The sequence below is a fragment of the Pelecanus crispus genome, chromosome 9, assembly GCF_030463565.1.
Source record: "Pelecanus crispus isolate bPelCri1 chromosome 9, bPelCri1.pri, whole genome shotgun sequence".
Classification (NCBI taxonomy): Eukaryota; Metazoa; Chordata; class Aves; order Pelecaniformes; family Pelecanidae; genus Pelecanus; species Pelecanus crispus.
Window position 1 is genome coordinate 29,040,144 of NC_134651.1, and position 141,604 is coordinate 29,181,747.

A 141,604-nucleotide genomic window follows, 5' to 3' on the forward strand; every position below is an offset into this window, starting at 1 on the left:
GGATAGCTTAATTGCTCTTTCGCAGTAAATAAAGCTATAACTGGGATGTCTAATTTATAATATAGAGGGGATCTCCCAGGCTATGGAGGATGATAGCTAGCCAGAGAAATCCATTTGGACGCTCTTTGGGATCGATAAGCAGTTAAGAGAGCTGCAGGAAGATGACATTGCCTGTCTTTGTGCACAGACACCTGGAGAGGTGCCGGGCTGTTAAAAGCATGAAGGGCAACGCTTGGGCTCGGATCCATCAGGTTTAGAACATGGTGATTTCTAGCTGATTTTCCACTTGGTGTCCAAATACAGAGAGGTAAGAGCAGCCTGTACACTGGAGAAAATGGCTGGGGACCCATCAGCTTCGGTAGCAGCGCACCCACCCTCACCCTGGGATGGTGTCTGAAGCCAGGGTGATGGGCTTAGCCACCAGGTTTAGTAATATTAGTGAGGGCTCTGTGGCTCAGAGGGCATCCAAGGCCAGCCTGGCGCCTGCAGACATGTTGCAGCTCGTGCCAGTAGCCAACCCTGGGGCTGCCTAACTTAGGCTGGAGCAAATCCACTGTCATGGTGGAGGGAGCGGTTAAGAGGCTTAGAGATGGTTTTAGCTGAAGAATTCCAAGAGGTACTGTGGCAGGGGCAGCAGCTCCACCCAGCTGTCTGGGAAGGGGCTCTTCTACTCACGAATATACTGCTGGTGGGGTGGTTTGTGCTTTTGGTGTTTTGCTAGGCAGGCTGTACTGTTTCCCCTGTCTCTGGGGCAGTTGGAGCCTGCCATCAACCATGGGAAATGTAAATGGCAATGACTGGCTCATCCCTAATAATCTACTTTGAAATGCTGTTCTGCAGAATTGAGATCAATTGCCACCTATCTTCCATCTCCTGCCCTGCTGGTCTTTTAAAAGGGAAATATTACAGCTGCCTTCTAGCCCCATTGCTCCTCACCTGGCCCACATTTAATTATTAATTCCTCCATGCCATGGGAGAGCCAGTGGGACTGCAACAGGAACTGGACCAAGCTGCTGCCCCTCCAGCCCCAAATCCAATTGAGATTCAGAATAGACCAGGGAAAACCGAACCGTGAAGCAATTGCTGCTGTGATTCTGCTTAGTGATACGCAGGGGTTTCACCTGGCATCTCTCCCCTTGGGTACACGCACCTTCCTGGATCTGGTAATGTGGGATGCTGTAGTCTGCGCGTGATATCAGACTCTTGCCGGCCTCGGAGGAGTTAGAAAACCCTTCCGTCCTCTGAACTTGGTCCTTTTAGAAAGAGGAAAGTTCTCCCTGCTGGTTTTGATGCGGATGCACCCAGCGCCATGGTTTGCCAGCAAACACTGGGGAAGGTTTGGGGTCAGGTCGTGGCATGGAAAATGAGGTATTACGTCTTCCCTAGTGAACTCATGAGAAAATGGGCTGGCTCATGATCACTTCACAGGGACGGAGAGATGTGAGGCTCACTAGAGACATTATTTCTGATGACTAATTTGCTTGGCCTTATTTGATTAGCTCTCCTTGAGCCAATCTGCTTAAGTGGCAGTGAGTTTACCCTGATGCAAAGCACAGACTCATAAAACTAGGGCTGGATGAGGTGTCTGGTGTGCCAAGGCACCACCAGCTTTTGCCTTAATTACTTCCAGCAGATAGCTGTCTGATCAGGTCTCAGAAATGCTAATGATAATGATTTTTTGGGGGAGAAGGTGGGGTACACCCCTGCTAGATGCTTGGAGATACAGGCTGCTCAAGCTGGACTAGCTTAATGGTAGAGTTTGAAATACAAATCAGAAGTGCACTCAACGAGCTTGGCTGGGGTTTGGCCATTGAGCTGCACCGGCAGAAATTTTTTTTTTTTTTTTTTTTCTGAAAGGATATTATATGCATTTGAGTAAGTAGTAGTGCCAGGTTTCTCCAAAAAATGAGGAAGTTGAACTGGGGAGAAAATACAGTCTAGCTAACTGTGTGCTATAGGGAAGCCGGCTGGAAACTGAGACGTTTGATCTGCAGTCTGAAATATTGACCAAAGAAAAGAGTGTGCTGTGCCTGGTGGAGGGGGAGTGGAGTGCCTGGGCTCAGCGCTCCCCTGGTGCCCAGCTGTCTCTGGGGAGGGAAGGAAGAGGGGCTTTGCTGGATGCATCGCTGGGAGGAGGAGCAGGATTGGTATTTAGTCACTTCTACTTGGTTTTCCCTTGAACCTGAAATAGGTACAGGTACAAAAGACAAGTGCTGAGCAGCTAGTAGCCAGAGGGGATGAGTGGTTTTTGTCCTGGGGTAGCAGACCCCCCTCGCAGCATGTTCCCTGTTGGGTTCGTTAGCGGGGCTGTCCGTGACCTGGCTGTCTCCACTTCCTAGAAAATGTAGGAGCAGAAGTCCCCTGAGACATCCCCCCCTCCAACCTGGCTAAAATTAACCAACAGGTTCTAAAATTGTGGGGTAGGGAGAGGGGTATGGATGTGGGTGTGCTTCATTTCCTCAGGAAGGCCGGCTGCAAAATCTGTCATCTGGAAAAAGAAAGTACACGCTTTGCCCTTTGCCATCGGGGATGTTTTCCCCATTGTGGTATCAATTAAAATGAAACTTAAACTGTTTAAAATGATCCTGCCCTTACCTCTGTGGCCTTATTTAGTTCTGCATGCTGCCTTGCATCCCTTCCTCCCTCCCCATGCCACCTCGGTGCCCTCTGTGCTGCCAGCCCTGTCACAGCGGCATGTAGTGTCGTGATGTTGCACATGTACAGGTGGCGTTTCCAAAAGCATCCATAGGGATGGACACTTGGGTCCCAGGCTGTCAGTGAGGATGGGACTGGCTGTCCCATGGGAGCATCGGGCTACCATCCCCTAGAATATAACCCCTTCACGGCATCATCCTCCAGCACTCTCCTGCCAAAATCCCTTCTTTGCCTTTGTTCCTCCTTTGCTATGGTGTCAGGATTATGGTGGGTTTTTTTTTTTCGGAAATAGCAAATGCTGAAATATCCCTGGGCTTGGAGGCATTGCACGGACACGTGTGAGCTGGGGGAGGGATGGGAGCTTTCTCCCTGCCCTTGGCCACATCATGAAACATGCTGCAGGCACTAAAAATCAAAGGCAGGGGTATTGCTGAAGCCTGCAGTGGCGCGGGAATCACTCTCCAAATTCAAGATGTTCTCTGTGTTTATTTTTCCGTCTGGCTCCGTTTGCTGACAGCGAACAACCCGTGGCTTCGGGCAGCTAGTGCCTGCACTACATATTTTTGTTCATCCGTCCCTCCCTGCCAAATGCTGAAGTCAGACAACTGGCTCTGGCTGGTGCCAGCTCTGGTTGCTCACACTGGGATTAGCACGTAAACTGGTTCAGTCCCACTGCAGAGGCTGAGCATGGCCTTCTCTTTTACCCCGCTGGCTGCAGTTGCCTCTGTAAAAGATGTCTGTTATGACTTTGCTTTTGACTTTCTGCAAGAGACCATTGTAATAAAGGGGTTTTCCTGTTTTTTGCAGATGTCACCCTGCAAGCATGTGGGAGAGCATGAATGCCTCTTGGTCCACCATGTCTCAGGCTGGCGTCGTGCTTGGTTCCTGGGCTGGACTCCTCTTTAGAAGGGATTATGGTGAATTGTCAGGCCTAGGGATCTCCAGGAAACCAAGGAGTAATCTCCAAAATGCTGGGAGACCTAAAGAAAGCAAACCCTCCCTGAGATGGCGAGCACAACTGAACTTCTCAGTTACAAGTAAAGCTGGTCTGGTCCGCTGCTTTGCTTGCAGCGTTCACCCTCTCCCAGGACTCTGCAAACGAAACTAAAATGAGCTGAAAAAGAAAAGAATTGAATCATAGAATCATAGAATTGTTTAGGTTGGAAAAGACCTTTAAGATCATCCAGGCCAACCATTAACCTAACATTACCAAGTCCACCACTAAGCCAATTAAGGGTAGAGTAACAATTTCATGTTTTCTGGCTTGGTCGCGGGATTATTTTATAATGAAAGTAAAAACTAGGAATCATTAAGATTGGAAAGGACCTCTAAGATCATCAGTCCAACCATCAACCCAACACCACCATGCCTACTAAACCATGTCCCCAAGTGCCACGTCTACCTGTTTTTTGAACACTTCCAGGGATGGTGACTCCACCACCTCTCTGGGCAACCTGTTCCAATGCTTGACTTCACCTTTCCGTGAAGAAATTTTTCCTAATATCCAATCTAAATCTCCCCTGGTGCAGCTTGAGCCCATTTCCTCTTGTGGTATTGCTAACTACTTGGGAGAAGAGACCAGCACCCACCTCACTACAACCTCCTTTCAGGTAGTTGTAGACAGCAATAGGGTCTCCCCTCAGCCTCCTCTTCTCCAGCCTAAACAACCCCAGTTCCCTCAGCCGCTCCTCATAAGGCCTGTGCTCCAGACTCTTCACCAGCTTCGTTGCCCTTCTCTGGACATGCTCCAGCACCTCCGTGTCCTTCTTGTATTGAGGGTCCCAAAACTGGACACAGTATTCCAGGTGTGGCCTCACCAGCGCCGAGTACAGGGGGACAATCACTTGCCTGCTCCTGCTGGCCACACTATTCCTGATACAAGCCAGGATGCTGTTGGCCTTCTTGGCCACCTGGGCACACTGCTGGCTCATGTTCAGCCAGCTGTCGACCAACACCCCAGGTCCTTTTTGGCCAGGCAGCTTTCCAGCCACTCTTCCCCAAGCCTGTAGCGTTGCATGGGGTTGTTGTGACCCAAGTGCAGGACCCGGCACTTGGCGTTGTTGAACGTCATACAATTGGCCTCGGCCCATCGGTCCAGCCTGTCCAGGTCCCTCTGCAGGGCCATCCTACCCTCCAGCAGATCGACACTCCCACCCACCTTGGTGTCATCTGCAGACTTACTGAGGGTACATTCAATCCCCTCATCCAGATTGTTGATAAAGATATTAAACAAGACTGGCCCCAAAACAGAGCCCTGAGGAATACCGCTCGTGAGTGGCCGCCAACTGGACTTAACTCCATTCACCACTACTCTCTGGGCTCGGCCACCCAGCCAGTTTTTTACCCAGCAGAGTATGCCCATCCAAGCCATGAGCTGCCAGCTTCCTAAGGAGAATGCTGTGGGAGACGGTGTCAAGGGCTTTGCTGAAGTCCAGGTAGATGACATCCACAGCCTTTCCTTCATCCATCAGGCAGGTCACCTTGTCATAGAAGGAGATCAGGTTGGTCAAGCAGGACCTGCCTTTCATGAACCCAAAGTTCATGAACTGAGTATCCTTTAAAAGTTTTCAACTTAATATTCAGCCTTTTGTTTGGCTTAGAGTCATTACAGATGGATTAGCTGAAAGAATGGGGTTGCATTTTGCTTTTTAATCTCTGCGTAGAGCCCAGGCAGCTGCCATGACAGTGTGAGGCAGAAGTCCTCCCAGTGTGCTGCGGCACAGGAGCGGCCCTTGCGCATGCTCTCAGCCCCGTCCTGCTACAACCAGGCACCAACTCTACTCAACCTATGCAGCAAGTAGCTCAGTCCTCATCATTGCTTCTAAAAGCCTCCCCGTTATCATGTGCCTCTGAGCTGAACTGGCTCCTGAGAGCTGGGGGATGCTCAGGATGTCATTCAGTGACTAGCAGAGGGCTGGGCATAAGGCTCAGGGCCAAGCGGCTCCAGCAAAGCACCTGCCTGCTTCAGCACATCTGCTCTCTTTTCTCCTCTGAGCCCTATTTACACCTTGGTTTAGCCTGAATACACATATCCTGATTGAATTTCTTTACAAAGACAAACTTCATCAAGAGGCCCTGAAACGGGAGCTGGGCAGATGATGGCAGAAGACAGTAAAACCAATACAAAGATCCTGGGTCACCTCATCAAATAGCAGAAGTTGGTGTAGGGGAATTGATTTCAGCAGAGCTGTGCCATTTTACACAAGTTAGGGCTTTGTCCTAAGCAATTCACCGTAATAAAGATATCCAAATTCTGGAAAACTTCCAGGAAAACCATCTCCTTCAATCAGGTTGGTTATCAATATATACATATCACTATGTATGTATTAACACCATGTGGGACTGTAAAATCCCATATTTAAGGCAAGTTATAGCTAGATTTCGACTGTGCTGGGTGATTACCTGTGCAACCTGCAAGAGCGAGGTGTTGTCCTTGGCAGGAGCGAATGCTATTGCTGTTCCCTGGTGGACAGGGAAACTTGATCTTGCTGTTCCCATCACTCCGGAGTGTGACTGGGAGGTGGCTGGGAGGGCGAGACGCTGGGTTTCTGTGAACCCGCTGGCGAGCAGGCATGAGGGGGACTGTCGGGGCAGGAGCGTGGCAGTGGTACAGCTGGGGGAATGTGCAGGCTCAGTCCTGCCTGGGCACTCGTCCTCGGAAAAGCCAGGGGAGTGCTGCTGGTAAGGAGGTGGCTCGTTTTGGGGTCCCCGGGCTGTAACCCTGCCTGCCTGTTGCTCAGCGGTGGTATGTCTTATTGCTGGGGGATCCAGCAAGCTGCAGACAGGCTCTGACCAGATCGGATCCCAGTGCCTGAGTATGGCACCATGCAGAGATGCTGGTTATCCTGGTCCTGCCTGGGGTGACCGTGGATGCTGTGCCCTTTATCCCCACCCCAGCTGCCATCTCAGGGCACCCCAGGAGATGGTCTCACAGCATGGGTGCAGGATGCACAGGACCTGGGTGCAGCCTGCAAGTTCCAGGACTGTCCTCTGAAACCTATTATGGGTTTGGCTGCCAACAAAATAAAGTCAGGTCTAAGGCTTTATGTTTCCCATGCTTCAGATGGGTCCCTGCAAACACTGAGCAGGGTGCTCAGAAGCCACTTGAGCAGGTATGGTTTGCTTCCATAGAATATTACACCTATTTTGAACTGCCTTCTTGCTACTTCTTACGTAAAGCCCCCTCCCCTTGGAGCAAAGCGTCTGCTTAGGTCTAATTTCTTTCAATGGGACTTCAGCATGTGCTCAAGTACTTTGCTGATTTGGGGCCCAAGTCATTAGCTTTACAGCTGATTACTCAAGTGGATTTTAGGTGGGGGAATGGGAATGCTAACATCCAGCGAGAAGAGTTGAGCCAAGGCTCAGGCTTGAATTGAAACCAGCCTCAAAGTATTAGCATGGTCTGGTTGTGATCATCAGTCAGCCCCTGGTCTTGGCATTACTTCTCACTGCCTCCATCTCCCCACGATTCCTGGGTGTCCCCCTGGCTGAGGGGAGTGTCCACTACAGTGCCTGGTCTCAGCAGCAGCCTCCCCCTGCTCCATTTAACAGTTTAATGGCGTTTGTCAGCTTTAAAATTACAGTCTGAGTGGCTTCACCCACAACAGAGCGGCGAATGCTGCAGAGTTGATTGCGTGCACTAGAGGAGCTGATTACCTTCTCAGCGTTTCAGATCATCAGAAATGCAAACAAGCTGGCACTGTAAATATACATACATTTTAAGGGAACCAGATCAGCAGTGCATACATGCTCTCAGGCCCTCACCAATTACCCAAATCGGTACTTTCCACTCGTTGCATTGGTGTGTTTGGATATAATATATCATATAAAAATCAACGGCTCACAGCTGAGGTTGTCTGTTGTACTGTGGTTGTCAACTTGCTGATTTCTTTTTTTTAAAGAAATAAGTAGATCATTTTATACATACACTTATGAAGTTTGTAAAATTGTAGGTACAGTTAGGGCTGGTGTGTGTCAGCCCTGAGGTGCTGCTTGGCCCTGAGGTAGCAGCATCATGCCTGTCCCCATGCTCTGGCAAGCGTTGGCCTGGCTCGCTGGTGCTGAGGGACAGCAAAGGGTTTTTTCTTTTTAAATAGTGATTGATGGATGATTTACAACCAACTGTGGGGGCTTGGATTCTGGCAAAATGTCAACATTCAGTGCAAATGGGGAAAAAGTGTATTTTCATCCCAGCGCCCCCATTCAGTCTAGCTTGCATGCTGCAGCCTCTGGCTGCCAGCCATGTGGGCTGGAGCAGCAAAAGCAGCGCAAAGCCTGTGTTTTACACACCAATGGGACTTGGGCATGCTCTGCAAGTAGGCACACTATGAGCTGAGTGCAGGGCACACTTACTTCTAGCTGAAAAGAGAAATGTCTCTACACAGCATCTCCCCTCTTGCACTTCCGAGCCAGCACATCTCATGTTTTTCCTCTTTTTTTCCTGTTGCAGGTTGTCTGCGGTGAGGACTGCCCATGGGATGGCACAGTGGGGTTTTGCTGGTGGCTTTGGGTCAGTCCTCAGTGTCCTTGACTCTGCAGAAAACACCATGCTTGCCAAAAGCCTTGGGTCTCCTTGAGAAGGCAGAGGCAGGCAGCTGAGGACTGAGGAAGGCTGGTGTTAGTTTGGGGTCCTCCTGGTGATGCTCTTGGGCACAAGGAACAATGAAACTGTTAAAAAAAAAAAAAAAGACGTTTCAGCGAACAGTTTGTTTTTGAGTGTAAGCAATTTTAAAGATTTTCCAAATTATTTAGAGAGAGATGAAGGGAATGAACTAAACATAACACTGAATAGCCTCAAAAGGGGTCAGCGTTTTGCTTCAAACACACATACACAAACCCACACAGATGTTCTGACCTTTGAAAAAACCCAGACAGACACAAAAATCAGCTAATCTGAAATGAAGGGATGATTTCGCTGTTGCCAAAGAGGCTGAAAAGTGTCGCTTCACTCAAGCTGTTATCTCTTCTCCCTCTCCCGGGTCTTGCTCTTGTATTGTACCATCTCCCCACCCTGACAGTGGGAACATCACACCTGTAATCTGGAGATAACCTTTACGCCTCCAGCTGTGTCTGCCTGTCCAGCCCAGGGGATCTTCATCCTACACTGGTGCAATTTCCCCATTTCTTCCTTTAGCATCACTGCTCTTCACTCTGCTGGTGTGACCTGAGCATGTTCATGTGTGTAGGCTCCCACAAATTAAATGCTGTATTTTGAGCCTGCGCTGTGTCTTCCTTTTTATATGCACGTGCTTGCCTGATAGGTGCAGACACACACTTCATCCCACGTAACTCTATTGTAACTTTGTTTGTAGGTTTTGCAAGGAGCTCATGAGGCTGAGGGGGGCTTTGAGCTGCTCCGCTGCCAACATTCGCTCCCCCCAGGAGGGCACCATGCTGGTGCCCACTCCCCACCTCCATGCCAGGTCTGAAGCACTTCCCAGTGCAGCGGTGTGGCTCTGCGGGCTGCCGAGATGTGAACAATAACTCCCTGAAGCAAGGAGGCGGGAGATGAAAAGAAACTTTGATGAGAGACATGAAAGGGCAGGGACAGGAAGGGGGTGTAGCACCATGTCACCAGGAGATGCTTGAAGCTCCCAGAGAGAAAGTGGGAGCAATACTATGAATGAGTGCAAGTTGCTGGGTTTTAAGGAGATGCTGATGGATGGGAGCAGCAAAATTGCTGGTGGCAGCCCTATTGGCTGCCTGGCCACGTTCACAGTGTGGAGCAGTTTGGGTTGGGAGCACATCACAACCTATCAACCCAGCCCAATCTTCCTTCCTGCTGCTTTTAAAGCATCTTCCTCAGCTTGGATGGCCCAGGAGCTCCTCCATAACTGGCAGTCTCTGAGAGCTGTCACCTGGTGAAGAAGAGCTGAAGGTGGGCTGATATGGAGAGGTTTTATGCATTGCCTGTGGGCTGCACCCCAGCTGGGCTCTCCAGTCCACCTGCAGAGGAGCCCTGTTAGGAAGAAATGAGTTGCAGCTGAGATGTGGTCACGGGAATAAATAAGGACCCAGGTGCAGTACAGGAGGTTCTGGCTAGCTGCTGTGGTGTTCAGTGTTGCAAGCAGCTCTAGAGATGTGAGATTGTGTGCAGGAGCAAAGCACCTGCAGTGGGTGAGCACTTGAGGAAGCTGCCCTTGGTTTAGGAAATCTGGGTGTCTGATAATGTTGCACTGTTGCATAACACAGGGCTTTTGCTGCATGGAAAATGGCTGAAGGGAACAGCAGGAGCCTTTGCCTTAATGGCTCTGATCACATCCCTTGTGGTGATGGGGTCATGAGAAAGCCCGTTATGTCTGCACTCTCCCCTTGGGTACTACATTAGGTTTTCCTTGTTGCTTCCCAGCAAAGATGGTGCAGGCAGGGGCAGAGCTGGTGTGCTGCTGCAGAGACTGAGGTCCTATACTGGGTGCTTCAGAGAGGGACAGTGCTAAGGGTGGGCAGGGCAGGCCTGCTGCTGGCTGGGGCTAACTCCTGGCACCATGGTAGAGGCTGTGGATGGGTAAAGTGCTTATTTTGCCCTCTGGCAAAGTAAGGGCCGTTTATTCCTTCCACTGGAGTGGTGGCTTGACCTAAGCAGCCATGCCTTATAACCCTGAGACTGAGTTATGTGACTGAGCTGTCTGGGAGACTGCAGTATGGGACCATTTTGGACATGGAAGGTAAGTGCAGCTGCTTGTTTGCAAAGAGGAACCTGCGTGTCAGCGGTGTGCTGGACCCAATGTTCCATAGCCCATGCCGACTGTCAGTGAGCTTTTGGGGTGTCATAGCCCTCCCTTGAAGGGGAGAGGAGGGAGCAGTTGGCTGTCCTCTGCTAGATGTCCTCCATTTCTCCTCTTTGATCTCCCCAGTCCCAGACTTGTTACGTTTCATCTGCTGCCACTTGTTTTTGGGAGTGATCTCGTATCAATGCATGAGGGACCTGTCCTCTTGTTTGTGCTTCTGCCATGAGCCCGGAGCTTTGAGAACACACCTAGAAATGTCATCTAAAAATAATGAGATTAATGATCCTCACCCAAAAGTAAGACTTCCACTTTCTTAGGGAGCCTCATGAAAACCAGCAATGAAAACTCCTTCCCCAGTGGGCAGGAAAACCTGTTTCCAGCTAGCAGAGAGTGGGTTGTAGCCCAGCCAGAAGCCCTCACCCCTGCCACAGTCCCATCTGGGGGGAGTCCTCCTTTTTGGTTAATATTTAGCTTCTGGCACACGGCAGAGCTGTGGCTCTGAGGGGTGTGCTGGCCAGTGGCTTTCCTGCGGATGCCCAAGGAAACGTGTCCCTGGGAAGAGATGTCAGCCCTGTCCTGGCAGAGCTGCTGCCTTTCCTTGTGTGGCTGGGGAAAGCAGGAGGATTTCTCTCACTTTCCTCCTTCAGTATTTACCTTTCTGGAGCAGGTGAGAGAGGTGTTTCCCTTTCCTGCTCTGCACAGCAGGTTTTGCTGGGGGTTTCTAATGGGTCTGGATGCGGTCTCTGCCCTGCTTCCCCTCCATATCAGGTAACCCTCCAGTTCACTTGCCTACGCTCTTGTTGGTGTCTTTCATTTACTGGAAATTCTTGTATTTACCAGGAACACTGAGATTTATGCAGGACGATGTCAGATTCTATGTAATAAATTTACCAAGAGGTTTTTTTACATTACCAGCTACTCCTAACCTCTGTAAATTCAGTAATGATTTAGCTGTAAAGGGTTTGCTGTAGTGTCCTTCAGATACGAAATGAGAAAATGACATTGGAGGTTGGCAAAGTGAAATGTGGATTCATTCCTGTTCCCAGAAATGGGGATTTCTTGTAGCTTTTAAATGGGAAAAGCAGGCTTTAGAAATTAATCATTTCCTATTAATGAGGAAGGTCCTGCAGTCCTGTGTACCTGCAGGGAAGGAGAGCAGTGCAGGGGGGATGCGTGCCTGACCCCTGCAAATATTTTGGGTCATCTATGATATGAAGAAAGCATCTTGTGCCCAGACCACTGGGTCCTTCTTTGCATTGCATTGCTTTCCCGGGTCGGTTTTGTGGGGTGTTTTTTGGGTTTTTTTTTTGTGTGTGTGGGGTTTGTTGGTTTTTTCTTTTTTTTTTCCCCAATGGCAGCTGCTAAGGCAGAGCCCTAGCACTGCCGGTTGCTGACCTCCAGAGGTTGGTGGGAGAAAACCTGCCACCTGCATGGCCAGACAGGACTTGGGGGTCCTGGTCCTCAGGCTGGGGTGCAGCGCAGGCAGCAGCAAAATGGGGGGTCTGGACTCAGTCTAATACTGCTGCTTGTCGATGAATAACTGGGGAGAGGAGACAGCTAGCCTGGATGAAGCCCAGAGCAGCTCTCCTTGCTCGTGTGCTCCCCAAGGGTTCTCATCTAATTTGTACCAGCAAGAAGCCCCATCTGAGGGGTCTCTGCATGGGCCCACCCAAGGCTGGGGCTGTCAACTGCTGCTCAGGCTTGGGGATCTCAGGGTATGCTGAGACTGTAGGAGTGGGGACAGACCTCCCAGTAACCTGTGCTCGGGTGCGGAGCTTTTCTTGAGAACCACCACAAATGCTGCTCTCTGTGGGACGGAGCTGCTGAACTGCCTCTTCCCAGGGCTCATGCCCCTGAGCCAGGGATGTGCAACCTGGAAAGGGGTCTGGGACGCACCTGGTGACATATATGGGAGAAATGCTTGCAGAGAGGCAGCGTATGTGTTCAGACTTCATTAGGACACTTTCCACTGTAACTGAAAAAACTGCCTCACTCCTCTATTACCCCTTCCTGGTGAAGACCATCACCTTCCCAGGCTCAGCTGCCATCATCTCAAGTACAAAGCTGACAGAGAGGCAGGGGACATAGGATGCTACTCAGGTGGAGATTATCCTTTTGCCTACAATGAAATAATCTGGTGGCAAGCGATGGTCTTACATGAGCTGTTATAGCACATGCTTGTTCATTTTCAGAATTACTCTTGAATAAGTTTCAAGTTTTGGCTGGAAGATCAGAGCAGGCTTAGCTTTCTTTTTATCCAAAATCAGATTTTTCTATTGGTTTTCTGTAACCAAACCCTGGTATTTGTAAATGGAAACAATTTGGTTTCCTTGTTGACTTTTTTTAAATGGAAATATAGGTAACTTAAAAGCTTTCTTTGCAGACTTTGATCAAAATTCTTTGCAGGTTTTGATCAAAAAGCTGTGATTTTTGTCAAAAAAGCTGTTGTCTGTGTTTCCCCTTCCCCCACCCGTATCTCCCTCTCTGCTCTCCTTCCCGCTTCCATTTAGACGAAAAAAATTTCCACAGGCCCAATCATCATGGAATAGTCACTTATTTAAAGGGAGGAAGAATATCGTGATGTTTGATTGCTTGTTTTGGATTCTGTGAAGGAATTTCATCCCCTCCTGGTTGCCACGTCTCTGGCATCTCTCCCAGATCCGAACTCTCTGGAGGACGGAGGCAGAATTATCTCAGAGCTTTGCAGCTGCCAGATGTTAACTGATGAAACGGCTGCCTTGCTGCTTCCCTCTTTACTCTGGGTAAACCTCTGCCTGCCTGCCCTGTTTGAAATGCAAAACTTCCTCAAATCCCCTCTTGCAAGGTTCTTGATGTCTCTTGCCAATCAAGCCTGACAGAGATTTGCTTCACTCCTTTTCCAGCTACTTGACTTAAGAATTGCACTCGAATGTGGCTGTGTAAAGCGCCTGGGCTTCGTGAGCTGTGGCATGGAGGGATAGGAGCTGAGAACTGTGCATTTTTCACATCCCTTGAAGAGAAGTGTCCTCTCCTGCCTGTCAGAGTAACAAGATGAAGTCTTCCTCCCCTCCTTGTTACTGGCATGATGTGGAGTAGGGATGTGCAGGTCACTAGCAGGTTATGATCATGTAGACCCTGGCTGCCCAAGCAGGAGGTTGTGCATGGCAGGAGCCAGGATGCAGCTTCTCGTGGTCTTGGCAGCTGGTCCCCCAGGAGGGACTGTGGGAAGGGCAGCCTGAATGTTGTCAACTGACCCTGTGGTGTCTATCATCCCTGTTCAAAGGGGCCCAAGGGTGCTGCTGGGACAGTTTGAATGTGTACCTGGGATATACAAAGGGGTAGCTTTGTAAAGACTTTGTTGAGATGCAGGTTTCTCTTGCAAGCAGTCAAATGCTCAAGGCAAAACTCACTGGGTGATGTTTAGTGTCTATGCAGTCAGCTTAGGGAGGCGCAGTAGGTCCTTCTGGCCTTCGCACCCATCCATCTGCAAATCAATACAGCAGGCAGGCTACAGTGCCTGAGGTGACATTCACTTGCTTGTGTATGTGTCTAGCACGTGAGTTTGTAGGTTTGAATATTCCTGGTCTTGTTCCCTTTACCTGGGGAAAAACTTGTGTTATTTTGCCCTGGTAAAGCCAGCAGTACCAGGCACTGTGTGTGTGCTTGTGTGTTGTGCTCTGTGCAAGGGTGCAGGACACGTGCTCTTGCCCTTGAGTGCAATCATCCGTGTAATTACCCTGTGAGTGATAGGAAAGGGAAAAAAACCCCTCATATTACCCTTATGATAGTGTTCATGGGACCATTGATCAAGGTGACAACTGGAAATTCATCACGATGTAGCAGGAAAAATGGGAACTTTCCTGTGCACGAGATGGGAAGCTGATCCAAACCAGCCACCGCAGCCAGCTTTTTGCTCTCTAATGGGTGGTTTCAGTAGAAAAACATCTGAATGGGACCCTGAAGCAGCAGATACGGAACAGGCTGGACCATTCTCCCTCATCCCTGCTGCTTTAGATAGACTTGCACCTTAAAAACTTTACATCTCTTGTTTGCTTCCAGAAGTAGAACCACAGCTCAGACTGCAACAAGCCAAATGTTGTGATAAAGTGAAACTCTTGTGGCAGGTTCCCCTCCCCGCTTTTTTTAAAGCTTCTAAAGATAAATTGCATTTTGCTGCAAGATAATGAAATTTCCTTGGAGGAGAGACATATTTTTCTGTAGCTTTCGCATTCAGAACATGAGAAGAGTTTTTATTTTAAATCTCCATTGAAAGTGTTTTGTCTGTCTATATTTTGCTTTCTTCACCGTGAATGCTCTGACTTCACAGAGCCAGCGGAGACCCCGAGATGGAGTGTTTCTGTCACTTATTATAGCTTGCCTTGGCATAAAATTTAATCTTCAGATTTTTTTCTTCCTAAAGAAATGAGAGTTGAAGCAAGATTAGAAACAGATAAAAAGAAGTCATCCATCCTCAGACAAAGGAGTTTTTGTTTTTCTCTTTTGCATTTGCCTTTGTTAATCCTCTGCCTTCAAAGGGAACAAAGAGATCCTTCCACCTGGAAAGACTGGGAAAAAAGGAAAAACACAGAGCAAGTAGCACGCCTGATCTGTGCTCATGTTGTCCTGTGGCCGGCATGTCTACTGGGACTTGCAACCATCCTGAAAAACCCAATTAAAGGGAAAACCCGGGAAGGAGAAATTGCAGCATCTATGAAATCAAAGTGAATTTTTTTGCTCCTAAGAGGAGAACTCACTGATCTTTACCTTGTCCTGCAGAGAAAGGTTGTCCTGCTGTCCATCACTAGAGGAGCAGGCGCCTTCCCTGCCTCCGTAGCTGGTGGCGGTGGGGAGTGGAGAAAGCTGCGGCTCCATTGTGTTATATGATGCCTGATGTCGCACCAGAGCTTGTCTTAATACCGCTCTCATCTTTTGTTCAATCATGTGTAGTGATTAATACGTTCTCAGGCGCTGAGAGGCTCGAGGCACTTGGCACTTGACTGTCTCCTATTTCTGTACTTAATAAACAGAATATTCCACAAGAAGAACTTGCAATTTATCTTTTGCTACTATGCGGGGAGTTACTCCGAGTCCTGGCTCTGACTGCATCTCTCTTTTGCCCAGGGAATTAATACACTCTTCCATACCCTAGCTCCCTCTGTTCGCACTCCGGTTGCCAAATTAACCTTCATCTCACCTACTTTTTCTTAACGTCTTGCTTCAATTTAGTCCTCAAATTGTTCACATGACAAAGGAGTTGTCCTTCCCACAGCCTCTACTTCTGCTCTGATAAGATACCTGAATTTTCTGTGAATGCCTGAAGAGGAGAATAACTTCTCTCCCTCCTTTTAGTTTCCCTGTGGTATGTTAAATCCAGAAGTCTCCCTGAGGTTATTTCTCCTGGGAGTACAGTAGGCAGTTTGGACTGCACTGTGCCAAGTGACTGAGTTGTGCCCAGAATACACCAAGTGTTTACTGGTGCTAATTAATGTTATTACATCATATTATATTTATTTGGATTCGCAGGAGGGGGTTTGACTGCATAGGAAGTGCCGCAGGGGCTGAATGCTGCTCACCAGCATCGCCTGTGCTTACCTGTCTCACCCGGCTCGCATATTGCGGCACACTAGACAAGTCTGAAATGCTGGAAAATTGAAGGAATCTGCGTTTCTTATCAGGGAGAGGATTTATCAGCTCCTCAGGCTTTGACTTCTGGGAGGACGCTGTAGGTGCATGCCTTTTCTCTGCAATTAATGCACAGGCAAGCTTCTGGGAGCAGCCTGAGCTGCCTTGGCAGGATTAGGGATGTGAGAGCACTGCTGAGGACGGCTTCTGCGCCATGCGGCAATCTTCCTGCCCTCCCCGCAGGCCTGGCCTCAGCTTGGAAAATAAAACGGGAGCGTCACGGCTGCTTTAGCGCCTGTGCTTATTCTGGCTAGGGGAGGCTCCTGTGTCCTCTGCCAGCTCCTCTGCTCCACGGGGCTGACGCAGGGGAAGGAAGGCTTGTTTGCCCTTTATGCTGCTCTGAGATGCTCCTATGTTAGCGAGTGGCTTGCTGGGGACCTTCTGCCACCAAGTGAGCCCCCTGGTCTGAGGCGGGTGGTAGCTCTGGTGCAGGACAGGAGCCTCAGGCACCTGCTGGGTGATGCACCTAATGTGACAGGAGGTGTCAGGCTCCAAGGGCTCGGGCTTGCTGCTTTGCCGTTCAAAGGATTTGGGGGGACCCTCCTCCAGAGCTCCCCTTGCAGCATGGTACCTGCCACTGCACGGACTGGGATGCCTGATTGGGATTCATCTTTGTGCTTCAGCTGGTCCCTTTGCAGCTGGTGCAGTGTGGTGGGGGAGGATGGGGACAGTTGCAGGCTGTGACACGTTTGGTCCCAAAAGCGGTTTCAGGGGATTTTTTTGAGGAGATCTGTACCACCGCATATGATAACTCTAGATGTTTCCTTTCGCTGGGATCCCAGATCTTCATTCTCCAGAAAGGGCTTGGCATTGCCTGAGGCATCATCAGGGAACAAAGGCAAAGCTGTTAAATAAGACAGAGCTAATTTTGGCAGCCGACTGCTGCCATCTCTATGCGCTGCCGGCTGCGCGCCACCGGAACAGAGGGACTGGCCATGCTCACCGGGCATGGGGCTGACTAAAGCCTTCCCGGAGGCTGTTTGTGCTTTGAGCTTTGCTCCATGTCCTTCCTGCATGGGTGCCTGGTGGGCAGGACTGGAGGTTACTTGTGGCCTGAAGGGGTGGTTTTGCCTTCTTGCAGGGTGCTTGCTGAGAGCTGTGACATGGTGCTGCTGCTGCCTGGAGTTTGGGGCCTTTTGCTCTGCGGGGGATGGTGGCAGCTCTGGGACACAGGGTCCTGGGGAGAAGCAAGTGAGATGGAACCTTGCTGGTGGCTTTCTGGTCCTGGGGTGGGGACCAGGTGATGGGTAGGGTGCTGTGGGAAAGCATTCTCACCAACAGCCAGCTCAGAGGGGGAAATGGAGCAAAACGTGCCAACAAGGGGGCTTGATTCAGTGTCCTTGGAGCTTCCTTCAAAGGGATGATGGTGGGCACAGCTCTGGAGTGGCCATAATCCCATTGAGTGAGCAAGAAAGAGTGTCCCTGTGGCACGATGCTGCTGCCTTCCCACGCCTGCCCTCTGGATGGTGGTGCAGAGAAGAGGCTCGCTCTGAGCCACTTCCTCCAGGAGAAGTGAAGCATTGGTGTTCAGAGACTCAGAGCAAGGCTGACAGAACAGAAAGCTTTTTGAACAAACACAGCTGGCTTTTACCCAGCTCAGCCAACTCTTTGGCCAGCTGAAAAGAAATCAGAAGAATATTGATGTATTATTTTTTTCCCCATACAAAAATTGTCAGGCTTTTTTTGGTCAAACGTTAGTTTCTGAATGCAAGTTTTTCAGTTGATAATTATTTGGGGGAAAAAAAACCCCAACTAACCAAGGCAGTTCTCTGGATAACTCACAGGCTCAGCTCTTTGCTGCTTGTATTTTCAAACGATTAACATTTTTTTGCTTTGCACATCATGAATATTCTATACTTGAGCTGTTACTGAGTTGTGCTAGATCAGATAAATAACATGGTGTTGCTTTTGTGGCAGACTGGATAAAGATGCAAATAATACTGACATTTACTTCACAGTTTTCTTTCTGTGATCCTCTGAGTGAGTAAACTGGATTGCTGAGATATTCATGGGAAGGAAATGAAGAAGGGTTGTCAAGATGAAAGCGAATTTCCTTAAAACTTAGCCAGAATGTTCTTGGCGATTTTTTTCTGTTATTTGCTCAGCTGAATAGGAGCTGCTTGAAATATATTTTGCACAACTGCAAAAGAAAACTCTTGTTCCCGTGGCACTGCTGAATATTTTTTGTGCTCTCTTTCACTGAAAAGCTGATGATTTTTCCATTGCTCAGTACCTCTGCAGGGTTGCTGGTCCCACCGTGGTAGCGGACATGAGCTCTGGCTGCAGGCAGGTGACTGTGATCCGAATGAGCCCTCGCTGCCTTCCCTGCCCTCACTTTTTTCCACTCTCCCGCGTGCACTGGGATGCAGGAACCCAGGAGGAGGGAGGGATGGGGTCAGCTTTGCACCGGGTGAAGTGGCTGCCGGGTTGGGGATGGGAGCTGAGGGGGACGCTGAACCCCAGGAAGGGCAACAAGAGCTGGCTGGGCGCGGTGCGTGGGATGAGGGAGACGGGGTGAGCGAGCCTGCTTCTGGAGGGCTCCTTTCAGCGGCGGCGGGTGTAAGTCACTCCCGGCTGCGCAGGGGTGACATCCCATGCTGCCAAAGGCCTGTGGTCACGAGGACATGGCCCTGGGTGCGGGTGGCCTCGGGGGCAGGAGCCTTGGGCTGGCAGCGACAGGGGTGCTGGCAGAGGGATGCTGAGGGCTGGGGACCCTGGTGTCTCCCGGGCAAGGGGGGGCAGCCTGCTGCTCCCCTGCTCCTGGGTGCCCATCTTGCCTCGGGCCCCGGAGCGATGCTCTGCAGATGGCGAGGGTGCCGGGAGAGGGCAAGAGGCTGAGACGACCCCTGCGTTGACTTGCGTGGCTGCTGTGTTCTGAGCCTGGGGTGGGAGCAGCCATGTTTTGTGTGGTCGGGGGGCCCGCTTCGGTGTGGGGCTGCCTGTTTGCTCCAGCTTCCTTGTGGGGGCAAACGAGGGGAATTGGATTGCGGCGGCCTGAGCCAGCCGGGCCCCCTCGCCCCCTCCCCGTCCCTGTGGTGCGGCCTCAGGGTCCGCCCCGTCGGGGGTCCCGCTGAGGGGAAAGGTGGGGGTGGTGGCAGCGGCGGGCCGCCAGGGGGCGCCGTCCCCCTTCGGACGGCAGCGCGCGGCCGGCGGGGGCGGGGCGGAGGCGGGGCGCGTCGCGGGGATTGGCGGGGCGGGGGCGGGGGCGGGACCGGGCGGCGGCGGGGGCCGGCGGCGGCGTGGCCGCGCGCCCCACTCGCGGCGGCGATGTGACCCGGGCGGCGCGGGGAGGTGGCGCGGTCCCGTCCCGTCCCGTGGCCCCGGCCCGCCCTGCCCTGCCCCGGCCCGGCCCGGCCCGCGGACGCACCCCCATGCCCGCTCACGGCCGCCCGCCGGTAGCGGCTGACGCCTGCGGAGCAGCGACGCGCGGGGCCCGGGGAGGCGATGGCTGCGGATCTGGTGGTGCTGCTCTGCCTGGCCGCCGCCACGGCCGCTGTGGAAGGTGAGGCGGGACGGCGTAGGGGGGTGGGATGGGATGCTGAGCCGCGGGTGCCTGCGCCCGCCGCGGCACGCGTGGGCTGGGAGCGCCACCCGCGGCGCCTGCAACCGGGGACCAGCCGGGGAACCGGCTCCCCCGCCGTGCAGCCTACCGGGCGCTGCAGACCGGCACGGCGCTGGCTCCCGGCACGGCGCCCGTCCGCTTCAGGGGGCGCGGAGCTCCCCTGGGCCCCGGCCGCTTGCGCCAGCCATCCTCCCGCAGCCCGGGGGAAGCGGCCCGCAGGCGGTGCTGGCAGCCTGGGGCTCGCCCACGGGCTGTGGGTGGCCTCGGGAAGGGGCAGAGGGTTTTCCAGTTCTCGGGGACGGCTCCGGAAAACCCGTCCGGCTCTCCCTGGGACGGGCGGCTCCTCTGGATCCCCTCCCCGGCAAGGGCTCTGCCCGCGGTGGTGGTGCAGGACACGTCCAGGGCCCGTGGCTGTGCGGAGGACTGCCTCTGGCCATCGTCCTCCTCCCGTGCCTCCCGACACCCGTGAGAGCTCCGGGGAGCTTTGCAGGAGAGGGGCACGGATGCAGCAGGAGGTGTGGGCAGGGGGTTTCCTTCCCTGGGGATGGACTGGGCAAGGAAATGCTCGGCCCGTTGGTGGAGCCATGGGGCAGATGCGTGGCCATCCCTCCAGCAAGGTTCGTGCCGCTGGGGTAAAGTCTTTCCCCCATCACCCGCCTGGTTGTGATGCTCGGCCCGTTGGTGGAGCCATGGGGCAGATGCGTGGCCATCCCTCCAGCAAGGTTCGTGCCGCTGGGGTAAAGTCTTTCCCCCATCACCCGCCTGGTCGTGGGACTCACTGTGCACCGGAACAGAGCCTGCAGCCGAGACCCAGCCTCTGGGCAGTGGGCCTGGCAGGACCACCAGGTCACCGCAGGCTCGCGTTGGTGGTGCATCACTGCTCTGTGGCTGGCGTGGCTTTTGGAAGTATTGCTCATATTATTGTTTTGTTTTGTTTTATTTTGCTGCTGCCTCCTTTTTTTCCCCAATATGCTGGTGAAAGGGCTTGTGGCAGGGGTTGCCCCAGTGCTCAAGCGGTGGCTGCGAGCAGGGGACATGGTGTGGCCCCTCGCCTGTTGGCAGCAAGAAACGCACGGCTGTGGAGAGATGATGCACAGGGTCTGGTGGGCGAACTAAGCTGCTGGCTGGCATGGGGTTTGGCCCCTCCTTGGGGGGATTTAGCTGATGTGAGCATGGTTATGGCTTCACTGGAGGCTGCTAGAGCTGGCCAGAGACCAGCGGCTCCGCTCTGGGCAGCACAGAGCTGGTTCAGGAGCTGAAACGCTGCCGCGATGGTCTCCAATGGAGTGGGAACAGCGTGGGCTGTGGTTGCCCTCTGCTCGCAAGCCTGCCTGCTGGATCGTGGTGGGCAGGCCCACTTGCTGTGGTGTCTGCTTTCCACCAGCTTTTGGCTGACCCAGGTGTTTGCTTTTCTTCTTTCTCTGGCTTCCTCCCTCATTGCATCTCCATAGAAATACGTCAAGATGGAAATGCTGATGCCTTGCCTAAGTGTGATGCAAGCAGGCGTGTGTTTGCTCGTCGCGAAGCCGCACGTGAAAATGCAAGACCTGTTAGCAGCACTTTGCTAGCTGGTGTTTGCAGTGTCAGCTGCTTGAGGCACTGCCAAAATCATGGCTGTCTGGGAGACCTTGGCTTGGTCCCTGTCTGAGAGCACTCCTGGGTGTCGTGTCCGTGTGACACTCAGGGTCTTCCCCAGCTTGCCCAGAGCCACCCCTGGGAGCACATGCTGGGCTGGCAGAGCCAGCATCCCTGCCCAGGACCAAACCTGTTGAAGATTGGTGCTATTTCTACTCTGCTGAGGAAATTACTTGGATAGTAAAGTATCCTGGGAGATATCTCGGATTTAAGGGAAAATTTTGGACACAGAATTTCTGAGGCAGAGCAATTGAATCTGATTTGGAGTTAAGGCGACAGTCTCCTGGCGTGGTTGTATAAAGCAAACACCTTCTTATGAAGCTTATTTAAATCTTATGGATCCTCCTGGTGCAGGAGTTGAAATTGCTAGATGAAAACATGGGTTTCTCTAACTGAGCTGAAGCATCTCCTAGAGCCTGAGCTACCCCAGGGTCTGGCTTTCCCCCTGGAGCGGCAACGAGACCGGTTTTGCCAGCAGCGCTCTCCGGCAGGCAGCAAGGCAAAGCCACATCTGGAGCCTGGCTCTGCCACGGGCTGCAGAAGCAGCTGAGAGAGGGATAGCTCCCTGCATCCAAAATAAGCCATCAAGACAAAAAGTCTTTTTTCCAGGATGGCAGGGGGGAGATACTTGGGGGTCTGAACCCAGTTGGAGGGGGAGGAGGATGCAGCCAGGGTCAGGGCTGGGGCTGCCTGCAAACATCTCTATCTTCTATAGAACCTTGCTAACTCATTGCCTGCGACACGCGAACCTGGAAATAGTAGAGACGCTTATCTGAGTTCTCTAATGGTTACTTGATATTTACCAAATCCTGTGGCTTAGCTGACTGTTTTCTGCAAGACATGTAGATGTTTATAGTTGGGTTTTTTTGTTTTTTTTTTTTTTTTGTGGCTTGTGAAGAGGAAGAGGGATGCAAGAAGAAGATAGGAACAAATACTCTGTCTCTCCCACACCCTGCAATCACTCAGGAGCCGCTTGCATGCTCTCTTGTGTTAGCTGAACCAAATATAATCACATGTAGCATATAGAGAGGGTGGTAATGGGCCGATGTTTTACTTTTTAACTCTGGAGCTGTTGGGAGTTCGAGGTGTCGGTAGGTCAGAGGGGGCTGATGTCCATTTTGGTGCAGCTCCTCCACGAACACTATTTAATCTGCTTACCTGCTTACCTATCCATCATCTCCCTGCCCCGCGCCTGCTCTTTTAAAAATGAGGTTTTTCTCTCCTTCTCCTGTATTGCTGCTTGCAGCATCATGATAAGCAAAGCACGAGGAGGAAGGTGGAAAGCCCTGCTTGGTGCTTGTGGATATGGCTTAGTTTTGCTTCCCATGCTTATCTGCTTGCTTGCCTGCCTGGCCTTCGAGAATGCAGCCCAGGAGTGGACCAGAGATGGGGGTTTGGTTCAAGAGTGATGTCCCTGGCTCCTGTTCCTCATGTGCTGCCCGCCCCGGGAGCCCTCTCTCCTCCTGTTTTGGCTTGGGACATGCACATCTGTTGCAGGCATCCTTTGGGCTTCCTCCTTCCGCCGGAGCGGTGCCTGCACGGAGCAGGCTGAGAGCTGGTGGCCGCCCTGCCGCCCTTCCCATCACTGCCACCACCATCACCACATGGGCTTCCACCTTGGCCCAGCTATTTCACCCGTAGGAGAGCTGTTTTCAAGGAGAAGCTAGAAATAAATCTTCAAGAGAGAATTTGCACTTGCTAGTATCCAGCCATCCCTTTACTTTTACTTTTTTTTTGGTACAAACTACCTGGGGAAAAAAAAAACCCTAAGGGGAAAACCCTTATTCTTGGCATGATGAGCCCAGATCTTGTCAGCCTGAAGGGAAAGCATTTTGCCAAGTCAGGGAAAAGGGGCCTGAGACTGCAGATGCCCGTGTTGCTTTTTTTTTTTTTTTTTTGACTAATCACTCGTATCACTGACTCATTATGCATTGCCTCAGTCTTCCTCCTCCATTCCCGTTTCCCTCGTGCTTTGGGGTCAGAGATGGAGGTGAAGGAAGGCAAAGTCTCTGAATGTCCTGCTGGCCCAAAGCTGCAGGTGACCTCAGTGGCTCATGGCATGCAGTGTGACGAAGTGCTGGAACACCTGAAAAGGGGAATTTCTGTCCCTGAGATGTGCAAATGCGGCTCAAGTCCTGGTGGAGGATAGCTGTGGTATGGCTGTCCTTGAATTGGTGGCGGTCCTGCTCGAACCCATCTCGTGGCTGACTTCACCTACATCTGAATTTCATGTTGGTCTCCTTCCTTAAGGTGAAGGTCTTGATTTACTTTTTGCCTTAATTAAAGCTCTGAATTTCACTTTCCCTGAATGTAGCGCAGCCGGAAGTTGAATAACTTATAGTGCTCTGGTGGCACGGCTCTGGAAGACTATTAGAGATGAAAACAAACACCAGCAATGATGGAGAGATCAGAAAAGCAGCGCTGAAAATGGAAAGCCTGCCTGTTGGGCTGTCGTTATTAGTGTTTACTTGACACTGAAGATGGTCTTGGAGCAGTTAATGCAAATAGGGCCCTGAAGGAGCTGTGTGACAGGCAGGCATGGCTAAGGTGGGGTCTGTGATAAATATATTTATTTTTCTGCTCTTTCTGCTCACCATCTCTGTTTGGAAATTGGGTTGCTGCCCTGTGCTCCCATGTGTTTAGTGGCCCTGTCTGCTATGGCATGAAGTGCCAGGGGGGTTTGCAAGGTGGCCTCTTGCCCATCCTGGGTGCAGCTCCTGACACAACAGGGCAGAGCAAAAACCTTCCACTGGCCTTAAAGTCAGAACAAAATATTAATGTTTGATGATGAAGTAGCCCAAATGTGTTCATCTGGCTCGGGATCCAGGCCATGGTGCTGAATAATAGATGTTTCTAGCAGACATGGGTTCTGCAAGCTAACGAAATACTGAGATTTGGTGAAAAGGGGAAAACAGTACCTTGGGCAATGGGTAACTCGATGCTAATCAGGTCAGCAGAGTCTTGGAGGTGCTGGTCCCTGGTACAACGGGAGTGCTGTGGGATGAGGCTGTTGGAAGAGATGTTTGGAGCAAGACTGAGGCTCATGGAGTGCTGTTCTTGTAATGCCTGTGGTGTGTGCTGCACCGCTCCATCTGAGATCCAGCCAGCTTGAGGAGGCTCTTTTTTTTACCTCTTCCAGCTGTGGGTATGAGCTCATTGTGCACTGGCATGGAAATGGCTTCATGCAGGAGCCCCAAACTTGTATGATATTACCTGAAGGGTGCTGCAGCACTCCATTCCCTCTAAATAGACATGGTGGGTATAAGCAGTTGTTTAACAGCACAGCGAGGCTGAGTTGGGGTTGGGGGAGGGAATATTTTCCCCAAATATTCATTAGAATTTGAAAGCGCATTTCAATTTGACCTTGTTCTCTTTCTGCAAACATTTGAACTATCAAGCGTTGCATGCATGAATACTTGCGCAAGGCAAATGTTAAGCTTGGATATTTGCTGGGTAGCAATGTGGGAAGGCATAGCCTTGGTTGTAATGTTAGGAAGCTGGAGTGCACGTCGTTTATGGAGGTTGCTGGAGATGGTGTGATGGAAATGGTGCAGATAACCCACGTGGTGGGAGTTTGAGTCCACTGGTGACCAAGAGCACTGCGCAAAGTGGTGCTGTGTGGTGGGGATGGCAAATGAACATGAATCCAGAAGACATTCAGGTGCATTGTGGTCCACCTGTGCATGCAGGGTGCTTCTGCCAGCTGAGCCACCAGCATCCCTGCCTGCTTCCCCTCTCAGCAGAGGTTGGTGCGGGAGCAGAAGTGTGCAGAAAGGGATGGAACAACGTCAGAGCAGCATCAGGAGAGAGCTGGGACCTTGGGTGGCCCTGGGACACTGAGCTGGTTATTCACAGTCCAGCTCTTAGGGGCTAAAAACACAGTCTTTCCAAAAGCGAGCAGCTTGAGGGGCTGCTTGGGAGTGTGCAGGAGAGGGCACGGGGCCGATGCAGATACCACCCAGTAGCAGGTAGAGGTAACACAGCCAACGAGAGCAAACTCTTGCCCAAATCAGCTCTATGGCTTTCCAGATAAGTGGCAGACGTGGATGGGCTCTCTTCTGCAATGTAAATGTGGTCGCTCCCAGGCACAGCTGATTTTTTGTGGGGGTTTTTTTGGGCACCATCCGTTTTCCACAAAGTCATGTAATGAGAAATGGTGAGAAAATTGGGATGTGTGTGTGTAGGAGCTAAAGGGTCTGTGCTTTATTTATTTATTTCTCATAACTTCTGAATTATTAAGCCATGTTCAGTGGAGATTAACTTTCCCTGCTCAATATTTATTATTGTTTCATTTCCCTGGAAGTTGGAGCTACGAGAGCTTTGATAAATGGACTGAAAGGTTCTGTAGTTTCTCTGTAGCTAATCTAAATATCTCTGTATCCTTTGCTGAAAAGCTAATTTGTAATTTCCTATGGTAATGCTGCTTAGTGAATTATAATGATACACTGGGGTCTGCTTTTCGTCCCCTTTCTCTGCCGGGGGAATAATGCTACTATTGGAAAATGGTGTGAAACCTGGAAACTGGCCATTGGTCCCCTAAATTTTTGGTCTAATAACAAAAATCCAGAAAGCATGTGGACCATATGGTCTGTTTTCTCGTGTCTGGGCTGGAACGCACCCGTCTCCCCCAAGTTTGGTTTCTGCAGGAGGGCTGGGAGCAGCGTCTGCCGATGCTGTGACCCATCCACCCGTGTGGGTTTGCATCTGCGACCGGAGCCTGATGATGTACAAAATCCCTCATTCTGGCAATCTCTCCCACCACCCCAATTATAAACAAGTGTTATCAGTCTTTTGAATAATTGAAGAGGCTTTCTGTTGAATATTTAATTACAATAATATTTGGCTAGCGGGGGTTGTTGGTCTCCTTTTGTGCAATTGAGAATTGCTGCAAGAAAACAACCTGTTAAAAGAAAATGTTGTTATCTATGATCATTGATTTTTCTTTTTTTTTTTTTTTAAGCTAATCAGTTACTCAGTTGAAATTGGTTAATTAGCTCAGCTCCAGTAAGACTCTTTGGCATTTAAACTTGATGTTTCTAAATAATTATAGTTTTGCCTGCTAAGCCCACAACCCAGGGTGACCTAATTACTATTAAAGCATACGTGCTTTGGTCTGGCTTTAATAAGTTCCTGCTGGGAGCCCTGCGGTGAAAAATCAGAGGCAACAGTTCAAAGGGGAAGGGGCTCTGCGCCAAGCCCAACTGAGGAAGATGACTTTCCTTTGGCCTCACTTCTTCCAACCTAAACCTATCAGGTGGGATGCTCCTGGGTTTGGGTGGGATAATCCCAGGGGGAGGAGAGGAGCCCCAGAGCATCCTTGTGGCTGGCATCTCAGTGCTGGCCACTTTTCAGGGCAGGTGGAAGGCAATAGCAAGCGCCTGGAAGGGGAGAGGCTTAGGAGTGGTTTTAGATGATGATTGTAATTTGCTTGTTTTCTCTTCTAAGTTGTACCCCTTAATAAGCAGGTGGACTCCTTTCAAGGTCTTTGCAGATGGGGGGGAATACAGTACTAAGTTTATCTTCGGGGTTGTTTTTTTTTTTTTTACAGTATTAAGTTTGTTTATTTATTTATTATTAATTTGGAAATAGCCATGCCAAGTTATTAGGGATTAGTGAAGCCTCAGGTATGTGCTTGTTAGTGTAGTGAGAAAAATGTTTAATATCTGGGGAGGCATCCAGTCAGTGTTACTGGTGTTTGAAGCTGATTAAGTTTTAATTTGTTATGCAGCAAGTAAAAGTGGTGGTTGGGAATAGGTAAGACACTGTGGAAATCCTTGCTTTTAGGCTGTTCTCCCCCATCTCAGATGGGGGCTTTGTCATGACTTTAAAGGATTGTTTAATGATATTTTCTCCAGAAAAGTCCTCGCATCCTGCCTGCCTCTCCGATGCGCCAGTACCCTGTGCGCCACATCCTAGCAGCAACCAGGCACCAAGTTTTGGATTATTCAAACCCAACCAGCATCTTCCTTGGATTGCTTTGAATGTGGCTTGGCTTTGGTGTCTTTCCCTGGCTATATATGGGGTTTTTTTGAGGGGAAAGGCAGCTCGGTCCACTGCCCCGGTGTTTGGCAGTGCTGGATGCTTGCCGCTCCTGGCTTTGCTGTCTCACGGGGAGCCTCTCCAGTCCTGCAAAGCCCAAGACCTGTTGCATGTCCACGTCTTTGCCTCCCTTTTCCTACTTTCTTTCTGTTTGCAGGGCAAAGCATGGGGACACCTTTTTTTGCTTGGCCCTGTGTGCCAGTCCTGTGGGAGGGCAGGTTGCCTTCCTGTCGCCTTCTGGGCTCGACTCTGAATGGGGGGGTGCTTCTCCTTGAGCCCCAAAACCTGGGAAAACAGGGCTGTGGTGTATGCTTTTGAGCACAAGATCAATCACCCATGCCTGCACCCTGCTGTGGGGTGCTGTGGGTGAGCCAGCAAGCAACACCCAAAATGCACCCGGGTGGCAAAGTGGGAGGGACCCGGGGCTGGTGTTGGTCCTCTTTCTCCTGGTGCTAAAACCTATGCCATGGGTGGAGGGATGGAGCAGGGAATGGCAACGATTGAAGTTTTATGGAGGTTTTTTTTATTTCTTTTTTTGCAGTCAGAGGCCAGGGATGGGCCTTTGATTACTAGAGGCCTCCACTTGCTTCAGCTGCTTCCTTAGCTGCAGGGTCGGAGCTGACTCATTATCATCCTCGCTAGGGTCCTCTTGATATGAGGATAATTGCTTTTTGCTCAAAAAACATTAAATCACAGCAGAAGAGGCGAAGGGGTGTGAATTACATCTTCCCCAGGAAAAGCAGGAACCCAGTAGAAGAGCTGAAAAGGAAACACCGTCCTTGGGAGGCGGGAGGGGCTGGCTGCGGGGCTCAGCTCCCATCCCGCTGGGCAGCCCCCTGCCCTCCGGCCAGGGCGAGCTGGGAGGGGGACAGCCTGATGTACTGGGGACAGGCTGGGGTGGCCTGAAGAAATAGCTGGGGGCTGGCCTTGGTAGGTGGCTGGGCACTTTAATTTTTTTTTTTTTTTCACCCAACACCTGTAGCTTCACATTTCCAAATTCCCAAGGAACAAGATTCTCCCACGTAGTTAGCGATAGGACGAGAGGAAATGGGCTTAAGCTGCGCCAGGGGAGGTTTAGGTTGGAAATTAGGAAAAATTTCTTTACGGAAAGGGTGATCAAGAATTGGAACAGGCTGCCCAGAGAGGTGGTGGAGTCACCATCCCTGGAAGTATTTAAAAAACGGGTAGATGTGGCACTTCGGGACATGGTTTAGTCTAGTCTACCCTTGATTGGCTTAGAGTAGACTAGGTAGTGTGGGTTAATGGTTGGACTGGATGATCTTAAAGGTCTTTTCCAACCTAAACGATTCTATGATTCTATGATTAAGATGGACACGTAGGGACAGAGCAGGAGCAGGATGCTCTCAGAGTGCTCTGTGAGGCATCAGCTCTGCTTTTCATTTGAAACAAATGAGTTTGAAAAGAACAGAACTAGCTTTTCAAGGCCACCAGTCTGTTGTCAGAACTTCTTAAAATGTTTTTGACTAGTTCAGGACCTTTGCCTCGCGTAGCGGACCTGCGGTGCCAATGAGGTTGCTCCATAGGTGTTGTTTGCCTGCGGTGCATAGCAGCACAGAGGTGCCCTTACCACGTGGCTCCTCCATCCCTGCACTTCTGCCGTAGTTATTTTTAAAGCAGTGATGTTGGGTCTCTGCATCCTTTATCGAGTGCTGGAAATTACAGGCATGACCTGGCTGCAAGCAAGTCTGAGATGCACAGAGCTGCTCCCCAGCCTGTGGGGTTTGGCTGAAGCTGTCCAGAAGCTTCATGCAAGCAGATGAACCCCTGAGACGTGCGTGGCCTTTGCTGTCTGTGCTCTGCCCCTTGAGATGAAATTGCTGCTGGGGGTCTGTTGTTTGAGCCCATCAGACTCTTGACAGAGGCACCGTGAGGTCACATATAATGCTGTTATTGGGACAAGATACAAAGCTGTAAAGTGGCAATTTCTGGTTTAATAAAATGTAGGAGGATCACTTCTATGCTGTGTTGCCTGGGGAGGGATGTGCAGCTCCTTGAGCCGTGTGCATTGTACTAGGTAACCTTACTCTTGCTTAGTGAAATGGAGAACAGCATCAGCTGTGCAGGAATTAAAGCCACCGATGTCTTTTTTTGTTTTTTGGACCCACTTGGGTAGGGACCTCCTCAGCTCTGGCCATCGGCTGGCGATGCCCCCCCCTCCCCCGCAACCCACAGATGCTGAAGCTGGCCTTGCAGAGGAGAGGAGGTGGATGCAAGCTGTGGGAGCTTTAAGGTCGTGAGCTAGTTGTGTTTGGAATCTTTCTATAAATCGGCTTTTATTATCCCTCCTTGCACTGTGCGTGGGTTATTACTGAAATGGCTGGCACCACTGCGCACATGCAGGAGCCTGCTGCCCTGAAAGGCTTGCTCAAAAGCCTGCTGAAGGCTATAAAAAGACGCTCATTAGCTTCAACGGGCTTTGGCCGAGGCCAGAGAAAATGGGCTGCTTTGAGAAGGATGCTGCTTAGAGCACCTTCCAGCTCTGCCTTTGTGTGCTGATGCTGGGCTTTACTTGCCGGGGCTGACTGGGGACGGGGAAGCCCCTACTTTTGCACGGTCCAGTCCTTAACTTGTGAGAAAATGGTCCAGCTGCCTCCAACCAGTGGGACTCACTGGGCAGCATCCCCAGGGCTCCCTGCCGAGGGGGCTTGGGGAGCGATGGGTGGGTGCCTGCCTTACCCTGTGCCCCGATAACCCCAGTGTTTTCTCACCCCATGCCAGGCACGGACCCCACTGGGCTGGCATGTGACTTGGTTGCTCCCAAATGCAATCTCTTGAGTCCCCATCCCAGCAGATTTTTGGAGGTGCTTTGCAGCAAGGCATGTTTTTATTTATTTCTTTAAAGCTTTGCAATGTTCAAGGGAAACTGGGATGTCTTTGCAACATTTAAAGTATTCCTAATAGGTTACCTTGAAAGCTTTCTTCAGTCTTGAATGAATCAAAGTGCAAATGTTTATAATGCAACACCCACACAGGCTGGGAGAGGAATTTTATTAAGGCAGGAGAGTCAGAAAACAATAATAATAAAACATGTTTTATGAAGTTGGCAAGAAACTTATAAACTAGGTGAAGTTTTACAGCATATGAATTTGATAAAGTTGTAAATTTGAATTCCCAGGCTGGTCCTCAGGTCTTGGTCTTTATTACCTGAAATAACATTCTCCACTTTTAATAGCTGGCTGTGGCAGAGCAAACGTGGTTTTATCTTTCTAAATTATCTGCCGTGCGAGTCTCATAATCAAAGTTTCACCTATCCTGAAGACTTCTGCCCTTTCCTTGAGCAACACAGCGGCTGTTGCTAATTAGCAAATAGCTGCTATTTGCTTTGCTGTGGCAGGGGGGACCTTGGAAATCCTTACGTACATCCCCTGGTCTGGATTATTTAGATTTTTTTTCCAGCAGAAACCATTTTACTGTCTGATAAGATAATAAGTTTTGCCTTTGTTAAATCTTCAGCAAAACAGGACTGAAAGATGCTCCTGATAAACCAGCGTGTTGCACTAATAACCCGCTGCATTTCCCTGCTTGTGGCACCGCTGGTAGGGACATGGGTGCTTGCTGGGGCATTGTTGCAAGGTGACTGATGGCCTTTCGAGGCGTTTGGGGCTTTGTTGCCATTTTCCCAGCAAGGAGGTTTCCTTGGGGTGCAATCCAGGGACTGGCACCACATCGCTGGCCAATCTGGCTTTGGTGTCCTGTTCCGTGGTGGACATCATCCTAGAAGTGGCTTCCTGAGGGTGGCATTTAATGACCCCCTGACCGCCCTCTGTGCTGTTTGGCTGTCGGCAGCTGTACGTGAGGGAAGCATATAGAAATGGTTTGTCATACCCGTCCTGTGCATGCACACACTGGCAGATTATTCCTCTTCAAAAAATATGTGGTTACTTAGGTAAAGTGTTCTAGCTAATTGCCAGATTATTCCCTTTAAAATGGGAAAGTAATTAGGGATGTTTTTTTTAAATAGGCTTCCACCCTTGGATCTGCTGGGATTAGCATATGTGTGTGTGTGTAAATACTTAGTTTCCAAGGACTTCCCTCCTCCTACCACCCCCCCACCCCCACCCCCCACCCCCTCCCCCGCCTTGCTTCCTTGAAGAAACAGTAATGATAAGTGATTGAAATGAGGCAGCAGCTATGCTTGGACACTTTCCCCAGCATCCAAAATATAATTGAAATCAAAGATGACCCACAAAGGAAAATGAAATTGAAGTTTTGCTGGCGTGATGCACCAAGCTGGCTTTCAAAACAAGGGTTTCCTCTGCTTATGTTTGAAGTTGAAGAGTTGCTCGAGGTGATGGAGAACAAGTACAACCCTGAGTCAGTAAGAGCTGTGTTTGGGCTTGGTTGAATCTTCTACCTCTAGCTGCCTGCTATCTCGGGGGGATTTTTGAGCTTGTTTCCATTCGTGGAGGTCTCTCTAACATCCAAACAATTTAGACTCTTTGCACCAAGGTGCTTTGATGTTTGGATTCAAAACCATGTCTTGTTTTGAAACTTGTTGCAGCGTTTGCTACGTGTTTGTAAAGCTGGGAAGATGAGTGAAAAGAAGCTGAAATCGAAAGCAAAATCTGTAGTTAGATGCAAAAATGGTTTTAACTGAATGATCTGGTGGAGTTGCAGATTAACAGAATGGTTGAAACCAATAATTCATGTAACTTTCCTAGAGGTCTGCATCCCTTGAGATGCCCAGAGCCATTTCTACAGCCGACAAATACCCCCGCCAAGCTAGGGAAAGCCAGAACTTGCATTCCCCATCCATCTAACGAATAAATTCCAAGCCCTAGTGAGGCATCAGAGAGCCACCAGAAGAAAACCTGGCTTGGAAGAAAACCTGCAGAGCCCCAAGGTTTGGAGGTCAGGAGCTGCCATTGGTGTGCCATGTGGCTTTGGTCCCTGTCCTGCTGCTGGGAGATACTTATAACGTACTTTTGGGCCATCGATGCTTAAAATGCTCATGCACCCATTATTTCTCTTTCTGGCAGGGGTTATTTATTTGCAGGCATTAACCTAGGGCTGCTGCTCGGGTGCCTCAGTCTTTCTTTCAAAGATTGCATTTGTGCTGTTCAGCTGTAATTGGCAACTTTTGAACTTTTTGTTTGCTTGCCCGTGTGCTGGAAAGCCTTCAGAGGTTGTTTAGGAGGCAAAGGGAGCCTGTAGATCTAGATTTTTTTGTTGTTGTTGTTATTATTATTATATATTATTATAATTAAAACATATTTTTAGCAGCTGAAATTTGAGCCCGTCTGGGTATTTATACAGCAAGATGTTTTGGATGAGGAATAGGCCAAGACAATCACGTGGTTGGGGCCAACGCGAAACAAAAGAATCCATTTATTATCCAGGCAGGAAATTTGTTCTTCGGGATGTTGTAGCTGCAGACATAATGATTTCATTTCCTCCGGTTCACCCAGATTAATGGCTTGTGCTCTTTTGTTTGTGTGCCTGTGTTATTTCTGCAACGCGGCTTCCCCCCCGGCTCTGTGCCGGCATGTGCGAACATGTGTGTAAGCGCCCTGGGCAAGGGGGAGGACGTGGGGTCTCCAGGCTGGGCTGCAGCAGGCTGGTTGGGATTTTGGGGAGGGGTGGGATCCTGGGAGAGCTGAGTGAAGGCTCTGGGGCCACCTGGGGTGTCCTTCCCAACAGTGATGGATGTCCTGGTGCACATGCATCTCTGGGGGTCTCTTCCTCCTGCCATGGTCGCTGGGGCAGCGAGGGGTGTTTTTCCTATGAGGTTGAGATGGGATGGGGGAGATGGAGGGACAAACATAAGCGTTGACCTTATGGAAGGCATGAGAGCAGCGTGTCTTCTCCATGGCCACAGTCAAGGGTGTATGTAGGCGTTGTATACTTGGTGGGAAACCTGAACCTTTGCACCGTCCCAAATACCATGGTGGGAAACAGCTCCTTTTCCTAGGGAGCCATGCTGATGCGCAGGGATGCAGGCATCAGCTGTGTGGTGATGGGCGAGCAGCTCCTTCCTCGCCAGCTGGGTTGGCCTTTCATACCAGGCAGGTCCCAGCCCATCATGGGGCTGCTGGCCATCTGGAACCTGTTGGCGCTTACACTCCCTCCTCGATAAAAAAACCAACAGATCTGTCTTTGTGGACACTACAAGATTAGCGGCAGTCTTAATTGCTCCCTTTCTCGCTTTCTGAGTGTTTGGCTTTCAAAGGTGATCTGACAGGCAAACGATACCTTTGCGTTGCTATCGCCTGAACAGTCCTCACGGGGTTTTGGCACAGAGCTTTTAATTTACTGTGTGCAGCGTAGCCACAATCTTCTATTCTGGATTGATCTCGAGTAACCTTGTGGAGTTGGAAGCACCTGTCTATGTTAAGGAATTGAACATGGTGCTGCCTAGGATCCAGGCTGGAGAAGGTTTGGTGACCATCTTGCTGCCTTTGTGCCTGGTTCTTCCTCCTTCCCTCCCTTAGGTGTTTCAATTTGGGGAGGAGAGAGAGTTTCTGCCACCCCTTCTGGAAGAGGTTTCCCTGCAGGGACATACCTTGCCGAAGGAAGACCATCTTGGCCATCAAGGTGCATCTACCATTGTTCTTGCCATCTTCTGGGTGCTTGCATGCAACGATCCTATCTTGCACGTGTGTTGGACCTTCTCGCTTTTGTTCTCCTGAGTTTTTGTGCCATGAGGGGTCCGTGGGGCTGAAGGTGCGAGCCCACCACCCGAAAGCTGCGGAGGAGAGGGGTGGGGAGCTCCTGGTACCGTGGCGAGCTGCAGGCACTTTCTCCCCACCTGCCTGCCCTCCCAAATTGCTCCTGTGTCACTCAGGTGACAAGAGTTTTTGCGGAAGTGACAGTTCCATTGCACAGAAGATGATGAACAGTAATGAGACCCAGAGCACAACGTGCACTTAAAGTGATTTATTTCAGTAAGGAAACCACAATCAGGGAGGATGGGTCAGCGTCATCAGAAGAGGTGGGTATGGAGATGAGCTTAGGGGGAATTTTATCATCGACTGGTGCCACTTTAAAAATGAGCAGAGCTGGCGTTGTGTGAAATGGAGCCATGCTGGTCATGCTGGGACTATCCCTCACCCGTGGTGGACTGTAGGCACCTCCCAGGGGTTGGCCGGTGACTGGGCTGGCAGGCTGCTGGAGGTGGCTCTGGTGGACTTCTCTTTGCTTACCTACCTGCAACCCCATGCTGAAGTATTTTCGTGAGGTGTCACCCTTGTGTTAAGTCAGCTCTACGCGTGCACTCGGGAAAGAGACTGTCCTGGCAAGGAGTGGAGGGAAAAATAATCCCCTGAACCCACCTTGGCATGGCTCCCAGCACGCAGATGGCTGTCCTCATGCTAGAGCCTTTTCCCAGCTTGCACCCGCGCAGGCGCTGGGGCTGGAGGCAGGGGTGTGCTGGGCAGGCCGGCTGCCAAGCGGTGCCTCCTGCCAGCATCCTCCTCTTCCTTGCCTCCCAGGGCTGGTGGGAGCTGTGGCCTCTCAGCAGCTCAACAGGCCACTGCAGCGTGCAGGAAAAGCCCAGTGTAAGCATGGTCCCGAGCAAACTCTTGCGATTTAAGGTCAACTTAGAGCAGTGCTCGGTTTTCCTCTCTTCTCACAGAATACAGATCCCAGGGCTCCTGATGTGGGGGGATATGGGGGCATGGAGGACCTGGTTGCTGCCTCTGCGTGGGCAGGAGCTGGGGGAGGCAGGCAGCAGTTTGCCCACTGCTCCTGGCACAGTTCGGATGATGCACCAAGAGCTTATGAAGAGGGGTCCTGAAGCCCCTGCTGTGCACCCCATTGATGAAGAGCTTCTTCCAAAGGGGCAATTGCAGTCGCTGGTAGCTGTCAGTGTATTTGGGCAAGGGTTTAACACAGCCCTGCTGGCCCATCAGAGCTGGTATGGCACCTTGCATGAACGGGTGTTTAGAAATCTTGGCAAGGCATTTTGTTATTTACTCAATGGACCAGCTGTCATGTGCATATGTACCTAAAGATGGCTCAGATTGATAGTAAAATTTTCAGGAGAGGATGCAGTTTAGTTAGAGATCCTGGCCATTGGCTGTCTTGACCCAATCTGAAAGTGGAAAAAGAAAAGAAAAGAAGAAAAAGATAAGCCCTGGGCAAAGCTGGGAGAGCCAATGGATGGGTTTGCACGGCATTTTGGGAAGTGGCATTTGGATGTGGGGCCAGAGCAAAAAAAACCCAGCGATGTCTGCGCATGGGGTGCTCTGCCCTTTGCGAGGGACCTGTTGGCTTTGCCACATCCCCTTTCCCCTCTTTCCCACACGTGCAGCGTTATGCCGGGGAGGGCTGGGCAGGTGACGGGGCTCTCTGCCAAGGCATCCCCAGGGGATAACAGGCAGAGCCTTTCCCCATCCCGGCCATGTCGTGGCGGAGGCTTCCCCGTGCTGCCGGCAGCCCCGTGTGCTGCCACGGCAGCACAGATTTATTTCCTTTTGCCTCTCGCGCTCTTTGCCTCATTTGCACTCATGCACTGACTCCATATGGTGCAAAAACTGGAGAGACGATGCTCGGCACGGCGGCCGGCGATGGGAGGGGAGGCAGTGCGGGGAGCCGCTTGCCGACGAGCTTTTGCAGTTTCTTCTATTTGAGGTTCAATATTTCCACCTCCTTCCCCCGACAGCTGTGCTGTGGTGGCTGGGGCTGAGCTCATCATCTCCAGCGGCAGCCAGAACATCCCTGCACATTTCCGCTCTCGCTCTCCTGCCTACCCCCTCTCCATGATGAGACCCCCAGCTCACGAGCGGAGGATCTTCAGGGTGTGTCCCCAGACCAGCAGCGCTGTTGCTGTTGTTTGGTTCTTATTTACACATGAAAATAATTGGCCGTCATCCCTGAAGGCTTTAGTACGTGTTGGATGCTGCATTAAAAAATACAGAATCAATCTAGCTGCAGTGGTTCTGCGCTGGGGCTGTGCTGGCAAACTCGCCCTGCGCTTGCTCTGCACTGGCTTGTCCACAGCCGGGGTTTTTCTTTGCAAGCCTCTAATTTTGGTGGGGGGATTCGGTTTCTGGCTTGACTGAGCAGTCTGACTTTGCCTGTCAGCAACCGGGGAATATGTTGGGGTGAAAAGAATTTTGGTGTTGGGGGGGAAATGCCAAGAATTTGGTATTTGGGAGGAGGTGTGCATGGGCGAAGAGATGCTGTTCTCTAACCCTGAGTCCCCTGACAGTGCTTGCTCGCCGTCTGAGCAGTGTGTCATGCTCGTAGCTCATGCAGAATCCCTTTGACATTTTAAAATAAGGTCTAGTAAATAGGAGCTGGACGACACCAGGTGCATCTCTCGTCGTGAGGGCTCTTTGACAGGAATGGCTGGCATTTTAGATTTAGGGCTCTGAGATGCATGTTTCTGTAGCAAGCGCGAAGCTTTTCTGGAGAACGTGGTCCAAGACAATGACTCATCCTGAATCTCTAAAGAAGTGATGGCATGTAGGGAAATGCAGGATAAATGTTTTGATTTTTAGAGCTTTCCTCATAGGCGGTGCTATCCAGGAGTAAGGCAAAATAAATCCAGTGGGGAAGGAGAGCTGCAGGGAAAGGGGCAACAGGTCTGGTGCATTAGTTCAGCAAAACTTAATTGCACCTACGCCAGCATTGCCTCTGCGCTGGTGGCCTTGAGGGGTGGCTTCGTAGCCGAGCACGGTACAGCCATAAGATGTGTGAGCATGCTGCTAGGGAGATCCTCCTGCAGTCCCATGGGTGAATGTCCTGTGCATATCCAGGCACAGAGACTGTGTATCCTTTTAATTTATCCTAGCACCTGTGATTGCAGATGCTATTGATGTTTATGGCTGCTCTGTCTTCTCAGTCGACTAATTCTGTATTTAGAGGCTATCATTTCCAAGGGAATCCCAGTTGATTAGGAGCCCAGTTCCACTGAACTCATTAGGCTTCCATGGCCCTTGTCTATGAAATCTCAAATCCTGCTCTTTTTTTTCCACCCCCCCTGCCCCCTTTTTGGGGATCCTTGCTTTCTCATAGCGTGATGAAGATCAAGCCCCCTTTTCCCAAGAGAAGAGCTCCCAGCAGAATGTCCTTCTCTTGGGTGATCTCACTTGCTTCTGTTTAACCTGGCTGGAGCACACCATGTGCAGCCAACACTAGTACATGGCTGTTGACCAAGAAGTGAGCTACAGAAAAGTAACAGAAAATATGAAATGGTTGACATCGCTCCCCAATGTTTGGTTTATTCTTACCATCCTTTAAGGCACTGTGCTCCTGCTGGGATGTACGATGGGTTTGGGGTACTGGATCCTCCTTGCTCACTTGGCTGGTGAGATGGTTGTCCAGGCCAGCTGGACTCCACCCAAGAAGTCCAGTCGTGTGAGGCTGCGGTACCCAGCTTGTGGTGAAGCCATCTGACTGCGTGACAAGAAATAGAGTGTCCTTAGGCTCCTGACCTTCAGCCTTCATCTGCTTTGGCATGTGCTCCTGGGTGGTGATAGCATTGGATGGTGAAGAGCAGACGATTGCCCTTCCCTAACCTAAGCAATCCCTCATTCAAGCCAGACCTTCTCATACCACTTAGCTGGACCTCAAGTTGGAGGGTGCTGCTTCTCCTGGGCAGCCTCACAAGCTTTTCAGAGGGTAGGGTTTCTGGGAAAGCCTCTGCCCATCCCTGGGTGGCTGAGTTCCTGTTCTACATCTTCTGGAGGATGAAACGAGTAACTGCCAAGCTTGACACATGGTGATCTTCAGGGCAGGCTGTGGCATTCAGTGATGTTTGCTGGCAACCCAGCCTTGAGAAAGCAAAGATGAGGATTTAAATGCATAGTGACATTGTTCTGGAAAACATTCTCCTGAAACACAGCCTTGTCATTTTACGGCCCCAGATCGCTCCTCTGGTGGTGGTGTGGTGGAGGAGCTGGGCTCATGCAATGGCTGGGTCTGTATTGGTGGGCCAGAGCATTCATTAAAGTGCTCTGTCAGCCCTTGGTGCTGCTTGACTTTGAGTTGCCAAATGCATCTGCACCCATCTGTAAATACTTATGTATGGACTATGATCTATGCATATAGTATGTGTGGATTTTGTGTATCCATGGCCTGTGTGCAGTTATAAAAAGTATGATATTGGCAACTGACTTTGTCACTACAGGAGCAAATGAGCTCCTTGTATTTGGAAAATACTGGGTTACCTGTAACGTGCCATCCTGAGATTTTCCCATTGCCTCCGATGTCTGGTTTGAGGTTGGTGGATTAAAACTTGTTCCCAAATCTTCTAAAATAGGTTTACAATTTGGAAAACAAAGGGTATTGAAAGCCCTATCTTCTCTCTCTTATCTTTATATTTGTTTTTGTCTTCTTTGTCTTTTTTCCCCTGTGATGTGTGCTTTTTTTGGTAATTCTCTGTCGTTTCCTTCCCTCTCTCTTATCTCTCCCTCTGCAGTTCTGTCTCTTTTCCTCCCTATTCCCCCCCCCCCCAATTTATTTGCAGGCAGGTTGTCTCATTGATTCACTGTATCTCTCCTTGGTAGGATTATTATAAATGGATTGTATGGCTCTGGCTGAGCTCGTCCAACACCATGTACTCGTGCTGGGTCAAGCTTGAAAACCAAGGGGAGATGCTGATGCTGGGTCTCCTCTGCATGGCCTACTGGGAGGAGTGGCTGTTGGTAAATGGGACTTGGTCCTTATGGTCTGCACTTCACATCGCCTCCTGAACTTTTTTAGCCTGTGTTAGGTGTGGGGCTAGGTGGAGGGGTTTTATCTGTGCTTTTCTCTTGCCTGATATGGTCGGTTTGCCGCACATGTGCATATGCACGTATGCTTGCAAAAATTTAAGCAGATATTTTATTGGGCGCTTTCAGGCACATCGACCAGCATATTTCAATTTACTGTATCCTGATATGGATAGTGTTTGCTGCTTATAATTAGAGCATTTCATCCCGCAGTCACAGCAGGCACCAGTTTATCGATAAAGTTGTTACATAGTTGCTGAGCAAACACCCCCAAATCTGAGCTTCATTAAGTTATTGCCTGCCCTGCTGTGATGCATCTTCATTGCGCGCTGAAATCCATGCCACTGACGGGAGATCCCGGAGGAGGTCCAGGGCTGTGCTGTGTGGCCACAGCTTAATGCATCCCGTCACAAATTGACACAGCATGCTTGGCTTCGGCTGATATATATAAATTCTTTCCCTTTCCAACCAAAAGTATTTTTTTTTTTTTTCTCACCGCAGATCTTCTCCCACTGGCTGGTGGCTATGGATGGTGGTGCCATGGCTGAGGTGTCTTTGCAGAGCAGGCATGGCTGCTCCTCTCCCCTGAGAGGTTCACACAGACCCCAAAGCATCGACAGTTTCCTTTAAAATACAGGCAGAAAATGTTTTGTGTTGACTTGTTTTGTTGCTGTTCAGTGCATCCTCTCCCTTCTCGACTGGGTTTGTTATTCAGTGGGTAATCCTTCATAACAAACCCGCAGGAGATTGATAGGGAGAGCTCGTTATGCACTTCCATAGCAGTTTCACCATCATTCTGTAGCAGCAAAATGCACCATTTAAAGGCAGAGAGCCATGGGAATGATGGGACGTAATTAGTTGTTGCTGTAATATTTTTGATTGAAAGTACATAGATACTGTAAGCGGCTCTTTCGCAAGCCAGTGCTCTCAGGAAACTGTTAAGAGCAACAGCGCTTATCAAAGGGGAGAGGCTGATCCTGCTCTTACCCTGCCCACCTCTCCAGCACCATAATTAAACCATCTGGGAGATGTCATAGCATTCATGCCGTGCACCCACCAGCTCCATTACGGCACGAGGGGTGAGCAGAGGTGCTCCCTCCCAGTTAGGAGCAGGAACCAGATGGGGAGTCCTGCAGAAGAGACTTTTGGGTGGGATGTGTGCCCAGCAGCTCTCCGCCTTGATCCCTGCGGCAGAGCCACATGGATCTTGTGTTTCTGCTTTTTCCCAGCTTAGTCTGAAGTTCAGGATATATTGAAACCTTCCATGGGCGAACCTGGACTGTGTCTGTGGGATGTTGTGGTCAGAAGCATGGCCATGGAGAGCAACCTGGAGTTACTCAGGCAACCTCCTGGTGTGTGCTTGAACCCCTTCTTCTCTGGACAATAATGAGAATTAAATTCAAATTATTCCACTGGCACCTGTGGGACTTTCCATTGACATTGAGAGGCATGATGCAAACCACGAGTGTGTAGGTAGTGGTGATGAAAGCCATGATGCAATCTGGGCTTGACTTGAAGTCACAACAACTGCGGGAAGGCAGAACTTGCGGCATCATAGCAGTTAATGTTAGTTAGCACTAGTCTTTGTAATAAAGCATCTTGGCTCTGTTTCTCTATTGTTCCCTTTCTCTGGTAATGTCACCAAACTTGGACAGAAGCTTCCCAAGCTGTGTGTTTGCCTTGGGCTGATTTTGCTGAAGCTCTCAGGAGAGAAAGAGGGGGTAGAAAGCAAGCTTGGCATTTATGAGCATGATATAGAGGGGAAAATATGGTGCTTTGCTTATGGAAAAAAGTATTGCTGTTGTTCCCCTTCAGAAAGTCATGCTATGGGGCTGGGAATGCCCAGGGGACATGCCCTGGAGCTGGACTGTGCACTGGCTCCATTGGCGCTTGCTCAGGCTTACTTTGTGCTCTGCGAGGGCACGTCCTAAGATCCCACCTGTGGAGCATCCTCTGCCCCTCCGGACCCTGGACCCGAACCCTGCATGGCCATCTGCGCCCTCCCCCTCACTCGATGGCTGCCCTCCCATCTCCCTTCTCCCTTTGAGGGTTCAGCTCTCTGCTCCCCATGCATCTCGGGGGGCTTATTTCCAGCAGCTGGCATCCTTTCCAAATCTCCCTCTACCCATCTGTTGTTATCAAGCCTCCTCTCTCCTTATTTTGCTTAATTTCTATCTTTTTCCTCTTGGTTGTCTTAGACATGCCTGCGTCTGTTTGCATATGCCCAAGCATTTGCTTTCGAGTGCCTTAGGCTGGTTCCTGCCGTTATCTTCTTGCTGGAGCGACAGCTGCTGCTTCTGCCTTGGGGAGGGACCACGTCCCCGAGGCATCTATTGAGGAGTGCAGCACTCGTAGAAATTTCTTTGTGGCCTCCCTGAGCAGAAAACTTATCATCGTATCTCTTTCTTTCCAGATGACAATGTCAAAATGTGACCAAATTGGGTTGGCCTCCTTGCCTCCATCTCTCTGCGTGTAGCCAGACCCCGCTCCCTGCCAGGGAGAAGTCACACCTTCTCATGGTGTGATTAGCAGGAGCCCTCCACGCTGGGGAGGTCTGAAATATGGGTTTCAGGCTGGGGACTTCAGGAAATAAGTTCCACTTCATTTTGGGTAGTTCAGAAAGGTTTTTCTGGAAGAGGCTTAAATCCTGTCGGGAAGGGTGGTGGGCAAGGCTGCATCAGCTGGTGTGAAATGAAGGCTCCTGCAGTGGATACTGCGCTGCCCTGCTCTGCGCCAGGCTACTCTGTCCCTAAATAACTTACTTTCCTCCTGCTGCTTGAATGATGCCAGCCCACCCTTCGCTCTTCTGAGATGCAGCTTATCCCACCGCAGGCATTGGCTCTGGCTGCATCTTGCACCTGTTTGCCCAGGAGGGTGTGGGGAGCCTGGGACGGCAGCGAGTCCTCCTTGCCTGGATTGTGTGAGCGCCATCACAGATGGATGCGCTGCTCGTCGGCGAGGATGCTGGTGCATTCTAATTGCTGGCATCTTTACTCGTTACGAGTGTAATTGTGAGTAGACGTTTGTTTTTGTATTGATAATTAGGGACTGGAACAGATGGCGAAGGCTTAGTTTAAAGTAATGTGTCCATTAAAGAAAATCTACTGTATACAGCTGAAGATTCTTCATTCTAAGAGAGCTGAGCTCGCCGTAGCAGAGCTCATCTTCTCCCTAATGAGGGCTTCAGCCATTACAGCCTGGTCAGCTGCCTTCAGTGGAGGCTCAGGTCCTGAAGGCCCCTCCAAGTGAGTCTGTTGAGCTCCCTCTTGGGCAGAGCATCCCCTGGGCATCCACTGTGCCGACATGCAAGTGGTCAGGTGTGGAAGGAGTTGCTGGAGGAGCGGTACCTTGAGCAGGCAAGGGGAGGGCAGCATCTTGCCCACACTTGCCTGCTGGACACTGAGCCTGTCTGCTCACATGGTGGAGGCATGGGTGCTGGCTGGTGCAGGTGGACAGGCGGCATGTGGTTCACCCGATGTGGCTAGCGATGCTATGCTAGATGTAGGAGGCACAGGGAGATGATGTTCTCCTGCACCGACACCCCTGGGGAGCTGCTGAGGCTGGGGGGATGAGCACACCCCTTCCAGCAGGACCCCCTGCCTCAGGCAGGGCCAAATAATGAGAACTGGTCCTTACAGCAGAACAAGGCAGGCAAGAAGAGTGCAGGAGGAGAGGTGCGAGGTGTCTGTGTGGCTTCTCCGCTGATTAATGATGCTTAGGCACTGGTCCACAGTAATCCCCTCATTAGCAGGCAGAGCAAAGGGATTTTACTGCTTGTCCCTCCTTTGCCTGCTTCCAAGTGATGGATGGCTGGGGGCGGGGGGGGGGGGGGGGGCAATCCCTGTATGTCCCCCCCCAGCAGCAATATTTTGCAGCCAAGAGATGGAGACATGAGTTCTGGGTGTCCCCCCTTTCTCTGCGGGATCCTGGGGCAGGGGGCACCAGCATCCGCAAACCACCCCCTTGCTGAAGGAGGTGGAGAGCTAAGGCTTGGCAGAGCCTTAGCCCTGAGCTGCCTGGCCATAAACGTCCCTGAGGGGTTTTCCCCAGGGTCACAGCATCACTCATACATCCCAGAAAATGAAGTAAAAACCAAGATTTCTTCCAAGAGGAAATAGCAGAGGTCAAAGGGAAGTTGCTCAGCCAAGTACTTCTGGTACCAGTACCCCTGCAGTCACGGGATTTGCATGAGCTTGTGGTGGAATTTGAGCTGAAAGGGGGATTTTAACCATTTTATTTTATTTTATTAAAAAAAACCAAACCGCCAAACTATTTTGCCAGGTTATGGATTTTCTTGTATGTGGCAGTGTCCTTGGGAGTCAGGGCAGGATGTGAGCAGGAGATGGACTGTAGAGGGTCAGACTTTTAGTGGTGGCTCTCAGCCCTCTTTTTCCTTTGGTTTGCAAATTGCTTTAGAAACATGGAGCTATTGAAGTGCAAGTGATGCATCTGCGGTGGAAACTTTGCAAGAGTGACTGCCCTGGCCACAGGCCATGCAGTCCCCTTAGGACTCCAGAAACCTCCAAAGTGAAAGCATCTCTGTGGTTCTTTTCAATTCATTCACTTATTTCTCTATTTATTTAGCTATTTTTAAGTCACCTGCTTCGGGAGCTGCTGCATGCTGTGCTGGCATTGCTGCTGTGCCTTCCTGCTTTCTTTCCAAAACGTGGAGCCTTTGGGGAGGAACAGAACAGGAGGGATGGGGTGAGATTTTGGGAGGGAGCTGCCAGGTGGGATCCTGGTGGATGCCACCTCTGAGCAGAGCCGGTCCTCATGTGCTACTGTCCCGCAGTGCAACTGTACTTTATCAAAAGTACATTGCTCTGTCATCACCCCACTAAAAAGAGCAACGCCTGGGGAAGGAAGCTGTAAGTGCGTGGAACAGGAAGAGAGATGATGGAGTGAAAATCCTTTCTGAATAAACCCTTGCAAGAAGTGCCTTTCCTGTAACTGAGTGTGTCCTTATTTACCGCTGAGGGTGGGTGAACCGGGTACGGGTCTGAGCCCAGCCACGCTCCCTACATCACCCTGGCTCCACTGCCTCAGTTTCCCCTGCGCGGCACAAAGACACCCCGTTTGCTGTGGGGAAAACCACCAAACATTTTAGGGGCTCTCAGAGCATCCCTCCCCATGTAACGTCGCTGGGAGGAGGGACTGGGAGATGTTTGCACCGCATTTTGCTTCCACCTTCGCATCAATTTATGCATGGGCACGTCTGCCTGCTTATCTGAAGGGCCATAGTGAGGATTAATAACTGCTTAACGAGGTGTGGGGCTGTCTGCGAGGGAAGGAAAGCTCGGTGGCAGTGGGAAGGTGGAGGGCAGTGGAGCAGAAACTCACTGGAGGTCTGGAGCTCGAGCCCTCATTCCCGTTTGGGGCCAGGGAGGAGTTGCAGGTGAGATGTGTCATTTTTAGCTGGCTTCTGCCAAACAAAAATAGGCTGAAGCTGCAGACGGAGACATGCGGTGGTAGCATGAAGGCCACCATGCTTTTCTGTTCCCTGCATGGACTGGGGGTGAAACATCCCTCTCTGAGGGCACTGTGAGCAGGAACGGGCTGGCTCTGTGCAAAACACCATGCAAAGCATGGGTGCAACGGGCTGTGGGCTTTGAAGCCCCCCTGGCAGTATCACAGCAGCATCCTGGGACCTGTTAGGGGTGCAGCAGCTTTGCAAGCTCCCCAAGTGCTTTTTTGCTCCATCTCTGGGGGTGCTGCCTTGCCCTCCCTGCCTCTGTGGCCCCACTCACCTCTCCGGGAGCCAGGCTGGGTCAGTAACTCCGGCGGGGATTTCGGGAGAGGGAGTGTTTAGCACTATGGCAGGGTGGGGAGTTCCCGGTCACGCTTCTCTGGCTTCCCATCCCGGAGCAGCCGGCAAAGGGAGGGGTGGGAAGATTAATAGGAGTCTCATTTCCCGTTTGCGATTGCTGGAGCAGGCGCAGAGAGATTAAAAGCAGCAGTCTGGCGGCAGTTCATATTCCTGGGCTGATTTTTATTTCCTGACCTTTATTTCTCTGGTTGCACCCGTTTTCCTAGTGCTGCAAAGCTGCCATGAGTACCTGGGACCACAGGGGAAAGGGGAGGGAAGGGGGATGCTCAGCTATGCCAGCTGCCGGCGGCGCATCTCCTCCTCCCATTTGGTCGAGACACAGGAATCGAGGAAATGAATCTGCATGTCTGCTTGCTGCAAACAAATAAATAAAACCTTGAGGATTTTTCCCATCTGTTTTTTATATGTTGTTGCTCTCACTATTTTTCTTGTTGTGTTTTGCTGGGTTTTTTTAAAGCATAAAAGTAGGGAAATGTCAGCTGTATTACAGCTTTTAAATATTTCCCACCAAATCCTCCATCAAATGACCCCCAGCAGAGGAACACCGCTCCAACAATGTGATTTTTATTTGTGTATTTGAAATCACTCTGTCAAATAATAACTACGTGCAACGACAACTCGGGGCACCAGACAGATGTAGTGCATAAAAGGGGATGTCTAGCGTTGTGGAGCAAAGCAAGTAGCTGCGAGCGAGTCGGATGGGACCCGCCAAAAAGCCTGTATGGAGGCGTTGGGGCAGAGGGTGGGCTCTACCCGCAGTGGGAGACTTTCCCCCAGCCTCTTGCTGCTTCCAGGGAGTTAAGGCAAACTTACTGCTCAGGCTTAGACAGGGTTTTGTACATGCATATAATGACTCCATGAAATGCAGCATCCTTCTTAATTTTTTTAAATGTTTTTTTAGTTAGTAACTCTGTTTTCCTTTTCTAGGCTTTGGAGGGGTCAGAGATGGCAGCGTGGGCTGGGTTCAGGCTGTGACTCTGCAAAGAGTCTTGTCCTGCACCATTTTCTCTGGAGTGAAGCTGCCCTAAGTTCATTAGAATTATTAAGGCGCCTGCTGCTTTATTTCTGAGCAGCTCCAAGGGTCAGATGCACGCTCTGTGAAAGCAACTGAACATTTTTCTGTATCTCTGTGATCATAATGTCATCAAAAACTTTGGGAGTAACTAGTATGCTTTCCTTTTTCTTGTGTTTCCTCAGAAACTTTGATGGATACGCGGACGGCGACGGCCGAGCTGGGCTGGACTGCCAACCCTCCTTCGGGGGTAAGTGCCACTTCACTAGCTGATCCGTATGCAATCTCGTGGAGCTTACGCTATTTATCTTAAAACACTGGCTGGGAGCTGGGGAAGTCACGGTGGGAGCAGTGGTGCCCCATCGGGCTGGCATGGGGTGGCCAGGGCATCGCTGTGCCGAGCTGTGTGGCTGCTCCCGGGCTGAGTATCCCTTCCATAAAGTGGTCATGGGGTCTCCGTGAAGATGGAGCTTTTCTCCATTCCCGCGCTCTCCCCTCCCCTGCCTGTCCTCCTCCTGGGTGAAGGGTCCGGCCCCATCACTGCTCTCCATCCCCCCTACTTGTGCCTTCCCTTTCCCTGTGCCAAAAGGCTTGTAATTAGAAAACATTAGCAGGCTCAAAACAGATTTCTTACCTGGAACATCATCCATAATTGCACTCGGCAGTGCTCTTCCCTGGCTATTAATGTCACTTTTATGAAGTAATGAGGAACAAAACACCCTGAGGCACTTAAAACATCTTTTTTATATAATACGAGCCTTTGAGGAATGGAAGCATAAAATAACCTGACTCACATTCCCTTGGCAGAGAAAGTGAGAGATGGAGCCGGAGGGGAGAGGAGCAGTGGTGGGAGGGGATGCGAGTTAATGGATGGGCGTCACAGTGGGACAGGCAGATGGTCAGGCAGGGGTGGGTACAGCAGCGGGCTCTGTCCCTGGGGCCTCCAGGACATGGCACCAAAGGGGAAAGGATGCCAGCCTGCGTCTTTGTTAGGGTGTGACTGGCTTGGCCAGGTCTTCAAAAGAAATGAGGTTGCACATTGTCGCCAAAGCTGAACCACACATACCATGGGCACGAAATCCTCTCCAGGCATGTCAGAGGTCCTTGAAATGTGGGGATTTGCCACTGAACTGCTTTGGAAGAAAATCTGGGCCCAGATGAATTGCTGGCAAAATGCAGGGGGGCTGCACGCAGGTGATGGAGATGGGATATAAATAGCTGCCTGCAGCTGCTATCGCTGAAAGCCCACACAAGGCAGGCGGGGAGCTTGCGTTGTAAGGCACAGTGGTCTCGCTCTCTGCGGAGCAGCAGAGCGAAGCTTCTCCCCAGCCCACATCCCTGCATCCCTCCATGCACATCCCTGTATCCATCCAACTCTCGCTCCTCTGAGAGTTACTGGTGAGTCTTCTCCTTTACAGGAGCATACATTAGATCTTCCACAAAGTATTTTAAAATACCAAGTCCTTTATTTAAAAGATACAGGGTCAGTCTGTAGCGTGTGTTGGAGAGCATGACTTCCCCTGTGAAGTCCCCTTGCTCGTGGACTGGGCTTTTCTTTGTAGCATCAGGCACTTTGCTGGGTGGATATGGAGCATCTTAAGGTGTATTTTGGACTCCTGAAGTGAGTCCTATAGGTATCATATCCCACCTGAGGCAGGTTTTGGAGTAGGGTTGATGCTGGTTGAAAATAAGCGATGTCCTCCTCTTGCTCTAGGCATGCAGTAGTCTTTATGAGCTGCCCAGTTACAGCACTGAGTTTTAGGGTTTGTCCTGTTTAATAGTTCACAACAAATATTTGAGGGCAGATTTGTGCTGCTTCTTGGCTTGTTTGGTGGTAATGGCCAGTATTTGGGTAAGGATTGTCCAGAGTACGGGTGCCAGGGAGGGTTTGCAGACTGTGGCCCATCTAAGCAGCCTGCCATAGATATGCTAAGATACATGTGGGGATTTCTGCTTGTGTTGGAGTCAACAAAGATCCCAAATTTAGTTGGTCCTTTTCTTGGTTTTAGTCTTCAATTCCCTAAAGCAGCCACCCTAGGGCTGTGCTATTTCTTTTTCAGCCCAGACTGCTGAAGGCCGGGGTAAGTAACCAAAAGCTTCCCCTCTGCCCTGCCTTCCTCCATCCAAAAAATGAGAGTGCACTGGCAGCCTTGCTTTGGGGCTTAGCAACAAGCCATAGCATCACAGGAACAAGCGAAGAAGAGAGGAGCCAGAGGGGGAAGCAAAGAAACAACAGGGAGAAAAGCAGCAGCCATCTATAAATGGGACCTTCCTGCTCCTTAGGGCAGGAGGGAGGAGATGGGAGGATGGGAGAGGGTCTTCTGGCTTCTGCTGGGCTGTCAGCTCCTTCTCCCAGGCTCCTCTCATCTCTCTTGGGGCTGGAGGTGCAGGGATTTGATGAGCCACCTCTCCTGACCCTGGGGTTGCCATTGGCATGGGCTCTGTGCAGGCTGTGGGTCCCTTTGGGTGGTGGCATCCCCATGTGGTGTGCTGAGCTCCAAGACTGACTTCACCCTGGGTCACAGATGTGCCCCAGGGCTCTTAGGGGCTATTGATGTTGATGCCAGGGCACAGATGCCAGCTGGGGAGCAGGGGCTGTGGTCCCCGGGGACTGGCCGTGGTGGGACATGGGCTCTCATTCTGCTCTCCCCGATGGATGTGCTTTAAATCTCAGCGGAGACAGAGAAGAAAATTGTCTTAATGCTCAGCTCCCTGTGAATTATTTAGCGGGATCTCATCAAAATGATGCATTTGTCCCTGTTAGAGCATCAGTGGCAGCAGCTGCTGGCACTGTGGGTCTTTCCAGCCTGGTTGCAGGAGTGCTCAACCCAAGGGGTGCCCAAGGGAGCATCAGGATCTGGCACCAAACCCTCATGAGGGTTTTCCAAGTGATATTTCATGTTGTTCCCAGCCATGGGCAGCCCTGTGTGCTGGGCGCTTGTAGTGCGGCACGGTCCACTGTCAGGTTTTGGCTCTGAGTTTTGAGGCTCTGTTTGCAACCCCCCCAAAAAAAGCAGCAAAGCATGGGGGATGCTCAGTGGAAGGAACTGGTGAGAGAGCTGGCTCCCTGGTGGGCACCGTGAATAAAAGGATAGCGGGTCAGGTCCCCTCCTGTGCACCCAGCCAGGGTGCAGGAGCCAGCAGGCAGGATGAAGAGGATTCCCTCAGCAAAGACAGCAGAGCAGTGGGGCCAGTGTTATGCTGGTGGGCAAGTGCTGGAAGAGAGCTCATTGTCTGGCATTAATTGGATGACAGGGCTGTGATGCAAAGCCCAGCTGGGAACAGGAAACAATGCCAACCCCCTTGGTCGGGGAGGACCTTGCAGCTTTCTCATGTGAAAAGGTGTCTGGTAATGAAAGGGCATTGAATCCACATGTCTTGTCCAGGATGGAGAGGGATTTTTGCAGTGCTTTCATGGCATGGGATGAGAAGGGAGAGAGCTCTGCTGGATGTGTGAGGTTTTATTGCTGGTTTGGTAAACATCACTTAACAATAACGTGCAACCTCGAGCTGTGATCTTTGCTTAAGCCTAGCAGAGCCAAGTAGGTGGACCCAGGAGCAGACGTTCTGCTGTGCTCATTGGCAGCATGCAGAGGACCCTGCTTTGTAAACAAAATAAAAACCTGTATTTTTTTACATCAGGGCTGCAGTTTACAAGGAGAGAGCTTGGGGAGCAGGTGAGGAATGTGGTTGTTTAATGGAAAATGGAAGAGGGCGAAATCTGTAAGGTTGCAGGGTTGGTTGTGGCGCATCAGCTCTTCAGGAAGACTCAATGCTACAGGGCAGGTTGGTGTCACCCATCTGCCGTTGTGCCCCCACATAAGCACAAACATGCGCAAGCGTGTGTGTCGCTCCTGGAAATTATGCATGATATTCAGAATGCTGCTTAAAGATTGCCATATGAATAATGCCGTTATGAGGAGACTGTAAACATGGATTAGTTAAAATGAATGGATTATGAGGTTGTAAATCTGTCTGTAGGACTCTAATGCCATCATAGACTATTCACAGTTTGCCGCTGTCCCTTAATTGAAATTGTAGCCTGGTTTATATTAATGCCCTTCTATAAATCGAATTGCAAATCTATATTCTCTCTCTCCATGGCGGTAATGTTTTATTTAGTTAGTTTTCTTTGCTGGGAGAAATGATCCCATCGTGCCGAGAGCCTGGGGTCAGGCTCTCTCTCCAGCCCACGTGCTGGCTCGGGCTTTAATGAAGCTGTAGCCTCATATGCTGCTTTCCCTCCTGCCTCCGGGTGCCTGGACCGTCTTTCTTCCCATTTTTACATCCTGTTCAGGGCAGCTAAGATGATTGCCCACGTGGAAAAGATGTTTTGGCATCAGCTGGGAGCAGTGGGGAGAGGGAGCAGGTGTGGGCAAGGGCAAGAGGGTGAGGATTTCTTCTGGTGCTGACCCAGGTGGTGTTTCTGCACGTGCATCAGGTCATGTGTCCATGTCTATGTTCCTGCCCTCCTCTGGGGCTTTGGGATCCTCCCTCCAGCCCAGCTGTGCCCTGTGCAGGGTGAGCGGCACTTCCGCAGCTCACGGGCCACTGCCGGTCCCTCTGCCACACTCTCATGGCCTCTTTCCCTTCTCCTTTCTGCAGTGGGAAGAAGTCAGTGGCTACGACGAAAACCTCAACACCATCCGTACATATCAGGTGTGCAATGTCTTCGAGCCGAACCAGAACAACTGGCTCCTCACCACGTTCATCAACCGGCGTGGAGCTCACCGCATCTACACCGAGATGCGCTTCACTGTGCGGGACTGCAGCAGCCTCCCCAACGTCCCCGGCTCCTGCAAGGAGACCTTCAACCTCTACTACTACGAGACAGACTCTGTCATTGCCACCAAGAAGTCTGCCTTCTGGACGGAGGCGCCCTACCTCAAAGTGGACACCATTGCTGCTGACGAGAGCTTCTCCCAGGTGGACTTTGGTGGCAGGTTGATGAAGGTGAACACGGAAGTGAGAAGTTTCGGGCCCCTGACCCGCAATGGCTTTTACCTGGCTTTCCAGGACTATGGGGCTTGTATGTCTCTGCTGTCCGTCAGGGTCTTCTTCAAGAAGTGCCCCAGCGTGGTGCAGAACTTTGCCATCTTCCCGGAGACAATGACAGGAGCGGAGAGCACCTCTCTAGTGACTGCCCGTGGCACCTGCATCCCCAATGCCGAGGAGGTGGATGTGCCCATCAAACTGTACTGCAACGGGGATGGGGAGTGGATGGTCCCCATTGGCCGCTGTACATGCAAGGCTGGTTACGAGCCGGAGAACAACGTGGCTTGCAAAGGTAAGGTTGGCTTTGGGTAACAAGAAGCTTTTATTGTTTTTAAGCGTTGATTAACAAAATGTTCGTCCGCAAACAAGCTGTTTTGGGCAATGTCTGTTTGTGAAATCAACTCTGCACCATTTACCTGCCATGAACTGGTTTTGCTCTGGGGACCAGGTAGGGATTTGGGAGCAGTGGTCAACCTGTGGCTTCTTGGTGTGCTCCAGTCAGCGGCCAAACTCAGCGAGCAGCATGGTGAGGATGCGGGTGCCGGTGCAGCTGCCACAGCAAGCCTGCTGGAAGCCGCCTCTGTGATCTGCTGCCTTCAAAGTGCCGCATGGGCCGTGCTTGCCGGCTGAGCCGCTTTCATCTGCCTCGTTATTTCCTTAGTAAAGCTGTGGGAGCTGGGCAGCTGCCATTGGGCCCGACTGCAGTGAAGCTGCTCTGATTCTTGGCATTAATTGGAATTTTTTTGCTGTTTTTTTGGGTTCCCCCAGTCACAATGCCAGTGTGCTCCTGCCTGCTGGAGTCCTCCACAGTGTGGGGTTATAAATATGGAAATAGTGCTTGCTGTTTTTCATCTCTGTGTGCTGTTCTGATGAATATTTCCCAAATAATGGAGGATTTTTTTTTTCTGTTAACTTTACTCGCTGCCCTTTCCTTCTCCCCTCCCAAATTAAGGTATTGTTTTTGTACACTGCTTGGAACGAGGAAAGAGGAGAGGGCTTTTTGCATGAGAAGCTAACCCTATTTCATCAGCGTTTTCCAAATAGCTTCTAGAAGGTGGGCACCACCAGGTCAAGGAAGGTTGGGAAGAAGGAGGAGGTCAAAGGCAGGTGTCAAAGTGCTTTAGGACTGGTTTTGGGGGGGTGATGGGAAGAAGTCCGATTTGGACCTCTTTTGGTGCAGGTGTCAGCATGTGTAGCACCAGGCTTGGCTGTGAGGCTCCTTGGGTTGGCCACCACGGTGTTTCTTCTCCACCTGTAACTCTGCATATATGAAAATGGCAAAGCTGCGATTTAAGCTGTGGAGAAACTTGTTTGTTTATTTGCTTTAAACATGGGAATCGTGTGCTCATGCCTTGTTTTCACATCGAGCAGCATCACTGGTGGATTCCTTTAAGTTTTGCGGTTGACCCTGAACGTGGCTTTGTTCCCGCCAGGAGATGGTCTGTTCCCGTGAGGAGCTGAAGCGCTCTGTCAGAGGGAGGGCTCTTTGCAAACCAGAGCATTTCTGGCGAGACCTTCCTCTGCTATTGAATAAACAAACAGAAAGCACACACGGTTTTGTGGCAAAATGTCATTTTCTCATCATGGAAAAATAAATACTAATTTTAGCTAAAGACTGGAATTGGGAAATAATGTCATTTTGCCAGAAAAGTAGGAAAACAGTGATAATGTAAAACTGCTGCAGTTTTTGGTGATGTTGACCTTTCTATCCACCACTGGCTGGGGTGGTGGAGGAAGTTGGGGTCTTGAATGATTCTAACCCCGGGGAGGAGCACGTTGCACCTACACAGTGCTTGTAGTTTGGGGCAGAGGATGGAGGACAGCAGGACACAAGAGGTATAGGAGCAAACCTGCTCAGGGTGGGCATTAGACCCATCTCCGTGGCTTTATTTCCTTTTCTTGTGGAAACTCTAGAATGGTCATGATGTGTTCATGCCATCAAAGCTGCACTGAGCAGACCCCTGTGCATTGGGAGTTTGCTGAGTTTTCTGTGCCGCAGCGCCTGTCTCCAGCCATGCTCCCACTCCTCAGCAGCGCTGATGCTGAAGGAGAAGCCCCTCACGCTGCCCAAGTGTGTACTCTGCAGGGCTCCCAGCGAGAATTTTGCCTTTATGTGGGGAGCATGCTTTGCATTTGGGCTCCTTGAGGGGAAAATTCAGGATCCTGGGAGGTCTAAGGGGATAGAAATGTCCTTTATCGATCAACCAGCAGCATTTGGGATCCTGAAAGGCACTAAAGTATGCTGTGGATGCAGACCAAGCAGGTGGTTAAATGGCACCAAGCATGTGTGTGATGATGGGACCATGCTTTTTTGATGATCCCATGGGCGCTGTCGGGTGCTGGTATGACCCTGTCTCTGGAGCAGAGCTCTGATAACTCCCCTCTCCCAGTCCTGTGAGGGTATTTCCCCGTTCCCATGTCAGGAGGATGGATGAAAGGCTGGGACTGTGTGTGGGACCTGCGTGTTTGAAAGTCCTGCTCAGTGCTGGCGAGGAACCCAAAACCAATAAACCTGCCAGCCCCTCCTGGGAGTTCACTAAAACCAGTCCTAAAAGCCTAAGCCAGGGCCTATTTTAGGACTGCTGGAATATTAACTGTGTTTGAGTAAAAATCTAACCTTGGGTTGGACTCTGGCTTCTTGGTAGCTCGAGTACACCCTTTGGCTGTCGAGCTCCTCCTTGTATCCCCGTGGACCTTGGAGACCACGAGGGAGGACCTGAGCCCACTGCTGCCCTTCCCAAAGGTTGGCAGGCAGGAGGTGGCACATCACAAGGTTTAGAAATAATAATTTGTTGGTTTTCTATTTGTCTTTGTGCTCTCGAAGGGGTTGTATTGCCCTGCCTCGTTTATGTGCTGCTGACATCTGCTCAAAGCCTTCGTCAACCTAAGATAAGCCACTTAACAAGCCTGGGGGAATTGTCACCAAGGAAAAAAAAAAAAAACCAAACCAAAAAACCCCTTGGTATTTTAAGGCTGAGAAAATGGGCTTAATTCCTCAGTGGTGGGAAAAAAATAGGGTTGAATGTTTAGCTCCCCCAGCCCTCTCTCATCCCTCCCACCCCCTGGGATAGAGGCTGTGCCTATCATGGGGCTATTAGACCAGAGCAGTTTCGTGCTGACAGCAGAGCTCGGGCCGCTGAGGGATTCATTAATACCAGCTTTTATCAGCACTTAGCCTTTCGCGAAAGGCACAGGCAGAACGCAATCTTCATCGGGGGTATTTCGAGTCCTGAAGAGAATATCGTCGTGTTTTAGGGTCAGAGTGATGGGGGGTCATTAGCACCACAATGCTAAGATGGGGGCGGGAGGGAGGGAGATTTTCTTTATTGATCTGTCCCGTTATTTGTTTCTGTGCCAGGCTGGTTGGGGTTTGGCGCAGACCTCCTGGCTGGTGCGAAGCTGCGTTGCTCTCAGCTGGGTGACGGCACGCCGTACCTGAAAACCTGGTGGGACTGCCTCCCCCATCCTGTTTGGCACCTCGTGCCTGTGAGAGCTGTGGGCCAACACGAATTGGAGGCTGTTACTGAATCCAAAATGAATAATTTATTTGATGTGATAGCCCACGCTCTGTTCGGGTTGATATTAAATCCATTCGTCTTGCTCTGCCCCTTGCTTAGCCTTCCTTTATGGCTTCCTTGTGTGGTCAAGGTGCAATGCATCATCGTGCTGGGGAGGAGGTGGGAGGAAAAGCAGGAGCGGGGATCGTTGCGAGGCTGGGGAAATCAGTCGAGACCTTGGATGAGCATGCTGGGTGGATTTCACCTATTCTCCTCAAGGAAGATTATTAAACCCTTTCTCTGCTGGTGTTTCACTCTGAAACCTAATGATAGTAAGGTAACCCCTCACTAGAATGACAGCAGTTGTGGGTCTCAGCTTTTATACCTTTTGACTCTGACGATGGGGCACTGAATTTGCGTCTGCTGGAATCACGATGACTTTCTCTCTGACATTCCCAGTACCAGGTAATAATTCAGTTGCACAGGGAAGCCAGAAAAGGAAAATGTCTGGATCTAAATCAGCCTTGTGCTGAATTTTTACTTTGCATTTATAAACCCAGGGAGAAGGGGCGAGAGAGTGGTTCTGCTGCTTCCTAGGCTTGTCTTGCTTTTGTTTTCCCCTCCTGGCAAATTCCTGTCGTAGTGTGGTTGGGAGCCTCCAGGCTGCTGTGGCTTGGGATAACGAACTGGCCTGCTTGCTTGCAATAGTGGGAAATCTGAGCTAGCAGGGATGGCAAAATTAAAAAAAAAACCCTCACAAAATAAGAACAAAGCTGGGCTGCAGAGGCCGCTCATCAAGCATCCTTGCTCCCAGGCATCCCTGGCTTTTGAAAAGGCAGCCAGTCCCCTACCCCATCTGCGTCCGGGCCCCCCAGCCCTTCTTCAGCTGCTGACCGATGTGCTGGGCTCTGCCAAGCCTTTGCCAAAGCTGTGTGTGGGTTTATTTTGGCCTTGTTCATCCCTTTGGTTTCTCTGTCTCCTTTCTCTGTCCTTCCCTCCTGCCTGTGCATGGAGGGCTGGATTTGGGAAAGGGGTAGCAGGGAGGGCCCACCCCACCAGTTGAATGTCAAGGCCCCCCGCGCTGGTTCCCCCATTATCCTCCTGTCCTGCTGAGCAGCCCTGGCAATAATTATTGATTTCCTCCATTTATCCATCACAGAAGGCTGGAAACAATAGCAGAGCACAGGAGTTATAAAGTGATTTTTTTTTTTTGTAATAATAATTACAAACATTTTGTAATTACTAGTAGAATAATTTGCTAACACTTAAACTGAGGGAGACATCAAGTTTTCCCAAATAAATTGTTGCTTGTGCTGAGGACTGGGTCTTTTCAGTCTCTTTGACTGTGCCTTTGCCTGCCTTTTCCCTGTGCCATGGTCCATCCTAGGGCCCCTGTACCATGTTGGGGCACCCAGGAGAGGTTTGCTTGGGTGACGAAGGTGATACTGGTTTTGTCCCACGGGCAGATGGCAGCAAGGGGGTGCCTCGCCCTGTCGCGGGGACACAGGACCCTGCTCCCTCATGCTTTGGGGTGCACCTGTCCCAGGGTGCTGCAGCTCCGTGCCCAGTCACCCTGATGGCTGGGTCAGAGTGAGCATGCCAAGCATTGCAGGGGCTACAGAAAGGTCCTTTTTTGCTTTTTAGGGTATCTTTATTTTTGTTTTTTTCTCCACGCTGCTTGTCCATGTACTTCCCCATGGCTGGGAAGCATCTCTTTTTTTCCAGCCTCTGTGCCAACCCTGCTGCTTCTCGCCTCCCTGTAACTTCCTCTCTGGCATCTTATTCCAGCTTGCCTGACCCACGAGTGATCCCTTTTTGAACGCTTTCCCCTCTAAAACAAGAGGGGAAAAACAAAAAGGTAAAAAGAAAGTGCTTTCCCTGCCTGTCTCTCCTTCTGCCTGCCCTCGGATTTGGTTAAGTGGAGCAGTGGTGTCCCAGCTCACTGGGAAGTGCATTGCTCTCCCCATCACTGGTTTGGTGGCTGGGGGTGTTGCAGCGGCTGGTGGCAAGGGTGGCTGGCAGAGGGGTGCTGTGGTGTCCCCCGGGGTGCAATGGCATGCTGGCATCTGGCCCTGTCCCAGGGCAGGGTGCCTGGCAGGGCTGGCAGCATCCCCAAGCGGGGTAGGCACGTCGAGGGCGGGGGTGCCCATGGAGACCCCTGCCTGTGATCTTAAATGGTTGGGCTTAAGTTTAAACCATCAGTGCTTCCTCAAGCGCTTTCCAGAGGACCAAGACAAGGTCAACCAGTTTGTTTCAAAACCTTTCTGTCTTGTTCTGCACCCATGGACACATGGTTCATGTGCGATGTCTGCCCGGCAGCTTGGGTGCAAGGGAGTCTCTGCGGCTGCAGCTGGTGCTCACGATGCTTAGGTGGCTTTGCGGGGAAAATGTTTCTCTGTGGGTTTGAAGTAGGACTTCAAGCTTTTCTCCTGTTTAGTATCCCAAGGAGGGGGGCCAGCAGTGTGCCAGCATGTTAGTGCTGTGGTGGGTCTCCTCCTCCCCGTGCATTGCTGCGCCTCTGCTACCCTGAGGCTGGGGCACCTTGCAGACACTAACCATCAAAAAAAGCTGCTTTTAGACCGAAGTGAGAGCATCCATGCAGCTGGGACACCTTCCACCCCTAACGGCAGTGGGGACGTCCCAGGGGTGTTTTATTCCCAGTTTAGCTGAACCACAAACCTCCAACGCTCAAAACGGGCCTTTTCCTCCTTCTCCCCCCACCTTGGGTTACTACCAAGTTTCCTGCTCCCTCTCTCACCCTGCGCCAGCCCAAGCCGCTCTCCCCGGCTGGGCTGTGCTGGGAGGCGGCAGCTCTCCCAGCTCTTCCCGAATCTGGGTGGTGATGATGGAGGGATGCTCCCCTTTGTTGCAGGGGCTTTGCCTTCGCCTGGCAGCAATCTCCCTGCTTCCACCACTGGGTGGAACAGGCAGCCCAGTTTTACCATGGCCATGCTGCAGAGGAGAAGCATTTGAATCGCTGCGCCTCGGAAAAAAAGAAAGAAAGAAAAAAGTGTGATTTTTCTTAAATTGTGCCTTAATGAAGGCATACATTAACCCCTGTAATAATTTTGCAAGGAAAATGTCCAGGAAAACCTTGTTAAATTTTTTTTCTAAAGAGCGTGATGGGTTTTAATGGAAATCTTAATTAGACATTATTAGCCAAAATGTTCCTCTGGTGGATTCAGGCCCTTTTCTCTCCCCTGGTACAAGGATGGGGAAGGACTGTGTGTCCTGCCTGCTGCTGCCGAGGAGGCTCAGGCACTGCAGACACCACCCTCTGGCTCTGTACCCCACATCTCGAGTAGGATCTGCAAGGTACAGGGGGTCATCCCTGCCATCCAGCCCCCTCCAATGGAGAAATTAAGGACAAAACCTGGAAAATGTCCCGCGGAAGGGGTGAATGGAGCCGGGTGAGCATCACAGGGCTGGGCTGCTCTGGCTGGACCGTCACTGCACGTGGCCTCAGAGGGATTAGGGAATGGCCCCTGAGCTGTGATGTGTGGCTTTATTTTTCTGCATATCATTTTTTTTTCCTCCTCAAATTGTACCATGGGCTATTTATGTATTTCCCCTCCGTGTAATGAGAACTTTTGAGTGTTGTATTGATTCCAGTCATAAACAAAGAAGAAAAATTCCCTCTTGATTTCCACCTCCACCCCCCAAGGGTCTTTTCATGAGCCTGTTTACAAATAGGGGCATAAATCTGCTTCCAAACCCTTGGCTTGTTAATGGTCCATCTAGGAAACTTTCTGTGGTAGCTGAAGTGCCTGGGGAAACTCACCTCTTTTGGGGATATCGGGGTCTAAACTCCATGTGTGCTCGCAGGGGCTGACATGGGCACAGATCCATGAGCATCCCTGCAGCAGCAGGGCTGCAAAACCCACACAGCTTTCCTAACCTCATCTGCTTACGCCCAGGAGACCCGGCTCTCACCTTGCCGCCATCGTGTCGAAGGCCCTTTGCTCTCTGGCCAGAGCGGGGATTGTTCTCCCAGACAATGGGAGAGCTGCGAGGAAGCGCAGGATCCGGCCTGCGTCCGGTGCCTGCACTGTTCCCACCCTTGTTTGCAAATGGTCAGCACCTGGCAAACCCAGTGACTCAACCCAGGGAGTTTTAAAGCCTTTCTATAACTTTTTCCTCTTTTTTTTTTTTTTTTTTTCTTTTTTTAAGTCACGAGAGAGCTCTTTTGGGAACGGCTTCAGCCAGCGCCATTTTGCTGCTGTTTGCTTGCAAAACATAGGGATCTTGCCCATGTTCAGGGCTGCACTGCACCACTCAGCCCTTGGCAAGCTCCTTGGGAGCCAATATCTCTCCCATCTAGCTAGTAGTAATAATTAAAAAAAAAAGTTTTTTTTACCCTAGCTGGCTGCTAATAATAATAATAATAAACCAGACTTTTTTCCCCCAAACCATAAAATAACTCATCAGCACTCCCCTGTGCAGGGCATCATTTGGGAGCCGTGTCCTGGAGTTGCAGTCAGGCTTTGCAGGTCTCCTGCAACCTCTGCTCTGGGGAACAGGCCTTCCCCAATGATATTTTAATAAGTGAAAGACTCATCATGTAAAGGCAAGCTGTGAATAAGCCATGGGCTAGGTGGAGTGAGTCACACTTCTGCACCTTGCCTTGCTTTCCCGTGGCCATCAGAGGAGTTTTGCATGGGTTGGACCTGCCAGCTGGGACCTGGGGCACTGCGGGTCTGTGCAGAGGAAGGACAGAGCCCACCAGGATGAGGAAAAAAGAAAACCAATCAGCGCAGATTACTGAGGTTTTAATTTTCCACCCTCTCCAAACCCCTGCATCTGCTACCCGGGTCGTTCTGCATCCAGACAGTGACAAATGGAGCGGTGCTGTGAGTGTTAACTCTGAGTGTTTTAAAAGTGGTCATTTGTCACGCCCGGTGTCTTGTATCTCAGAGGATGCGTTGAGAGCAGGAGCACGGTGATTAAATCAAAATATTGCTCGTGCACTTAAGCAGAGCTTCGAAGGAGGCCTGAGGAGCCATGGGAAAATCCATCTGTCTTCAGCCGATGCAGCAGACTTGCGGCCAAGAAAAGATCCACGCCTTGTCTATCGGACCATCAAACCAGACTAAATATTCAGTTGTGGGTGCCTCAAATTCAGATGTGCAAACCCACACGAGGAGGGAATTGATGTTCACTCACCTTGGGCTCCTGGGGAGCCTCGCCCAGCGAGCAGCAAATTAGAAAATGGAATTAATGGCATGGGGTGGAACTACATCGCTTAGTTTTCATGTTAAGCCCAGGACTTACCTGCTTGTATGGTATTTATTGTATGAAAATGGGTTTTAGGAAGGAGAGAGCTGTAAGCTGGGCGTAGGAGCTGGTTACCTCAATGCTCTTGGTGTGGCCACATCCTGCATGGTCATTGCTGACCTTCCGGCAGCAGTATCCCCGTGAGCAGGGAGCAATGCCTGGGCTAACGCTGCCCTCATCTCATTGCTTCCTGGGACCTCTCCAGGATGACACTGTGGTTGGTGCAGGCAAAGCTTTGCCCTCTCCTTGCTCTTTTTGGGTGAGAGTTGCAAAGCCTGGGGCACAGGGCTGTGTGCCATGCCAGAGGTGGAGGGCTCTGACCTCAGGTCTGGTTTCTGGGCTTTGCTGTCTAAAATTCATCCATAAAAGCAGAGGTGTCCTGGGGAACCGATATACAAGGGGAATCAGGAATTTAATTTCCACCCTAGCTCAACTGGCTTTCCTCTGCTGGGTCTGCAGCCCGGAGGGTTAATTGCCTGTGGGTTGAGACTTGATATCAACTTATTTTGATCTGTTTGGGTTTTTTTAAATTTTTTATTATATTATAGTACCTATCTGCATCCACGCATAATGTCACCAAGGCGCTTAAAACCAATTGGTCAATAAATCTGCCCTGGATGTAGCTTTGGGATGGGTTGATGCATGCTGGCATGCATGTCCCCTCTGTGGTGCAGAGGGAGCCGGTTACCCTCCTCAGGAGCAGGGATTACTTTGATGCTTGTGGGTTTTGCTCTGTTGCAAAATGGGGAATCTGTTTGAAAGTTTGAAATGGTTCTGGGCACGGCAAAAAGGTTCTCTGCTTGTCTGGGTGCTGCTGGGGACCGTCATCTTCTGGCTAAACCCAAATCTTCTGGTTCTGCCATGGGCATCTGTTTCAGCATGCTGGGTGAGTGGGGCTGGCGCTCGCAGCAGGATGGCGGTGCTGAGACGAGGGCAACAGGGTGAGACCTGGACTATCACAGACCTCCTGCCTCCACATCTGATCTGCTCATGAGCTCTTAATCACATATTATTATTTAAGACAACTTATTCTTCGAGAGCCCAAGGTGCAAATTATGTTTCACAGCTAAGATAAGCTTCCAGAGCTGCCTACATACAGCAAAACCCTGCAATCTTGGCTGGCTTTGACTTATGTGTAACAGATGTTGAGGATGGAGACTACTTTTTTTTGCCGACTTGTTGCTACCAAAGGCGTGGGACATGGGTGGGGATTTCGGCAGGGAGAAGCTGGCTGCACTCAGACGTGGGGTTAGTGGGTGCTGTCCCACCCTGCAGCCTTGGACACCTCTCCTGTCACCTGTGGTGGCACCAGCACAGACAGTGCCAGCGTGTTCACACCGTTTGCAGAAGGTCCTTTCCCTGGCTGGGAGCTTTTGAGCAGGTTGCCTGCCTCCCTGCTGCGGCAGGGGATGAGCCAGTGCAGGAATCATAAAATCATGGAATGGTTTGGGTTGGAAGGGACCTTCAAAGATCATCCTGTTCAACCCCCCTGCCATGGGCAGGGACATCTTTCATTAGGTCAGGTTGCTCAAAGCCCTGAACAACTTAACCTTGAGGACTTCCAGTGATGGGCCATACACAACTTCTGTGGGCAACCTGTTCCAGTGTCTTACCACCCTCATTGTAAAAAAGTTCTTTCTTATGTCCAACCTATACCTACCCTCTCTGGATTTAAAACTGTTCCCCTTGTCCTGTCACTACAGGCTTTGGTAAAAAGTCTCCTCTGTCTTTCTTACAAGCCCCCTTTATATACTGAAAGGCCACAATAAGGTCTCCCTGGAACCTTCTCTTCTCCAGGCTGAACAACCCCAACTCTCTCAGCCTCTCTCCATACCAGAGGTGTTCCAGCCCTCCGACCATTTTCATGGCCCTCCTCTGGACCTGCTCCAAGAGGTCCATGTTTCTCCTGTGCTGACGACTCTAGAGCTGGACATGGTACTCCAGGTAGGGTCTCACCAGAGCAGAGTAGAGGGGCAGAATCTCCTCCCTTGACCTCCTGGCTACGCTTCTTGTGATGCAGCCGAGGATATGCTTGGCCTTCTGGGCTGCAAGTGCATGTTGCCAGCTCATGTCCAGTTTGTTACTCACTGGTCCACCAAGTCCTTCTCCACAGGGCAGCTCTCAATCCATCCATCCCCCAGTCCATACTGATACTGGAGATTACCCTGACCCAGGTGCAGGACCTTGCACTTGGCTGTGTTGAACTTCATGAGATTTGTGTGGGCCCACTCCTCAAGCCTGTCAAGGTCCCTCTGGATGGCATCCTTTCCCTCTAGTGAATCAACTGCTCCACTCAGCTTGGTGTCATCTGCAAACTTGCTGAGGGTGCACTCAATCCCACCATCTATGTCGTTGATGAAGATATTAAATAGTACTGGTGTCAGTATGGACTCTTGAGGGACACCACTCACTACTGGTTTCCACTTGGACATTGAGCCATTGTAATGCCACCTGCTCCAGCTCCATCTTGCTTGTCAGCAAGCTGTGGAGGATGACCTACCATAGATTTCCACCCTTGTGTTTCACCTGGAAACTGCTTCAAGCTGCTCCTCACTCAATCCAGCAACACTTGTAACCAACAACAACCTGATGGTAATTATATTGATTATATATAATTGCATTGAATTTCTGTAACCTGTTGTCTGCTTTGAACTCTCCTTTGAACTTGCAGGCTGGGGTCTCAGTTGGTTTGTGGGGCTCAAGCCCCGGTGGCTGCTGAGGTGGGTCTGGTGCCTGGGGTCTCCAAAACGCCAGCAAATCCACTGTGGGATGAACATATTCTCCACCTCCTCCATTTCCTCTTGATCCGCAAGATGGGCTTTGCCCTTCGGACCAAGCATCTTTTGCAAGCCAGCCTCATGCAGGAAGGAGAGAGTGGAAATTTGGCCCTGGCCAAATTTTCCATTGGTGAGCACAGGAAAATCTCAAAGGGTGAGGGACATGGAAGGGGATCCAACTGTTCCATCTTCCATGTGGTCTCTTCTCCCGCCCCTGGCTCCACAGCGATGAACTGCCTGAGGAGCCCGTCTGTTATTTTCACTTTTTCATCTTTCCTCGCTTCCTATTTCTATCTGGTAGTGGAGCCCAAGTGCCACGAGAAAGTATTTTTTTCCAAGATATTTCTTTTGTAGCGAACACCATCAGCCGTTGTGGCGCCTGGTGGCAGCTGAGCTTGGCTGCCGGGGGGTTGGGATGCTCCTGGGATCAGCTCTCCTGCCAGCTGGAACAGGGTCGGGATGAGTTTTTAAGCTCAGCCATATGTGGAGAGAGGGAAATTGGAAAAGAAAGTCAAAATTTCCATGGTCCCCTGGGCTTTCCCATGCTGTTATGCTGGGGGTGGTGAAAGTCAGACAGCACTGGGATGAAGGCAGTGAGGTGGGGACTCAGCCAGCAGCTTACTGGGAAAAGGTGCTTGGAAATGAGTGTTTTGGGCAGGGAAAATTTTAAAAACAGAGCAGAGAGGGAGAGCATGGACAGGGAAAAATAAGTGGAAGGGAGATGGGTAAAACTTTAAGGAATTGCTTTTTAGCATTTTCTGTCTCCTGGAGATTAGGGCTGATAAGAGCTGCTCAGCAGGAGCAGGGCAAGTCAATGGCAGTGGCCACCATTTAATTGCTTAGGGTTGGAAAGGAGGTTTTATGAAAAGAGAGAGAAATCATACAAAATATATATGGGATGCTTGTATATCGAAATAATAGTAAATTGCACCTGGCTGCAGGAAATACAGCTTGCTGCCGAAAATGCCACCGCCAGGGGTGGAAAGGGAGCGCTTTGCTTATGCCTGTGTGGGATGATGGAGGCACTTTCCCAGTGGCTGGGGCTGTGTGCAGGCACGTATATGTGAAGGCAGGAGCAGCAGGTGCCTCTGGTCCCCTGTTTGGTGCTGCATTTCCACTCTCCTCTCTGTGGCGTAGGTAGGAAGGCACCTTTCCTCCAAGAAATAGTAATTATGGCTCGTTCTGTTACAGATATTTATGGGGAGTTCTCTTAATTACTTTTTTTACTAATTCCATGCATGGGGCTCTTGGGGTGGATGAGGAATGAGGGAGAGCGGTTGCACCTTTGTCAGGATGTCCTCCCCTTGATGAATCCATCCTCCCATGCTGAATCCATCTCTGAGCACGGTCCTCAAGCAGTCAGCCAAACCACAGCCCCGAGGCTCATCTCTGCTGGGATGGGGGGTCCTGCTCCATGATGGGGCATCCCACCACCCCAGTGCAACCCAAGGCATGATGTCCTCTAGTGCTGTGGCATGGACGCAAGGAAGCCATGCGTCCATGTGTCTCTACCCGTGCTGGCATCCCCGTGCCAGCAGCGTGAGCCTGGCCCTGTGGCTGAAGCTGTCCCCAGCCCCATCCCAGGGTGACTCATCCTTCATGGTGTCAGCACTAACGAGGAACCACTTCACATGTAATTAATAAGCACTTGATGTTCTCTAGATTGAGGGGATACTGCATGGTGTGAGCTGGCAAAGGAGGAAAAGGTGCTTAATTAGTTCCTATTAGGAATGGGAGATGTTTGCTTCCTAGCCAGGAGGGGTTTGTCCTTTGGGGAGCCCAGGGGCAATGCCACCCTGATTTCCTGGTTGGAAGAGGGGCTGGGGTTACAGAGTGACATTGGTGGTTCCTGAAATCCCTGGGAGGGCTCTGCACCATTTTCAGGGGGTTTCTAACTACAGCCCTTGCCAGCACCTCTGTACCTGGGGGAAGAGCTACTCTCTGAGATCCACCATGAGTTTTCATGGCAGCTCACTTTCCTGCTTGTTACGTGGCTTGATAGCTCACATAGGCATTGAGGGGTGAACACAATGTGCTGGGTTAAGTGGTACATGAAAGTATCGGCCATCTCGTGTCCATTGACTCCTGGAGTCTCACATTGCTGCAGTTCACGGGCGAAATAATCTTGCTCTGTGACTCCTGTATTGAGCCCAATGCCTGGGGTGGGAGTAGAATATTTTCTGGGGCTTGTGTTTTTGGGACACGACTCCTGGCCTGAATCTTGATCCCCCAAGTCATTTGCTCCAAACTCATCGGGAGGTTCATTGCAGGTGACATTGCAGTCCTGGGGATGTATCTGCACACTGGAACTGGTCCTGGTGGTCCCCTCTCTGGCTTGTGCTTGGCCCCATCAACTGGAACTGGGGTAATCTGATGCACATCACCATCGTCAAGGTGGTATATGAGCATCACTTGCCTTAGCGGCACCAGCCACCCTAAGCTCAGCCTTAGTTATATCACCCTCATTAAAAGCAAGCATGCCCCAGGTTGCAGGGGTTTCCTGAAATCCAGATTATAATTGTGCCTGCAGTTAAGACAGGGTACCCAGCTGTGATAAACCACCCTGTTTGTTAAAAATGGGCAAAGCGGCAGGGCTGGGAGTGCTGGAGGTCGGGCAGGAGCAGCCTCTGAAACTCGTGGGCAGACCTTGGCTTTCCTGCCCTGCTGCTGGAGCCCCAGTGCTTCCCCTGGCTGCTTTGCTCCTGGTGCCATCCGGCTCCCTGGCAGCATGCCTGTCCTGCTCACCCTTTCTCTCCTTAAATTGTTTTTCATTGCCGGCGCAGGATGGATTTCTTGGCTTGCTCCCCACACCTTAGCTCTGCTTTTAACGTACAGCAGAGATGAAAATGTTCATATAGCACTGGTCAGGGTGGGGAAGCCCAGGCGTAGGGGGTTGGACACCGCTGTCTATTTACTGGTAAATCAATCTCCCTGTTCCTTGTATCACGTCCCCAGGGAGAGCCGTGTCGTGGCATTTGATTTGCAGCTGCTATTCAGATAGCTCCCGACTGCCCTGGCCCCGCTACCCGTGAGGGTTTGGGGCAGCAACGACGAGCTGCCTGTCCTGCTTGCAGGGCTGACAGCCTCAGCAGAGGGAAGAGCCCATGGCAGGCTGCAGCTGCTGAATATGTTTTTAAAGAAGAGTATAAGAAGGTTAAATAGCCTCAAATCATTGCCGAGAATTTCATCCCCCTTCGTTTGTTGACTCAGAATAATAAACTCGGGCAGCATTAGGATAGTGAGGAACATCCAGCGCCAGTTGCCACTGTGGGCACGCGACCACTGGTCACTCCACCATAAACCTCCCTGCGTATGTGGGTGGGATTGTCCAGCATTTGATCAAATGATTTAGTGTTTGGTCACTGAAAGTGGGTGCTTGGAGAGGCAGTCATCCTTCCCTGCAACACCTCCCTCCTCCATAGCAGTGCTTAATTCCCAAGGGGGAAGAGCTGAAACACCGGGGAGAAATGGAAATGGGCTGAGGGGTCTCCACGAGCTGTGCCATGTGCCCACCAGCCACGTTTCATCCCTGATTTCACATGCAAAAGTGCTGGAGCAGAAGGTCAGGCATTATTATTTTGATGGCTGGTTTATGGAAAGGAAGGGAAGCTGCCAGTGATGGGGAGGCTGCAGCATGGGACTGGGCAGCCTTGGCCCAGTGCAAAGTGGAAACTAAAGCGGAGCAAAACCCAAGTGGGAGAAAAGTGATTTGCAGAAGTGACCTTGAGAAGTGTTGGGTTTTTTGCCCTGCTGACTGTTTTGGAGAGCAAAGTGAGATTCCCTGCTCTGTGGTGAGCTGGCAGCCCTGCGGCACAGTCTGCCCAGGGCGTGCTTACCCTCCCCTTTCTCATCCAGCAAATGGATCTGGGACAGATTTCATCTTTAGACCTTCAAAATCCCCCCAACCATGAAAAACAGAGAAAATCAAGCCCAGAGTGGTGATTAAATGGGCAAGCGTGGACCTTTTGGGAAGACGGGTGCTGCAGGCAGCGAGCAGCGGGGCACATGGGAGGCATGCCCTGCTCTAGGCTTAAACTTGTTGCCTAGGGTCATGATACCAGCTAAACAGTTGGTGTCGAAGCTTTTCTGCATTGAGAGACCCTTAATTTTCCCAAGCCCACCTTCCTGGAGCAGAAACGCTTCTTCTGGGTGAGCATCGTCTATGTTTTGCTTGCAGCCAAGCGCGTGTGGCTCAGTCTACAAGCACCTCGGTCCGCCCCAGGGGAGCAAATCCTTGGTTGGCAAGGGATGGGATTTTCAGGAGAGGTGAATGTGGATGCACCCACACCCTGTTGCCTCTAATTGGCTTTGCGCAGCTACCTACCCCGCAAGGGACTTTGAAATCCTGCCCCGTGCCTTCCCACTTCAATTAATTTCTCATCCATGAGAAGAAGAGCCAAAAAAACTGCACCCTGAGAAGGGAAAAAACACATTGAATTTTACTTTTCCTCCATGAATAAACCATGGCAGGCCGGGCTCAGAAGCTGCTGACTTAATTTACATGTGTCCCAAGGCAGATCTAAACCCATTCCTCCAGAGGTGAAGGGCTGGTTTAATTAACTGGCTGCGTCACGAGGAGCCGGGGCCTCTTTCCTCCGTGTGTCGGGGAGAGACACAGCCCGTTGCCTGCAGGATGCAAACCCAGATGCTGGGAAATGCATGTTTATCTCATGAGTTTCTGCCTATACGGAGCTGAAATACTGAAACAATGCAACGAGGCGGGCACTGTTTGTAATTAGGTTGGGCGAGTGCTCGGCCCCAAGGCGGAAGCGGCTCTGGGTGATCTGAAATCACAAGAATGTGTGCATTTGGCTGAAAAAGTGGTGAAGTTTGCACCAAAATGAGGTTTTATCCCTCACTCGGACAAGGCTTTGCTGGGATGTCCCATTCCCAGAGTGCCAGGTTTTCTGGCATTGCTCAGGGGCTTGCGCTGAGCTTTCTCGCCAGAGGAGCAAGTGTCTGTCTGTCTGTTCCGAGGATGCTTTGGGGCTGGGGATGCTTGGACTCTGGTGTTTCCCTATCTGGGTCGTGCTCCTCACCCTGCCCCAAGGACTGGATGTAGGAAGGGAGATTTGGTGACTGATGGGGTGTTTCAGGGCTGGGTCTGATGCCCGGGTCTGATCTCGGCATGGTCAGGCAGGCAGGATGCATGTGATGCGTACCCTTCACCCCTCCTCGCCAGAGCGTGGCATTGCTCTGAATACAGAAACCTCTCTGGATTAATTTGTGGATGCCTCGTGGAGGGCAGCACGGCAGGACACCCACCAGAGTTGCTGGCTGCCTGCCGAGCTCGCTGCAGCTGTGCCAGGGCTGAAGCGCTCAGGAGAAGCACTTGGCGTGATATAAAAGGGAATTGGATCATTAAAAAGTAGAAATGGGTGAAAAAAACCCAGAAAACAACCCCCCAACCCTCTTCCCAACAGAGATGCAGGAGGGAAGGGAAGATGGGAGAGCATGAAGTCAGGGATGCAATTAAACCTCTGGCAATGGGCACCCGCTCCCTGCTTGGATGTTTGCGGGGAGGATAACAAGGGAGATGTAAGTGGGGTAGGAAGGCAGGACCCTTATAGCCCTTTGAAGATGGGGAGATGGTAGCCCCTGCTGGGGAGCAGTGGCATGTGGGTGACAGCTCGTCTGATTCTGCTGTTTTTTCCCCCAGACTGCAGCCAGCATCCCTGGCGTCATTGTCACATCAAAGGGATCGAAACCCAAAAACATTGGTTGTGTTACAGCCCACGGTGCCATTGCAGCTCTGCAGCCTGGTGTGTGTGTCCCTGGGGGATGTGATGCCACTGGTTCCCCCGGTGCTGCCTGCCCGGGAGGGTGAATGGGAGCCGAGATGGCAGCCACCCCGGAAAGCCACGTTGGCTGCTGGAGTGCCTGCCCCTGTAATCACAACATCCTCTAAATGCCGTTTTTCTATAGCACGCTATTTCACGTGGGTGTTTATTTGCCTGGATGGTGTCTTTCAGCTGAAAGCATCTAGGAGGGCTTCCTAGCAGGCTGCACATGGAGGCAGTGGGACGGGGAGGAGAGCTGCCTTGCCACTAAAAAACCCGTAATTGGAGCTAATCAGAAAATCTCCATTAGAAGGCTGAAAAATTGATGGGCTTTTTGTTTGTTTGTCTGGGTTTTTTGGTTTGCTTAAAGATAAATACATTTTGTGTCAAAGGTGTCTGCAAAATGTACAAGGGGTTTGTAGCAAGCATCTCCTCTCTTTTTTAGGTTTCATCCAAAATTGTGAGCCTTGTGCAGAAAGTGTCGGTTTTTTTCTTAATGAAAAATTGTTGTTTGCAGAAAGGGGGGAAATGGCCTTGAATCCTTATCCAGTGGGCTGTAAGTGCAATGAGCTGCAGTTCCTCCTTTGTTCGTGGCCCATGGTGTCCTCAAACCCAACAGGGCACCTTCCTCACTGCCCATCTCCTGGGGGTGCTGGTAGGCACCAGCCGCACATGTTTTTGGAGGAGGCTGGATCATCCAGGCTTTTCCAGTGCCTTTGCACATGGCAGTCCTCTCCACACCTCCAGCTTGCTTGAGGGCATCGCTTCGTGCAGCACCATTACTTCTAACCCATCTTTTCCTCACCTGCTGTGCTGGTGTGACCATGGGCATGTCCCTGGGCGTGCTTAAAGGCACTGGTTTTGCCCTGCAAAGGCGTTGGACCCAAAAAGGAACAAGCACGAATTTGGGGAAACCTGGCAAATGTAGTTAGCTCTGCCCGAGCGGGGACATCAGGGGCATGGGAATGATGAGATGGCACAGACTCGGTTTGCTGTGAGTGAAGGGAGCTGTGCGGGGTGCCGGTGAGGGCTGGGGGGAGGAGATGGGGAATCGCAAGCTGAAGTCTGTCATTCTTTGCAGAAGCTCCTATTTTAAAACCCGATAAGGAAAAATGCCATTCCATGTCCCTGGAGAGCTTTAGAGCAAGTTAATGTAAAGGAGATGTCTCCTTTCTTTCTTTCTTTTTTTTTTTTTTTTTGACTGAAGCTTCCCTGAGAGAGTAATTAAAAAGTGCAAGTTCCAGGTGCTAACCGAGAGGATTTAGTTTGAAGAATGAAATGCTTGAATACCTCTGCGCTTGCACCCTTTCCTCAGAGCGTCTGGTCTGTTGACGGTGGCTTGCCTTGGGCAGGAGCAGGGGTGGATGAGCAGAGAGAACCCGCTTACCTCTGGCTCTTTCTAGGACCCCTGGCATCCAAAATACAAGGGTGCAGGATACATGCCATTAAGGCAGGGGAGTTTTCAGCAGCAAAAAGCCCCGCGATGCTGCTGTGTGCTGCTACTGCTTCAATAATTCATTGTGCCCAGTGTAAACTGCAGAGTGAGGAGGGAGGCAGCAGTGGGGGTGCAGGTCTGTGGTGCCTTCGCTGGGTGTTTTGCTCCATGTGGGATATGGCCGTATCCCCACCCCAAGCCTTTGGGGGGGTAAGAGGGGCAGCTCTGGCTGGGAGTCCCCCAGCTGCATCCAGCCCTGTGGGGCACTGCAAATCGTCTGCCACCCTTACCATCGCCCCTTGGGCTCGAGAGTGACTTGCATCTATTCCCGTCCCTCCCTGCCCGCCCCCCCAAACCTCCAGCGATGGCATCTCATTGCAAGAAGCCTGGGTTCGAGCAGCCCTACAGTGATGCTCCCTCCCACCCCCTAACACCTGCGTCAGCCCTGGGAAAGGGGTCCTGCCAGGAAACCCCTGGCCCTCGCTGCCCAAGATGCATGACATCCCCAGTGTGCAGGCAGGACGACGGATCCGCGGGCAGCTTTGGGTTATGGGGGGTGTTAAGTGCTGAGCAGGCAGCCCCAGCAAGTGCTGAAGCTGCTGAGCAGTACGGCTGGGTTTTGTGCCTCATCATTTACAAACACACCCCTAGTGCTTAAACTCAAGGAAATGGATAGTTAAGCACATCATTAATCTTATCCAGCCCACATAATCAACAATCAATTAATTCTTTTCCGGGCTGAAGAGACGCAGATTGTGCTGCAGCCTGGGCACCAGCAGAAGGAACCTTTTTCCACAGGGAAAGCCGAGGCAGAGCCTTGTCCCATGCTCGTCCGAGGTGCTATTGCGGATCCAGGCCTTGCTAGCTCTGGGAAGCTTTCTTGCAGCAGCCCTTAAATCAAGGCAAACATTGCACTTGCTATTAGTGGGGTGATTTATTGCTCCCTCCTGCGCTTGAGCCCTCTATCCGAGCCTTACACTTGGACTGCACGTTTACTATCTAAAGGATTATGGATCCCATGCTGTGTGGGTCTCTATAAATTGCATGGTGGCATTGCAGGGGCTTGGGGGTTTCGGCTTCATCTTCGGTGTGAGGTTCGTGGTTCAGCTCCCCCAGAAAGAGGGGAGACGTGGGCCACAGCGAGAGCAGAGGGCTGCAGCCCATGGCAGCTTTGGGAGGAAGGAGAAGGCATCAGCCTCCCCTGAAACTGCAGGAGACTTTAGGCAAGCACAGTGTAATTACAGCAGGGAAAAGCTAATTGGTAATAATAACAATTAAGAGCCACGTGCCTGCGGATTACAGGAATTTATGGATAAGTGAAGTGATGAAAGAAACCTGAGGACACTGGGTTGCAGAGCATACTTTGTTCAGGTATTTTGACAAAGCATCATTTGGATGAATTGTAATTAAAAATTAACAAACCCCAACCCACCAGCGTGCCCCTAGGCTTAAAACCGAGGCGTGTTCATAGCGCTGCAACCCTCTTGTCTTCTTCCTTCTCTCATCCCTTTTCATCAAAATACAGGTGGCCATTCCATGGTACCGCTGCCCTCTCCTTCCTGCTCCTCCAAAGAGCCCAGCACATTTCAGGCACGTTTCTGAACATGTCCTCCGGTTCTAGAGCCCACAAGTCACCCGTTGCACATCTCATGGGTGCTGATGCTTGCTGGTGGGAGTGCAGTGCTGCTGGGAAATCGTGGGGAGGTGCTGGTGGGAAAGGAGAGGTGAAGAAATGGAGATCCACCTCTAAGTCTTGGTGTCCACATGTGGCTGTGTCTCCTGCCTTGTGTGTCTGGTGTAACTCTGTGCTTCCTTGTGCTGTTATGGGGCATAGGACTGTGTACGTGGCTCAGGGAAGGGTCTGCATCCGGCTACCTTCTGCTCTGGCATCCTGAAGTTCCACCTCAAGCCCACACGTGCCAACACAGTATCCTGCAACACATGGTGACCCTGTGTGTCTAGCTGCCTGTCTGCACAAGGTGCTGGGTTATGGACCTAAGTGCTTCCATAAGAGGCCATACGTGTGGGATGGCTGAGGTAGGATGCAGAGGACTGGGCGGTCCTCCCATGGTGGGGAGGAGGAAGGGGAGCCTGAGATGGTGGCTGGTCCCTCTGGGATACCATGCCCCTACTCAGCTGTTAGTGCCATTGGAAAGAGATGGTTCATCGCAGCCAGTTGTGTGCCTCAGGTGGGGGAAAAAATCCCCTGAATAATAAAATTGTAAAATATTGTTTTGATTTATCCTTTTTTATCATCTTTTAATATCTGGAAAGACTCTGTGAGCAAGAGGCCTTCATGAGTTTTGAATGACAGGTTAAAGGGCTCCAATAAAGATTAGATGGTCCACTATCTCCAAAGGAAATTGCATCAAAGTGGTTACCCCTGCTTGCTCCTATTAATTTCCTCTTCATGGCTGCTAGGAGATGCCTCATATCCTGATGCAGCAGACAGGGGCTAAGAGGCACTTTCTATTATCTCAATCATCGCCGTGTTTATGAGACACTTAGGGTGTTTCTTTGCAGAGCCATACCTTGGAGGTGACAGCATTGCAGGGGCAGAGCCAGGAGCCAAACGGAGGTGGGACCACCATGTGTGCCACGCCAGGAACAGTCCCCACCCCCTGGGTGGTGGACCTGGATGAAGTCTGGTCCCTCGGGTACATGTGCCAAAATACAGGTGTTCCCTTCTGCAGCCTTCGGTTTTGTAAGGGTCACCTGAGGGTTTTGTTAGATGTCAAGGATGGAGGAGCATCCATTCATCAGCACCTAGTTGGTGAGGACTGGTGGGGTGGGGCAGGAATGAGGGACCCCATCTTTGTCACTCCGTCTTCACCCTTTAACCACAGAGCAGCGAGACGGTTGATGAATGAAACCTCCCCCCGTCACTGATTCAAGCCTTGCCATAACTGTAACTGGAGTATCTTCTAGTTTATATGTGAGTTGCCATTTCCTGCTTGAATGAACTCGGAGGCAGAAGGCTGGGAAGGTTATTAGCCCCAGCGCTGGGCTGCGGGGCATTAACGGAACAGACCCGTAAGACGCGGTCATGGGCATCGTGTCAGCTTTTAAATTAAATAATCAATTTTTTTTATGGAAACATTGATGCAAGACCTGAGCCATGCCATTGAGGTGGTGGAAAGGGACGTTTCGAATCAGCAGAAGGAGAACGCTGTCCTTCCCCTGCGTGTCTGTGTCCCTGTGGGTGCTGCTGGGAAAGGGGGTCCCACAGGCCCCCTCCATCCCCCTGCCTGGGTACGAGCAGTGGGGAGCAAAACAGCTGCTGCAGCCCCCTTGCTCTGCCTGGCTAGTTACTGTGTCATTGCTGTGTGATTTTGGTGTTTTCCTGGTGGCTCCAGAAATAATTCATGGCCAGCGTGGAAAATCACAGCCATCCTAGCTTCATAGGAAGGTGCTACCCCGTCTAGTTCTGATACGGGTGTGAAGCTTTTCTATGTCTTCTTTCTTTTATGTCTCTCTCCTTTTTCTTTCTTCCCCGTTTCAAGGACAGGACCTGCTTTTGCCTCTGCCCCGGGATGGTTTGGCACCCAACTGCTTTCTTCTCCTTTCTCTTGCAGCCTGCCCAGCAGGGACATTCAAGGCCAGCCAGGGTGCAGGGGTCTGCGCGCCGTGCCCCTCCAACAGCCGCTCCACCGCTGAGGCCTCGCCGGTCTGCACGTGCCGCAATGGCTACTACCGGGCGGATTTCGACCCACCCGCAGCTGCCTGCACCAGTGAGTAACAGATCAGGGTTGATGCGGGGGGCTGCAGGGTCTCACTCCCCTCTGCTGCTGGGGAAGTGGTGGGGATAAAGTCTCAACCCATGAGCTTTTTTGTCTTATTTTCTCCCCCTGTCTTGCTGTGGAAGGGAGTGAGAGAGCAGCTGGGTGGGCGTCTGGCAGCCAGCCGAGCACAACCCGCTGCAACGGTTTAGCTTTGGGGAGGGCTGGGGTACCCATACTGAACACCCATCCCTCTCTGCATGGCACGGCACCTCCTCCACGTGCTATAGAAACACTCCTCGCACCAACATGAATCCCTTCACCACCATGCCGGCATAAACAGATGATGTCTCGTCGCCTTTTGCTCTGCTTTTGAGGACACTGCTGTGGCACGCACCAAATGATAAGTGATGGGACATCCCCACAACCCACCTCTCTGGCAGCTGTTTGAATTTATACTTTACCCTAGTAGTCGTGGTGATAGCAGGGAGATAGTCTCCAGGATAAATTAGAATTTAAAGTTACCTGCTGTTGCTGTCTTGTTCATAGTCTTGCAGATGGAGTATTTTTTTATAGGGGGAAAGGGTGCATTAAGCATTGGTATTCAGCGTGGTGTTGCGTGTGATGCATCGCTGCTCGGCTGTCTGCCCAAACTGCCTGGGATGGCAGCAGTGGCCGAAAGCATGTCTTTTGGTGAGAAAAGAGCCCAGGAGAGAAGAAAGAGCTGCTGTGCTCTTCAGCCTGCTGGGAACATGAGTCTCAGCCTCAATTCCCCCCCCGCCAAAATACACTCCAGGCCCTTGAATCAGCCCATCAGGGAGCTTTAGCACAAGGACGCTCCGAACCCTTGGTGCTGGGGAGTGCCCAAAATGCATGTTGGAAACGAGGAAAGGATTTGTGTGTTTTGCTGGATCACTTGAGCTGTCAGAGCAAAGGTAGTTGGCAGGCAGCACAACTGCAGATAAAGCTATACATCTTTATTATGTCTCATTACATAGCTAATTTACAGTATTGCTGCGCTATAGGAATACAGTATAAAAAAGTCCATTTGCTGATTTTTATTTCTTTTTGTCAACGCTTAATTTTACAATGCTCTAATTTGAGATGCCAGCTGTTCACCGACAAAGTTTTTCTGTGTCAGAGGAGTAACTGACAGTGTGGAGCTGCAGGCACTGCCCTGGACCAGAGCCCTTCCTGAGGGTGATGCCTGCGAGCACAGTTCCTGCCCTGTGCCCCTGGCAGGGGAGGGAAAGGGCTGCAATTAAAGGGTGGGGGGAAATTGTGGAGACAGTCGTTTGCCTCTGGGCCAGGGAGGAAAGACAGTTTTCTCCCTTTTTCTTGAAAAAAAGCTTGAAAAGATATTGGCTGCTTAAGGTACAAAGAGGGGGATTGGATTAAGGTTCCTGAGACAGGTTGCAGCTTTTTGGGGGTAACTTGCTATTTATTGATCCTTCTCCCCAGCCTTTGCAAGTCCTCTGGTCTGGCTCCCCCTGGGGAACTGACGTCCTTCCCCTGGCTCCTGCCCCTGACGTGTAACCGACCACCCCTCCTGTAAAATGCCTTTGACATCTCCACTACCTGCTAATGGGATTTCAGGGGAGCCCCACAACAAGATGTCTGTGGTGCCTCAAGTCTATGAAAGCCCTTTCCAGTGAGGATGCTGCACTGGCGGCTGCATCCTGACACATGCATTTACTCTGCTAAAGGGGAAAAGAATTAAAAGGAATGGCATTTTTTTATTTTAATTTTTTATTTTAAAGGCTGTCATTTTTCTAGGCATTTTAACAAAATGCTTTCATCTGTGGTATCTGCAGCAACAGCTCAGAGAGGCTCCCAGAGTGCCTACCTGGGTGTAATTAAGGGAGCAGGGGGAGAGGGCAGCGCAGGCAGGGAGCTGGGCAGGGCTGGCCACCCATGGCCCTCCCAGGCTGGCTGGCAGTGGTGGCCAGAGCAGGGTGTCAGCTGGAGGTCCTCCACATGGGGTGACCTCTCCATCCACCAGCCACGTCACCCCTGTGCTGATGAAGTTGCCTCTGCCCAGCACATCCCCGTCCAAATATGGGGCTAATTTATCTGCAACCACTAATGGTGTTCCCCAGCACACACACATGGAGGGCTCCCCTGGGATAGTTTTCCCCAGGACGGAGCATGCTTCACTCTCTTAACCTTTTCTCGCAGGTCAAGTCCTCCATCATTTTTATTGCTCCCCCCGCTATCGTGGCAAAGTCCTTTTTGTTCCACAGAAGCACAGCGCCGAGCCCTGACAGCACAAGTAATTAATCACTTTCCTTATTTAATATAACCCAGCAGCTGGATTTTGTGGTTTTGGCTGTGGAGCCGTCCTGGCTAACCCCAAATCCTTCCCCAGACCTGGGCAGACATATGTTTGTGCCTTCATGATGCTTTCCTGCCTGGATTCCTCCTGAATCCCTATTGACTCCAACCCTGTTCTAGCAGTGCATGCAATCAGAGCTGTGTTCAATTCCTGTCCTCCGAATCATTTGCGATGGCTCCCAGTGGATTTGATCAATGCAATTTTGATCTCTTGGCCAACATCCGAGCTGCTTGCAAAACAGCGAGTGGTGCCAGGCACAGAGGAGAGCCTTCTTCTGTGCTGTTAAATACCTGGGCTCCCAACTTGAGATATCGAACCGTTAATAACCACTTTCCATTTTTGATTCTCTTTTTGCCCGCTGCTCCTCCGTTTCTCTGTGGTGCCGGCTAAGTGGCGTTTCTCTTGCTGTGATAATCTGTTTGAGGTGCTTCTCCACGTGAGTGCTGGAGCTATCTCAGCATCTCCCGATCATTAAAATGGGTCCATCTTCACGGATGGATCTGCGTGCACTCTGCATGGGGGTTTTTTTGGAGACTAAGTGGGTATGTGGCATGAAAGTCCCCATCCCCAACCGTGAAACCTCTCTCTGTGGCTGATAATATGGGTGGTTGGTGTAGCCGATGGGGAGAGCGCAAACTTGAATCGGGCAAAACCACGGAGACTGAATCCCTCCTGACCCAGGAGGTGATGGGTAGACCAGCAGACGGAGCTGTGGGGTGTCATTCTCCGTGCTGGAGCCCCCTGGGGCTCCTGCTGAGCCCTGGTAGGGCTAGGCGTAACATTTTGTGCAAGGGCCTGTCTCAAGTGCTCTTCTTCCCTGCAGGTGTCCCGTCCGGTCCCCGCAATGTCATCTCCATCGTCAACGAGACATCCATCATCCTGGAGTGGCACCCGCCACGAGAGACAGGGGGTCGGGACGACGTCACCTACAACATCGTCTGCAAGAAGTGCCGGTCGGACCGACGCGCCTGCTCCCGCTGTGATGACAACGTGGACTTTGTCCCCCGGCAGCTGGGGCTGACGGAGACCCGGGTCTTCATCAGCAACCTGTGGGCGCACACGCCGTACACCTTTGAGATCCAGGCTGTCAACGGGGTTTCCAACAAGAGCCCCTTCCCACCGCAGCACGTCTCTGTCAACATCACCACCAACCAAGCCGGTGAGTTCTGGGATGGCATGGTGCCGGGGGTTTTAAGTCACGCACTATGAGTTGCAAACTCTGAGTCTGAAGGAAAAAGCTCCTGGGGTGTGTGGTGCGTAATGGCTGCAGTAAACCTGCACCTAGCCCTGGGTGGGCTGGGGGGAAAGCAGCAAGCAGGGAGAAAGGCCAGGAAAAGAGGGAGGGAGAGGGATGGGGGAGGTGGAGGAGGTGCCTGTGCCCTGGGCAAAGCAAGAACAGGGTTGTGGGAGGGAAGGGAGTGAGGACCAAGATCTACTTTTTATCCCCCTCTAGACTGCTTGGGGATGAAATGGTGTCGCCATTTCCCCCCTTTTCCCAGGTGGGAGCAGGGAGATGGGGTGAATCCAGCCTTGAAACGCAGCCTGGCTGCATCGCAGCATGGAGGGAGCAGCATCCCAGGGCTGAGTTCAGGCTCTGTCTCCTCTGGCACATCCCTCTCCCATCATTTTCCTCTTGTCCCCAGGCTCCCTTGCCCCTTTCCCTCCCTCTTCCTGATCAGGCATCAGGAGCTGAACAAACAGCTCTGGGCCAAACCAGGATGCTGACAGGGTGGGTGTGCAGATGGAAAGGGGGACCCAGTCCCAGGCTGCAATGAGGAGCACAAGGAGCCGAAGGGATGGAAACCTGGCTGCTTTGGGCAGAGAAAGGGGATGGTAATTCCTGCTTTGCACTGGGCATGTAACGCAGGCAGCCTTCGCCAACCTGCTCCCTTGGGACAGCATGAGACAGAAAACTGGCGTAAATATTTTAGTCTCCCGGCTCCAGGGAATACAAATCTATGCTTGTGCCTGGCTGGCATTGCTGTCTCCTGAACTGCATGCAATCAAACCTGGTCTCCAAGCCTTTTCTCCTGGGGTGGGATTTTTAGGGTGTTTCTTTGCTTGTCTTTCACTCTCGGGCTGCCTGGGAGCTGGGAACAGCCAGGGCACCCATGTCCATCTGTCCGTACCCCAGTGCTTCCTGTTTGTCTTGCAAAGGCCAAATATTAATGTGGAAATGCTCTCAGTGCCGCAGGAGAGGCTGCGGGGTAACCTGATGGAAATGCATCAGGTGTGTCACGGGCAGGATTGATGCTGTCCTTCTAAAATCCCTTTGGCTTTGCAGCGGGTTTTTCCACCTGCTTTCCCCATGTGGGGCCAGATCCGGGCTGGTTAGTGCATCTCACCCTGCAGGGCTGCCTCCAGCCCCATCGTCTGCATGCCTCTATCCACGCTAATGGGGCAGGGAATGCAGCAATTAACAAAATGGCAATCAAGCTAAGTGTTTAATTTCAGCCCATGAGCATCTTCTTGGAGCGGATGTGGAGAGATCAAAAAAATTAAAAAGGGATTAAATATGCTGGGTAAACAAAGACAGTGCCGGACTATCGACATCTCCCAGTGTAGCCACGTGGAGCAGGGCTCCTGCCGCCCTCAGATTCCCTCCATGGCATGATCCTGCGCCCTGAGCTGGTCATGCCAAGCTCAGCTCTGCTCCGGATCCATGGGGAGGAGGCATTTTCCCTGCCCAGCGCTGCCTGCACTGGATAGGGAGCTGATCCTGTGAACAGGTCATGCCAGCACTGCTTTGGGTGCAGAGAGACTTGGGTACCTTTTCTGGAGGCTTTTGGTAGGATTAAGTGCAGGAGCAGGGCTGTATTGGCTGGCTCTGGCCCTTTCAAGTATAACTTGGAGGGCGAAAAGCCTTTGGAACAGTGGCTCCTGGCTATTTTAGCGGCTTGGTGTCCTTGATGGTGGAAGGATGGTGTTGCTGCTGCTGGGGATGCTCGGCTCCGGGGATGCTCAGCTCCAGGGACGCTTGGCTCTGGGGTTGGTCAGCTCTGAGGTTGGTCAGCTCCAGGGATGCTCAGCTCCCCCGGCAGGTGCAGAGCAGAGCAGTGCAGCGCAGCCCTGGGATTGTTCCAGTGCATGCGGAGAGCGGGGCAGGGAGCAGCGACAGTGGGGACAGTGTGCCTGGAAGCTATTTTAGGAAACCTGCTCGCTTAGCTCTGGTCTGGTGTGTGAACTGAAATACTATGGGTAGCTTTGCAGAGCAACGTGGGGTGTGGCGTGGCCAGCAAGACTGATTAGAAATGCATGGCAGGGAGGGAAGGGGGTCAGACAAACCATGCCGGGCTCATATGCAATGCTGACTGCGTGCTCGGCCAGTGCCAAGCATCTTGCTTTTTCCGGGGATGCTGCAACAAGATGCTCAGGACCCCTGTGGTTTGCTGACTGGGAGGTCTTGGGGGCTGCAGGGATGGAAGCACTGCCTTTCAAGCACCTGTGTGCCGTGGCCCTGGGGCAGGTGAGGAGCTGAAGGATGGTTTGAGACTGTTCTGCAAGTGTTTGAGCTTTGGAAATAAAACTCGCAGGAGAAGCACATTTGGGCGTTGAGGATGAGCATCCCCAGAGAGCCCCTAAGAGTGGACCCAGCAGTTCCTCCAGGCCAGGGCTGAGCCAAAGCCGTGCTACGGGCTCCAGCATTTTGGGGTCCCCTTGCTGGGCTTGGGTGTCCCTGCCCTGGATTCCTGTCATCGTCCTCAGGGTGGGCAGATTTTTTCTCCTATGTCCTATTACTGACTGTATGTGGGGTCACAGCCATGGTACAGGCTCCTGCAGTGCTGACTCCCCCAGAGAGGCTGTTACGGCAAAAGATGGCAAGCAGAGCTGGGGACCGTAATTGAGCCTTGGTTTCTCCCCACTGGGGAGAGCTTTGCTGTCTTTGCCCCTCCATGGGAGACGTCCTTGGAGCAAGCAATCCCAGGGAGAAGGAACACTGAGGATTTCTAAGCCCCTAATTAAAAAGAATAATTTGTTTAAATACCAGAATTCCCTCGCCAGCTCGCTGCTCTGTCTCCGTGTAAGTTGCTGAGATGCCGCTCTTCCCACTGCTATGTGTGAGCTTGTCCCACGGGACAAGCAACCGCAGGCACAGGAGATTCAGGATGCTCTACATGCCCAGATTTTCCCCATCCCCAGGGCCATCTGTCCTACCCCTCTCCATTAATTTTTGCTCCCCCCCCACTTCCTCGGCAGCACCCTCCACCGTCCCCATCATGCACCAGGTGAGCGCCACGATGAGGAGCATCACGCTCTCCTGGCCTCAGCCCGAGCAGCCCAATGGCATCATACTGGACTATGAGATCCGCTACTACGAGAAGGTGAGCCGCATCTGCACACCCGATGTAAGCAGCACCGTGGGCTCCAGGCCAGCAGCGGTAAGCTCAGGTGGAAACCTTGTGACCGCGGGTGGGCTGGGGGCATGTAGAGCTTCATACCGTGCTGCTGGGAGGCTGCTCAGGTCCTGAGCTTGCTGGGAGAGGGGGAACATTGACAAGCTCTGAATCAGGCTCTTTGCTGGGAAGGGTCTGGGTGGTGGGACAGGTGCCTGGTTGCCCACACTGGCTCTGGAGGCTGGGAGCAACATGCAACCAGAGGAAGGGAAGTGATGTTGCAGCTGCAGATGCTAGTTCCTCCCCCATGGGCAGCGTTTTCTCCAGCACATCAGTGCCCGTTGCTGCCTTGGCTCTGGTATCTGCTAGGGTGAGCAGGGACCTGCAGTGCAGGGACAGCATCAGGAGGAAAGGAGGGGGATGGCAAGGACTGGCGAAGGTTATCAGGGTTGTCCCTGTCCTGGGTCACTGCCTCCTGCTGGGTCCTTTCGCTGGCAGCCATCCTTCCCCGCAGGGGACACGCTCTCAACCCTTGTGGTGAACCATGCTGAGCCCAAGCTGTTCCATCCCTCCTGCCTTTTGCCAGCTTTAATGAATTCCTCTAAATGTGAATAATTAGATGATTTTACCAGCAGCCCCTCTATGGCAAATCACTCGGGAATGTTGCAAAAAATGAGATTTGAGATGCACGATGTCTCCGCTAAGGTTTAGCACAAGGACCCCTGCCAGTGGAGTGGAGACTGTAGGGGCTGGGGCTCTCAGCAGAGGCAAGTTGCCCTTGAACCTGCTTGAGTGGGGTCATGTAGGGCGTGTTACAGTGTTTCCATAACTGCATGATGTTTCTGAAATGTGCAGGAACATCAGTGGTTTGAAGATGAATAATTTGCTACTCGTGAGTGTTTTTGCTCTGGCTGCTCTTACCGTTTCTCCCTGCTGCTCCATGCTCTTTGCTATGGTGGGACCAGGGGGCTGCCAGGGAGGCACATGCTGAGGTGACCTCCCCAGTTCCCTGGAGGCCAGGCAGAGCTTGCGGGTCCTGCTTCTGTGGGATCCTCCGTGTCAGGGATCAAGGGCAACCAGGAAGGTCCAAGCCACCTTGCCCAGGCTCTGGTGCTTGTCCTCCTGGAGCAGAGCCAGGGCCATCACTTTATTCCCCTGCAGATAAACCTCATCCCTGCCATCAACAGGGATGGGTGGGCTGCAGGGTACTTTGTCGCCACTGCTGACCGTCTGTCTCGGCCGTGCCCCTAGGACCACAACGAGTACAACTCCTCCATGGCCCGCAGCCAGACCAATACGGCCAGGATTGAGGGGCTGCGACCTGGCATGGTGTATGTGGTGCAGGTGCGAGCCCGCACTGTGGCCGGCTACGGCAAGTACAGTGGGAAGATGTGCTTCCAGACGCTGACGGACGGTGAGTATGGGATGGGGGGACAGGGAAGCGAAGGAGGTGGTTGTCTTTCCAGCAACAGCTTCGGGCTCTAATTGGATTAAACGAACTTGTCTTCGCAAACTCTCTCCCAGTGGGCAATGTGGCAAAAGCTAGGTGATTTACAGCAATGTCTTATTAATTGCCAGCTGGAGGATTAATCTGCTTTAAATCTCTTAGCTCTGTTTTCTCCCTTGCTATTTAGCTGTGGTTTTGTCTTTCTTGCCTCTGACTGTGGTGGCAGAGCCCCCTGCCACCAACTGTGAGTCTGGCACGGCAGGGTGGGGAGGAGTAGACCCCTGGAGGAAGGAGTCCTGGGATGCTCTCCAGGGATGCTCTCCTGGGGTGCTCAGAGCTGCATCTGAGCCATCAGGGCAAAGCTGGAAGGGTCAGACCCATCACTGAAAGCTGATTTCCCACCCCGAGGTGGTGTGTCAAAGGGAAAAGGCCAGCTCACAACCTTCACGGCTTCTTCTGGCCTCCTTGCCAGAGTTGTGCTGTTGTTCTTCTGGCCTGAGCCCTTCCCTGCACCCACAAACACTAGACGCCTTCAGAGACTAATAACTCAGGGGAGGGTTTTTCATTAATCCCAATTTCAGGACTAGTCCAGAAGTCATTGAATGAAGGAAGGCCCCTTTTGTGGCCCTCCTATACGTGGGGCAGCTGAAGATCCTGCAGAGAGCCCCTTCCCTGCCACTGCTGGCATGGTTCCTGCTCCACTTAGATGATACTCATTGGTCCCAGCCCTGCTTGGCTGTCTTTCCTAAAACTTTTCTTCTTTCCTAAAACCGGGTCACCCTGTGTTTGCGCTCACGTCAAGTTCCAGCCGGGGTGAGAAGAGGAAAACCATGCACGATGACCGAAGGGAAGGAAATGATAATTAACTCCCCCAATGTCTCAAATATTCAGGATTAGAGAAGTGAGAAGAAAAACCCTGCCTCAAATAAGCAATTAATTGAAATTTAATAAGAATAGATAGTGTAGATTATTAAATAATAATTGATTGTTAGACGAGAATTTCTCAGGATTTAAGCAGCATCCAAGAGATAAATCTAGTGGCTAGTAATTAACCATGGAATAGAAGAATACAGATAAAAGGGTGCTAAATGCTTTCATTTGGAGTGGATTTTATTTTAACCTTTGCTTGTGGCTGCTGGGACAGCCTGGGAGACCTTGCTGGGGACAGTTGGAGAGGGTAGTGTTTCTGGAGGGCTGGAGAATCCCCCAGGAGTGTGGTGTCTGCTGGATACTGCCCACTGCAGGTACCCACACTGCTAATGGAGCAGGGCAAGAGAAGAGGAAAATGGGGGGAGACACATGGAGGTTGCAGGTGGCTTTCTTGGGGTTCCTCCAGGCATGTCCAGTCCTCCCTGTGCCACCTTGGCTTTCACCCCAGCCTGCTGCTCAAGGACACAGGGGGTGGCCGAGGGGATGCAGGGGGTTTGAGGGATGCTCGGTGTGGAAGGGATGCTGTGGTTGCCGTGGGTCTGCAAAAGGAGTTGGCTCGTGCCATCTGTCGAGATGTAAAAAACTACAAGCAGACCTGCAGCGAAGGCGCTTGGGTTCTCCTGGCCGTCTCTCTCAAGGTTAACTGTTGCATGGTGGACTATTCCATGTCTAATATGGGTGAACTCCTGGCGTAGCCTTCCCCAGCTGGTTTGGTTATTAATGGGGTCTTTTCTCTTCTTCCTTTCCTGCAACTTGTAGGAACTTGGTGTGTGTGAGACCCCATGTTAAATTTGGTCAAAACGGCCAACAGGTTTAAATTTATTGAGGAAAGAGAAACCCCAGAGGCACAGACAAAGCCACCTTGTGAACCTCATCTCTTCAGGAAACTGTGCCCATGCGCATTGGTTTGACTTCATTCACAGGACCTTCTCTATTTTTAACCCAAACTGCGTGTGAGCTGGGCGTGACAGTCCTTCCCTGCACGCAGCACTGGCTCATCACCTGCCTCAACTAATGCTCCCACCTGGATCCCCCTTGTCCCACCACCCTCCCATGGGAGCAGGACCCACAGAGTTAGAGGGGGTGTTATGGGTCCCCTTCCCAGCAGGCTGCTCTTACTGTGTGAGTGTGCAAGGGAGAATTCACCCTGTCCCTCTTCTCTTGCAGATGACTACAAGTCGGAGCTGAGAGAGCAGCTGCCTTTGATCGCGGGGTCTGCAGCGGCTGGGGTGGTCTTCATCGTCTCACTGGTGGCCATTTCCATTGTCTGCAGCAGGTGGGTCCTGTGGGATGCTGTGTCCCTGGAAGGTGGAGGTGGTAAGACACAGCTGGGAGAGATCTTGGGTAGGAGGAGAGGGATGGGGGACCCCCATAGCTGGAGAGAGCACTGAGCTGCCACTGCTCACTGAGTGTTGCTGGCAGGGGAATGGTTCGGGGCCGTTGCCAGCTGCTGGTTCCTCAAGCCTGGCTGTTTTCTCCCCTCTTCTCCCAGGAAGCGCGCCTACAGCAAGGAGGCAGTGTACAGTGATAAATTACAGCACTACAGCACCGGGCGAGGTGAGCGGGGAAAAGCGGGCAGGAGAAACACTCCTAAACCTGCACCCAGCATGTGCCCCACTCCTCCACCTTCAAATGTGCACGGTGGGGGGATGAAAGCCCTGGGGGGCAGATGGAGAGGACCATAGGGTGGAAGTAGAGATGTCCACAGCTGTGTGTCAGGGTGTCTGGGGCGGGGTTTGCAGTGGTGCAGCATTGTGGGTGGGAAAAGAAGAGCAACGGGGGTGGGATTTGGGGGATGGGGATGTATTTGGGGGGATGGAGGGATGTAAGGGGCAGGGGGGATGTAGGGGGACAAGGCATGGGGAGAAGATGCTGTGAAGCCTCCCAAAGGAGGAAGGGAAGGAGAGAGGCAGTGTGCAGAGGGGGATGAGCTCCTGATCTCCTGCCACAGGCTCTGCCCAGGCCAGGATCAGTGCTGGGCTCCTCTTACCACTAAAGGGACTCTGGATTTTGGGAGCATGGCTGGGGAGTGAGGGCTGGTGGCTGGCATTGCTTTTGTCCTGGCTGCATGGCTGATGCTTGCCCTGCACCCTGCTTCAGGAAGGATGTGTGGCTAGTGTCTGGAAAGGTTCAACTGGCTTTGGGCTGCTGATCCCCTTGGCAAACAACTAGGAGAACCTAAGCTTGATGGGCCTTTTCTAAGATAACTTTGCGGTTGATGAAGCTGTGCACCAGAATAAATTCGAGGCATTTGTTGTGTATAGCGTGTGCTCAGGTGCTCCTCCAGCTCCTCGTAAAGCAGCCAGCAGGCTGTTGTGATCACTGGAAATGATAACAAAGCAGCAAAGCAGCAGCTCCAGGGGGTGAGGAGTTGCCACCCAGTGCCTGCGGGCTCTGTGCCCTGTCTCCACAGGATGTAAATCCCATTCACACTCTTCTAGAGATGCCTCCCAGGTGCATTTTGCTGCCTTGTGGGAAGAAACTGTCCCTGGGTCCTAGGCACCTGCTTGGGGAAAAGGGATGGCGACAGGATGCTTGGATGGGTGAAGGATGGCCAGGGAAGTGGGGAGCAAGATGGTTGAGCGGAGGGGAGGGATGGAGGTGGAGCTATCAGCCTGGCAGAGAAAATGGGAGGGCTGACAGGGAAGGAAAGGGTTTGGAGGCAGCCAGGAGAGGCCAGCCAAGCCGGCAACAGTGCACTAGATCTCTTTCTACCTTCTCAGCTTCATACCAAACCCTCCCGACATGATGGTGGGGCTGTGAGGGCCATAAAGCTCCCAGCAAATGGTAAACTGTTTTCCAAACATCACCGGGTGATACTTAAATATGATGGACCTGTGCTTTTCTTCCCTCTGTTCTTTGTGTTTCTGCACCATGGGTGCAGGGGAAAGATTTATTTGATGCCTGATGGCTAAACTTGTGTTGGGCTGCAGGTGGACTTATTTTTCCTGTTTTCCCCCTGTAACATTCCCCACCCCACATGTATCCCTAGCTCGCCCCAAGCACCCCAAAGCCCAGAGTGTTCAAACCAGGTAGGAAAACAATGAAGCAGGTGTCTGTGTTTAGTCTTTAAAGCTGGAAGATGTGAGGATTGGTGCCCGAAAGCTAGGGGTGTGGGGGCTTCTGGATGTGCAGCAAAACCCTTTCAAGGTTAGCGAGCCTCCAGGCACTCGATTATCACAGACGCTCGAGCAAAACAGCTGGGAAATTTGTGGTGAACGACTAATGGAGTAACGAGTGCATCCGCCAGAACAAATCACCCGTGTGTTTATTGGCACGGCAATTACAGCCTCCCCGGTGCGGCTCCGGCGTACCAGGAGCCCCCCAGGGATCGCCGGCTGGCTGCTGCTGGCAAGGACTTCCCCGGGTGGGTTTTGGGGTGAGATGGGGTCTCTCAGGTTGTAATTTCTCATGCTTTCTCTCTGCCACTGCTTCGCCAGGAGCTTTGAGATAGGGGAAATAAGGGAAGTGCCCTGTTGAAGCAGGCAATTCAGCAGGCAAGGTTTTTTCTCTGTCCCAACAATATTTATTCCTAAGGAAAATGATGTCAGAAGGAATCTAATGCTGGAGTCAGGGTCATGGTGCAGAGCACTTCAACTTTCGAAGAGTGATAAAAAATTTGCCTTCGTCTGCGGTAGTGATAAATGGCCAATCCAGTTTCTAGGAGTATTGGGGCGATTTTAAGAGCACAAAGCTCTCTTTGCAGGCAGGCTCAGCACAGGTTGCCTTTGATGTTGCACTCCGGTACCTGGCATTTCGCCCAGCTTTTGCCAGCGTGGCAATGATGAGCTGGTGGCTGAGGTTTGCAGAGATGAGTAATGGGTTTAGGTGCCTTAATCCCATTCATTTGGATGGGATGGGGATTAGCGGGGAGCTGAACCTGGTGTTTACTGAGCCCATGGGCAGGCCCTGGGGCACATCAGAGGGTGTTTGAAAACCAGCCTGTGTTGACAGTGGGCAGGAAACTTCAGCATTATTGTCTCCTTTATTTCTTCAATATTTTGATCAGTGAGTCAGTCTCGGTTACGATCCTGTAAATCCCTTTGTAATCCTGGCTGGAGCATCAGCTGCTCTTGTAAAAAAATTTATGGGGCAGTTAAAGTGTATGAGACAGAGCCGTAAAGGGATTTATGAACTGGGAGATGCACAGATGGCTTCATTGCAGCCTTCCCCGCCTGCCTCCAAGGCGCAGAGCTTTTGCCCTAAACGCCCCTTTTGGGGTCAAGGATGCTCCTGCCTGGTCCCTCCTGAGTTCTGGGGAGCCCCACAAGCGGTTGTCCCTTGGTGGCTGTTTTGCACCAGCAGTGCTCCGCTGTGAGGCTTTCATGCCTCCTCCCAAATTACTTGCTGGCAAACTTGAAAAGCAGCTGGGAGCCGATTTAGATTCCCGTCGCGGAGCCGCACAGAGGTGATGCTGCGGTCCATGCGGTTGTCTGCGCATTGGCTCTAGAAAGGCCCCAGAAAGCACCAGTGCAACGGGATTGCAGCCCTTGATGAGGTGCTTAACGGTGTAATCAAACACTGTTAATCACTGTAACACCGAGGTGCCTTGGGGAGGAGGACCGGGCAGCAATGTCCCTCCTGGTCTCCTCCAGAGATGACCTTGAGGGGGCTGCTATGCTATCCCCAGTCCCGTTTTTGGGTGAGAAATGGCACAGGAGACTGAACCCCCAAAGGGGCACCGCAGCCCTCTCTGGGTCCCCTGTGGGGACTGCAGTATAATGCCGGTGCCCTGCTGAGCCCTGGGGACAGTGGTGGCTGCACTCTGCCCCATGGCCATGCCCCCCAGCAGCTCTGCAAGCCCCAGGGCATCCAAACACAATGTCTGCAAATGCTATTTGGGGAATTTTGGGGCCTGTTTTGGTTTTTCCCCCATTTCAAAAGGGCAAGAGCCTGCTTGCTGCATCTTCCTGTGGCGTGGCTGGATTCTGCTTGCTGCACATTGCCCCCCCTGCAAAGGACCGCATGCTTGTCATGGAGGCCAGCCAGGCCACATTTTATGGCTCCATACAGGTTGTTGATTATAATTGCTGCACTCTGTCAATTTAGTAGCCGCCACAAAGCTATCAGAGGCCTTTTTGGGTAAATAAATATTTCTTCACTAACGCATGGAGCCTCGTAAAGCCCTTGCTGTAAAGCCAGCTAATTGTAGTTCAGGTCTGTAACTGCTCCCCATCGCTGGGGAGGAGGAAGAGGAAGGATAATGGTGGAGGAGTGGAGAGCAGAGAGGGAGAGGAGGGGGACCAAAGAGGACAATAAGGGTCTATGGAGGTGCCACAGGTGAGCACAGCGATAGCAGCCATCTTAACAGGTATATGGAGGGCATCAGGACACAGGGATCTCCAGTTCTTGGCCGTGGCACAACTGCTTTTGTTTTATTCCACTTTTGCCGTTGCTCCCATATTTTCTGCACCAAGGGTCTCCAGGGATGAAGATCTATATTGACCCCTTCACTTATGAGGACCCCAACGAGGCGGTCCGAGAGTTTGCCAAGGAGATCGATGTATCCTTTGTGAAGATTGAAGAAGTCATTGGAGCAGGTGGGTCTTGCGGTCCCCTGACGCCCATCCCTCCCTGCCCTCTCTGCTGCTCCTTTGTGGCCAGACACCCACCTGGAGCAATTTTGTGGGAAACGCTCAAGGAAGCCTTGAGACATCAGGCTTTCCTGGGTTTGTGGTGGGTTAGGGCAGACACAAGATTGGTTTCTGCCCTCAGAGTTCCTCTGAGGTGGGAAAGGCTCCATGAACGTGTTTGCTGGGTGTCTTGGGATTTCTTACTTGGCTTTTCCATGACATAACAAGAAAAAGCCAGATCTTGGTCTAGTCTGTGCCATATTCCCATACATATGTATATATACACGTGTGCACGTATCTGTATGTCATCTGTGCTGCTTTTATTGCCATTTTTAAATAACTGTTGTACTCGTAGAAGAGAAAGTGAGAAGCCGGGGAGGAAGCTGCAAAGAAGCAGTGAGTTAGTTTGGTCAGGGTCAAGTTCAGTGATGTATCAGCTGCCCTTTGCTGTTCCTCAGAGCAAAGTGGCTGCAAACCTGGCTTAAATGTAATCCCTTCACAGGCAAATTTTGCCTTGCAAAGGAAAAGCTCTCCTGCTGAAAATGAGAGGATGCTTTCTCTGTATTTTAAATCAGAAGGCAGCAATGAAAACAGCCCAATTATTTTCCATTCCAAGATAAGGGATGTGCAAAAAGGCAACTAGATTATTAATGCCAACACCTTATATTTGAGGTAGTCCCGATGTTGATGCTCTTGCTCTGCAAATCCTTCTTGCGGGGTTTGCAAGAGCAGCCCTGGCCTCTGCTTCTGTTGGTGCTGGGCTCTGTCACCTTGGAGAAGGTTGCAAGCCCAACCAAGGCCTCAGCAGCAGACATTGTCCCTTTTAAAGACGACGGGTGAGTAGATTTACAGAGGAGAGCATTGTTTGAGGTTTTAACTGGCTAACATTTCTCAGCCAGTTGGTTTGGAGACCAAGCAGCTCAAGGTACCATTACTCTTTGCAGTGTTTTATGTGGAGGAGGAGGTGGTAGCAGATGCTCTTGCACTTGCAGGGGAGTTTGGAGAAGTGTATAAAGGACGCCTGAAGTTGCCCGGCAAGCGGGAAATCTATGTGGCCATCAAAACACTCAAAGCCGGCTACTCCGAGAAGCAGCGCCGGGATTTTCTGAGTGAGGCCAGCATCATGGGGCAGTTCGACCACCCCAACATTATTCGTCTGGAAGGGGTGGTGACCAAAAGTCGACCAGTCATGATCATCACGGAGTTCATGGAGAACGGGGCCCTGGACTCATTCCTACGGGTAAGGCAAGGTGGGGCCGTGTGGACTGTTGTTCAGCTGTGGGATTCAGGAACGAGGTGTTGGCATCCCATCCTGTAAATCCCAGTCTGTTTCCTTAGCTCCGGATGTGGTTGCAGTGTGCCATACACCCCCAAAACACGTGTCTTTTGGTGCTGACATACCTCTGCTTTAATCAGGCAGGGCAAGGCAGCTGGGCAGTCCTCTTGGGACACACAGCGTCCTCCCAAGGTTGGGGGTGAGTGGCTCTGGTCCCGTGGTGGGGTCTGCCTGCTCACCCCAGTGCCTGCTCTTTCGTATTGCAGCAAAATGACGGGCAGTTCACAGTGATCCAGTTGGTGGGGATGCTCAGAGGAATTGCTGCCGGGATGAAGTACCTTGCAGAGATGAATTATGTGCACCGAGATCTGGCTGCCAGGAACATTCTGGTCAACAGCAATCTGGTGTGCAAAGTGTCAGACTTTGGCCTCTCGCGCTACCTGCAGGATGATACGTCCGACCCCACCTATACCAGCTCTTTGGTACGTACCTCTCGCAAACTTTGGTCTTGCTCAGCATCCCCCATGCCTGCCCTGCACCTGCTGCCAGCTGAACCTGGGAGAAAGGTGCTGGACGTACACTCTGGAGCTTCTACGATGGGTGGGAGCATCTCAGGAGGGTTCCCACCACATAGGCTCATGGCGCACAGACCCTGCTTGTGGTTCCCCTCCATCATCCTCTTTTCCCTCCTTTCTCTTCCTCCCTTTTATGAGTTCTCTGCCTCCCTCCTTCCCCAAGCACCTCGGCAGTTTCAAGATAAGCCTCTTTCCTCTCCTCCATGGAGGGAAGGTGCACAGAGGAGTCCCTGGAGAGACCAGGAAAGGGAGGTAGGGAGATCAGAGCATCTCCTAACGGCACAGCAATGGTGTTTTCACTCCCCTTCCCCCAGCGCTCCAGGTCTGGTCTGCCTTTCTCTGCTGGAAACTTGTTCCAGGCATTAATTAAAGAGATAACCCTAATGGGAGCTCTGCTGTTCCCAGCCACCTTTCTCTCCTTAATTAACTCATTTGTAGGTAATGGCAGCCCCGCTCTCCCCTTGCTCCCCACTGCCCCGGGGAAACCCCCAGCTCCCCACCATGGCCATCCTCCTGCCAGTGGGCTCGCAAGACCTTTATTGGTGTTAAGGATGAACAGAGGAGAAAGGTATGAGCAACCTGTTGACCTCATCTAATTGATTAATTAAAAGAATGTGTGTTGGGTGCAAGCACAGGGATGCACCAACTCCTGCAGAAGCAGTGTCTTGGGCTGCCAAGCTGTGCCCAGGCACCGGGGCTGGCTCCAGCCTCCAAAATGGGAAACCCACAGAGGTGCCTTTGAAGCTGGCTTTGTGTTTTGGCCCAGCTGCAGCCCCTTGCTCTTCTTCCCCTGCTGGCGGGACATCTCCCCCTTCTCTAGACCTGCCCTGCTCCCTGCCCACACCCGTCCTGCAAGCAGTGGCCTTTGAGCAGACACCCATCATTTATTTTTTGTTCAAAGACCCCAGCAGTAGCTGCTGGGATGAGGCATGAAGTAGCCTTTCCCCACCTTCAGCGATAAAAGAGATTATCTCATCTGTGTTTTTATTTAATTTAGGCCATAATAGATCTCCCTGGCAGCTGGGAAGTGATGCTGTGCCTGCGATTACATCACTCTGCCTCCCACAGCAGGTTTTTAGCTCTGGGGAAAAGGCAGGAAAAACAACCTAGCAGTTAATTTCTCCATTTGTAGTTATTCAAATCAAATTTTTTGCCATTCATCCTTCAAGAGCAGCTGATGCTTCTTCGGACAGGCTACAAAAAACAATTGCACTAAACAATTTACAATGCAATTCTGCCTGGAGTAAATACCATCCATGTCTGTGGTTTTCCTTCATCCCTTAGCTTTTTTTGCTGTTACTTTAGTGGTGCTTGCCCAGGGAGCAGTCCCTCTGTATGTGCTGCGCCTCTGCAGCATCCCTGCCCCCTCGGCATGGCCAAGGCAGCCCTTCCTGTCCTGCCAGGAGCTGGGACCTGCCCTGGCTTGATGGGGTGGCTTGAGATGCTAAGCCTGATTTTGAGCTTTTAGGAGAAATGGGGGGCGCTCTGCCAAAGGCACTTTCCTATTCCAGTGCTTTCCAAGTCTCCTTTGGGTCTTAAAGGTGTTTTGCTTTTTGCCTCCCACTCCAAAAGTGGGGCTGGAAGGACCTTCTAGCAGCTGTGGGAGCCCAGATGATGCTGTAGAGGATGCTCTTAGGTTAGACCTTGTTTCCATTTTAAAACGAGGGACAGGGATACCTGCGGCTCCTTATCTGAGTGCTAGCGCAGTCCTTCGTAGCCCTTGTCACCTGGAGGTGGGTCTGGGAATGGGCCACTGATGTGCCAGCTCCTGCAGAGCAGCCAAAGAGGGGAGATGTCACTCGGGGGTGACACCTGAGTGGGATAAACCCTTGGATAAACCCTTTTGTTTAGTTTAGCTAAACTCTTTTGTGCAGGTATGAGATAAATTCATGGAGGCGTTTTCAGCTTCCTGCCTCCTCATCCCATCGGGTACCACCTGCCAACTCCTTGGTGGGGTCCCCAGGGACCAATGGCCAGGGGTGGTGGATGGCTCCAACCCTGCCTCATGGGTGTCTGGGCTTCTCTGCAAAGGGAGCCGTTTCTCAGCTGCTCTCCCTTTTTCCATAGGGGGGAAAGATCCCTGTCAGGTGGACAGCACCGGAGGCCATTGCCTACCGCAAGTTCACCTCGGCCAGCGACGTCTGGAGCTACGGCATTGTCATGTGGGAGGTGATGTCATTCGGGGAGAGGCCCTACTGGGACATGTCCAACCAAGATGTAAGCACTGGGGGTCATCCACGCAGCTCTGGGGGGTGTGTGTGGGCTTATTCCCAAAAGAAAGCCCTGCATGAATGGCTGTCTGCTCCTTCCTGGAGCCTTGGCAGCACTCGGTTTTGGAGATGAAACAGGCTGGTGAGCGAGAGGATGCAAGGAGGGAAATCGGGAAGAAAAGCCAGCAGGCTGGTAATTGGACTTCAGGAAGCTGCAGGGCCTTTGAAAATGTTCAGAGGGTTTACGAGCGGGGAAAGAGCTTTGGTAGTTGGACTGGTGTACTCCGATGTGATCCGCCGAGATAATGAGTGGCAGCTCTCCGCCGGGAGGAACTGCGGTGCGCGGAGCATCAGAGCAGAGATTAACCTCCGAGAGCCCCAGCTCCGTCGGAGCCGGGAGCGTCTCCTCCTGCTCCCTTTGCTGATGATCAAATGGGCTGGCAGCTGCCTTCCCGGCCTGCGGCAGCGCGGCTTGTAACACCTCTGCCCACACAGGCAGCTCAGCTCGGGGAGAGGAGCAGCAGGGGTGGCTCACCGCCTCTCTGGCTGCAGTTTTCCCTATGTGAGACCTCGAAGTCCCTCATCCTCACTTGCTGCTTTCTCCCCCGCTGCCCTGCAGGTCATCAATGCGATCGAGCAGGATTACCGGCTCCCACCACCCATGGACTGTCCCGCTGCCCTGCACCAGCTGATGCTGGACTGCTGGCAGAAGGACCGCAACACCCGCCCGCGCTTCACTGAGATAGTCAACACCCTTGATAAAATGATCCGCAATCCGGCAAGCCTCAAAACTGTGGCTACCATCACCGCTGTGTGAGTCTCCCAGCATGCGGAGGATGCTTTCAAGTTGACATCCCAAGCTGTGGCAAAGCTCCCTGAGCAGTTTGAGCTGCCAGGGGGAAGGACAGGAATTCATAAATCATTCGCCAGGCACAGGGTGTTTCTGTCTTTGCTCTGCCTGACAGTCAGACAAAGAACATGTAGTTTTCAGTTGAGCAACAGCAATAATTCTTTGCTATTGATTTGTTATGGCGTGTGACTGTACGGGCGCAGTGTCTCCTCTGCTGGCGCCTCTGTCCCTGCGGCTCCTGCAGCAGGATTGCAATGTGCAGGGTTGCAAAGCACTGCTTGGCAGAGCGGTATTCCCATGGGACAGGCATTTCTTGTGGCCGTCCTTGTCTCAGGCGTGTGCCAGGAACAGGGCAGTGCCAGGGGGAGCACGAGGGTGCAAGAGGGTGGATTGGGGGGACACTGCCGTGCACCAGCCGGGCTCGTGCATGGCAGCCCCTTGGCACCAGCCGGGCTTGTCCCCAGTGGTGTGTCCTGTTGCAGGCCTTCTCAGCCCCTCCTCGACCGCTCCATCCCCGACTTCACTGCCTTTACCTCAGTAGATGACTGGCTGAGTGCTGTGAAGATGAGCCAGTACAGGGACAGCTTCCTGACCGCTGGCTTCACCTCCCTGCAGCTCGTCGCCCAGATGACGTCTGAGTGAGTTTGGTGTCACACCAGGGCTGGCTGAAAGCTGGGTGCTGCCTGGGGTGGGTCAGGATTGCAGGGAGGTGGGAAGGTCAGTGCAAGGCACCTGCAGAGGAAGGGTGTGGGCATCCATCACACTGGTCAGCAGAAGCACCCTGAGTCTGGAGGTGGCCATGTTCACCATCTGGGGTTCAGCATGCAGATGTCTCCCTGCTCTTTGTCTCTTCTTGCCCCAGTGATGCTCGCAGGGCTGTACGTGGGCTCTGTGTTTGTTCTTCTGCTGAGAGGCATGGACCAGCTGAGCTTACATACCTCAAGTCACTTAGAGACAGCAGAACAGATACACCAACCCTCAGCTGCCTATTGATAGTCCTCTGTCTGTCTGTCTTCCAGAGACCTCCTAAGAATAGGGGTGACTTTGGCTGGGCACCAGAAGAAGATCCTGAACAGTGTCCAGTCCATGCGAGTACAGATGAGTCAGTCTCCAACCTCGATGGCATGATGTCCCTCGTTTGATGGGGAGGGGACGGGGAGGGCACGCAGCGAGGGGCAGAGGTGGGAGGGGAGGAACTGTCAGGCGCCGCGGGGCAGTGTTTGGAGAGGTGCCACCGCTGCCTGGGGACTGTGACTGCAGACGAAGGATGTTCCTGGGACTCACCTCTAACTGGTGACTTCCGTTCCTCACCAACAGAAGCACACTTACCATTGTCATGGGGAACAGCGTATAAATACATATAAATATGTACAAATCATATAATTAAAAAACAAAACAAAAAAAACAAAGATGAAAAACAATGAAGACAAACCAATGTGCGCTGGGGAAGCAAACCCACACCCTAGAGACCAGACTCCAGTCCCACCACCAGTGAGCAGTGGTCAAAACTGAGAAGGAGAGAGGGGCTGTTGGGGAAGGGAGAGGCACGACATGGAGCATCCCATCCAGAGAAACCACCTTCCTTTTCTTTTCTTCTTTCACCCTCCCTCCTTGCCCTGGCCCTCCCTGCTCACGCTGCTCCCTTCTCTGCTCATGGACTGGGTGGAAGTGTCCTCAGACGTCTCCTCAGCTCCCTGCCATCCTGCCTGGGTGCCGCTCCAGCAGCTACCAAAGGACTTCGCTGACCACTGCATGGGAGATCCGACTCAATCCAGTTAATGTCTTCATATTGAAGAAGAGATGTACCTTCAATAGAAAACCTTGGGTTTTTTTTCTCTTTTGCTTGCATTTTTTTTGCAAAAAGGAAAAAAAAGGATTAAAAAAAAAAATCCATCCTGGAAAATGGAGAGGTGTTCCCGTGTGTGTTTGCGCTCGTGCGCGTGTGTACGTTGTCAACCTACTGTGGACTCACTGCTTGTCCCTAACCGAAGATCACCGCCGACCCTGCGGCCAGCGGCCGGCTGGTTCCCAGCCTGGGGGGTGCAGGGGGCCCGGGGTTGTGCTCACAGACCCTGGGAGCGGGAGGTAGCAGGGAAGCGCCCAGCGGCAAAGCAAGCGCTCAGCATCCTGCAAGTGGGGAGGAGGACGCCAAGGGCCAGCTGGAGTGGTGGGGACGGGATGGGACCGGAGGAGCTGCCGCGTGGTTGTGACTGGGTTGGTGACTGCTGGAGAAGGAGGAGAGATGCTCTGGGAAAGAGACTGCTAAGGCCTCCAGAGTCTCGGTGATGCACGGAAGATGGCTATGGAGGACTTTTTTTCCCCATCTTGTGGACCTAAGGATTTTGATATTGAATTACAGACTTAGGTTTCATGGCTTCAGAGGTAGGTCCATTTGTCTCGTGTGCCTCTCTGTCTGTCCATCTGCCCTCCTCCTCTGTATTTTTCAGCTCGCTTCCTTAAAGCCTCTCCCAGTGAATGTTTCCCCATGTTTAATTTGAATTTTTTTTTTTATTCCACTGTTGGTCTCCTTTGCAAATTGATCTAGTTAAAATTACTAGATGCATGTCAGTGTTTACACAGAATATTGTAAGACTGGGCAATCTAACTTCCCTCTGTGGATCGCGCTGAGAGTTTATAAAATGAATGAACTCTTAATAAGGCTTTTACTTAGACGGCTGTGCGTGAGTTGTAATGATCCATCACCGTGCTCTTGCAGGCACCACACTGGCAGCAAGCAGCACCCATGTGGCAGGGGGAGTGGCGGCATGGGCAGGCTGCCCAGCTGTGCCTCGAGGGCTGCTGGTCCCTGTCATAATTTGGTGGGGCGGTGGCTCATACGTGTGTGAGAAACCCTCCGTGCTACTCACACATCCATCTCCACCGTAGGGATGCCCCACATCTGCTTGTGCTGTGGGGATGCCCTGCGTCCATCCATGTCGTGAGGATGTCCTGCATCCTCCTGCACCATGGGGATACCCCACATCCATCTGTGCCATGGGGATGTCTTGTGTCTGTCTGTGCCATGGGGGTGCCCACATCTGTCTGTGCCATGGGGATGCCCTGTGTCCGTCAGTGCCGTGAGGATGCCTCATGTCTGTCTGCACTGTGGGTTTGTCCTTTGTCCTTGCCATGAGGATGCCCCACATCCGTCCGCACCATGGGATTGCTCCATGTCTGTCTCCACCATGGGATTGCCCAACATTCATCCACACCACGGAGATGCCTCAGCAGATTTGCTTGCTGCCACCAAACACAAGAGCCCTTCCTCTGCGTGCTTCCAGAGCCTGTCCACATGGCCTGGGTGTGAGTTTTCCCCCATGCTGGGGCTATCGTGGCACTCTCTGGCTGGGGGGACCTCCATGTGTCCTGTGGGGAGCCTCTGCTTGGTTTGGGAGGATGGCGGCTGACACCACCAGCAGATGAAGGACCCTGGTGACAGGGTGCTCTTTACACCTCCAATTTTGTTTCTTTAATCGTCTAAGGAAGATGACCCACTGCTCTGCTGAAGAACAGGAACTAATAAGATGCAGGAATGAGCTTGTTTCAAATCACTGAACTCCCCCAGAGAAAGAGACAGAGAAAAACACCCCTTGTTTACAACAGCAGGGACTGCTCCTCGTCCTGTCTGATAGACGATTGCTAATACCTCTTGGGATACTCATGGCCCAAATCTGTATTCCAGGATGTTGTCACACCAAATACAACATGCAGATGGAGCGGGCGCTGTGCATACTAATACACCGCCTCATCGCATTGATATTCGCCAGTGGTGAAGGATCCTTTGTGGGGTTTTTTATGATTTCTCTTTTATTAGAAGGAAACTAAAGGCATTTAAAGAAACGAATGACAGCGACACAGGGTAAATATCAAAACTCCACCTTTATGACTCCCCTGCTGTGTCGCCTGGCCGTGAAAGCACCTGCGAGGCAGCTGGTCCTGCAGCCCGGCTTGGCATCCTCCTTGCTCTGCTCCTGGGGCTGGTGGGATAATGCGATGGCACTGCAGCTCTTTTTTAATATAAAACCTTCAATAGAAAGCATTCAGTCCTGCCCGTCCAGCTTAGCAGACTGGGTACCCATGAGTGGATAAACTGCCTGTCCAGGTGCTTGGATGCTCTTGGAGGTGCTGAGTCCTGCTTTACATCTTGGTTTGATTTCCTGGGGTGGATGATGCTCACCACCTTCGCCAGCCCTCAACTCACCCGTGCTGCAGAACACCCGTGGACAAACTGCCACCACTCTCCCTGCACGTGGGAGGGTGGCTGCAGGCAGGTTTCTGACTGGGGAGAAACTTGCGCTGTGGTTGCCAGCATGGGAAGGAAACACATCTGGGCCTCAGGACTGTGGCTGATGGAGGGGGGAGAGACTTTCGGCTGAGAGCGGCGCAGTGTTTGCACAGTGCAGGGAACAGAAGGGTCCATCCTGACCTGTTAAAATTTGTGGGATGCCTTCCAAAACTTCATCACACCCTGCTGATGGCTAACTCCGCCCAGCGCTCGCCTCCTCTTTTTGGCTGGAAAGCAAGGAAAATGGAGCCACGTTGCAAGTCAAGGGCTGTGTCGGGGCTGGCCTCATGCAGCCTCCCTGGTGCTCCACAGGCTGGGTGAGGAGGTAATGTCTTCCAGACCAGTCTCAGCCCAAGAGAAGCTAAGCTCACCCGTGACACATGGCCACAGTGGTGCCCATTGGTGATGCTGGGGCTGTTGCTCTTGCCACCCTGCTGCTCTTTCCCAGTCAGCCAACATCCTACGTCTCCTGCGCTGTGTTGTGGCAGGCGATTCCCATATTCTACCTCTTGTAACCAGCCCTTGCCACAAGGGTGGCATCTGTGGCTCATGCTGGGTCAGCGGGGTGAGTCCACCAGTGGTGGCTCAGGGGTCTGGAGACATCCCCTCCAGGGTCACGCAAGAGCCCAGCAGCGGATTGATGGTGCCCAGGGCTGATCAAGGAGACTGAGGGTGGTGCAAATAAATCCCTTTGGTGATGAAGCATAGTTGGCCAAAAGGGTTGCTGTCAAGATGATACCTGAGGGAGGGCCACCACAGGCCACCTTCTCTCCTGCTTTTCAATAAAAGGCTTTTCATCCAAAGTGGAAGATTTCATCAAAAGCTGTCAGTTTTCTGATCTGGTAATGGAAAACAAGGGGGAATGTGCAAAATAGCCATGTTTGATTTTTCCTTTTTATTGAGAAAGACTTCTGTCAGACCATTTTGTTTCTTCAGAGCTTGCTCTTTCAAGGAAAGTAAGTTTTCCAAACCGCGAAGCTTTTCTGTCTGGGAGTGACAGCATTCTCCCTGCCTGGCCATGACAGCAGGGTTATGTGTCCTTGGACTGGCCCTTCTTTTCCTTTGTCAGATGCCAAGGGGGAGGCTCTCAATGGGGTAGGACCTGCAGGGCACCATTGAAGAGGTGCCTCTTAAGTCAAGGCTTGCTGCCAACGTTCACTTTTCTGCATCAACAGGAGGCTCCCGGGCACTTGGCCATAGCCATGTGGCTGCACTGTCCAAGTGATTCAAGAAGTCTCTTCCATCGGTGATGTGGTGGAGAAGCTGTCAGGATGCTCCAGCTTCACCTTATGTGGAGAGGAGCGGGAGCCACAGGCAGCAATGGGACCTGGGGCAGGAGGCTCTGCCTTACAGCTACTGCTGCTTTTTTTGTGGACTGAGGATTGATGCAGATTTGGGTCCATTGGATGCTTTGCCAATGCGGAGGGTGTCTGCCAAATGTTGGGAAAGAACCGGTGAAAAAAAAAGAAGAAAAATGAAACCACAAATTATGGTCTAAAAATGCAACCTCCCATTTCATGCCGCCTTCTGATCCATGCTGTGGTCGACATTGGAGTTCCTTTCTTTGATCCCAAAGGGGAAGGGATGGCTCAATTTTTTTTTCCCCCCCAAAGTTTTGGTTTGCACAGAAATAAAAGGAAGGCATTTCTGATCAAAGTGAACCAACTCCACAGACCTTTCCATTGGGCTGGGGTTCATCCATCACGCAAGGTCCTGGTGGGTTCATGTGCCAGGTGCTGAGAGGTGCCCTTCACTGGTGGACCCCACTGGGGCAGATCCTGGGCCCCAGCTACTGCTCGTAGCTGATGCTTGGCCGTGGCACCTTACTCTTCTGGCTGCATCTCACCTCTGTGCTGAGCAGTGGCACACAGATGTGGCTGCTGGCCCAGGTCGCCTTTGGGTGAGCCCACCTCACGCTCACTCCTGATCCTGTCCTTTCACAGAAATGCTTTGCAGTTGTCAGCTCCTTCTCTACATTTCTATGGCAACTGCAAAAACCTCAGCCCTTTTGTGTCTTTTTTAGTGTTTTTTTTTTTTTTTTTTTTTTTTGTGTGTCTGTGTTGACTTTGTCTTCTTTGTATGTAGCATTACATCAAAAAAGGAACTTTTTGCTACAAAACCCCTGCTCTGAGCTTGGCCCAAGGTCTTGGTGTGAGAATTGGTGGGCAAGATGGTCATGTCTGGCCTGGGTGTTGCCAACTGGCTTCACGTTGCCCCCTCCCTTCTGTGTCCTCTGGTGCCAGCCCTGCTGTGTTGCTCCCTCATCCCCCTCGCAAAATCCCCATTGGCAATTCAGCTGCATTGTTTCCCCCTGGGCTTTGCTGTGCCTTTTATACAACCCCATCCCTGGTGGGCTGTGCCATATGCAATGGAGGAGACAGCAGCTTTCTCAATAGCAGTAATTAAAATGAGACGTTGTGCCACTGCAAGCGAAGGTGAACTCAGCCACTTGCACATCCAGGGTGAGAACGAGCTTTTGAATGTGGAAGAGGAGCATGTATTAGTAGCATTATTATGTACTGTTTTCTAGAAAAAAAAAGGAATGTATTTTATGCCATTTAATGACCTTCAAATTAACAGTTCTTTGAAAGAAGTTATGTATATTTAATTTTAAATGTTGCTGGAAGTCAGAGTGGGGCTTCTGACGAAAACAGCAGGCAGCTAGTTTTTAAATAAGAGCGAGCTCAGACCATTATTTCTGAGCCTGTCAGCTTTTGGTGCTTGTAATGCTCCTTTTCCTAGGAGAAAACAGGGCTGCTGTTCCCCCAGTCCCCCTTCCCTTCTCCTCCGTCTCTGCTCCAGGAGCCCCCTGTGTGCCTGCCTGAGCCCCGCGGGATCTTCTCTTCTGCTTTCTACTCCTCTGCAGGGAGATGGCATCTTCCTAATGAGCTGATGCAAAGGATGCTGCTCTGGGATGTTTGATTTGGAGGGAGGGAAGTGTTGTTTCAGGGTTGGTTTGCAGAGGTCTCATCAATAAAGCTAGCTGCATCCCTGCCTGCCAGCTGAGGACATCCCTGTGGGAGCCAGGGGAGCATCACAGCTGGCCCATGGCCTGGGATAAATCATTGGGCATCACCAATGAAGGTTTTTTTTTGCACTGCCACAAACACCGTTGTTTTGCAATGGGGAGAGACACATTTGCATTTGTTAGGGTCTGAATTAAGGCTCTTGCCTCTGATCCATAAAAGCTGCTGATATATTTGAGCTGCTCTATGTTCACTTGGAAATCATTACTCTTAAACATTGAATTTGACTTTAAAAAAAAAGGATCAATGGGTTTCTAAGATGAGGAATGGATTTACAGACCCTGCAGCGGATTTTCAAGCTCTCAGAAACGTACTGTAGCTCCAAGGCCACCCATCCTCGTTAAACTGCAGATGGAAGGGTGGGCCATTGGGGCCAGGCTTTCACATCCAGCTCATGCACTCATCCAGGTGCTGTGTGTCTCCTGCTCCTGTAACATCCCCACTGCTCGAGGAGCCGCAGGGGGTTATTTAATGCCCGTGTCATCATCTGCTTTGGTGCTTCTTGTATGAAAGATCCTGCCAGGATGGGTGCTGGTCTAATTACAACTTGGATGCCTTCCAAATTATTTTCAAAGAGCCTGAAGGAGACCTTTGGTGGTTCCCAGTGAGGTTCCTCTCGATTTTGGAAGAGCCAGAAACTTCCCGAGCGATGATGGAAGAGAGGCAAAGTCCACACCGACCGGACTCCCGTGGTGAGGTGTTTCATCCCATCAGTGTTTCCCTTGCTGCTCCCCTTTTGGCTTATGTTTTTCATAGAATTGGTTTGGGTTGGAAGGGACCTTTAAAGATCCTGGGGTTTCCAGCCCTCCTCCCATGGAGGACTGACTGCGACTGTCCCAGCTGAACTCAGCCTCCTCCAAAACCTGTCTCTGGGAAATGTGAGAGCTGCTGTCGTGTTGTGCTCTCCCATTTTTGATGCCCTTGGGTTTTGGCTCTGCATCCACATCTTGGGGGAGGCCTGCTGGCTCATGTCTGTCTGTCATTGGATCCTGATGGGCTGCGTTGCCATTCCAGGGCTTCGTGTGGAAAGAGGAGCAGACATGGCTGCTCTGGTCAGGAGAGGACCTCCTCTGCTGCGCGTGGTGGGCAGAGATGCGAGATGAGAACCAGGCATGTGTCATTGGGGACTGTAAGCATTAAATCTGGTCTCCTGGTTCGCATCAGAGAAGCACATTAGTGCTGGGGAGGGGAATGCATCTGACATTCACCTGGGTCTTTCTGGGTTGTCAGAGCTGCTGGCACTCAGGGGATGGTGTTCCAGGGCCACCTGTGCCACAGGGCTTTGGCTGGCCATCTAGCAGAGCAGCATTGTGAGCATCCCTCCAGCCTGGGCAGAGCTGCCTGCTCCCCGTGTGTGAGCATCTCTGCTGCTTCTGCTCTCCTTTTCCTCTCTGGCCATCAGCATTTACAAATGGTGTGAAGCCCCTGGCTGTCATCCCCCACTGCGTGGCTCTGCTGTAGTGGCTGTTTTAGGGACGTCACTGGGTCCAAGCACTCCCTAACACACAGACAGCAAGTGGAGGAGAAACCAGTGCCATTGCTAGGTAAAATGACCGTGCACAGGGTGACCCCGCCAGTGGCAGAGGCAGGATGGCGTTGAGGTCTCCTGGCCCATCTCTGAAGGGAAATGCTGGAGGAGGTTAATCTGAACAAACCAGCTGCGTGAATTTTAAGTGGATTAGCTGAACTCCACTTGTTCCCAAAACAGACGCGCCCTTTCGGGGTGGTGTGGAAGTGGATTAGGCAAAAATCTACTTAAGACTGCATTAATTCTAGATAAGTGTTAGGGGGATTAACGCCTATCCACTTAAAAAAATTAATTGAACTTTTCTCTGTGTCCCCAAGTAAACAAGGCTCGGCAGCTTTCCCCATCCGCTGGCCCGGGCTGTGGCTTTCCCTTCTCTGCTCCCCATCCCTGCACGTTGCCCAGGAGCTGACATTGTGGTGAGGGTGAACCTGCTCCTCTCTCAGTGATTATCCCCAGGGGTCTCATTAGGCCACTGAACCCTTTTGTGAAGGTGGGGAGAGAGTGCAGGAAAATGATGGTCAACATCAGTGCAATTATCAATGCTAATTAGTGCTGAGTGGGACTGACAGCAGGAGGCACAGACCATGCCAAGTGTTGTCTAAGGAGCAAGGTGAGCCTTGTGTTGGAAACATGGACTGGAGCCTTGTGGGGGCTTCCACGGGCACCTGTGAAGTGTGCGCATATCAGTTTGTTTATTTTTCCCTACCACGCTTTGGCTGAACTATTTTCGGATTCCCCAGCATAAATATTTTGGGGAGATGTCCACAGCCGGAACCTGCTGGTGTTCTGGGACTCAGGCTCTGGTCTTTTGGCTGAGGTTAGTGCCTGGCCAGCAGCACTGTGTCCTGACCCCAGATGGGGATGGGGTGCTGGGAGGCTCCTGCCCAGGGGAATTGCAGCGAGGTGCATCTCGCCTTTGCAAAAGGGTTGGGTGAAGGCAGTGCCTGGGGAGGACTCGCAGGAGTGGTTAGTGATATGGCGATGGCTTTGAGGCTGGGGGCAGCTCTGCGCATACCTCCATCCCTTCCCCGCTCCCATCTAGTGCTCCCCTTTTCCGTGGTAGCGCTCGGGAACAGCAGCTGGGTTTACAGTGCAGTTCATCCTTTGCTTGTTTTGGGTATTTGCGATTCTGCCCCAGCTGCCCCATTCCCATGAGCAAGGAAAGGGAGAGCGCCCTGGGGCTGGCACACTGCCTGCATCCCAGCCACACCGTTCGTTCCCCTACAGCCGCGCTGATGCTGATGGCACCTTCCTTTATGGGATGCCTTCTCATCTCACAAATGTGGGCTTTTTATTGCTATTTGTGTCACACCAACACTTACAGGCTGAGATCAAAGCCTGCTGTGCTTTGCAGGGACTCCCACGCCAGAGCATGGGGAGGAGGATGTGCGATGGAGGGGCGGGTGACTTGGTGGCTTTGTACCTGGGGGATGCTCGACCGTGCTGCCCCTCCCTGTCCTCCCCCAGCTGCTCATGACCTGTCCCTTGGGTCCTTTGGGATCGGCCCAAATCATCCGTAGCTGCCCCTGGGTCATTTTTGCCAGGATGAAGGGAAGGGCTGCAGCTGCCATGGGAGAGCTGAGCCAGCAGTTGCCACGCCGGGGAAGGTGCAGGCTCCCCAGGGGAATATAAACCCCCAAAGCCTTCCCTGGCTCTGCTGCTGCTGCTGGGTGGGTTGGGTGGCTCCGGTTAAATGAGCTGGGAAGGGCTGCAGAGGGGGGAGGGCAGTGGCGGAGCCAGGAGCAGTGCCCGGAGCCATCGCTCAGCTTCAGCTTTAATGTGGCCAAATCCACAGCTGATATGAATCTCTGTCACCCCACTGGCTTGAGTGCAACCACCCTGATTTACACTGGTCCCCAGGGACCCACCCAGCTCAGCAGCATGTTTAGCATTGTCTGCTGCACCCTGTGTCTGCTGCCTTTTGTAAAACATTATTTGTATTTGTGTTGTTGCTTTTTTCCAGCCGTTTAGCTGTTCTGCTCCCATTAATGTTAATGGGAGCCATGAGACCGAATCTCCAGGCGTGGCACCAAAAATGGACCCTGGTGCATAAGAAATACACAGCGATATCTTTTCACTCAGCCAAAGCTCTTTTTTTTTTTTTTTTAAGATAATCTCAATTTCTCTTACCCTTTCTCCCATGCCCCTTCTTCTGCCAAACACTAAATTACTAAAAAGTTTCATTACTACCTGGGTTTGCTAAAAAAATTATTTTCATTCAGCAGAATGATGAATTTTAATAGGAGCAAAATGTCAGACACAGCTGGAGGTTTTTTTTGAAAGCATGGGTATGTTTGGAGAGTCACAGAGACACCTGGCAATAATTACGCCAGCGAGCCCCAGCTATCAGTAGCCCAGCAAAGGGACACAGCGGTCAATTGCTTTGTTATTTAATGTGGCGCCTTTATGTTTCCAAGGTACAATTGTATATTAAAAGCATCTTTGTGTCTCCAAAGCAGCTAAATAATGGGATTTCACTGCTGTGTGGCACTTCTTGGTTGCAGGGTGAGAAGGAGGTGCTCCTGGGGCTGCTCTTTTGGTTCTGAGACCTTCTGGTTTCCTCCTGGCAGTGGAGAAGATGGGTGGGTGGGTTTTGTTACTTTGGAAAGAATGATTTTTTGGTGCTTGGTGGTTTGTCCTGCTTTAGACCTGTGGGTGCTGGTATTGCAGTGGAAGGGGGGAAAAAAAGCATCTTCACTGCTGGGGGACACAGTAACCCTCCTGCCCCCAAAATCAAGTCTCAGCCTCCGGTCTCCGAAGCAAGAGCAGGTCCAAAGCCTCCGGTTCGCTTCACAAAGAAACGCGTCTCTTCCATTCCTTTTTTTTCCCTGAGGAAAAATTAAGAGCTTTCAGTGAAATCGTCACTTTTCTGACAGCATATTAATTAGTCACTGCTTTTTGTGGGTTTTTTTTTTTTTTTGGGAGGCTGTATCTGCTGTAAGAAGTCTTTGCGTTTTGCGGCAGTGCAGTCCCCACTGGCCATGGGGCAGGGGGTTGTGGGGGGCTTGGCAGCATGGTGGGTCTCAGCTGCAAAGGAGCAGCCTGCGTTTTTGGAGAGGTGCTGCATCTCCGAGCATGGGGCGCGCTTATTCTCACCCTCTTCTTGTTTCCCTCCCTCTTGCCTTGCAGGGGTATAAGTCCAGCATTGCAACCGGGCAGCAGTGACAGAGAAGGGATTGACACCAGTCCCCAGGGACTGCTCTCTGCCACCACCCATGAGATGATGATCCGGGAGGTCTCCACAGTGCCCCGGAAGCCCCGTCCCCCCCGAGCCGTGGCGTGCCCTGTGCCAGCTGGCTGTACCCTGTCCTGTACATAACCAGTGAGATGTCTGTAAAAGATTTCACCCCTTGTAATTTTTTTTGCCCTTCTCCATCCCCCCCTTCCCCAATTTGTTGATTGTGTTGAAATTGTCGGAGTTTGTAACAGTAACTTTCGGAGAATATTGTACTAAAGAGAAAAATTGCACTCAATAAAAATGATGAAATAAGCCTGATCCCTCTCCTTCCCCTTCCCAGGGGAAGCCTTTCTGCTGCTGGTTTCTCTTCAGCTTGGAGCTGGGTGAATATTTGCCATGAATATTCATTTGGGGAACTGGCAGCCCTCCATCACTCCTTGACTTACCTCGAATTTTGATGTCTATCAGATTTGGCTGTCCGGTTTGTAAATGAAGTGACTTTATTCTCAGCGATCCCTATCAGAGGTTGCTTGCTGCAAAAAGCCAGGAGAAGGAATTTTCTCAGCACGGGTTTTTTTGTGAAGTATGTTTCAAAGCCCTCATGTGCAATCGTTCAGGGAAGCCACGCTGGAAGTGCTGACTGGGATGAAACTGCCATCCGCGCTGGGGGAGCACGGTGGCTCCTCGCTTCCCAAGTCTTGCTGGAGCCTGTCGATGAAAAGGCCAATGTTCAGCTTGAACTTGTTTGCCATAAGGATTACTGGAAATGACTGCAGGAAAATGGATTCTTCCTTTTGCATTGGCTATGCTCGGGTATTTTATCCAGCTGGGACCACGCAGCCCATCCAGGTGATGCTACCTGAGGGTAGCTGACCCTGCTGGCATTGGGTCACCACAGGGAACGTCCTCCAGCTGGTGATGAGGGCTGAAATGGGGAAGTTTTGTAAATGGATAGATTTAGAAATATGCAACCATGACCCAGGTATTTGGGGTTCCCAAAGAGAAGCTGCTACTGAGAGAGCTTTCAAGGTGGGGGGTATGAGCTTCCTGTGCCCTGTGGTTTTGGGGTGATCTTACAGGGAGGGAGGCATCTGCTGGTTCAGCTGTAGGTGGGGCTGGCACGTCCCTGAGGTCTCTGCTGCCCTGTAATTCTCAGATCAGTGGTATTGCTGATGTGGGGCTTTCTCATGGCTGCTATCAAGAGATCTTTCTGAGTTCTTGCTGTGTCTTCGGGGCCATTAAGAGCCGATGTTTTTTGCTCTAGGGATTTTTGAGCATGTGAGTTTCATGTGTTCATGGTGATGGCTCCAGGTCCCTGCAGGCAGGGCTCTGCTGCCCCTGGCTCACCCACACAGAGTGAAGTTTGCCTCAAACTTTGTACACAGGGGGAGAATTGCAGGCCTAGAGTAACTGGTTTTGGGGATTTTGGTTTGTTTTTCTTTTTTCCCAAGCCCATCCTGACAAATGAAACCAAAACGCCTGTGCCATAGTATCTAGCCTCCTGGCAGGTCTTTGGACATGCAAGATGCAAATGGGCAGTGGCTGATGGAGGACAAAGCTGAAGTTGTTTGTGTGTCCTTAATTGAGTAGACATTTCATTTAATGGGCTACTGGTGTGGTTTAAATAAATATTCATATCTTGAATCCTCTGGATTTGGGGTGCAGAGAGGGTATATGACTTACACGGGTCACCCCGAGGTTTTCCCCTTAAGTAACGAAAAGACATTTACAGCCAGTGCTTAACGTTCCCAAAGTAGCTTGCCAGGGAATAGCCTTTTAATAGGGTCTGGAGGAGCCCTGCTGACAGTTTGATGGCTTAATGGGGCTCTGAAGGAGAGCCGGGGAGCCCGGGCAGCTGCATGGGGTCGCTAGCAGAGCCCGGAGCTGCTTAGCAGAGCACAGCTGGGGCAAGGCTTGGGCTGGTCCTGCCCTCGCCGGGCAGCTGCCTGTCGCAGGGCAGTCCCCAGCGGAGCCTCACCTCATTGATACAGGTTTGTATGGCTGCAGGCTCTGGCCCCTACGATTTTTTTTCCTGGGGGGTAACCTGTCACCAGCTTTGCCTTCATCCCAGCTTGAACAAGATGTCATTTACCAAGGCCACACAGAGTCCAAAAAAGTTTTCCCTGAGCTTTGAATATAGATACAGGCAGCTGTCACAGCCAGAATGGAGACTAACTCTCAAAATGAAAAATCTTTCCTTCATGGCTCTCAAGTTTGAAAAATGGAAGCAGCATGTTGGCTCCAATTACTCTGCAGCAGCTCCCAGAAATTTCAATATACCTGATACTCTGGCACACCAGCTTGATGCCAACCTAACTCAATCGCCGTCAAGTAGAGAAACTCCTGATTTACCGCACTGCAAGCAGAAAATTGAGCCAGGACTGTTCTTGACACAGGGCAGGGAGGAGGAGTGCTGCCAGGCTGGCTCCCTGGGAGGCATGATGCTCTGTGGGGTGGCAATGGGGGGCTACCACCGGGGGGGGTTCACCCCCGGGATCTGGTGGGATATGCTTGTGCTTGGTTGCTGCCTGGGCTCACACTGCTTTGCCTCCTTTGACGTTGCCTTGCAGCAGGAGGTTTCTGTTAGGGAAAAGCTTTTCAGGAGCCAAAGCAATGGGGACCAGTTGGGGACCACCCTGCTGGCAAGCTTTCAGCAAGGGACCCCCTGCTCTCACATGGTCTAGGCTGTCTGTCCTTCCAGGGACAAAGATGACCCCCACTGAGGCTTGACCAGGCTTTCCCCATCCTGCACCCTGCTGAGGGGAGAAAAGATGCCTTTTCAGGGGTTTGTAAAACACTCTCAAGTGACAGCCTGTGATTTTTTTTGTTTGCTGTTGCTGAGGGCTCTGGAGAGAGCTGCTCCCTACAAAACAAGGTAGGGGGCACAGCTCTGGCCTGAGGACAGCCCTGGACTGGGGGAAGATCGGAACCAGGAAGGTACCAGCTGCACAGAGACATGGCAGTGAAGGAGGGGGAGGTTGGAGACACATGCATCCCCAGTCCTCTCCCACCTCCCCTCCCTCCCATGCTTGGCAATGAAAGACAAATAAAAGACAAGCCCAAGAGGACTATAGGCTAAAATGTAATTGGAGCAATATGGTCCAATTATAAAGTTATGTGCCAACCCGCTTTAAATGGCAGCATCTGCTGGAATTGCTGGAGATGCCTCATCGCCTATTGAAAGTGCTGGGTTTTTCCTGGAGGACAAGCCAGGCAGGCTGCAGCGGTGCTGGAGGGCCTGTGCCTGATCCAGGAGGGCTCAGATGGAGCAGGGCTGAGGCTGCCACTGTGTTGAAATCTCCTCCAAATCCTGTGGGAGAGGTGTTGGGGGATGCTCTCAAGAAAGCCACCTCCTGTCCCCAGCCAAATTGCTTGTCTCTGTTTATCAGGTCACACTGCATACACCTCCAAAGCAATATGCACATGCATGCACGAACGTGTGTGTGCATGCACAGCCAGGCGCATGCCCAGCTTGCACCCTCTCTGCACCCCAAGGTGCTCGGGACAGGGCAGGATTTACTCCACTCAACTGCTTTTAGCTGGTTTCCAGTTACTGCCTTGATTAAACCTGCACAGCCACCCCCCTTGCTGCCCTCAGAGTCACTGACAGAGCTGGGAATTGAAACCCCCAGCCATGTTTCAGAGCCAGTTGGGCAACCCCTTGATGTGATTGATTCTGCTCATGCTCTGGCATGAGAACATCTGTGCATCTCTGCGAAGGGATTGCCCAGAGCATTGTCTGTGCCTGGGCACGATGAGCAAGGGAATGAGCAAATCGATAGCAACAGCTTTGACTTGCAACACCTCTCCTCTGCAGAGGATGTCTCCAGGCATTTTGCATGAAGCTCCCAGTAATGCACTCCCACTAAGCTAACTGGGCAAAGGGTACACCTCCGGTGATTTGGGCAGGAGGGAAGATAGCTTTGAGCAGCTCCTATGCTGTGGCTCGTCTGCCCCACCATCAGCGATGGAGAGGATGCAAGATACTTCCCTGCAGGATCAGCCCTTTGGCAGCACCTCTCGCACCCGTCTGGCCTTGGAAGAGTGGACAATGCTTTCTGCTATGCGGTGCACCAGGGTGCTGCCATTAACCTGGGTGGGAAACTGTTTCTGCTGTCATCCTAGCCTTGAGGGGTGTCTCTGCTGCTTGTGGACCTGCTGGGGATGCTCCTTGCTAGCCCCCTTCCGCCTGGTGTGATGGCAAAGCAGCAGTGCAGGTGGGGTTGGGGAGGGGGTTAGCTTCAGCCCTGCTCACATTGGAGCAGCACGGGCAAGCCCTTATTTCTGGTTATGCACAAGCAGGAGGGCTAAAGGCAAGAAACTCAGGGCTCAGCAAGGGGCCTGTTGTGCTGCTGCACCCCAGCTGGCACAGGCTGCTGCCCACTCCCCAACCAGCTGGCACCAAAGGAACACAGAAAGTGCAAAGCTGGACTCCCCAAAACCCCAAAATACTCTTCATGTCCCAGCACTACAAGGTGGCCATTCATTACCCCAGCCGAGAGGACATTTGCGCTCCACGGACCTCTGCTGCACTTGGCACGTGGCACTTGAGCCGCTCCCGAGCCTTTTATCTCCTGGCGCCACTCACGGCCCATGCATTATTTACCACGCGCCTTCCCAGCACAGCGCTGCACACCGAATTATTCATTTCCCTCGTGGGCTTTTTCCATGGCTCTCTAATCAGTTTCTTAGTTCTTTATAAACACTAATGAATTTATTTCTCGATGCCCTTATGAGGGAGATGGGGCATTATATCTTCTTTATACACAGTGAGTCTGAGCATGGATTTGGGGACTTCAAAGCTACGTAGGGAGCCCGGGAGGTCAGGAGTGCTGGTTTGCCATGGACCAGTTGTGTTTGGCACCCAGCATGTTCAGTGCACCCTGCAGTGGCTCTGAGCACTCAGCTGGCTCTGGGTGCCCCAGCAGGAGGGTGGATGAGGCCCACCCCAGTACTGGCCCCCATGCTGGTTGTCCCTGCTCAGCCTTCATCCCAGCGGCACCTTCCTCCCGGGGAACCCACCTTCCCTCCTGCATTTAGTGTTTATTTAACTGCTTGGCTCTGCAAACATATGGGTGCAATATCATGTGTGGTGACTCCACCACACCCCCACCTGTGCAGCTGGGGAAGCTTGTCTGCCTTAATGCTGCAGAATACGATGCAGCTTTGCATGCCGACCAGGTCTGTAATAGCTTCCCAAATGCATGTCCCACTACAGAGCATTAACACCTGGTTTCTGGCAGAGGTGCCTGAGCCTGTTCTTAAAGCAGCTCCTGTGTTGATTGGTGAGGGTCACCAGACAATGCGCACACGCAATTTCTTAAAACAAGTGTAACCAGATGAAGCATAAAACCACCTCAGCAGCTTCATCCACCACTGTGGGACTTTTTCCCCAGGACAAGTTAGGGAGAAACCCCATGGATTATTTGTCCTGGATTTGCTGTCCCTGACACAGGCACAAAGCTCAGGTCTGTCCATAGCTGTAACTGCGGCCTCAGGCTCACCCATGGACACACCGTGGGGTGCAGGAGAATCCCATCCTCACCTGGTCCCTGTTCCCATTTGCTGCTGCAGGCATTGCTTGATAAGCTTCCCTCCCCTCTTCTCTGCTTTCTGAATTGCACTAGGGCCCACACACATTCTTTGCTGCTCTGTTGGACCTCTTTTCTAGGCGCTGTGCCCTCCAGCGCTCCTGGTGCCCCCAGGCTCCTTGCCTTCCCCAACTGTCTGTGTTCCCCCACTCTTCAGGTGGCCTCGCACTGTGCTGAGTCAGCATCTTTTTGCAGTGCTCAGTTCTTGTTTGCTTTCTTGTGCATGTCCCACTGCTCAGCTTTCTGCTACACCCCTTTTTTTAGATTTTCCCTCCTGCTAAGCCCCAACTGACTTGACCAGGGGTGTGGAGAGAAGCAGTGTGTACCAAGGCAGGAGGTGTCAGGTCAGCATCTTTTTTAGCTTGGGGAGGATTTATGAACTGATGTGTGATGGTGTGCAATAGCCGGGAACCAGCTCGGGGCTGGGAGCACCAAACGCTGCTCACACAGCACTGAGCTGCGCTAATAAGCCTAAGTGACAGGCAAGGTTGCCTCTGAGCCTAAACTAATTAGCACTGCTGGACTGTGCTGTGGGGGATTAAGCCTGCAGGGTGCTGGGTGGTGCCGGGAGGGAGCTGTGCCCTCCACGGGTCCGAGCCAGACCAAGGTGTCAGGAGCCAAGACCCTTTTCTGCTGGAGGAGGTGGCCAGTGCTGGATCCCGCGCACCAGAGGAAGCATCCTGAGGAGCAGCAAACACCGATTTCCATCCTGTTCTCATCAGGAACACGAATGCACGTGGGCTGCTACACATAAGGTGTGGGTGCTGCCACCATGCACAGGGTCAGATTCAGCTCCTCTGCAGGAGCCTCCTGCACGTGGTGGGTGACTTACCCCTCTTCCCCACGTGCCTGGGCTATGAGCCTGCCCAGGGAGGTGGCAGATGGGTCCCATGCCAGTATTACTGAGCATTTTAGCAGGGCCTGTAGCGGTAGGACAAGGGGTAATGGTTTTAAACTAAAAGAAGATAGATTCAGACTAGATATAAGGAAGAAATTTTTCACAATGAGGGTAGTGAAACACTGGGCCATGTTGCTCAGAGAGGTTGTAGATGCCCCATCCCTGAAAACATTCAAGGTCAGGTTGGACAGGGCTTTGAGCAACCTGATCTCATTGAAGATGTCCCTGCTCATTGCAGGGGTGTTGGACTAGATGACCTTTAAAGGTCCCTTCCAAGCCAAACCATTCTGTGATTCTATACCGAGCCTTCAGTGTGCCAAACAAAATCAGATGCATCCAGCAGTGTGTGGAGGAGATCTGGCCGTGTATATGCCCACTAACACGATGGATGGTGAACAGACCTTTGCACTGTTCAGGGAAAGAGTCTGAACATCCTCCCCTCCACCCCTCCCCACCAAAAAAAAAAAATACAAACAAACGTCCTTCTGCTTTCTGAGGCTGTACCCAGCAGAGCCTGGGATCTGGGCGAGCTCTGGGCCAGCCTGCGGCCGTGCTGTCTCAGTGTCACACTGTGCACAGCTGTTCTGCCAGCAGCACGCCCGTGATGCTTTGTAGCTCCAGCGCCTGCCCTCCCTCTCTCAGCAAAGCTGCCTGTAAGATGCTGCTCTCATTAGAGCAGAGACACCTGTACGGATAGCCATGACAAGCAGCAATTATTGCACTGACAAAATAAAAGTTTTGAGTTGTTTTGCAAATATTTTTGAAGCCCTGATACAGCAGCAGAAGTAGGCGTAATTACACATAAAAATGTATCTCCTTTATAGTCTTTTAATTATCTACTCAGGTGAACCATAATTTGAGGGGAAAAGCTTTAAATCTGTTAATTTCTAATAATAAAAAATGAGGTGGGAGAGTGTTATTTTAATGTAATTAAGAGAAGATACAGCTGGATGGATGGGCTAGAGAGCAGGGATCTCTGCTGTGCTCCAGAGACCTTGGGGTCTGCTCCTTTCTTTGTCACCACCCATGTCCTTTCTCTTCTCTGGGCAAGATGTTAACACCGTGGTAGTAATGTGTTTTTATTCACATGTGGTGCCAATACTGTTATGTGGCAGTACTAACTAGTCTTGCTATCAGCCTTCCGGAGCCCAGCTTTGCCAGGACCTGCCCTGTAAAGCCTGAGACCTTTGGGGGACCACCCCTGAGACTTGTCTGCTCCTGCAGACTGCTCTCCAGCCACATGTCAGCAGAGCCTCGAGAGGCCCCTACATGGGACTGAGGGTTGTACTGGGGGAAGGGGATGGGGAAGGACAAGCCAGCTTGCAGGGCAGTGTCTGCCAGGGGTGTAAATCCCATAGGAACACTTTGCAGTCCTTAAAGCAATATCAGGTGGAATGGGAAGCTGAGAGCACTAGTGGTGCTCAACCTACTTGATAGAAGGTCTCTGTTACTCCACCTTCTTTCTTCCCACTATGTGTTTATTTTGCTCACCAGGTTCATCTTGTCTTTCAAACTGAGATCCCCTTGGGGAGAAGACAGGCTAGGCACCTCCCAGGACTTGGGACTCCTTGCTGAGGACCAGGGTGCCCACACCAGTGATGGCAACTATGTTGCTCTAAGCTGAGTCCTAGTTAAATCTAGTTCTAGTCTCTAGCTTCTGCTGAGCATAGGCTTACCTAAGACACTAACTACTAATTGTTTCCTTCCCCTTCTGCCACTTCAATTTCTGAGCTGCTGTCAGGTGAGGCACCTTTTAAAATAAATTATTTCCATCCAGTCTGCTGTAATGCACAGCTTTCTGAGAGAGGAATGAGTGCTGAACTTTATTTTTCTTATAATGGCTCCTCAGAGCCCCAAACAAAATCAAAACCTGTCTCTTTTGGGCTGTGTGCTCCACAAGTGTGGTGTGTGTCCTGCAGAGCCTGCAAGCAGAATAGATGATCCACCTTCTGGGAAGGAAAGCTAAGGTACAACAGGATAAGGTGACTTTTCCAGGAGTCTGAAGGCAGTTGGTCCCAGGGATGCTGCAGGTGCTCATGTAACACACAGAGCTCCCTGCGTTTGCATCTCCCAGGGACCTAGCTAAGCAAACAGGGAAAGCCAGGCTGTTTTTAGCAATGCACATGCTTTCCCAGAAAGACAGAAGGCCTTGCTGCCTATCTGTGCCACTTCTGTTATCATGAATGTCAAGCACTTTATAAACAGAGGCATTAAATGTCAGATTATGTCCCTTACAAGCCCTGCTTGTAATTCGAATGTTCAGACATGCTCAGTGGTCATCTCATTCCCGTTTCCTTCCTCTGATAAACAGTGTCCCTTGTACCACTGTGTTTTGAGGTGAGACCACAGAGCAGTGCTTTTTATGCCGCTCTGGACCTTCATCCCAGGGTCTTCATCCTCCCTCACTGATATTTGAAAATACTTAGGATCAGATCTCCACCTGGCCCTCTGCTTTAGGAATGGTGACATGCATTTTGGGTGAGGTGTTCAGATCCCGGTGACTCTGGTATCTCCCTGTGCTGATCCCTTTAATCATCAGACCCAAACCTCCCCTTGCAGCTGTGTCCATGTGGGAGATCCTCTCCTCAAAAACTCCAGGCTCCAGCTCAGGTACTGTTGCTCCAGGATTTCTCATGTGGTTTTGCCCTCACTTTTTTCTTGCGTAAGTGAGATGAGGTGTGTTGCATCCATCTCCCACATCTCATGCTGCAAACTATCTTCTGTGGCTTCTCTCCCTGTTTTTCTATCAATTCTCTGTATTTGCTTTTATTTTGGATAACAACACTGCTTAGGGTGGCCCAGCAGTGGTCTGCTTTGTGTCCTTAGGGAGATGACAAGGCTTTCCTGTCCCTGTATTATTGCTTTCCCCTTAGGGTACACCCAGTGCTGTGCTAGTCCCTTTTCCACGCCTGGCAGTGCGAATAGCCACCATGGCTGCTAGCTTTCTGGTTGCTTGTCCTTGATATAAAAGCTTTCCCCTAGGAACAAAGAATGTGCCAACTCCAAGTGCATGGGTGACATAAAATGCTAAGCTATATTCCACTTGAGACAGGGTTTCTCATTTGCACTGTGGCACTGATGCAGTAAAATAATACATAAAATACACATAATAAATTAAAGCAAATACTGCATGCCAGTGCCCAGAAATTTGGAACTTGCTGCATGCTCAGTGCAGGCTAACAAGATGCATTTTCATAATTACAAATGAACCTGTGGCCAAAAGACCCTTTACTGAACACACCTGTAATGAATGCTGATGCTGCTGTTCCCTACAGAATGCTGATAATCACATTTGCTAGTGCATTAGGGCTGATTTAGGGGTAAACAATAGCTTCTATCTGAATTTGTTTTACAACCTATTGACTGTAGCAGGCAGCTTTTTCTATTATTGAAATATTTGTAAATATTTTACCAAGCCTTCACACTGCAGTTGTTTTTTTAAAATTTTATTATTTATTTATTGTGAATTGACAACAATTGTGTTCACCCTCCATATAACCCAAGGACCTCATGGTTGTTCCCCTCCCCCCCAACTCCCTCCTTTGTTAGAATAATTGTTCTTCCCACAGTGACTGCTGCATGGTTTGTAAGCTTATTTCAGGCTCAACTGTGGGGATTAGTGATAACGCTGCCTATTGTATGAAGGTTCATATTATTTAAAATTGGAACTAGAACAAAGGCAATTCAATTCCAGTTCCTCACGGTATGGGTAAAATAGCATTTACCAACACTGTCCAGGAAATGCAACGTATGAGCTGAGTTTCTGCCTGTCTTGAGGCCAGTGAAGGGAGTTAAATATGGCTGAGCAGCCTCCATTCAGCATCAGAGCTTGGGCAGGAGGGGAGAATGGTTTTTCCTCTGGTTGCCTGTTTCATGATGGTTGTTATTAACGCCCCATTAAGCGCTGCTGTTGACCTATAGATCTCAAAGTAGTTGGTGCAGCAGGAAGGGGACATGGTGTTGCAGTAGAAATGCTCAGGTTTTAATTTCTCTTTCCAGCTTGTTAAAAACTTCCAGTACAGTAGGGTTTTGGGGGTGTTTCAATAGGTCCACACCATCAGCTAAGAGTGGGGCCACGGCTGGTCCCAGCTCTGGTGGTTGCAGCTGGCTTTACGCACATGACTGCTGTAGCTGGGCTTCTGCTAAGATGAAGGCAGAGAGCCCAAGCTGGCAACCCCTTCCCCTTTCTGCATGGCCAGTAACATGAGCCCACGTCTCCAGCAGATAGCCATGAGATATATATATATATGCATGCTTTAAGACAGGCTGATGCCAGGAATGCTTGCAAGAATGTTGGATGGAGTTTGTCCATGCAGAGCCAGTGTCCCTGGACATTGGGTGCCTTTCAGGAGGCTTCTCCTGACCTGGTTAGACCAGAGGAGCTTGTGGCAGGGCTGTGTGGTCATCCTGTTCCTTGCAGCAGGGGGGAACTGGGAGTGCAAGTTGGTCCCAGGCTAGCACAGCAGCAGCGCTGGCCTCTCTTAGACCTCTCCCTTGGGATTATGCAGGACTCTATGCCTGGAAATTCATGTCTTTGCTCTTTGAATTTCATTTTGACTTGGGATTCAAGGGATGGAGAGATGTTGCTGTCTCTCCTTTTATGGAGCTTCCACAGCCATTGAGTTTCTTAATAATTTTTGTCAGCAATGTTCAACCCTCTGCTCAGCTCTCCCTTTACCCTATCCCTGACCCACCCAGGGCAGCATCAAAGTCCTGCACTCCATATGCCCTGCGTGGTGATGCTGACTTCTCTTTCAAGATGGGAGATGCCTGATGTGACCTGCCCTGGCTACTGCTGGTCCATAACCTGCCCATCATCCTCCTCTCCTACCCCAGCAGCAAAAGGAGCAAAGAGCGTGGGGGGTGTGTGTGGGGGGGGCAGTGAGAACCTCCAGATACACAAAAGCTGGAGGAACCACCAGCAGCTGTAACCCTGGCAACTGTGTCTTAGGATTTGAATGTAATTATACCTCGAACGTGATAAACACTCCGAAGGACTCCTTATGTGGAGATCATACTAAACAAGTCTTTGAAATTACCCTCATCAAATATTGATAGAGGGAGAGTTGTGGTTTTTTTTTAAAAAAAAAAAAAAAAGGGAAAGAGAGAGAAAAGGCAAATTCTTGCTCTTGCCCATGGGCTGCAGGTTAATGGGGGTCTGTTGGTTTAACACTGCAGTGCAAGCCCCACCAAGAGCTCCAGTGCACAACAAGTTTAAGAGCAGGGGTGGGGGGATAAGTGAAATAAAACCATCAGGTGAGGCAGCTGTATTGATTGGCATTTTGCTTTAGGCTTGGCATGCAGGAAAGCGATCCCAGTAAATGCCATTTATCTTGCCCAGCCAAGGCAACAAAGGTTTAACTGCTGCAGGGGGGAGCGGGCAGGGAGGAGCAGGCAGAGGGGAAGGGGTGTTTCTGAGGGTTCATCAGGGTGGAGGGTTGTGTTGGTCAGCAAAGCACTAAAGATGGGGATCTCCTCCCACCTGTGGGTTTAGAGACTGCAGGCAGAGCATTTTCTGTAGGGAGCACAGGTTGCAGTCCCGGGTTGTTTCCAGTGCCTGTGGAGCAGGAATGCAGGAGGCATCCCTGGGAGCCGTGGTGCTGGCTCTGTGCCACAGTCATGCCGTGCAGGGATACTCTGGCACTCATTTTTCCTTGCTGGCATTTATTTCCTGCCAGCACCCTCTGTCCTTGGAAGAAGTTCACCAAGGAGCTTCCCCAGGGCTGGCAGTGTGGGAACGGAGGGAGCTGGACGGCACTGCTCCATTTCCACCCTCTCCTTAAGCCTGATAAATGCAAGGGGTGTACTTAAAAACAACTGCATGAGTTGTGTTGGGACTGGCTGTTGTGTTTGGCAGATGCCCTGCCAAATGCTTAGAGGAGGTTTGGTGGTCAGAGCAGCTTCTTGTCTCTTGAGTGATCTCCCAACAACACATGGGACTGGGAACAAAACAGGCAAAGAACCACCCTGCACAGAAAAAGGTAGCAGCTAAAACTTCATTGAAATGGAGGCTCTGGAGATGTGGAGGAGGAGTAGAGGACAGGTAAACAGCTCTTCACTCTGGCTGTGCAAACAGTGAGTGTCAGGAGAAAGAAGGCTGGAGAGAGCTAACTGGTTGTGAGGTACTTAGTGCTTTTATGAGTTTGCATTTAACACAGAGAAGAGGCAGACAGCTGAGCATGTGGGTGCCCTTGCTGCAGTTTTGGTGGTTGTGAGTGTTGATTGCTTGACCATAGCTGACTGCCAACCAGACTGATAGAGACCCAGGATGTAAAGGAGTGTTTGCCCTGTGTGCTGGGATGGTATGGCAGTGGTGCCGATGGCCTCTGTTACTTTCATGTGACTATAGGTTGTATCACATAAATAAGCGTTGCAGAACAAACCTGAGCAACAGAAAAAGAGGCAGCAGCTGACATCTCAACGGGCTGCATCAGCAGTGCAGTCACCAGCGTTGTGGCTAGGGGTGACTGAGAGTGTAGCCAGAGAGCAAATTGGATGCTTCAGCGTTTAGTATGGACGATGGAGGTCTGATGCTGTTACCAGCTTAGTGGAGACCTGTATATCCATGGTGGGGGAAAAAAACCAAACCAAAACAAAAAAACCCCAAAAAGCCAACCAACCAAACAAAAAAACAATGCCCACACCCTAGAGAATCACTGTTATTTCTGGCAGGTCTGGCTGAACCTGCACTTAAAACTGTCTCTTATCACTCCCAGAAGGGACCTGGCAAACATCTCCTGAGCAAGAAGAAAACCACTTTTCAGCTCCAGCTACCCAGATCTGCAAAGCCAATCTGATACCAAGAGATGTGCCAGGAGAGATGAAGGTTTTACAGCCTTTGACCAAACAGGGGTGGCACACAGCTGAGACCCATACTATGTGCCCATCGGTCTGGTGCCCTTAGCTCTGTGCCAGGGCAAACATGCAACCAGCGCTGTTTGCTGGAAACAGTGGGCAAAGCTATGATGCACAAATGCCGGAGCATTATCAAGCACTGCTGGCTATTTTATGGATTGCTTATAAACAGTTGGAAACCTCTGTAATGCCAGTGCTGAGTATTAGTTACTGTTGATGTAGCTGGGAGAGGAAATAAGGGGGAACAGCATCTCTAAAAGATTTTGCCTGGGTTGTTGGGGTTGCTGGTACAACACAGAGGGTGGCTTTATGCAGCACCAGTCAGCTGTGACTCAGGTCTGTTAGACTCCTTGGTGCTGGGAGATGATTGCTGAACAGCATGTAGTGTGTTAGAGGGAAAGAGCTGCAGGTTCTCTTCTGAAAAGTATTTTACAAATGATTTAAAGAAGACTGCACTAAACCTATGGTTACTCTGCCTCCTGCAGAGCTGCTGTCTGAAGTAGTTCCCCATCCAAGAACAGATTCCGGTGGATCCTATATAGTATGTGATGGTGACCACTTGCTGTTAGCTGGACCAGTGAAGAGGGGTCTGGATGACATTTTGTATCTGAAGCTTTTGAGAAGGGATCCAGATGGTGTCTGCATCTCTTGTTTATTGGGGTAAAATAAATTTACCCCCCCCTAAAATCTCAGTCTTCCTTTCCCACTGAAAATTACCATGAATTACCCTTTCTGGAGCCTTTGGAAAGGATGAAGGAAGTTGGGTTCCTATGCAGCACCCCTGGAAAAGGCTCCTGCCATAGGCAGAAGATGTCAACGGCTGTGCAAATACTTTTGAAGGGAGAGTTGCTTCATCATGGAGCTGTAAGAAGTGCGAATAGGATAGCAGATGTGGACAAACATCACCCAGGGTGTGTGAAAGGGGGAAATATCCACTGAGGTTAAAAACAATGCTTTGACCTTTTGGAAGAGCTGTTTATGTGAGGTGGCTGGGGTGCAGTGAATCATTTAACAGAACAGCTGAATTCCTGGGCTAAGCCAGGCAGAGAGTATCCCAGCAGAGGAGCTGCATCTCCCATGAAAGCTCCCAGAGTTCATGCTTAGATGGTTCCTTTAAAGGTTAATTCTCACTGGCAGCATCTGGAAGGAAACCTGGAGTGCTCAGAGGGAATTCGACCTACTACAAAGGGTCTTCATGTTTGTGGTTTTTTTGGTCTTTGTTTTTTAAATGTTAAAATTTGCTCTTATTCATTTCTTTAGGGAAAAAAAAAAAACCCAAACCCTCCAAGCTTGCCTCCCAGTGCAGAGGCACAAAGAGAGTACCGTTCCCGGAGTCAGTAGCAGGGTAGACTGCGCTTCCTCCTGCTCTAAGGTGGCAGAATAAAGAGCTCCTGCAGTCATGTTTTTTTCTAAGAGTTGCATTGTTAAAACCTTCCTTAGGGAAATCCAGGGAGAGTAATTGCTCTGGTCTGACTCTGCCCGCTGAGCCGCTTGAATTAAGTGGGTGTTTTGGCATCCTGAGCAGAGCCTTGTGGGAAGTGACCTTCGCCTTCCGCTGCTGCACTCTGCAACCTGCTGCTAATTAGGATGGAGAGAGCCCTCCTTTGTTTTCAAATACTAGTTTACCTCAGTCCTAGCTTTCTGCGGGGAGTTGCCCGGCGTGAATCGGTGCGTAATGAACGGGACACAGCAGATGGTAGTGCTCCAGCGCCACGAAACACCACTTTTAACACCATGAAGCTGAGCAGGAGGGAGAGGCAGGGTTTTGAACCATTTGCTGAGTCTATTCACAGCAAAGCCTCTCATTAGCCAGCACCGGAATTAACATCTGAAACAATGCTTTGTTTAAAAAAAAAAAAAAAAATTTCCATAGCTGCTTTCATTCAGTATTTGCAAACCTGGGAGGCTGGGATGAGGAGGCACTCCAGCAGCATCAATAGGAGGGGCATCTCTGAAGTCTGCGGAGATGTGCAGAGTTTGGGGCAGGTGTCATGCTGGTCCACAGCCCTTTGTAAGAGATGGACTTTGCCTGTTGGATCATTCACTCGGGTCATCTCCTGTAATGGTCTGAGAATTGCCTTGGCTCTGGGCACTGGTAAAAGAGTGATGAGGAAGTTCTGCCTTTTGGAAAGCACCTTGTTTGCAACCTAAAAAAAAGGAACAAAGATGAAGTCTTCAAAGGTAAAATTTGGCACTTCCGCTGCAGGAGAAACGGGAATATGGGGCATTTAGAGGGTTTAAGCCAAATTTGCTCTTAAAGAGAATTAGTTAAACTGTGTTAAATTTCTATGTGAATGCCCTCATTCAAATGTAATCTGGTTTATCATAATTTGCTTTGGAAATGAGGTTAGTAAACCCAATTAATGTCACTTCAATTCTGAATAAGGGCATCCCATAGGGATTTACTAACTTTGAAATAATCCACCTTAAATTCACACCTTCAACTAATATGTCCAAATTTTACCTAGTGATCCTTGTTAGATAGTGGTTAGCCACATCTGGTGACAAGCAAACACGACCAATAAGGAACCCAATAGACTTATTTAGATGTGTGAAGGACCTCTGCCCAAGCTCTGGAAATATGTAGACCTCAATTCTTCTGAGACATCTTGGATCAAGGGCATCCACGTCAAAAAGCATTGGGCACAGGAGTTAGCCAAGCAGCAGGTTGGAGATGTGGGCTCCAGACAGTTCAGCTCCCAGGAGGACATCTACACAGTGCCAAAACACATCTTCAGGCTGCTGCTACTGCAAACCATGTCACAGCCTGTTAGCACATATAGCTCACCCTTTGGAGACCTGTGGTCCCGTAGGGCAGGAGCTCACTGGAGTGGGAGTTTGGAGGCAATGCATGGTGGGCTGAAAAAGCAGCTCCTGACCCCCAGATGGGCAGGGGCCACCCTCTGGCCTGTTGGTGACCCAGGGGGTTGCTCTCATGTGGCCAGCACAGGAGCATCTGAGAGAGGGAGTAGTCAACCTCTCAGCCTTGGCATGTTGGTGGCTGTTGGGACCAAGCCTGTGGCAACCCCTGCTCTTCCCAAACACAGGAGGGAGAATGCTTCAGGTTGTAGGCAGGGTGCTGTGGACTTGTCACATCCAAAGGCTCCACATATGCACCTGAGCAAACAGCCAGTATGCTCCATTGAGCAGAAGGCACCTTTGTGCAAAATGTTGCTCATCATGCAGACCTGTGCACAATCCTCTGCTCTTACTCGATTGTAAGATTGCCTCAAAATAGGAACATGGTACCCCCCAGGCCCCATAGCACCAGGCAGCAGAAACAGGAGCGGACAGAGTGGAGTGTGTGTTGCCCTGGGATTGGCCTAGGGCTAAGAGCATCCTTTGGTGCATACTGTGGCAGGGGTCTGGTCCCTCCTAGGCAGGTCGTGTGAGAGCTCTCGGCTGGAGCAGGAGGAATGTGCCCTACACCTGAAGCAATGGGGAGAGCTAGGATGCGTCAGGCAGTTGAGCAGGTACTCAGTGGAGTGTGATGTGCTGGAGAAGGTTGTGTAGAGACTGAGTAATCCGCCCTGCAGTGACCTCAGAACCAGCATGCCACGTCAGCTCAGCCTCAGCACTGTTCTGCAGTGTGGGGTTGCCCAGGCTTATGGAATCTTAGGAAGTTGGCTCTGCTGCTGTGCTGGCCACAGGCTGGCTGGCTGCCTTTGGGCAGATCTGTCTGCATGGAGCAGAGCAGATGCTCAGATGGTGTCTGCATGGAACCAGCACAAAGCTAACTAAACTGCAATAATGATGGTGCTGTTCTGGACCAGAGCTGGCTCTGCAGGAGCTAGCTCAGCTACTTCTGACCTGCTTGGACAGCCCCCAGCCTGGATAATCTCCTCACAGCAGATGGAGAGGTGACCGTGCTGCAACCTATGCCGGGTGCTCCAGTTGTTCTGTGTTCACCAAATTGTACCCAGGGAGCAAGGGCTGATGCAGGCATCCTCTGCTCGTGTTGCGTGAGTATTATCCAGTGTGAGCTTTCTAGGAATTGACATTCAAGGAGGAAAGTGCTTGGCAGGGCAGGGCACAGGCTTGCCTACCTGCCATCTCCTTTGCTCATCATCAGTTTTCCTTGTGTCCCTAGATACTGCTGAGAGATATTGAAGCTTGGATAGAAGCGCCGAGTTGGCAACTTTTAATATTGCTGAAACATAATCAGCTTTTGCTTCTACAGCAATTAGCATGTTATTACCCATAATGTTTTGCATGGCAATTTTGTTGTAAACATTTGCACTAATTCACCATAACCTAATTATTTTTATGACATGTAATTATGAAATATTTTTGGAGGAGGAATGGTTTCATTTTCTATTTATACCATTATTTCCTGGAAGTGTCAGATATTTTTAACATCAGGAAATAGTATCTACCCCCTTCCCCAATTAGACTTTTCTATTTACTGCCTCAACTTGCCTGGATAGTGCAGTAGCTGGGACCATGTTCTTACAGAGATGTGTGAAGGATTCCAGGAGAGACTAATTGAGCCGTAATTTGTGGTAGTGTGATACTTAAAAGTAGGAACATAACAGGTGGTTCTTTGCTGCTCAGTGGGTAGATGTGATGAGTCCCAGTTACAGCATGTGCCGTAGTGTCCCCTTTGTAAGTATTTAAAGAAAAAGTGATGCAATGAAGCCATTGCCTTAGGACCATGTGTTTCAGGAATGCAACCACCCTGAACTCAGAGGCAGAACATCTTGCGGGAGATGCTGGTGGGTTTTCAAATCAGTAACGTACTGTTCAGACCTTGCATCTGGGAGGTCTGGCATCCCTGGACTAAGACAACTAAGAAACTCCTTGGCCCACCCTGTCTGCTGGCTTGGTATGGCTGTGTCAGTGTGCTAAGAGGATGGGGATGCCTTGTCTCCATTATGACTGGGACATTGGCAGAAGAGGGAAAACATCTGGGCTCTGGATCAGGCTCCAAAGGAAGATCCTGAACCTAAGCTACAGAGGCAAATAAAAAATTAGTGCCTGGAGCACAACAGTGACAAACCCAGCCTTTAGGGAACCCTGTGGGGTGATGTGAGAGGTGGTTTTGAATACCTGCAGTCGGGGAAGGAAATTGAATTTGTCTTACCCTGCTCCCTGCATGTATTCTGCTCGCTTGGTTACTGCAGTGGGCAGGGAGCTGTTCACCCTGCTTCAGAAGGTTGCAGCAGCAATTGAGCGGGTATGTGTTGCATGCACTCAGCCAACATTTAATGGCAAGAGGCCCTCCTTAATCTCATTCATGGAGACACCATATAGAAAATGTTCAGAATTCAGGCTTAATCTTAACAAGTATGAAACTTGGCAGGCTGAAAGGCTTGTATATCTTGCCTGATCTCCCGTCTGGAGAGGTCTCAAAACAGAGCCATGTGTAGCACATTGACATCCTAGAAGAATTTCTAAAAAAAAAAAAAAAAAAAAAAAAGCATTTTTAGATGACTGTATGTCATATAAATGAGATTTATTTCAATGCCTGTCATGAAGCAGTAACAAATTTAGTAATTGCTAGTCCTATGGTCACATAAGCTCTGAATGTTTAACTCTTAGCTACATGTTATACAGCTACTTTTAGGTAATATAGTCAGTCCTTTGCCCATTTTTGTATCTTCTGGTTGGCACACGTGTAGCTGTACAGTGTGTTATCCATGTTGAGCATGGTGAGTGTTGCACAGGCTGCTGTCTCAGAAGTTGCCTAAAATTATGTTAATTGTGTGTTACTGATGAGGACCGTGGAAACTGGGTTAAGAAAAACTCGCTAGCTTTTTAAAATCACTTTCAGTGCTGGATATTAGTGCAAAGTCACACTTCCAGAAAGCCTACAAGCAATCAGAGTAGCAGATATGAAATGATACAATGATTTTTGTGACAGCAAGACCTGAGAATTGAAGTGGGGTTTATGTGAGGAATTTTAGCATCTCTTTGCCCTCCCTGAATACCAACAGCCTCCCCCAAATTCCCTCAAAAGTGACTCGTCCAACAGCCCTTCTGAAATGAGACTGCTTTGTTCTTGGGGTTATTCATTGCCAGTAAGAAAAGAGAAGGTGACTTGCAAAGTTCTTTCATCTCCAAAACCCAGTGTTTATCCTTGATCTTTCTGTACAAGTAATGAATTGAGATTGTGTAAAGAGTATCTTATGAAATATCTTGAAAATGAAGTGAACTCTGCACTGAGTTGTGATCTAGCCAATACTGTTACTGAGGTTTCCCTTAGGAGAAGTTGAATATTTTGTGCCCAACTATTGCTGTGTTGCTGTGATTTTTTTTTTTTTCAGGGATTATGCATCAACAATGTTATTTCGTACATCAACAAACAGTTAAAAATGCGTCAAAACTTGATATCATGTTTGATGCCTATCAACTGAACTCCTTTAAAGGCACCACCATTAAGCATCCTGGCCAGGTATTTTGAGAATGAGTCAAGGATGTCTAGTAGGTCCCAAGTGGCTCATAATCATCTCTTCATCACACCGATAACATAGGGGGATCACTTTTGTACATGATGAGTTTTCTGAACAGGATATGTAAGCAGTTAGCGGGACAAGTGCAGTTGCAATTGATCAAAATGAGTCAGTCCGGCTATTTTAATACATATGGGGAATTGTATCTTGCAGCTGGGTGGGAACAAATAGAAGGATATTTCTGTATTTCCAAGGTATCTGGTAAAGATCAGACTGTTTGGCCTAATGTAATACGATGGAGGTCAGGAAATTGGAAATGGCAGTTCACTGTGATGGAGAAGTTTCCTAGCTTATGACTGGAAATAACACAGTCAAGAGGTCTCTGATATACTTTGATACTCTAGGAGATACCTATTGGGTTATGTCACTGCTTCGTTTTTCACAGGAACAGGTGAAATAAAAAAAAAAAAAAAAAAAAAAAGGAGCCAGAGACAAGGGGCACCTCTTCTATATCCAGAATCTTATGAAAATCCATCACTTATCACTGTTGGAGGTCTTATGAAGGCTGAGTTAACTGTCTGTAAGACCACATGAGCTGGATCGTATTTGTGAGAGTAGCCGGATTAGTATCATCTACTCATAAAAACATCCCAAAATATTCCACTTGCTTCAACTTTACTGGCAAAACACATTTGCCTCTTCCTTTGATGTAACCTGCTGTGCTGCATGCTTTATATATATGTGAAAATAATACTTTATTAACATATATTGTTATGTGCCTTGGCAGAAGGGTGGTGGAGATGGGCAGCCTGCAACAGGCTATCTTGAAGCATCTGTCTTAGAGTGCTTGTCAAACCAGATTTTAAAATTACTTTTCAAGTTCATGCAAGTGTCAGAGAGTTAGTCTACGGTGTACCCATCTGTGTCAGTGTGGCAGTGAAGAAAACTGCGCGCAGAGCTGACAGGTATCTGAACACCCCAAAGCGAAATGTGTGTGATCTCATACCGACTGTGAATTTCTTTTATTTGCTGTGATTATGCCTGAAATGTGCTTGTGGGTTTTGTAGCACCAGGATGTTGAGGGAGCATTGCAGGAGCCAACAGATGGGCTCGTATGTGTACGAGAAGGTGGCTGTGTTGACGTAAGTGTTCAAAATTTATGGCGACCATAAAGACCTGTGGAAATGATTGATTCTGCTCATTGCTCATGCAGATAATGACAGGTTTTTGAATAAAAGAGTAACTGATAGCCTCTGAGCCGTGAATTAAATTTCTCCTTCCATGATGTCATCATGATGTCATACTTTATTGCCTATAATTTTAAAATCTATCCTGGCCCGTGGCTATTGTCACCGTGCCATCACACATGGTGTCAGCTCTGGTCTCTGATGACAGTGCTCTTCTAAATGTGATTTAAAGTCCTTTCCTGCCCTGATAGGGGAAGTTACAGCTTTCTTGGGGCATATCGAGTTCTGGGCCAACTGCTGCCGCTGCTGAGCATAATTCAGAAAGGTCTTTGGAGGGCAGCAAGTGTAGTTCTCAGATGCTGTGTGTCCAGAGAAATATGGGGTTTGTGGCCTGGAGGTCACTGTCAGGGTAAGAATGATTGTTAGGGGATGAAAGGATGACTGATGCACGTAATCCCCTGGGTCCTATTCAAGGAATATTGAACTGATGTTCTCTAAGGACAAATAGGAAGCAGATGAAATATGGGCCAAGACTCATGTGAGGCCAGGTTGGTTGGTAGATCTTCATGGTTCTCATTGGAACATACCTTCTCCTGCTCCAATGAAGAATCCGTGAACAAAAAAGACCCCAGGTGAGAAGTGATGTACTGTTTAATTCTAATAAGATGTTTTTTCCTCCTGTCCTGGGGAAGTGTGTCTTGCTCCTTCCAACAAAGGCTGGAGAAAGGGAAGACCCCTGGCTCTTGGACCTGCTCCCAAGGACAGGTGGAACACAAGCAGTGAAGCCAGGCCTGGGCGTAACCTGCTTGGATTTAGTGAATGATTCAGGTTGGTATTCAGTTACCATGGCGATAAGTGTGGTTTCTAACCAGGATGGATGGATGGAGGGGGGTATGGCAGGGGGCTGTAATCTTGCATTCCCAAGGACCGTACTTCACAGGAAAGCACACCAGACTCTGCTGTGGTCTGACCATGGTGAGCTGGTGGAGTGCCCGGAGCAGATGTTTTGCCAATGAACTCCATTGCTTTTGTTTTGGAGAGGGATGGGTCCTGGAACAGGTTGTTTGCTTGCTTGCTAGCATCACCATGCCTTTTGTGTTTTCCCACCAAGTGCCTGACAGCCCATAGTAGTCCTGTTCAGCCCTTTGGACTTCTGTCTGTAAACCTGTGTGCTAGTTATTTTTAAGTGGAAGGACTATTTTTACACTTCTGCTATGTCCCATCCTCCCTTCAGCCTCCTCCCCAGCTGGCTGAACAGTATCTGGATTCCCACTAACAGAAGGGTAGGCATGGGAGCAAAGTCTGTAATTTTTTTTTTTTTTTTTTTTTTGCAAAGCCTGTGGCAGCAGATTGCAGCATTTTCTGTCAGCTCATTAATTATGAGGCCATTAACTTCTGAGACTAGCAAACACTGGAAACACCAAGGTTGCTTCTTGGATGTTATAAATAACATATTGGGTAGTTCTGAATTGGTAGAGATAGCTCAAAAGCTGCCAAGTTTACCTGGTAATACCCGGAGTTCTGTGATGGGGCTCAGAGCAATGCTAATGGAAGAACCAATGCTTTGTTGGCCAACACAACTCGTGCAGTATGGAAGCAGTAAAGAGTAAATGTGGGATCTGTGGTCCTGGAATGACAGGTTAAGCTTGGTGTGAGCCTGCTGCCAGCATATAGGAACAACCCTCCAAGAGTAAAGTGATATTATTTTCAGGTTGTGGCAGATAGTGTCCCAAAACTGCACCAGGAAACCTTAAAAAGTTGACAGCAAAATTCTCACTGATGTTGTGAGCTTAGTCTCTTTGGTGGTTGCCAGCTACTGCAGAAGGAGAAAACCAAATGAAAGACATAGCAGCAGCAGCAGCAGTGACACTGATTTTTTAATTTTTAAAAGTTTTTTTAATTTTTTTTTTTTTTAAAAGCGCCCCTGTGGTGCAACTGGCTACTTGCTCAGTACAACAGTACCACAGAGGAAATTCCTTCCCACTGCTCACAGGTGATCAACTTACACATTGAAGCATGAAGTTTGATTACCCTTGTAACATTTTATTAGCTTGCATAGCTGCAAATGTTATTAATGCTCATAAAATTATCCAGTCCCTTAAAATGTCTGTTCCACTGGTGCGTGTCTCCGTGACTTCCTGGGGTAGTGGATTCCAGAAGTGACTGTGCTGGCTGAGGTCATATTTTTCTTTTATTTCTCTCAAATCTAGAGCCTTTATGTTTCACCAAGTACCCCCTGTTTTGCTTTTAAATTAAGGGGCAGGCTAACATGAAGCAGCAAACTGGTTTTGATTGCCAACTTTGCTTTTGAATTGTTTTCATTTTTATATATATAAATACATATATGTATATAATGTATTTATAAGTAATGTATGTTTGTGTATATATGTAGATGCATGCATATACATGCAAGTATGTGCATCTAGATACGTATACACACACATACACATGTGTATTTACTGTGTCACTTAAGCATCTTGTTGGGTGGCTTGGGTGCCAGTGGTTTGCTGCAGGTATCACCATCCCCCTCTATGTGCCTGTGAGGGATGCTCTGGGAGAGGAAGAAAAATATTACTCTGAGCCATGTGTCAGCAGACTTCAGACACAATGGGGCCTGTGTTCCAGACAAGCCTTTTTAGCTAATTAGCTTAGTAAAAAAATCTATTTCTCTTCTTAAATTCCCTGCCATCCATCTACCTAATAGAGTCAAGCAGCTATATATTGTGTGTGGGGTATGCAATGCATCATCTATCTCCAGTATTTATCTCATTGCTCCCAGCCTGGTGTCTCCATCTCTCTGTCCACAGGAGCTGCCAGGATGCCCATTCTGGCTGCTCCCTTCTGGCAGTGACTGTAATGCAAACGTGCTGAAGATCTCCTCCCCTTCTGGGTTTCCCTCTGCTGTCCCATGGCAGCTCAGCCATGCCCGTGTCCTTGCTTGCCCACCTGTGTTCCTGCAACAAACACGCAGAAAGCAGAGACTCCTGCAGCTGTGTGGTCTGGGTGACCGTCTCACCCTGCTTTGGGCAACCTGTGTAGGGTCTGAACTGGTCTTACCTCCACCATCACCTCTGGAGCTGGGATGGGTGAGGAATGGGGCTTTGGGGATATCAGGGAGAGCTGCTTTGGCTTCAGCATAAACCAGGCAGGAGGATGCGATCTCTGAATTTTGGTTGCATGGCCAACCACTGGTAACTGAGTGGAAACATCTCTTCTGGAAAGACATCTAAATCTCACAGACCGATGTGGCAACAATTTTCACCTAAGGTCTGTTTTTGGATGTTTCAAACTCCAGCCTCCGGCTGTCAGATTGCACTTAGCAAGATTAAAGAGCCACTAATATCAAAAACTGTTTTGTGTAACAATGCATGGACCGGAGTTAAGCTGCCTTTTTAACCTTCTTCTTAGGAAACTAAATTGACTGAACTCCTTAAGGTTCTCACTTTAAGGCTGTTTTTTCACACCCTAAATTATTATTGCAGCTATTATTTGAACTCTCAGTTTCTGACTTTTTTTTTTTTTTGTAAGTGTGAATACAAAAACTGGACAGAATGTTCTTGCCAGCACCAGGTAGCAATGTGAAATACAACTCCCTTTATACTCCACTGGGCAGAGAAAGTGTGGCTAGCCTCAGCTTGATTCTGGAAGCTTGTGTTTAGTCAGATGTCTACCCTGACCTTTGCTCACTGCCCTAAACGGGGCTCGCTAAACCCTCCTCTGCATCCCAGTGAAGTGCATTGCACTTGGAGATGATGTTGCATGCATGTGGGTTGTCAAGTGCTTAGGGATGACAAACATTTGTTAAATGGTGAGCTGGTTGCTTCTTTCCTGGGCTTGGTCTTTGTTTGCAGCTCTCTAGATGTTTGAGTAGCGTGGAGTCAGCTTCTCTGAGTGGAGGAGAGGTGCTGCTGCACTGAGTGGGTGTTTGTCTTGAATCTTTTTTTTTTTATTTGGTCTGTTTACAGCCTCACATTTACTTGCATGAAATTGTTGAACTGCCATTAGTTTACCAAGAAAATGTATTTCCTATGGATTGGTGACCTGTCCTTGCTTGGGGTTACTGTGCTATTATCCTTCGTGTTTCCTGCAAATGCTCTCAGCTGTTTTCCAACGCATCACTGAAAACCCTTGAACGTTAACAGTGAGCTTCTGTGGTCTGTCACTTCGTTCATATATCTTTTTACTGTGTTGCTTGTTTTAATAACAGAAATGAAAGTATTGGGCAACGATTTCTAAAACTGTTTAAAGACAGAACAAACCCCAAGAAAATTCTGGGACAGAATGCCTTTGTTGGCAGCAGTTAAGGTTTGTAAATATTTATTCTTCACAAGCAAAAAATATCAGGCTGTTGTGATACAAAAAGCAGGCAATTCAAATTTAAAGTGACAGCCCCCATGTACAAATCGCAGACCTGCAGAAATGTCAATAGGTCAGAACCAACTGTTGTATCGGCATGCAAGCTCATCCAACATTGAAATTCATGAAAACGCTTTCTACCCTTTGCTGTAACTTAAAAAATAGATACAAGTGCCTTTGTGTTTCTGTGTTCCTCTCGGTGTATCATCTCGCCAGTGCTTAACCTATACTGCAGCCAGCCACTGTCCCAAAGCCTGCCTTGCAGCTGCAAGCACTCCTGTGCTCAGCCTGGTGCCTCCTCACATGGACCAGAGAAGCTCCACCTTCCACAACCTGTCCAGTGCAAGTAGTACCTCATTTCTTATCCATTAAAAATAAAAGAGCTTCAAAATCTGTGTTATGTTAATTAAACACCCTTGCCATAGATACTCTGCAATATGCTTGATTGTGAAATGTGTATGAGAGACGTTCAATAAAACAAAGTTGTTGGGCAGCACTTATTTACCAACCTTCGCTTGTTAGTCTTGATTCTTTGCTTGGCCCCCGAAGTGTGGTAGTAGCTCTCTGCCGTGGCTTGCTGCAGCATGTGTGAAGGTCTACTAGCAGCTTCTGGGAGATAATTCTGTGCTGTGTGGATGCAAGGGGAGGACCTTGTAAATGTAATTCTGAAAGAAAAGCAATATTCTATAGCAACTGCTTTTGACTGGCCTTCAGAGTGTTTTATAAGCCAAAGTAAGGCACAGAGGATATTGTGCCAAGAAGGACTTGCATAAATCGCCTTCTGCTAAGATGCAATGTGAAACCCCACCACACAGCTCTGCTTTCCCACTTGCTCTTGGCTCTGCTTCTCTGGCTGCCTTTTGAAGCTGGATGGAACAGTGATCCCAAAACACCTTCCCTGGCTCCAGCTAAGGTTCAAAGTAGTTAATGGGGGTTGCTGAACGACCAGTGCCGGGACTCTGTAAACCTTGGCCCCACTCCCTGGGTGGAGATGACTGGCATTAAGGTGTAGTTTTCAGCCACAACATGGGTCTATATAGTTGGAGTTTTTCTGGTGTGGTTGACACCAGAGTGAAGTCCAGAGGTTTTGAGGAAAACCAGAAGAGTTAAAGGAATTCTGTGTGACTGATACAAGCATTTCTAGTTCCAGGGAAAGAAAAATCCTGGGAGCTAGGACTGTCCTGCAGCAGGGACTTGATATTTTTCTATCTGCAGAGAACAGGAGCTCACAGTATCTCCTTCTCCATTGCCGGAACTTAAGTATGAGATTTCCTGAGTGACTCTGCCTGGCTAGACCCTCTGGAAGCACTGTGAGGGAAGGTGTGTTGGCCACCTGGAAAGTCTGCTGGGGACTTGACTATCCGGGAGCTTTTCTTTCCTGCAAAGGAGGGAGGTTACTATAGCATTCTTGCATTTTGCAAAGTCAGAGTAGAAAGCTAGAAGTTGGGCATAGAAGGTTTTTCCTAAAATAAATAAAATAAAAGTATGGGAAAGAAACTGAAGACATGACAAGGTAGCCTTTGTTCTGCTTTGTATTCTCGCCTAGGAATACTCTGTTCTGCTCTGCATTAATCTCTGGTTTACTGTGCAGCCTTGATGCTTAGACATAGAATCCTCAAAGGAAGCATGTGTGAAGATATTCATGGAGGTCACTTCACCCTGGATCTTTGGGGCGCTATTCACTTTTTGTGAGCAATAATTCATTACTGCTGCGGTATCTTGATTTCCCCATCATAGCAGGAGTGCCATAGTTGGACAGCAGGAAGGAAAGCTGGGAGCTGAACCAAGCAACGACTCCTGCAACCAGAGCAGCTGTGATGAAATGGCTTCAGCAAGGAGCTAGAAAAATGACAGCCGTGAGGAGCCTGGAGTCTCCGTTAGCTGTGACCTTCCTGATCCCGAGCAAAAGGTCACAGGCTGTAGCAGATCCTTTCAAAAATAAGATCCTCTCTGAATCTAGCAGCTGAGAATTAGGTGTGGGACCAGCGGAGAGCTCGGTGCAGGCTTTGGGATGTGATGGACATTAGCAAGCTGCGTTGTTCCCTCTCTGCCGTTCTTTGGAGTCACTGCGTTTTGGCAGGAATTAATGGATCTGGAACAGGATGCCATGGTTGAAGCACTTGGGTCAGGTAACAGCAGGCTTGGAGGTGACTGAGTTTGCTCTGCCAGCTGTTTGACCATCCTGCCTGCTGCCGCAGCATCATAGAATTAGAGTTTTGCAGTGCATATCCTTGTGCTTTGAGCTGTGACGCTCCTAATTTCCAGGCCCTGCTATTTGGTCCTGCGGGTGTGCTCTGCCTTATGAAAATGGCTACCTGATGTGCCCTAGATGATTAAGCTGAAATTGTCATGCTGGTGAGTAAGTGTTTCACCATGGCTGCTCTGTCTCCCCTGTCCCAGTGTCAGGCTTGTTAGGCGGCTTTCTGTGCATCTCTGACTTTTGCAGGATTGGGGAGAGCAGGGAATTTTTATCTTCTCCCGTGCAGTTAATTAGGAAGCATTCCAGCTTGTGCTGTTTGGTGGGGAATGTATCTAGGCTGTTCAGCAATGCTAGCAGTTAACAGACCTCATAGAGAAAGTAGAAATTCCTGATACTGCTACCTGATTTGGGATGAGCTCAAATTCACCAGCCAACATACTATAACTTTCAAGTCTCAAGATTGCAGCCCCTACTGCAATCTTTGGCATTAGTTAATGGAAAAAAAAGAATATTCATCTAAGAGCAGAGAGGTTGGTCTGTCCTTGGCCTGGGATAGCTGGCTGACTGTCTGTTAGGTCAAGGAATTGGAGCAGGACTTAGCTGATAGAGGACGCTGAGTTCATGGGGAAACAAATTGCTTAGCAACTCCTGTCTTCACACAACAGGTCAACAGCAAATCTTGCTGCTAGCTGTTGGATAAACAAACTAGTTTGGCATACCAGACAGTAAACTGTATTAAATGGCCTTTGGGATTAGATGAGCTCTGTGATGGGATTAGGCTATGCCCTGGCACTCCTGGAGAAGCTCCTACACTCGGGAAGGTACCTCCCATCTGAGCGTGCAGTGAGGGGTGCAGGTGTAGCAGCATGCAATGTCCAAGCATGTTCCTTATTCCACATTTTCTCACCAGCAGCTGTTGGGGCTTCATGAATGGGAAAGGGAGGCTGCCCAAGTACTTCAGGCTGGGAAGGATAATCTATTTATGTGTGATTGACACTGGGAAAACATTAGTGAACCTTTGCGGTAGGGTGGCAGCTCACTGGGATTCAGAGCCATGCTGTGCTCAGTTACTATTCATCCTCTGAAAAACACACCACCTGGCAGGATCATTCACCTCAACCGTCAGTGACAGAAAGAGATAGCCAGCAGTTCTCAGTCACCACTGGGGGCATGTCGCTGGAAATGACAAACCTGGGGGGGAAGAAGCACGGGGTAGGGAGAGGGGGATTGCCTGGGGAGTGCATCAAAGAAACTTCTGACTCAGATGAGCTCAGGAAAAGTTGAAAGAGCAGCTGCAGTTGCATAAGTAGTGTTCTCCATCCTCTTCTAGATAGGCGGGTGAGAGACTCCTGCCTCCCACAGTGGTGGGGATGTGCTGCCTGGGGGCCAGAAGGCTTGGAGATGGAGTGGCATGGGGAAGAGGAGCCCGCAAGCCAGACCATCTGGGAGAGAAATGCCTTGCTGAGCCAGTCCAGTGGTTCATCTAGCCCAGCTCCCTCCCTCCATCATCATCAGCAGCAGGTGCCCTGTAGAGAGAGCACATGGGTCTGGCCCCTCTTGCTGTCAATTCCCCTTGTCCCCTTGTGGGTATTGAAGGTGTTTCTCTGCCTCATCCATGTAGTGTCTGGGTTGTGGTGGGGGTTTTTTTGTTGGGGTTTTTTTTGGGGTTTTTGTTTTTTTTTTTTTTTTAATCTACCATCTATGAATCCCATTTTGCTGCCTGGTGGCCCTGTGTTTTGATGCTGATTTGCCATCACCCTTGTCCCAGCTGAGTTTGTTGTTGTACTCCTTGCTGTTGTAGCATCACATCTGTACAAGGGTTGAAGAGCCTGTCTCTTCCAGCCGTTCCCAGGGAAGAATAATGGGTGATGCAGGGCAGTCGCTAGCATTGCAGTGTTACCTGCATCTTCATGACAGGTCTTGAACTTCAACTGTCTCCAGCTGAAGCTAGTTTTGCCATAGCCTGGCAGCTGAAGGGATATGCTCTGGGCAGTGCTCTGCCACACCCTTGTGAGCGAGAAGTGGCTGTATGAACATCTCTGTCCTGCTCCATTCCCACCTCCTGGCATGCTTAAACTTCTTGGCTTAGGTAAGAGCTCCTGGAAGTAAGATATTGTGCAGCGGGGGAAAGTGTTCTTTCTGACCTGACTTGTGATCTTTGCTCTGGCCTTAATTAAGGGTCACCCCCCGACTCTCAGTGACTTGCTTCCATGCAGGACTCAGTGGACTCTTCTGATACTGTAGCTCTTCCAAGCTGGAGCTCCAGGCAGAGGGATGAGAGATGGTGTCTGGCGGTGGGCTGTTGTTAATCTGTGTTGACTTGATAGGTAAACTCTGAGTGGATCACTATCCTCTGGGGAGGCACTCATTCACAGTCATTAACCTTTATTTGGTTTGGCTTATTTACTCAGGTAGCGAATTACGTCAAATTGAAGTGGCTCGCATTAAACTGAGCAATGGCCACTTGAATCTGGAGTGACCATGTCCATACAAAGGTTAATGCAGTTTAACCCAATTACTTTAAACCTACCCTTACTGCTAAGAGGATGGATTTCCATCACCGTCCCTGCACAGGTCTGTCCCTTGGTGGAGGACAGGAGGAGCAGCTGGCTCCCAGCGGGCAGTGCCTGGAGAGGGGAGACCAGCCCTGCTGCTCCAGCATCTCAGCACAGCCTCCCTCTTTGCCCAGCTGCCCCTAGAATGGTAAGCCAGTTTCTTGGCAGTGTGACTATCTGTTTGTATGCTGACTTAGGATTCTAGCTGAAATAAAATCAGTAATCCTAATTGCTGCAGTTAGACTCCTTTTAGTGTCTATATGATTTTTACAGCTCTTTCTTATCATGCACAGGACAAAAGAACAAGGTTCCCAAGAGGGGCAGAGTTAACTAGTGAAGTAATAAATCTGCTTATTGGCAGGTGCTGGAGGGTTGTACTAGCGTTGTAACTTCATCAATCTTTGGCTGAGTAATAATAAATTATCAAAAAAAGGAACCCCAGAACATGCCCCTCTGCGACCTGGACACAGTCCAGCTGTGGCAGCTCTGACCCAGGCCCATTTGTTACAGCTAAAGCAGAGTTTCGCCTGTATTGTTCTCTTGTTTGGGGATGGCTGGAGCTTCTGTCTAGTTGCCAGTCCTCTTCCGCACCATCAACTGTGTGTAAGACCTTTGCAGTTTGCCAGGGCTCCCTCTGTCTCTGTGCTTGAGTCCAATGGATATACTCCCCACCCCTATCTCCCAAGGCATTGTACATCTGAAGACTGCAAGGTGTTAACATACTTCAGCAAGGCTGGATGAGGAACCTAGGTGTGTGTAGGAGACAAATACTTCCCACTTGGGATCCTTCCTAAACCTGCAGCAAACAGAAAGCCTCACTATCAAAATGCTGGACAAAGCCAGTGCTTTTAGTGTCCGAATGCCTCCCAGGCAGTAGGACTTAATCTGCAACCATTGCCTTGAAATGGCAAGCTATCATCCTTACTACACTTATCATTTGATGACCCCATTGCTCCTCTGCAATGCCAGACGTGATCAGCAGTGGATTTGCCATGAGAACAGTCAGCCAGGATCAGTCTGATGCACTGGCCTCTGTCAGTAACTCTCCCAGTGCTTAACATCCCTAGTAGGACTCTGTTGTGGTTTGACCCCAACCAGCAACTAAGCACCACACAGCTGCTCACTCACTCCCCTCTGGTGGGATGGGGAGAGAATCAGAAGAGTAAAAACGAGAAAACTTGTGGGTTGAGATAAAGATGGTTTTGCTTTAACAAGGAATTCATTCACTACTTCTCACCAGCAGGCAGGTATTGAGCCATCTCCAGGAAAGCAGGGCTCCATCATGCGTAACGGCTACTTGGTAAGGCAAACGCCATCACTCCAAATGTCCCCCACCTTCCTTCTTCTTCCCCCAGCTTTACATGTTGAGCAAGATGTCATATGGTGTGGAATTACCCCCTTGGTCAGTTTCGGTCAGCTGTCCCAGCTGTGTCCCCTCCCAACTTCTTGTGCAACCCCCAGCCTACTCGCTGGTGGGGTGGGGTGAGAAGCAGCAAAAGCTTTGACTTTGTGTAAACACTGCTCAACAATAACAAAAACACCTCTGTATTATCAGCACTGTTTCCAGCACAAATCCAAAACATAACCCTATACTAGCTTCTATGAAGAAAATTAACTCTATCCCAGCCAAAACCAGCACAGACCCTAATGTTAATTAATTGTGCCAATCCTTCAGGAGAAAACGCTGCTGTGCAGAGCTCAGGGTGGGAGAAGGAGTTTACACTGTGATTTCTCAGAAGCCAAGGCTGTCTTTGTGCCTTTGATCCAATTTGGCTACTCTGAGCTGAGCCCAGCCTGGACAGATGCTGTGTGGGTGGGGAAGGCTCTGGCTAGCAGGAGCTGGTCTGGGTGGCTGGGATGGCTTTTGTCCTTGAAGTTCATCACTTTTCTTTGGGCATCTCCCCTATGAGGAAAGATGACTTTAATCTCTGCAGTCTACGAGCAGGAAGGAAGGAAAGGGAAGGGAAAGGAACCAGGGTTGCTGTGTGGTGGTCAAGATCAGTGGGAAATTGCAGTTGCTTCCCAAATCTGCAAAACACAAACTTCCCTAAAAGTGAACACTTGATGTAGAAGGAGAATGAAGAGACTGATACTCAATATTACCCTAACGAATAAACAAATGTTTTAGAAGATGGACTCCTCATGCAATGTGTTATTTTTACCTTAGTGGCAATTTGCATGCTAGTCAATTTGCATACATTAAATACATCTCTCCTTCTGCATCGAGTTCCCCCTCCCCTTCAGTATAACATCTCATTATAGTGCTATTGGGATTGAGAAGCCGGTGGCTCTGGAGGGGATATTAATTTGTCCAACACATGCTGTGTAGGTTTTTATCACTTGCCGCACATTGGACCTAGTGTCTTTGAAGTTGCTAGAGCCTCGAAGGGCCTTCTTCTTGAGGTAGTTGAAATGGAAAAGAAAGAAAGGGGGGAGCTGCCTGGAGCAAAAACACATGGGGAAGAAAGGAGACTGTTTAGCTTGTGTTAATTCAACAAGGAAGAAAATGAGCAATGCGGAAACCTCTCCGCTATGCCAGAGAGACTGGGCATCCTAGGTGGGTGGTTATTTTGCTGCTTGTTTGAGATGAAATATGCCATCTTCCTGGGAGCCATGGCGAAAGATGCTGGTGAGGAGGAATGGGCCAGTGAGAACCTCAAAAAGACATGATGGGGTGGAGGAACAGCTTGTCTTGCCAGGATCTGCAGTGCATCATGGCTTTGGGGGGGGGGGGGGGGGGGGCTGGCTGGCATGTGCTTAAAGGTGGATGTGGAGGTTTGTGTGTAGCAGGTGGTGGAACACCCCATCATGGTTTAGTGTGTGGAGCTCTGCATGGGGAGTTGGGAGGTGGCAGGTCTCCACTGCTGTGGGAGCCGCTGGCACCCTGTGCCTTAGTTTGTGGCAGATAGGATTAATGATGCTAACTGCTCCTAGAGAGCTTTGGGATCTGCTCAGAACACGTGCTGATGGAGAGGTAGGGGAAACTATTCTCCACAACCTGGATGTTGGTGTGAGAGATGTCTTGGTGAAAACATAAAGAGGCATTGTGACATCCCTCTGCCTTTGATAGACAGAGAAGTCATTTTGCAGCCATAAGATCAACTTGTGGGCTTTCAAAATGCTGCTGACGGTGTGCAAAAAGCTTTTGCTGTTGTACAGTGTAGCCCGGGGTGGTGGTGGTGGGGGTGTCAGTTCACAGTTCCAAGTACTGACCAGAAACCCTGGAAATGTTTTGAGGAAGGAATGAAAAAGAAAATTTCTTTCGATTAGTTCAGCATTTTTCAACCAGTTCTGGTTGCAATCAAGAACATTGTATGGAGCTCAAGTGTTTCTTCGACAGAGCCTTAAAAAAAAAATCAGCTGGGGAAATAAATAGAGGAAGTGACCCAAGTCTAATCTAGACTGATAAACTGTAGAAGACATATCTTCACCAAGTAACAAGGTCCCTTCACTCTTCCTATGTAATGCTAGTCTTAGCCAAAACTCCTGCAATGTGGCAATTCAGGAATAAATGTCAACAGCTCCTTCATGCCAAGAATATTTGGATGTCAGCAGAAAGAAGAAATGTTTCTGATAAACTGATGCAAATGGGATGCTGGGCTCAGGGGTGAGATCAGTGCTGGGTAGGTCTGATCTCATGCAATTTCCATGCTTTGAGGGTACCAAACTACTGCAGAGCAAAGGGTCTTGGGCAGGCAGCAGACAACCCACCCCATCCTCCTCGAGAAACCTTTAATGTAATAGCTTGTACTCCACATAAATACCAGCAAAGGGGCATGAAGAGCATGGCATGCAGGTTTTTTCAATTAGAGAGGATGTGAAAATCTATACCCTGATGAAGCAGGCTTTGTGCTGTGTATGATTTGAGCACAACAGAAGAGAGCTCCTGCCCTTCTAAGTGTGTGGCAGTGTAGCAGGCAGGCGGGGGGCATGTGTGTGTGAAAAAGGTGCATAAGGGTGAAATATCTCACCCCAGATAGTGATCGTGGCTGGCTAGGAATAGAAAAAAATCATGATACTTGCTGGAGAGTGATCAAGCCTATTACAGCTGGAAACTGTGAGTCCACTGCAGCTCTTTTCTAAGTCCTTTGGATCAGAGGCAGGTGTTGAACTGAGAGAGGTGCCTGTAGAAAGGCTGATCCTTGCCCAGAGTTGTGCAAAGCAGCTGTTCCCAACCCCAGCCACGCACCGGTAGGCTGTGATGAAGAGGGCTGTGCTGTTGGCACTGGTCTGGATTTAGGGTTGGAGAAGCTTGGTTGGAGATGCTCTCTCAGGTGTGTTGCAATGGACTCTGGGCCACCTCCTTGGTCCAAGAGGTGTCCCATTGTACGTCCAGCAGTGCCACGGATGCCTTTGTAGGGGGTAGCCTGACTCTGACCCTCGAAAAGTTCCAGGGAGCAGCCTGAGCTCACCTCCTCCTGCCATTTCACCCTGCCCTCTTCTGAGTGCTGCTTTTCAGAGGGAATATTGTGAAATGGGTCCTTCAGAGGCTGCCCTGCCATACAGGATATTGTAAGAGCTGCCGAGTGAAGTATCCGGCCCTGCTCCCTCCTGGCTGGCCCCACCAGCGGGATCATTTCCATGGCAAGAGAACAATACCTCTCCTTCCATCCAAGAAACATTTATTACATGATATGTTTCAGATGTCTCTTCAGGGAGGAGGAGAAAAGCGAAGGAGAAATAGATCTCTCCTTTTTTACGGCAGTGTGGCATGTTCCATCCCGTAATGGATTAATTATCCCTGCGCCGGCAGGGCAAAGTGGGGGATGTTCGGAGCAAGCGCCAGGGTTGCCTTCCAAGTGGAGCAGATGTGGATATTTCTAGCCTCCTTTTCACAAAAAAAAAGGGGTAATTAATTAATCAGGAAGGTTTCACGTTCATTATAATTCCCTCCCTCTCCTGCTTTTCCTTTTCCCCTCTGACTGCATAAAATGCAGAGAAAGGTAAGGAGTTTAGGACCCTATTGTGCCACTCTTTCCCAAGCCCTTGTCAATCTCTCAGCTTGCTTTCATACCTCTGCCTTCTTTTCTCTCCCTTGAAAGCCCTCAGAGGTCAGAAGCATTTCCTGGTTTTCCTTTGCATGCCCTGAAGGAAACGGTCTGGGCCAGATTATCTGCCAGTATAAATCGGCACTGATGTACAGACTTTGCCAGCTGAGTATTTCACCATGCTTCTGGAAGCTCCCTTCCATCCATCAGATGGTCTAGAGAGGAGAACAGTCCCTCCGGGCCTCCTCCTCTTCAGCTGTGGAGGAAGGCATGGGATTAATACTGACAACTGCGAACACTAACCAGGTAGAATATAGAGGCTTCAAAACCCATGAGGTAAATGCTGTTACGATGCCGTTTCCTTGTTCTTTCTCATTTTTTATTTCCACCTAGCCAAGCTGCAACTCAAGCAAGAAATATAAATCCTGCTGTCCCTTGACTCCATCTGCTCATGGAGCTAAAGAGTTATAAAGCATGTAGCTGGAGTGAGCCAGTCCATTAAGGAGTATTCTGCAGACCAGGCTGAGTCAGAGATGGAGCCAGGGATTAGAGGACATCCAGGAGCAATTGCAGCCCCTTTGAACAAAGCATGGCTTCTCCGAGGCACCTAACAAAAACTACCTTTCCCAGGGACAGACAATTGGAAAAGTCTCTTCTCAAAGCTATAGGTCCCATTTCTTTTAACTCGGTGAGACCCAGAGGTGGGCTGGTGGGAGATGTTTTCAAAGGAACATCTCCCTGGAGGTGTGGAGCCCTCTGCTGAAGATCTGGGTGTTTGCTGGAGGCATGGTGCTAGTCCATGCCTGGCTGACAACCCAACTTTCTGTAGAAAAGTTCCCGGACAGCCCAGTCTGGAAAAACTCTGCGGTTCTTGAAGCATGATTGCTGATGTATTACTTCCCCTCAAGGCAAGGAAGGGACTTGGACCTGTATCCAAAAGCGAGCCGTGGCCATGGAGCTATGCATTAAAATCCCAACCATCATCTCCCTTCTTACCCAGTCCTGTGAATGTGTGACACAGTTGGGCTGAAGCTTAAAAAACCAAAACCAAAAAAAATCCCCTGCCAGAGCCACCACCTGGTGGTTTGGTTTTTTTTTTTTTTTTTTTTTTTTTAAATAAAGAGAAGTGTTCTGGTGATCAGGGAATGAATCCACTGTTTCTCAGAAAGCCTTTTTTATTCTTTTTGTCTGCCCGCCTGCCTGGTATGCTCATGTGTCATTTGCTGATCTTGGCAGCAGGTGGGATTTTGTGGAGTGAGAATGTGAAATTTCTCCCTCTCCTGCATTGGTACGCAGCTTAGAAGGATGGGTTGTCCTGGCTGTGTCCCTCTGAGTTGCAAAATAAATAATGGGGATATGAAGAGCTGCTGTCCAACTCAATGTTGTGTTCATAGGCTCTTTGTTGACTAAAGAGTGGGGAAGGCTGTTTCCAGTAATAGGTTGCCTGTTGTTCTTCTGCCCAAGAACAGGTTTAATGAAGCATTTGTTATTTTACTGCCCTCTTCCTAACTGCTCAGCTTTTCTCCAGAGCTGGGTGACAAAAGCAAAATTGTGTCCTGATGTGTTTGTTTGAATTCTTAAGTGAATTTGCTTGGGCAATATTCCCAACCTTTCCCTGGTACCTTTCCAAGAATATTCAAGCAATGGGATTTTTACTGGCAGGGAAAAAAAAAAAAAATCATGAAAATCAAATTTCAAAGTCAAATTTGCAGGTTTTTTTTAACTGCTATTGATACCTGCAGTGCTAAAATATCCTGACATG

General features: G+C 50.5%; 1 protein-coding gene across 1 annotated transcript; it reads left to right on the plus strand.

Annotated features, from left to right (window-relative positions):
* The first annotated feature begins 19,487 nt into the window (after positions 1 to 19,487).
* On the plus strand, positions 19,488 to 93,931 carry EPHB1 (EPH receptor B1). Its single transcript, XM_075716889.1, has 16 exons — positions 19,488 to 19,545; positions 45,982 to 46,046; positions 50,402 to 51,083; positions 73,130 to 73,285; positions 76,432 to 76,767; positions 79,806 to 79,987; positions 81,194 to 81,356; positions 83,487 to 83,595; positions 83,812 to 83,876; positions 87,737 to 87,859; positions 88,885 to 89,132; positions 89,435 to 89,650; positions 91,811 to 91,960; positions 92,573 to 92,766; positions 93,286 to 93,441; positions 93,823 to 93,931. Exons 1-16 carry the CDS (start codon positions 19,488 to 19,490, stop codon positions 93,929 to 93,931), a joined length of 3,012 nt encoding a protein of 1,003 aa, XP_075573004.1.
* The last annotated feature ends 47,673 nt before the right edge of the window (positions 93,932 to 141,604 follow it).

Excerpts from the sequence above, each read along its gene's own strand:
- EPHB1 (XM_075716889.1), top strand. The coding sequence starts at position 19,488 with ATGGCTGCGGATCTGGTGGTGCTGCTCTGCCTGGCCGCCGCCACGGCC. Across the intron at positions 87,860-88,884 it reads TGAAGAAGTCATTGGAGCAG|GGGAGTTTGGAGAAGTGTAT; the intron begins GTGGGTCTTGCG and ends TTGCACTTGCAG. Across the intron at positions 89,133-89,434 it reads CCCTGGACTCATTCCTACGG|CAAAATGACGGGCAGTTCAC; the intron begins GTAAGGCAAGGT and ends TTCGTATTGCAG.